The following is a 144179-nucleotide window of genomic DNA, read 5'->3' on the forward strand; positions in this document are numbered from 1 at the left end:
CAAACACAGAATGGGGTTCAGGGAATAGACAGCCTCCTGACAGGTCTTGGACTGACCTAGGGGGTTCTACAGAGACGCCCAGCAGTGGCTATCACTTCAAGGGGCCTGAGGGTCTACAGCTAGGTAGGACAACCAGGTCACAAAGCAACAGAAGCCCTGGCCTGACGAGCCCGGTGGGCAAGCAAGCAGGCCAGGCATCGGGGCACAGTCCTTGGAAGACACCAGGGCACAGTAGAGAGAACAGGCTCACGCCTCCCTCCAGTCAGGGGACTTATGCCAGTAACCCAGAGCTAAGAAGGTCACAGAGAGCAAAGAAATCTCCTAAGTACCTAGAAGATTACATAACATTGTTGGCAAGACAAAAGCCAGTAAACAGTGGGAACACTGGGGAGCAAATTGTCGTGTAAAATAAATGTTGTATGTTGATAGTAGTTTTAGCCCGGGGGAAAGGGGTGTTATGTCCCGAGCCTTGCAAACGGCTCGGGCGTTTGCAGGCAGTCCCGGGCAGGTGCAAAGCTGCCCGGGACCAGACAGGCTGTCGCCAGCGCCGTGCGCATGCGCGGGTGCTGGCGCGGGAAAAGTAACCCATTTACCCGGGAGTTGCCTATATAAGAGGCTGTGAGGCGTTTGGGCTGAGCTGAAGCCATCTTCCTGTAAGCTGAACGCTGAATAAAAGAACCTGAGAACTCCAGCTGCTTCTCGTGTCTGTTTTCCCGCCAAGGACGCAACAAGAAGGATGAGCCGGACTTAATTAGGAAGCCAGTGAAATGGAGAATGAGAAGCCCCACAAGAAGAGTTATGAATGAAATGAGTATAGCATAAAATCGGAATAGCGGAGAAAAATGGGGGAAGTAGTGGTAGATTGAAAGAATATCACTTGAGATTGGTCCAAGAAGTGACTTTACATATGGCTGAATATTTGTCCGCTTCATCATGACTTTACTAACCTATGCTCCTACTTCAACATAACACAACACCTGGGTCCAGAAGCTAAACAGCCTTGACTTGGAAGAGAATAATTGGTGAGGGTCCAATATTGGAGGCCAGACTGGGTAGTTGAAAAAAATATCTGTAAGAAGGCAATGATAAAACAATGCCATCCAGTTGCCAAGAAACAACATGAGCAATAATATGAAATCATCAGGCATCAGGTTCAGCTTAAAAGACACTGGATCTTTTTATAAAACACCCCCCCCCAATACCTTACCATGAAGCTAATGAAAAATTAAAATTGGGGTCGGTTGCTATGAAAGATGTTTTCCAACCTGATGTTTCAAACTTTTGGTCTGAATGCAGTGTCAGTAGTGTACTTTAGTCAGAATAAGCATAACCATGATGACTTTGGTTATGGAAATTATAGTTTAATATATTGGAAAACTCCAGTTCGCAGAAAGTTATGTTAAATCTTCTTTTACAGGCTAGTTCTAGAAATTTAGGAAGTGATCAACCATTGAGCTTCAGCCTTTGGAACAGAAATATCACTACATGCAGTCCTTGACTTACAACAGTTCATTTAGTGACCGTTCAAAGTTACAACATCACTGAAAAAGTGACTTATAACCATTTTTCACATTTACAACCATTGCAGCATTCCCATGATTGCATGATCAAAATTCAGACAGTTGCCAACTTACTCAACATTTATGATGGTTGCAGTGTCCCGGGGTCATGTGATCACCTTTTATGACCTTCTAACAAGCAAAGTCAATGGGGAACACAGATTCACTTAACAACCATATAACTAATTTAGCAACTGTAGTGATTCACTTAAAAACTGTGGCATGAAAGGTCATAAAATGGGGCAAAACTCATTTAACAAATGTCCCACTGAGCAGCATAAATTTTGGGTTCAATTGTCATAAGTCAAGGACTACCTGTACTTTCTTAAAATCTTGTTACACCTATATGTTTTTATTTGTATACTACCAGTAGTTAGGTATAATAATTCTTGGCACTAGATGAAATTGTTTTTGTCTACTGAGTGTAGTACCAAACTAAAGTCCTTAGATATCATAATAAATTTTGAACATACTGCAATATTCTGGGTTTTTTCCCTTCAGTTTTAACACTGCTGGAAAAAAAATCAGCCTAATTAAAAAGACCTTTGCCAACTTTAAACATGGCCACAAATGTGGCAAAAACCTGTGGTAATAAAGCAATTTAAAGACTGTGGGATCCTTGATGATCTCTCATTTAAAAACTTCTGGAACATTATTAGGATGGAAGCTTTATGGATCTTTGGATGGATCTCATTCCATAGGGCCTTTAAGAGACTTTTTCACTTGCATTTTCAGTGGCAAAGACATGCCCTAGCAACATATTTTTTCTGCTATGAAATTATCTCTAGCTTATCTCTAGCCCATTAATGAAAAAGTCTTGTCTTGTCTTTGGAAAAAATCTGTTGAAATAATATTTTCCTCTAGCTTGGACACTATTTACAGTACCCTCGAAGTGTATAAAATCTGTTAGGCTTTTCACCCTATTACCTCTCAAGGAGTTCAAGTGGTTTGCCAGTGTCTTCAGAAAGGTAGGAATGCATCTAAAGTGAGAGAAGCAAAATTCATGCTAGTTATTTGCCAATTCAGGATTAAGTGGATACAACTTCAACTCAGCAGAGAATCCTATAGAATTTCATCCAGAAACAATTCCATCGATTGTCTACCAGGATTTATACTGCACAAGATCCAGTATAATTTTGATAATTAGTACTTGGGGGATTATCTGCAAAGTATAGGATGTTGGCTAGATTGGCAACTTAAAAAGAATCTTCAAAGAAGGCATTGGTAAGATGCCAGTTTTATAACACTGCAAAAAAATATGCATGGATGTAGTTCTCAAAGAACATTTCTTTTTAATCCAGTCCCTCATGGAATTGATTAACCTTCAGTTAGAATGTAGTATGAATTATTCTGCACAGGATCTGGTTTTATAAGTTCCAGTGCTAAATAATTGTGTGTGTGTGTGTGTGTGTGTGTGTTAATTTCAAGTTAACTTTTTAAAAAACTTCTGGTGACTGCCTGAACAAGTCCACACAGCTTTTTTTTGGCAAGGTTGTCAGAATGGTTTACCATTGCTTGCTTCCTAGGAAGAAAGGAACTGGTCCAAGATCACTCAGCTAGTTTCATGCCTAAGGTTGGACTAGAACTCACAATCTCCTGATTTCTAGCCTGATGCCTGAACCATTACAAAAACTGGTGCTAAGTAATAGTAGTATCATTTTCTTAGTAGTTATGATGACAATGATGTGGTGGTGGTGGTGGTGATGTAGAGGCTACCCTACTCTAGTGGGGTGGCTTACATTAAAAGTAGAAAAGAAAAAATAAAAAAAATTAAAGTATCCATGTCCTGCATACCTAGAAATAAAAACAAACCACCACAGGCAGGGCTCCATAAGCATACTACCTGAAGCTTGGGAGACCAGCTGTTTTTTAAGACTTAACATCACAAGAATGGGATGTATATGCATCTCATTCATAAGGAGAATGCATATACAACAAAGAAGGCACATTTGGAAATCCTGACAGATGGTATTGTTTAATTAACAGGATTCAAAGTGCATTGACTATATTGTGCCAATCTTACTGAGTGGGAAGAAATCATGGGAACAAGTAGATCCTCAAATAACCTCACCCTATGCCATTAAGTTATTTCTGCTTTCATAATAAGCATTTCTGCTTGGAAGTTTTCCCAGCAAAAAACAAACCAAGACACCAAGAGGTTCTTTCTGTTTTCAATCTGAGATTAATTTCCTCCTCCACCAACAGTTTTTAATGTCATACAGTATCTTACTGTATGAATATGCTATAATCATATCATTGGCTAGCCTGTGGATGCTAGAGATAATCTGCACGACTAGTTTGCCCCACTGTATTGGCTACTTACCCTTTTTTGATGACAGGAATACATGGCATTATCCTCTTTGTCATCCAGCCTACCAGAAAATCAACTTACAATCACATTTTCCTGTTATGACAAAAATAGTGTTTTCTGAATTGTATTGGCTTACCCATCATTATCCAATGTGTACAGTATCTTCATTTAATTGCAGGCAAACACTTCTACTCCAGCTCGCTACTGTGCACTGTATAGGCATGACTCCTGTGCCCACAACAATCTTCCCCCCAAATAACCAAGGAATATTGAAAAGCTCTGCTTTAAAAAAATCCATTCTGAAGCCACAACTTTTTATTTTTCTTTAGCCAGGAGAATTTGACAAGAGTACTGCTACTTTCCTTTTTCAAGGGACAGCAAAACTAATAAAATTGATATTTTCTTTACTAGTTCAGGAGTAAAGAAACAGGGAACTTCATTAGTCAGGCCTTGTGATAAATTGTTAAGGGCAGGCTGCTGAAACACTGCCTTAACTTGGTGATTTTAGCACAATTATTCTCTCTCAGTACACAAGGTTGTTGTGGGGAAAATAGAAGGAATATGTGTTGAATATGTTCGCCGCTTTGAGCTATTTGAAAAAATAATAAAGGCTGGATATAAACAAACAGATAAACTCTAAGCATCTAATTAAAGGACCAATAAATACACATTAATACATTAATATTTTATTATATGTTTCATTTGATACTTTGTGCTGGTTTTCAAAGTGTCTGATTTATCTCATCAAAGTTACCGTTATAAGAACTCCACAGTCAACCATTATGAATAAGAAACCTATAGTCATATTGCAGCCTGCCTCTGTGGGGGTTGAATATAGCCCTTAAATCTTCCCTATCAGGCATGGAAACCCTCTAACAAGACACTTCTAGAAGCTTTTCTGGCTTTCCAGAGCATTATCTCCTTGCTTGGGAGAAGGTAGGAAAATAATTCCTATCTGTTTTCTCTTTGGCTGTATTTATATGATAGCACAGTTGACAACTAGTCTGCCTTTTTTACTTACATTGTGCTTCTATAACTCTAATCTATGCAGTTTGGTTATAATTCAGTGTGAAGGTGAAAATTAAATGGAATAGGTTGTTTCCTGTAAACAAAGTCATGGTGAGATTATCTTTTTTTATTTGGTAATGGCATTCTAGCTTTCATCTTAATGTGGGGAAGGATGAGCTGTAATTTCACAACTTTATGAAATCATACCCTCCAATGGTATTTATACAACACATCAAAATGTTGTTCAGTAGTCTATGTATAAGTGATGTGCAAACTTAATCCAACTTTGGGTTAATTCAGCAAATTATAGTTCATTTGCATGTTGTAAATTATAGGCAATATTGTCTGAATACCCCTGGAATATTAAAACAAATATTGGCCATAAGGAAAATGCTACACAGTCCAATGATTTTAGAATCATTGGAAACTGTCTTATTCCAAGTTATAGCTATTTTGCTATGGAGTTTTGCACTGACCAGAGTTTTTGTATTTTTTTTTTTTCATAATATGAGGTCCTGCGGTTATTCTGTGCAAGTTCCAGGGGTAGTTAAAATAAAGAGTGAGAATGGGGACACAAAACCTGCAAACAATTTATGCAAACAACAACAACAAAAATACAAATTTGGAATCACCATTTTGGGTATTGTAAATACAAAAAAAAAGGGCATCTTTATAATAAGTTGATTGAAGTGAAGCGTTGGAAACATGAACCTTCCCATATATGCCTCCTTGGAAGTAAGTCCAAAGGCATTCCATAGGGCACTCACTTAAATGAACTTCCATCTAAATGAGTAATATAGGACATGTGCCTAGAGGGACAAGCTTTTCTGTGTGCTTGCCTTTCCCTATTTTCCCATGTTAGTTTTCCAAACACCCCCATTGTTTAGGTCCTCCAGCTTGGCACAGGGAAACAACCAGATGTTTCCTTAGCAAACCTGTTTCCTGTGGAACTCTCACCATAGTTGGTATTTCCATTGTAACAAAAGGCGAAGCACACATCCTGCCTCTAATAGCTTTCTTCTCTTTACTCAGCCACTCCTCATAACTCATTCCATGCTCCCTTCATGGATGGAAGACATTTTACACTCAAAGGTCTTTGTGTAGTGTAAACAGGTATGCCAATCCCAGATTAACTTTTTCAAGGAGATTTTTTTTTTCTATAATAACTCTCCTGTTTCTGAGCAGTTCAAAATTCCATGTAGTCGGAACTGATTCTTTTCATGTCTGTGTTTTCTGTTAGAGCTATTTTAGCAAATTTAGGCATGGCATGAAGACACATGAAGGAAGATTGGCTGGCTTTCCATGAATGTGGAAGGCCTCATTTTGGTTTGAAGCAATAAAAACTAGAAGGGGAGGGGGCAATTTTTGTGGCGTAATCAGATTTGGATAAATACTGCTGATGAATTAAAATCCTTCAAATGGTTACTAGGAGCTTGAGAGAGCTAGCAGAAAAAGAAACAGCTACTTTAGAGAAATAAGGAGGAATTCATACAAAAAGTAAGGATTTTCCTTCATCAGCTGTATTCTCTTAATCTTATTTTACTTTTTTACACACACACATACACATAGAGACAGACATATATACCACTAAACTCACACTTTCTTTTTTCTCCAACCCAGCAATGCCAGCAATCAATATAGATGATCTAAGTGAGAAGGATAAATTGAAAATGGAAGTAGAACAACTCCGAAAAGAAGTCAAATTGGAAAGGCAACCTGTAAGTAGTTCACCCTAATGGTTTTCTCTCTTGACTTCTGACTTTTAAGAACAGGATTTCAGTGTTTTCAGTGGCTGTGTGTGTGTTGAAAAAAAAATCTGTTTTGCAATGTATTCCATGTGGGTTATAAATGCATTGGAGCTGAGGCAAATATTTTCTACTGGTAGATTTATTGCACATTTTATTTTGACAAAGCTGTAGAATAAAGAAGGATTTACTAGACTAATAAATGCTTACCTCTCCCCTCCACACCCCACAATCTTTTTCAAGTAAATGAGTAGACATAGTTTATATTGTATTCCATTGTTAAAAAGATCAGCCTGATGTGACTAAAAATTTCTTAAAACGTACAGTCACAGGTTTGTTTAGCTTTTAGAAGCATTAGAAGCATTCTTGTTTATTTTTTTTCATATCAGGGATACATTTGATGTACAAGTTGCTTTTTGTCCTCTTATTTTTATTGATGTCATTCTGATAATGCTTTTTTAAATTACCTGATAAATTATCTGTTAGTTAATGATAAATGGATCTTCTAACAAGACATGACTTGTTAGGCAGATTGCTCATCTTTACTTTCCTGATTCTTTCCTCTCTCACTTATTCCTCTATTTCTATTCATTTCTTACTGTAGCATTATAGTAGTATTCTCAGATAGCAGGCTGTACCCAATGAATACAATCAGCCTTCACTGAGATTATCCTTTTGTGAGTTGTTCATATTCCTTTCTTTCTTTCTTTCTTTCTTTCTTTCTTTCTTTCTTTCTTTCTTTCTTTCTTTCTTTCTTTCTTTCTTTCTTTCTTTCTTTCTTTCGCCATGCCTATGAGAAGCAAAGCTGGTGAACCAATTTAATATATTACTATATTTAATAACCAAAAGTGGGACTTTTAGCATTTTCTTACTTTGGGCACTAAAATGCCTAGGATACTGCTGGTGATAGCATTTTCATTATTTATAGGTCTGTTTTGTTTACCCATAACTAGTCTATAGTTAATTTATTATATTTTACAATCCAGAATGGGATTTTTGGGGAAGGGACCAAAATGCCTTGGGCTCTTTCTACTGGTTCTCACTACCTTCTCCTTCCTATCTGTAATCCCAACCACAGCCTGGGAATAACTGACTGTGGAGAATGTCTGTTAAATATTCATGGCAAAATGGATGACACATACACAGCTTAAAGAAAACCTATAATTATCAGGAAAGGAAAGAAGCGTGAAAAGGCTAATTATGGGTTGTACAAGCAGTGAGTTAATTTGGGGATGTTTTATAGCTTAAATATAAGACTTAAGGGGTCAAGTTATAGAACAGCATGAAAGAAATGAATGGTCAAAAGGAAAAAAAGCGTTCTTAGCAGTATTCAGAATTGTGATTGCTATGATAGATAATTTTCATGACATAAAAATGAGGCATTTACCTGACTAGGAAAATTGTTTCCAGAAAACTGAACAACCATGTATTTCCTGAATATGTAATAAAGTAGATAAGTATAGCATTGCTAGTGCATTAGCAGAAATGACAAATTTTTAAAATTAATTCAGTGGCAATGTGAGTACCAGGATGTATTAAAATATATATTAACACTGTGTTTAATATTTGTGCTGTTTTTGAATGATGCCCAATTGCGATATTTATAGAGCAAGATACTTATATTTCTGATTGGTTAGGGACTTGGCTGTGCTCTGATTGGATGGGGGGTTGGCTGTGCTCTGATTGGATGGGGAAGTGTTCTGTTTGGGTGGGGCTTTGTTGTGCTCAGGTTAGTCTAAGTTGCAGGGGTATTTGAGATAGTGAGCTGCATTACTATTGGTTGGCTTCGCGTTCATGGTCATGCCTCATCTTCATGGTGGGTGTCAGTTTGCTTCGTGTATGGATTGGAGGGGCTTAAAGTGGTTAATGATGCAGATGTGGTCCGGTTTCTGGTTTGTGGTCATGCCTCATCATCAGTGTGGGTTTGGGTTTGCTTTTTGCATGTATGTGTGGTGGTGACATCCTGTGTGGTTTTTGTGAGTGTGGGTCTGGTGTCATTCTTTGTGTTAGGGACTTGTTTGTCACTAAGGGCGGGTTTCCAAATGGCTGGTAGGCGGGAGGTATCATCTCGTTTATTCATGCTGTGTGGGCGTTTTTCTATCTCAATGGCTTCTCTGATTATTCTGTTATTAAAGTGTTCAGTTTTGGTGATAGTTCTGGTCTTTTTAAAGTCAATTTACAGCCCAGCGACCTACTCGTGAGCTTCGATGTCATATCCCTCTTCACCCAAGTGCCAATCAAAGAAGTCCTTACAGCTATCCAAAACAAATATAACCCCCCAAACACATCCTAGATCTGACCAACCACTGCCTATCCAACACATACTTCATCTATAATGGACAAAAATACAAACAAATAGAAGGAGCACCCCTGGGATCACCCCTCTCACCTGTCATTGCAAATCTCTACATGGAACACTTTGAAACCCAAGCTCTAGAAAAGTCTGATCACAAACCCAAACTCTGGCTCAGATACGTAGACGACACCTTCATAATCTGGCCACATGGGAAAGAAAAACTGGACAACTTCCTCACACACCTCAACAGCCTACACCCCAAAATACAGTTCACCATGGAAACAGAAGCTAACAACAACTTCCCTTCCTGGATGTCTTAGTCTACAAGAAATCCAATGGCTCCCTAGGACACACCATCTACCAGAAGAAAACACACACAAACCGCTATCTGCACGCTCTCTCACACCACCACCCAGCACAGATCAACTCCGTAGCCAAGACACTCATCTCTAGAACAAAACGCTTAGCTGATGAACAACACCTAAAAACCTAACTACACACTCTCACTAATGTACTAACATCCAATGGATTCCAAAGAAATAAGATTACAAACCTAATCCAAAAAGAAATCCCCACTAAAATCCAAGACAGAGAACAAGAAACGGCAAAGCCCTCCTCCCATACATAAAAGGCACCACAGACAGAATCAGCAAGATCCTCCATAAACGCAACATCAAGACAGCATTCTGCACAAACAGAAAAATATCCACCATCCTAAGAAACCCCAAAGACAAAATTGAGTTAGAAAATCAAGGAGTATATGAAATCCCATGCACTGTTTGTCCCACTACATACATTGGACAAACCAACAGAAGAATAAGTGCATGCATTGAAGAACATAAGAACTCAGTCAAAAAAGAGGAACCAACTTCTTCCCTGGTCCAACACCTTAAAGCCACAGGACATCAAATTGACTTTAAAAAGACCAGAACTATCGCCAAAACTGAACACTTTAATAACAGAATAATCAGAGAAGCCATTGAGATAGAAAAACGCCCACACAGCATGAATAAACGAGATGATACCTCCCACCTACCAGCCATTTGGAAACTCGCCCTTAGTGACAAACGAGTCCCTAACACAGTGGTTCTCAACCTTTTTAATGCCGTGACCCCCAACTGGTCGTAAGTCAAGGACTAAACCAGTGGTAAGTCGAGGACTAAACTGGTCGTAAGTTGAGGACTATCCAATTGGTCATTAGTCAAGGACTTTCCCTGCCCGGGAGCACCATGCATGCGTGGTGCCGCCCCCTGTGCCAGCCGAGGCGTAGCTGGCAAGCGGCAGAGACGGAGAAGGCTGACCACCAGCTGGCCCAGCCCAAGGGAGGTAATGCACCCACCGGAAAAGGAGAAAAAATGGCAGACAGCCATGCTTGGCGACCCCCGTGAAATGGTCGATCGACCCCAAATGGGGTCGCAACCCATAGGTTGATAACCGCTGCCCTAACACAAAGAATGACACCAGACTCACACTCACAAAAACCACACAGGATGTCACCACCACACATCCACGCAAAAAGCAAACCCAAACGCACACTGATGATGAGGCATGACCACAAACCAGAAACCGGACCACAGCTGCATCATTAACCACTTTAAACCCCTTCAATCCATACAGGAAGCAAACTGACACCCACCATGAAGATGAGGCACGTCCATGAACACGAAGCCAAACAATGGTAATGCAGCTCACTATCTCAAATACCCCTGCAACTCAGACTAACCTGAGCACAACAAAGCCCCCACCCAAACAGAACACTCCCCCATCCAATCAAAGCACAGTCAACCTCCCATCCAATCAGAGCACAGCCAAGCCCCTAACCAATCAGAACACACCTCTACCCAATCAGAACATAGCCAAGCTCCCACCCAATCAGTTCATATTCCCACTGGCAGTTAAAAGGAAGAAACAGCTACAACCTCACATTGCTTCTAGGAGCACGAAGCTGAAAACACTAGCCTGAAGATGGCGAATGAGATTTCGTCGAAATGTCGCCAAGACACTTCCAATTTTATGCGGGAGAAAACCCGAATAACCAAAGACCTAATATGTGTGTGTGTGTGTGTGTGTGTGTGTGTGTGTGTGTATTTAAAATACTAAAAATGCGAATAAGAAAAAAAAATGAACACCAGGATATAATAAACCAGACTGTTTAATATAAACAAGCCGGGGATGGATGCGCAGAGGCGATCTGGAAGGAGGGGGAGAGAGGGGGAAGACGGAGAGCAGGAATGCAAGAATACTGCTTTTTGCAGTACTGGGGCAGAGGAATTACGAGTGAGACGACAACGGCCTTGGTGGTGGGGGAGGATAATGGCCCTGGGAGGGAGGGAGACTGGGCGCAGGGACAGGTTGACAGCTGCCCTCCAAGTGCTTGCACACGCTCTAAAAGAGCACTTGAGGATTGTAAAACAACTAGCAGAGCCAAAGACAGTTTGCCTGATGCGGAACAACTCTGCGCGGTATGGATTAATACAATCAACAGGCCAATGACATGCTCAAGGAACCAGGTGCAAAGGCAGGAGGTTATATGAGCTGCCTTCCTTTTACTCCAACTCTGATGAATCGGCAGTTTGGCCTGACAAAAACTTAGTGACTCTTTTTTAACCACAGGCTTGTTTATATTAAACAGTCTGGTTTATTATATCCTGCTGTTCATTTTTTCTTTTTTATTTGGTTTATGTGTATGTGTGTGTGTCTATCTATCTATCTATCTATCTATCTATCTATCTATCTATCTATCTATCTATCTATCTTTGCTTATTCGGGTTTTCTCCCACGTAAAATTGGAAGTGTCTTGGCGACGTTTCAACAAAGTCCCATTCGTCATCTTCAGGCTGGTGTTTTCAGCTTCATGCTTGAAGAACGAAGCTGAAAACACCAGCCTGAAGATGACGAATGGGAATAAAACGTGAGCACCAGGAAGAGTTAAAACATTAAAAGTTTTATAAAACGTTAAAAGTTTAAATATAAAACATTTAAAAGTTTTTTAAAAAGCAGACCTAGCTTTCGTTGGCTTCTGCCAACATCATCAGGGTGCAAATAAATCAATACATATACACTATCTATTTTATTTATTTATTTTATTTTATTTTTAAAATTTATAAGCCACCCCACTCCCGGAGGACTCTGGGCGGCTAACAATAAAAACACCACAAAACATAACAAAACAAACAGTACAAGAACAGTCATCCAGGGGTCAGATTTTATAAACCCCAGGCCTGCCGGAAAAGCCAGGTCTTAAGCAGCTTACGGAAAACCAACAGGGTGGGAGCGGTCCTAATCTCTGGGGGGAGCTGGTTCCAAGATGTGGGCACCATCACAGAAAAAGCCCTCCTCCACGGCCCCGCCAAATGGCACTGCTTGGCCGACGGGACCTGAAGGAGGCCCAGCCTATGGGATCTAACCGGACGAAGGGAACTATGAGATAGTAGGCAGTCTCGCAAATAGCCTGGCCCTGAGCCATATAGGGCTTTAAAGGTAATAACCAACACCTTGAATTGGATCCGGAGACCAATAGGCAACCAGTGCAGCTCACGGAGGATAGGTGTATCAAGGAGCACCCACTATCACTTGCGCGGCTGCATTCTGGACCAACTGTAGTCTCCGAATACTTTTCAAGGGTAGCCCCATGTAGAGCACGTTGCAGTAGTCAATACACACACACACACACACACACACACAAATCAATACTATCAATACACACATACACACACACACACACACACATATACAAATCTTTAAAAACATTAACAGTGAAATTTAAACATCTACAAAGAATACAGTATATAAACATATAACAATAAGCATTTTAAAAGCCATCAAACCAGCAGTTTGATCTTGGAACATTATCCCATAAATTCCTGTATGAACTGAGATTTATTATTTATTTAAACAGAGTAGAGTATGTCTTTAAGCATTGTCTAAAAAATGTTTGGGGGCATAGATCTCCTCTAATTGTGAAGACTTTTCCATTGAGAGGAGCTTTAATTGACTTTGGAATAAAGCACTTCTGAGATTCTATCTCTGATATCATCCAACCTATTCAATAGGTCAGCTGAGAAACTCTACTTAAGACTCTCAAAGGTTGGATTCAGCTCTGAATATGGTGGCCAGGATTAGATCCTAACAATGACACAACTCAAATACTGCAATGTAATTTATATAAATTCAAACGCAGAACATGCTAATCAGATGTCTAAAAGGAACAACCTATATAGACCCCAAAATATTGCACTGACTGGCAAATTACATTTTCCTTTTTTTCCTAAACAGGTGAACACACTTCTAACAAAAGTGCTAAACTGTAACTTTATATTTTTAGAATGCTTGCATAATCTATTGGTGCCCAGATTAATTGCTAAAATACATGACACTAGAATTGGGTACCTACCTTATTTAGCTGTGATAAACAAAAAGACTTTTCCTAAATGTTTTAATCAAAATATCTTACAATAACAACAAAAATCTGATGAGCAGGAAACCTGGCACTTAAATAAGGAAGCAGAGAATACTTACCTTTTTTTGTTAATTAAGGATTTTAAAAGAAGAAATAGAACTATATACAAATGCTTTCTACAATAAACAATTCTAAAACATGTCTTTTAAACTTTTGGTAAATCCTGAACTGTATTTATGTTACCCTTTATAAAAGAAATATAATTCTGCTAGTCCTGACAAAATAACTATTTTCCCTGATTTTTGAACAAATGATTTTTTTCTCAGATGCTTTCTCAAGCAGACTCATTGACGGATTCTTCTCAATTTGTTTTTCAAATAAAAGATTATCCAAGCATTTCCATTAGTGGATCTGAATTGAACAAAGTTGGTTTAGGGCACCTTCATATAGTATATATATATCTTTGTCAATCTTAAGTGAAGTCATTATAAATAAAATTTTAGAATAGCTACAGTTCATATAGTAATGATTATATTATGCCAGGAATTTCTATTCTTCCATGTAATTTATATTTAATTTATATATTTAATGCAAATATGGTGTTTCAGTGACCTCAATTCTGTATGGCACTTCTTGTATTAGAATCTTCCATATTATGTACAGTATATATTGACAACATGCCCAAACCCCATAATTAGAATTTTAGCTAGGACTGTCTCTACAGAGAGTATTATCCAATTTTTGTATCGTCCTTGTTTGCAAATTCACAATATTTCAGTTTTCAAGTCTTGTTTTTAAAATATCAAAATATCTTGGACCTTTAATATCTTAGACTACCCTACCACATCTACATATACTATACATCTCTGAGTTGGCCAAAAAAAAAAAAAACCCCACACCAAACCTATCAGCATGAAATGTATCCCCACTGCTGATTTATATCCTGGTTCTATTGACTTTATCAGTGCCACCAGTTATTGCCAGGTACCTGAATTCCTACAAAGGTAATCGGTGACAAAATTTATATAGCTTTAGGCTGTCCTTGTATGGAAAAATACTGCTTACTTTTATCATTACAGAACAACAAGAGAGTTTTATCCAGCAAATGGGGAAAAGAATGCTGTTTATTTTATTATGCAACCGTTCATTATAAACATTATGCAAGGTTTTTCATAAACACCAAGTTACTGTATGCTTGTTATGATACATAACAAGGCAACAGTTCTTCTCTCTCTCAATTTCATAAATTCTGCATATGAAAGGAATCTTTCCTACCTTTACAAAAGGAGATTTAAATATGTTTTTTTTCTTTTCTCTTTTTTTCCTTAAGGTGTCTAAGTGTTCTGAAGAAATTAAAAATTATATTGAAGAAAGATCAGAAGAAGACCCTCTAGTGAAAGGCATTCCTGAAGACAGGAACCCTTTTAAAGAGAAAGGAGGATGTGTAATTGCATAGAAGAATGCTGATAATTTTGAAACTGAGAAAAATAACCATAGTATAGCTAGTTTAATTTAAATCTCAGGAATCTTATTGTACAAATTAAAAGGTTTTTTTTAAAAAAAATAAGAAAACAAATGATTGTATTGTTATTTCCTGAAACAAGTTTTGGCTTACCATATTATTAAATTTCTTTCAAGAGGCTGTTTTGTATTCTTAATTTTTTGCATTCGCTGGTTGAAATTATTATTAACCATAGTATAACTTTGGTAATAAAAATTTTTAATGAAACAATATGACATGTCCCTCTTCAGAATATAGGATTTAAGTGTCCTCATGGCAAAATTGTTAATCTCCAACCTCATTAGCCTCCACAATTGGTCCTGCATAATCTAATTCAGCAACACCCAGAGAATACCTGGAGAACAGATTCTCCTGTTCCTAAAACATTATAAGTGGTCCTCAACTTACAACCATTGTTTAGCAACAATTACAAAAACACTAAAAAAGTGATTTACAACCAATCTGGTCCACCCTTATAACCTTTGCAGCATCCTCATAGTCACCTGATCAAAATTACAATAGCATATATTTACAATAGTGGTAATGCCCCAGAATCATATGATCACCATTTGTAACTTTCCTAGCTGACTTCACACAAGCAGAGTCAGTGAGGGAAGTCAGATTCTCTTAGCGACCATATAATTCATTTAACAACTGCAGTAATTGACTTAATAGTTGCAGTAATTCATGTAACAACTGTGGCAAAGAAAAGATTTAAAACTGTATATGCCTAACTTAACAATCAACTTGCTCAGCAACAGAAATTCTGGTTCCAATTGTGATTGAAAATTGAGAAGTATCTAGAAGTAGTATTGTCTAAATCTAAACAAGCACAGGTAAAATTAACTTATTTATTTATATTACATTTTTACATCTGTTCCTAATCAGAAGTCCAGGCAGGATTATTATAGGATAAAAAATATAAAACTGTACAAAACAATGTATGAATTCTAAGGATCTCCCTCAAGATGAATACCAGTAAGAATCAATTTATCAAGTTTATTGTTGTAACCACAGATCATAAAATATAGTTTGCTCTACAATAGAATAAAATAACAGTAAAACAATAAAATTATGAAATAAAGTAATACAATGAGTATTAGATATAAACAGAAACAACAAAATAAAGCCAAGGCTTTATTTCTTTCAAATTTTAAAAGTAGGGCATTTGACAAAGTAGACCAGGGATCTTCAAACCTGGCTGGCTTCAAACCTTTTTTGACTTGTGGACTTCACAGTGTGCCTGGCTGAGGAATTCTGGGAGTTGAAGTCCACAAGTCATAAAAGGACCAAGTTTGAAGACTCCTGAAGTAGACCATAAGATGCTACTTGGTAAGATAGAAAAATGTGGGTTAGACAGCATCGCCATTAGATGGATTCTTAACTTGCTGATCAACCGCACTCAACATGTAGTCCTCAATGGAGCTACATGTACACGGAGAAAAACATGCAGTGGGGTACCCCAAAGTTCTGTCTTAAAATGAGTTCTCTTCAACATCTTCATACATGATTTAGATCAGACATGTCAAACTTGCCACGTCACGTGACGTATCGGAGCTTTCCCCCCATTGCCGGCAATGGGGTGGGTGTGGTTTGCTTGTGACACATCGGGCCTGCGGGCTGGCAGTTTGACACTCCTGATTTAGATGAAGAGATGGAAGGAAAACTCATCAGACTGGAAGAGGATATCAATTTGGGTGAAGTAGTCAACACTTTAGAAGATAGCTCAAGATCCAAAAGAATTTTGACAGACTTGAACACTGGGTCCTATCCAACAAAATGCAATTTAGTGGTGAAAAAAGTAATCTTTTACAGGTAGGCAAGAACCAAATGCACAAATACTATATAGAATAGATGGTATTTTACTCAATAGCAGTAACTGTGAGAGGGATGTAGGAATCCTAGTGGACAACCATTTAAATATGAGCCAAGAGTGTGCTACAGCTGCCAAAAATGCCAATCAACAGAAGGATAGTATCAAGATCATGTGAGGTGCTAGAGCCACTTCATATTGCACTGATGAGACCATACTTGGAATACTACAACTACATCCAATTTTGGTCACCATGATACAAAAAAATATTGAGACCCGAGAAAAAGTGCAGAGAAGAGCAACAAAGATGATGAGAGGACTGGAGGCTAAATGGTTGCAGGAATTGGGTATGTCTAGTTGAATGAAGAGAAGGACTAGGGGTGACATGATAGCGGTCTTCTAACATCGAAGAGGCTGTCACAAAGAAGAGGTGGTCAACCTATTCTTCACAGCACCTGAAGGCAGGAGAAGATGCTCTACCCTTAAGCAAGATGGAATCTTATCAAAAAAAAGTTCCAACATAGAACTAAGGAGAAATTTCCTAAGAATGAGAACAATTAATCTGTGGAACAGCTTGCCTCAGATGTTGTAGGTGCTTTTTAACTAGAGATTTTAAAGAAGAGATTGGAGAGCCATTTGTCTGAAATGGTATAGGGTCTCCTGCTTGAGCTGGGGATTAGACTAGAACTAAGGAGAAATTTCCTAACTGTGAGAGCAGTCAACCAATGGAATAGCTTGCCTTCAGAAGTTGTAGTTGCTCCATCACGGGAAGCTTTCAAAAAGAGACTGGACAACCATTTGTCTGAAATGGTATAGGGTCTCTTGTTCAAGCAGGAGGTTGGACTTGAAGACTTCCAAGGTCCCTTCCATCTCTGTTATTCTATGTTTTATGTTCTAGAAGACCTCTAAGGCCTCCTCCAACTCTGTTATTCTGTTAAATGACAGCAGAACAAAAGTAATGACTTGAAGAATATAAATCCTTCCATTCCCCACCATTCAACTGAAGAAGTTTCTTGGATGAGAAGCAAAACATTTTCAAGGAAAAAACTAGAAAGTTCAGTTGCCTTTTGAAAAGCATCTTTGGGATCCCATAGGAGTTGACTGTGGTGAGTTGTTCCATTCCATGGAAAGAGACCTTATTTGACAGGGAGCTTACAAAATCTCCCTTCAAGATATGTGGAGAATACAATCTGCAAGTAAAAGGACATTAAAGCTTATTGCAGCAAAGCACTGGTAGTATTAACTAGGTACTGGGAGAGGCTTTTATATATTTTACAATAGTGAGACCAAGATGAAAATGTGGATGTTTATACTACGGTGGCATCTTTATTGACATTACTTTTAAAAAGCCAATCTCTAATATTTTCTCTGTTCCAAGAAACATGTTTTTTCAAAGGTACATTTGTAAGATGGGTGATAAAGTTCTTCCATTGGTTCCCAACTTAGCAATTGAGAAAACAGACTTTGAAAAATGGGATTCTTGAGTTTTTTTTCAAACTTCTCAAAGTGCCCCAACAATAAAAGATATATTCTGGCCATGATGGAGACTGGCCTTAACTCTGTTCTTAAAAAGGCAAGTATACCTGGAGAGAATCTAAAACCTTCCTGTCCAATTGGACAATAACATTCTAGTCCCAGTCTCAGTTTTATACAGCATCTGGGTGATCACCTTGCCTTAAAATATTTTTTAAAAAATATTTTATTTCTTTTTTAAAATAACAATCTCCAGTGCCTGGTGTACAGCATGATGTCTTGGTTTATATATTTGAAAAAAAAGACAGTAATAATTAATTAACAGTCAATAATGATTGATTTTGATAATTCCATAATTAGTATATTAATTAATAATATATTTCTTTGATCTTCCCTTCTCCCAATTATATTCTCCTTCTTCAACCTTAAACAGATATAATTCTTAATATTTTCTTTGTATAAATAAATATAAACAGTTTTTCATGTTTATACAGATAATGATAACTTATCATCAGTTTATATTATTCTTATAGACATCATCTCATTAGTTCACCATGTATCCTATTTTCGTAGTTTTTGTTTTAAGTTTAATTTCTCCTTTATATTCAATCCATTCTTATCAATCATGATTTTCTCAATGTTAGTCATCTAAATATCCAAATTTTTCTATTTAAGTACACCATCCCAATATTTTCATATTTCATGTTATAAAAATACTGTATTTCTTATCTATCTTATAGTATCAGCATATAAATCCCAATATTTTTACATTTCATATGTTGTAAAACATACTATACTATTTAAATCTCTTATCCCTCTTGTTGTAGAGCCCCTTTATCTTCAAAGTTCTCTATTCTTTTAGCCATATTCAAACAAGTTTTGCTCATGTAATGCTCCATCTGGTGGGGTGAGTCAAATCTCTTGAATCTGTCTCTTGCCTTCTTCTTTTGCCAAGTAGCTTTCCAAGTTAATATATTCCCCTTACCTTGCAGTTCTTGTGTTTTTGTAAGTTTTATTAGGAGTAAAGAAGATAGTATAGGTAAAATATATACTTTCTGTCTCCCAAACTCTGTTGATTCACTTGGGAATTCTATAGTCCATTCCATTTTTGTTATTATGTCAAAGTCTTGTAGATTTTTTTCTATTTGTATTAAATTGTTTATAGCTTGTTGATTTGGTCATGTTCTTCTAGTTTGTGTTTTATTATCTGATTTGTTTATTCTTTCGCCATCATTTTCTGGGTGTTTTTTGATTGTAGATTTAGATTACAGATGTGCTTATTTATGTCATCAAAGTTATTTCTGATTTCCTCGTGGTTTAAATCTATTGTCATTTGTAACTGTGGTAACATTACGTACATTTCCTCCTGGAAAGTATTTGTCTTGCCTTGAAATATTGCTTCTGGAAGTCTTTGATGTTCCAGGTTAAATCTTTAGTGGTAAATACTGAGTGTGGTGTCTTGTCATTTTTTGATATGTACGATATCCATGTTGTCTCCCCCCTTCAAATAGTCTTTCATCAATATTTTAGTTTCTATAATTAGTTATCCAACCTATCAATCTCAAAGTCACACAACCCAATTTCATATAACTCTTATCTTTATATATAGTTTTTGTAGTCCAATATATTTTCAATTATCAAGGCCTCAGTGAAGGCAGTATTTTGTAACAGGTTTTTTTTATTCAGGGGTCAATTATCAATCAGTCAAAGTTGCAATTCAGTAGGTTTAGCCACCTTAAGTCCTTCCTGTAAATTATCCTTGAAAAGATTATCCAAGAGCTGAAGTTTTTCTTTTTTTGTAAACAATTTTAAATTTAGACAGCAGTCCAAGTATTTTTCTTTCAGACAATTTTTAATCTTATGGCTGGCCCAACTCTTTCTTTGTTCCCAGTATTTTCTTGAAGGTTATTAAAGTTCAAGGGAACAAATTATTCTTTGTTTCTAGGCATCTTGCCAATTTCTGAGTCATTTATTGTTAAAGTTCTGTGCTCTGATTCTCCACTAGGTGTCAGTAGTTGTTTATTTTCCATTTTTTTCAGTCAGAAAAGTTATTATAATAATCATCGAAACCCTTTAGGGTATAGTCTTAACAGTTTTGTTTTGTTTTTTAGTTTATAGATTTATCCAAACTGTAGTATTTTAAATTTAATTTTCATATATTTCTTTCCCCCTTAGTATTTATTCTCCACTTCTGTCTATGAGGGAGTGGGGGTGTAGTCCTTTCCCATCACTTTTAAAGGTTTTCTTGCTTTGGGGGTCTTTCTCAAAGATTCAGTTAAAAGGTAGAAGAGAGAAGATCAATATTCTCACCAGTTCCAAGCATGCTGTTCACCGATGTTCTGGTTCATGTTCTTGGACTTCGGCTGCAAGTAGCTTGAGCTAGACACTAATGTACAGCTAGCCTTTCTCCTGTCAGGTTGGAGCACTTCCCCCAGATCAAACAGAATGAACACCATCATTTTGTGATCAATGGGGTACTCCTCCTTCTCGGTCACCTCTTCGGAGCAACTCCAAACTCATTTAGGGTCTCCCTGGCAGGGCAAAAATGGCCGTGGGGAGTGGAGCTCCGCTATCCCGCAGCCATGAGCTATGGCACAATACTGGAAGTCTGCCTTAAAAATATTTTAAGTGCAGGGCCTAGGGTTAAAAGGTTAGGTAGAATAGAGTGATTTTGGCTGCGTTTTGAAATAAAAAGAGGGAAGAATGGATAGAAAACTAAGCTATAGTTCTAAAATATGGAGGTCACATCCCTTTAACCTCTGATTAAAAAAAACTGTAATATTCTTTTTTTTCAAAATGTTCTCACTGGATTCAATTTTGGCAAGATAGTGTTGGGTACCATACCCATTGCAATAATCTCTAGTATGCATTAAATAGTCTAATCTATATATAATATTTTGGCTTCTAAATTAAAATTATAGCTGTAAAATCAACTTATGCTATTGAGATGAAGAGCCCATTACCCCCATAATATCTATCCCGGCTAGGATTTGGAGATATTGTAGCATAACTGGAAGGCAGTTAATTACATTAAGTACAATTAATTACATGTACAATGAATTAATAAAAGGGTTAATCAATACTAACCCAGCCTGATGCCTTCCAGTTATACAACAATATCTAGAATTTGTAGATATTGTAGCATAACTGGAAGACATCAGACTGGGTTAGTATTGATTAACCCTTTTATTAATTCATTGTACATGTAATTAACTGCAATGTTTAATTTACTCACTTTTTAAAAATTCTTTCTAATAGAATCAAAAGTTGGCAGATAGTATAATAAAGCAGATTTCCCTAAAGTTCTAAGAATGGAAACTATCAAGACATGTGAATTATAATCTAGCCTGTGAATCTAGGCTGCATAAAATCAAGATCACGTGAAGTGTTAATACCACTTTACAATGCCTTGGTAAGGCCACACTTGGAATATTGCATTCAGTTTTGGTCACCACAATGTAAAAAAGATGTTGAGACTCTAGAAAGAGTACAGAGAAGAGCAACAAAGATGATTAGGGGACTGGAGGCTAAAGCATATAAGGAACAGTTGCTGGAATTGGGTATGTCTAGTTTAATAAAGAGAAGGACAAGGGGGGACATGATAGCAGTCTTCCAATATCTCAGGGGCTGCCACAAAGAAGAGGGAGTCAAGCTATTTTCCAAAGTGCCTGAAGGCAGGACAAGAAGCAACGGATGGAAACTAATCAAGGAGAGAAGAAACCTAGAACTAAGGAGAAACTTCCTGACAGTTAGAACAATTAACCAGTGGAACAACCTGCCTCCAGAAGTGGTAAATGCTCCAACACTGGAAGTTTTTAAGAAGAGACTGGACAGCCATTTGTCCGAAATGGTATAGGGTTTCCTGCCTGAGCAGGGGGTTGGACTAGATGACCTCCAAGATCCCTTCCAACTCTACTACTACTACTATACTACTACTACTACTACTACTACTACTACTACTACTACTACTACTATTAGGAAGTGTTGAGAGAAAAATCTTCATCAAGGTCCAGTCTAAGCTGGGAATAAACAACATGGAGACTGCTTTAGAAAGAAGGTTGTAGTTCATTGAAGAGGAGAGCCAGACAGAAAGATGGCTCTGGAAAAAACTGACCACATGGAGCAGAGTGGTTGGCTTTTATACCTTCTGGGGCTCTTGAGGTTGTTTCCTGTTCCAGTTTGAGGCTTTGTCATGCACTTTGACCTGAGTCTGAATGTGCCCTTTTGGTATTAGTGGGTTAGTCCTATTATGTCTCCTGTCCTTAGAATTTGGGTGGGGGTATGTAAATTTTAGGTGTCTTTGTCCTCCTAATTTCTGGCTTCCTGGCTCCAACCTTCCTGAATGGATTACTGAATTTGCATTCCTAAAAGCTGGCCTTGCCTAGGGCAGGGGTATCAAACTGCTGGCCCACGGGCTGGACACATCATCCAGAAGCCGCACCCACCCTATTGCCGGCAATGGCAAAACCGTCCTGATATGTTGCGCAACGTCACATGACATCGTGAGTCTGACATGTCGGGGCTGGAGCTGGTTTCTGGGGGCTGGTTTCTGTCTTTTTAAAGATCTTCTCCATTATTCCTTTGGGGAAATATATTCTGCTTTTTAAATATTTCCCAAAATATTTCTTTCTCTGGATTCTTCCCACAGAAGAAAACAATTTTTCCCCATAAATATTATTTTTACATCTCTGCAAAGAACTGATGGAGTAATAAACAAGAAACTTATATGATTTAATAAAGAAACACTTATTAGCATATTTACCTAAAACCTTTAATCAGGACATACTACCTGCTGGGAGAGCTTATTCTTTCATAAAATAGTTTTAGAAAAGGAACCATATCTAATCAGAAAGCACAGATTCATAATCTCACCCCACCTTCTCATAGTATTCTTATTAACTAGGGCAGTGATGGCGAACCTTTTAGAGACTGAGTGCCCATGCTGCAACCCAAACCCCACTTATGCATCGTTGGGTGCCGGGTGGGTGTGGCCCATTGGGTGGGTGTGGCCCATTGGGTGGGCATGGCTGTGGTAGTCACAGCAGAGTGAGTGGGACTAAAAAGTTCAATCAATCAATTCCAACTTTGCAAGATCTTTTTTTCCCTGCGAGAAGTTGAAATTGACTGATTGATTGAACCTTTTTTTTTTGTACCCGGCAATGGAGGCCTAAAGCGAAAAGGTTTTATAGGCCTAGGATTGGGGCAATGGTGCACGTGCCCACAGAGAGGGCTCTGAGTGCCGCCTCTGGCACCCATGCCATATGTTCACCACCACTGAACTAGGGTCTCCTTTCTGTTCAGAGGGATATAACTGTAATGGAGTATTGGGCTCAGCTCAATCACAATTTTTACTTTCTAAGAACAACTATGAAGACCATAGGGGGAGAATGTTAAAGCAAATTCTTTAAACTTATTTAAAGTAAGTAGAGCACAGTGCTCTATCAGATTCCAAGTTTTGTTTGTATTTAGGACTGATCCACCGGCATTGCGAAAATGAATAAGCAATCATAGCGATCCTCCACTTTTCACAATTTTGGGAAATACAAAAAACAACTATCATCTGATCAAAGAGAGAAGCAATCTGGAATTAAAGAGAACTTCCTGGCAGCGAGGACAATTAACGAGTGGAACAGCTTGCCTTCAGAAATCATGGGCACTACATCACTGGAGATTTTTAAGAAGAGGCTATACAGTCACTTGTCTGAGGTAAGTTCTCTTGCTTGAGCGCGGTGATGGGGGGGGGCTGAACTAGAAGACCTCCAAAGTCCCTTCCAGCTCTATTCTATTCTATTCTTTCCAGGGGAAGCATTCAGGAAAATTTGAAAACTTGCGTCCTATTTTAATTTATTCTGATAAATAACTAGAAAGATGCATATATATAATTGGGTAATTCTCCAGTGTCATTACTGTTCTGTGTCTCTACATCAGCAATTGTGTAATTTATTAAAGACCCAGTGCAGTATAACTGCTTTATAGTAGTGGGGATAATCTGCCGTCACTAGTTGCCATTTTCTAACTACAATGCATGCGTTCGTCGTGCAGTACTCAACACTATGACGCTTCATTGGAATTCTGTTTTCAGTCGTAAAGACCTAATGAAGTTGTTAAAACTACCGCTGCTACGTTTTGTTGGAGTCTCGATTGCAGGTTTTCCAGAAAGTTGGTCGCTTAATCCGAACAACTGCCTTTATAGTAATGGCGCCCTGTCCGGAGATCACCTAATATACACCGAAGATCATTTTGCTTTAAGAACGTCTCTGAGAAGGGTATTTGTTTATTAGATCTATGCGGAAGGCAAAACTAGCTTTTATCCTTTTACTCACTGAATTGGTTATAGGAAAGTGGCAGGGGACAGAATCTGGAATTAGGTTTGTCAACTAGGTGGTCAACTCACCTCCAGATCACTTGGTGAAAAAAGTTTTGGATCATTGTTCGCTTATGTTACAAGGTTTGTTAAATTTGGAATCACATAGATCGTCCGATTTACCACTCGGAGTTTAATTATTATTCCTTCATATAGATAGAGAGATTCAGATTTAAGAAGACCAAAAGTGCTGCACCTCAGTAGGAACTTCTAATACTGTGTGGCAATTCCTTTAATTCTCTGCTCCCCGCAGGAAACGTTTAAGAACTGAAATGTCTTATTAAGACACTGCAAAGGCTACTTGAATCAGTTTTAGTAATGCTTCATACCGTTGTTACAATTATTCATTATTATATACTGTAGGATATAGTATTGTGCAACACATTTGTTCTTATTTGCAGAAATAAAAAAAATTATCTACCTCAGTGTATAAGCATTTGTAATTTGGATCGTTTGGACAGAAGTCAGTAGTGCTTCTGAAAATCCGTAGTTGTTAGAGATCTGCAAAAATTACCTGTGGCTCTATGGGCTCATTCCCACAATCAAATTAAAGCGCAATCCACCCAAATTTGAGGTAACAGAAAATGATAATCATCTAACATTTGCTTTCTCCTTTGATGTTTCCTATTTTGCCCCAGGTATTCATTAAAGTAGAAGAGTTACCTCCCACTTGGCCTTTCAAACTGCTTCTCCCCGTAATTTCTTGCTGTTTTCTAGTTATTTTTAAATACTGTATGGCTTTGTTGCTCTTCTAAAAGTAGCAAAATTATACTCAAAATCAGCCGAGCAAAAGCTGATGTGCTGATGTACTCTGCAGCAGAGAAATGACAGGCTCTTTCTCTCTCCTGCTTCACCATTCAGCTCTCTTCCTTTGCTGTTTAGCCACCATCTACATCTCTGACCAGTGGTTGGGCTAAAGCAGGGACTACAAACTTGGCCCTTTTATGACTTGTGGACTTCAACTTGTGTAAATGGGTGCTCAGGTGCATCCCCTGATCAATAAGACTCAGAATTCCAACTATTTTGAATAATTTGAGACCTGACTCCAACTTCATTTTTATCATAGTTCCAATACTCCACACACCCTAGAAGAAGTGGGTTTCAGGCGGGAATAAAGCCCATAAACTTCATTATTTGTGCTGGTGGATGACCTTTTGAGAGAATGGGACAATGGGAATACAATTTTCTTGGGCCTCCTTCTCTTGGCAGCTTTTAATACTTGGTTTAATTCTCAAATATTAAAACTCTTTTTAGTTCTCAAAAGCAGTTTCAATAATTTTCCACTCAGGCCTATGGATTATAATTAAAATCATTTGTAAGCCAGTTTAGATTTTCAGAAAACAATATCTTTAATTATATTGATGCGTTTGATGTTCTCTCTTTGGGATAAGGGGCTATGTGGAGCTTGGGGTTAAGGGTTCATTTATCTTTGTAAATTTCACAAGGAACTTGAAGCTTGGAGTTAATTCAGACCACACACATTATTAGAATATAATAGAATAACAGAGTTGGAAGGGACTTTGGAGGTCTTCTAGTCCAACCCCCTGCACAAGCAGGAAACCCTAAACCATTTCAGACAAATGGTTGTCCAATCTCTTCTTTAAAACATCCAGTGTTGGAGCATTCACAGCTTATGGAGGCATGTTGTTCCACTGATTAATTGTTCTAACCGCCAGGAAATTTCTCCTTAGTTCTAGGTTGCTTCTCTCCTTGCTTAGTTTCCATTCATTGCTTCTTGTCCTGCCTTCTGGTGCTTTGGAGAATAGCTTGACTCTCTCTTCTTTGTGGCAGCCCATGAGATATTGGAACATTGCTATCATGTCGCCCCTAGTCCTTCTCTTCATTAAACTAGACATACCCAATTCCAGCAAGAGTTCTTTATATGTTTTAGCCTCCAGTCCCCTGATCATCTTTGTTGCTTTTCTCTACACTCTTTCTGGAGCAGTGGTTCTCAACCTTTCTAATGCCGCGACCCCATAATACAGTTCCCCATGTTGTGGTGACCCCCAACCACTTATACATCACCGGGTGCCAGGGGCGTGGCCAAAGAAAAGGGGGGGAAATGGCGGACAGCCTTGTTTGGCGACCCCCGTGAAATGGTCGTTCGACCCCAAATGGGGTCCCGACCCACAGGTTGAGAACCACTGTTCTAGAGTCTCAACATCTTTTTTACATCGTGGTGACCAAAACTGGATGCAATATTTCAAGTATGGCCTTACACAGGCATTGTAAAGTGGTGGTAACACTTTATGTCTTTATAACTTATGTCTATCTAGACACTTCTGCTGATGCTCAGGTGTTAGCATACCTCAATCTGCCCAGCCTCCCCTCCAGCCCCAGGCAGCACCTCTGGCATGCACGGCTGTCCCACTTGTGTGTTTGATCGTCTTTCGTGCCAGTGCTGCAGAGTCGCACAAGGGGCGGGCATGTATCTGGGCAGCTCGGGTGAGAAGAAGGTGGGCTTCACAGGGCTGGACTCCACGCCCCCAAGTCATCCCGTGATGGGGCCCTGCTGTTCGCCAGCTCTGAGGGTGGTGGTGGTGGCAGCAAACATGGCTCTATCCTTAGCAAGCCCCGTTTGCCGCTTTCTGCCCAATGCCGCTGCCATGAGGCCATGGAACAAGCCAGGCAGAGGTAGGGAACTGGGTCAGGATGGCGGAAGAAGGGCACTCTGCAAGGGTTGGGTCCAATGCATGTGGGGCTGCTGCCTTGCTTTCTGTGCCGGGACTAGGCTGGACTGGGCCAGAGCCTCCTTGCCGCTTCTTCCCCCAAGGACATTGGGAGTGCCCACTCCACCTACCGCTCATCCCCGGGCATGTGCCACCAGTCCTACGTGTGTCCCCATGTGTGAGCGTGCCCCCACCCTGCCAAGCAAGCAGAGCTGCGGCATCTTCAGCAGAAGAATGCAGGCAGGCAGTGAAAGGCATGAGGAGCCCCAATCCCAGCACAGCCCCTCTCGCTCCCCCCTCAGAAGAGCTGCGGGGCTAAGAAGCCTCCCTCCATGCCTCCCACCCACTGAGCAAGATGCCCTCCTGCCCACTGCCCCACCTGCCAGAGCAACATCGAGTTGACCATGCTCATCCTGGCCACGCCCACCAAATCTGCCATTTCCACCATAGCCACGCCCACCCAGCACCCAGCAATACATAAGTGGGTTTTGGGTTGCAGTTTGGGCACTCAGTGTCTAAAAAGTTCGCCACCACTGACATAAACCATTTTAAAGTGAAAATGTTAATAAAAGATATTTTAAGAGTGGTTATTTATATAAGTAATGAAAGAATGGGGAAGAAATTTTGTGTTGATGTCTCTGCTGTATTATCATTGATCTTAATTTTAGTTTTTACAAGACTTTTTACATTATTCTCAGGGAATTCCAGTAGGATATGTTCTTTGATATTTTGATATTTTTCTTCTTCTTTTGTCATAAAAAGAAAGTAATTTTCTAGAAACAGAAAAACTCTAGTAGTAATATAACTTAAATGAGCTCTTATTTTTCTCAAATAATCAGATATACTAAAACATGCAAACACACTTAATGATTACAAAATCTTATATTTTACAAATTCACTGGCCTTTTACTATCCAATTGCCAAAGTGGTATTCTCAGCTGTGAATAGCACTTGAGATATTCTTTAATAAAATTTTCCAATCATGCAGTCTTTAAATAAACCTTTGCAGGTTGCTGCTGAGAATACATGATTTGAATTGCAAACATAAGTATTGTTTACAATCAGTAGCACTAATTAATAAAATAAAGGCTGTTGTTGTTGTTAATTGCGAAGTCGTGTCCGACCCGTCGCGACCCCATGGACAATGTTCCTCCAGGTCTTCCTGTCCTCTACCATCTTCTGGAGTCCATTTAAATTCACACCTACTGCTTCAGTGACTCCATCCAGCCATCTCATTCTCTGTCGTCCCCTTCTTCTATTGCCCTCAATCTTTCCCAGCATTAGGCTCTTCTCCAGTGAATCCTTCCTTCTCATTATGTGGCCAAAGTACTTGAGTTTCAACTTCAGGATCTGGCCTTCTAAAGAGCAGTCGGGGTTGATCTCTTCTAGGACTGACCGGTTTGAACGCCTTTCAGTCCAAGGGACTCGCAGGAGTCTTCTCCAGCACCATAATTCAAAGGCCTCAATTCTTTTGCGCTCAGCCTTTCTTATGGTCCAACTTTCACAGCCATACATTGCAACTTGGAAAACCATGGCCTGGACTATACGCACTTTTGTTGGCAGGGTGATGTCTCTGCTTTTTAGAATGCTGTTTAGATTTGCCATAGCTTTCCTCCCCAGGAGCAAGCTTCTTTTAATTTCTTGTCTGCAGTCCCCATCTGAGGTGATCTTGGAGCCCAGAAAAATAAAATCTGTCACTACCTCCATTTCTTCCCCTCTATTTGCCAGGAATTGAGAGGACCGGATGCCATGATTTTGGTTTTCTTAATGTTGAGTTTCAAGCCAACTTTTGCACTCTCCTTCTTCACCCGCATCAAGAGGCTCTTTAGTTCCTCTTCACTTTCTGCCATTAGAGTGGTATCATCTGCCTATCTTAGGTTGTTGATATTTCTCCCGGCAATCTTAATTCCAACTTTTGTTTCATCTAGCCCTGCCTTTCTCATGATGTGCTCTGCATATAAGTTAAATAGGCAGGGTGACAGTATACAGCCTTGCCGGACTCCTTTTTCAATTTTGAACCAATCAGTGGTTCCGTGTTCGGTTCTCACTGTTGCTTCTTGACCCGCATATAGGTTTCTCAGGAGACAAATGAGATGGTCTGGTACTCCCATCTCTTTAAGAACTTGCCACAATTTGTTGTGATCCACACAATCAAAGGCTTTTGCATAGTCAATGAAGCAGAAGTAGATGTTTTTCTGGAACTCCCTAGCTTTCTCCGTGATCCACCGTATGTTGGCAATTTGATCTCTAGTTCCTCTGCCTCTTCGAAATCCTGCCTGTACTTCTGGTAGTTCTCGATCCACATACTGCTGGAGTCTAGCTTGTAGGATTTTAAGCATAACTTTACTAGCATGTGAAAATAAAGGCTAACATGTACAAAAATGTTTCCATTTTTTTTTTAAAAAACAAACTATTTCAATTCTAGCCTAAACCCTAACCACATACCAGTGACTAGTATGTGATATGTATTTTTAAACCTCAAAGATTACTCCATATTTTTTTGGGAAGAAGGGAACATTTAATTGTGGTTTGTGAAGATGTAGGAGAATTATTCGGGTCTATTATAATTTGTGTTTTTTTATCTTATTTCATTTCCTTTCTTTACTGTTTGCACATTCTAAGTTATAATTCCAACAAATCTGGAGATGGATATATAATTCAGTTTGAAAAAGGCTGAGCTAGCTAGCTAGAGATGGATCGAAACATTGGATTTCAACAGTGAATTCTTATCAGCTTTCTACACACAATCACCTTCTGTTCAGTGTCTTCAGATCATTAGGTATTTTCCTGTCTGTGTTTCATATCAGAGCCTACCAGTGATGGGAAGTACATATTACAATGACACCAGGACAGGGAACTGGTGTTGTTAGACTTTAGGAAAAAGGAAGTTAGACATTAACCTACTCTTTTTGTGTAATCTTTTCTCTAAATCTCTCCTTAACAGATTATTCCTTCCTTCCTTTTTCTATTATGCCTCTTTCATACCTTCCCTGAAGTCAGCTCTCAGATTTTTTAAGAGATGACCAAAAAGCACTATGAAATATCCCCAAAGCTGAATCCTGGTAGATGGCATAGGAGAATACCATACTCAGCAGTATTAAAAGCTACAAAGAGATTTATAGAATTTAGCAATATCCTTTTTCCCAATCTGCCCTAGATCATATAACTATATCATGGGTCGGCAACCCGCGGCTCCGGAGCCACATGCGGCTCTTTGGTCCTTTTCCTGCAGCTCTGGAGCCTCCTCTGCCATTTGCAGAGAGAGAGACAGAGACAGAGAGGCACTTGTGCTTCCCTTCTCTCTCTCTCTTTCTCTCATGTGGACTTGCCCCCTTGTGGGGCTCCTGATTGGCCCTGCACCCAGGCGCCCCATCCCTGGGAGAACTGTAGCCAGGAAGTCCCTTTCCTGGGCTGGCCCTGTCCAAGACGCACATGGCCAGGGAGATGCGCAGGGTAGCCCAGGGTAGCCCCGGGATCCCCCCTGGGAGTGGCCTGCTCGTGCCTTCGCTGAGCAGGCCAGCCCTCCCACAAGCTGCGGCCCCAGGAAAGGGATCTGCCCATTTAGGCTCAACTTTGCTCTGTTTCCCAAGCCCTGAAGGGCACAGCTCGTTTTGAACAGGAATGCCCCCCCCGAAGTCCCGCGCTTTCCCTGAAGCCCACCGGGAGATGGGAGGGGAGGTGATGGCAGTTGCTCTCTTAAGGGACCTCTCGCCAGCCTGATGGACCTGCTAGGGCTGGCAATCCCTGCCTGGGAAAGGGAGGTAAGCAACAAGCGCCGGATCCCCTGCGGGGGAAGCTTGCTCCGTCATTCCTTTCCTTTTGGGTGCTGTTTCTGAAAAGAGGGGGGTACCCAACTGGAGCAGGAGGACCCCTCCCCAGCCTATCCCCACATTTGCCGGGGTTCCGTGGCTTCCTGGGCAATCATCGCTACTTTGGCCAGGAGAGACCCGCACTAATCAATCCTCCTGCTCAGTGATCTGTGTTGATGCCAAAGCCGAGTAGGCGAAGGCGGTGGCTTGCCGATAAAACCAACGGACTTGGAAGTGCCATGGCTGACCTTTTGAGTCGCCGTGAACCTCCATTGACTTCCATGGGGATGCTTGGAAATGAAGGGGTCGATTGAAATCACTTCAAGGATCGAGCTGCAGGATAGCTTTGAGTGGGAGAGAGAGACACAGAGAGACACAAATGCATCTCCACAGGAGATGCAGCAAGGGCAGGGGACGAGGAGGAGTCAGCTATGTCTGTGCATAAGCCCTGAAAGCTTTCTTCCTCTCCCTGATCTTACCTTTCTTGCTTGCCCTCTGATAGAGGTGTCTGCTGGGTTTCCTCAACCTCCTCCCCATTTTATTTTAATCCCACCACCGCCTCCCTCTTTTGCAAAGTTGACATTCTGGGACTCGGAGCTCGCTTCGCTCCTGGTGTCACTTGGCAAAGTTTGAAGGAGAGGCCACCTGTTCCCACCTTCTGCAGAGCAGAACTGCTGCTTCCTTGCCCTCCAAGCGAAAGAACCCCAGAGAGCTGGAAGAAGTCCTTTCTCCCACTTTCCGCTTCTCATCCTCTCTTTTCTGAGCACCCCTCTCAGAGCAAGCCGGAAGCCTCAACTCCAGCCTCCTGCAGCAGGCTGAGATAGGCGAGCCCAAGTGGCCGTTTGATGCCACCTTGGAAGATTTGCTGCAGCAGCTCCTTATCCCCACGTGGCCTCCTCCTCCGCTCCCTGGGAACCTTCACGCCAAAAGGCAGAAAGAAGAAAGTCCCAGAGAGGGAGAGTGCGGGGCAGGGGGAGAGCAGTCTTTTCCGAGGGGAGGAGAAGCCAGGACGGCAGAGTGTCCATACCTGAGCTGGATGGGAGGGGGCAGGGCCGGTACATGTCTAGCCTTCAGCTCCACTTTTTAATCAAGCCCCCTGTTTTGGTGTCATGTTCTAGATAAAAAAACTCTGAAATATGTTCCGAAAATCAGGTCAGCTAAATATATCTGAAGTTGTGAAGCTACCACTTTCTTGATCTTCTTACGCAGCAATGGAATATTTGTGACTGACTATAATTAAACAAGATCTCTGGATCAAGGGAACAATCTTATTTTCAATAGTGATCTAATAACTTCCTCCTTTAAGCATGCAGGAACACACCCTGCATTTTAGTAATCATTAATTACTTCTCAAGATTGGACCTGTTCCAGTCTGGCTGATTTAGTCAGCCAAGAAGTACAGGAGTTGAGCCATCAGGTTATAATGTCTTTCAAAACAGATAGAAAAATACTACTTATTGAGCAATCTCAATATGGGCATTTAAATCTTGACTTGAGAAAAAGAGACTGTTGTGCAGTTAGAACACTAATGTTTTCCCTACATTGTCACAGTTATCCAAATGCAGTTACAAATACTATACTCCAAACTGAGAGATGATTAGATAGAAATTCTGGTTAGTGAGATGAAGTTCCTATAGACTTACCTTTGGACATCACTCTACAAGACTCTGTCAACTGCATCATAAAATAGCACAATAAATATAGCTAGGAGAGATTACCCTTTCCTTTACTCTAGTTCACGGGTTGGCATCCCGCGGCTCCGGAGCTGAATGAGGCCCTTTCAGTTGTCTCCTGCGGCTCCCTGTCCTCAGCCACCATGTGCAGTCTGAAAAAAAAAGTGGGACTAAAAAAGTTCAACCAATCAATTCAAACTTCGGACTGCATGTGGTGGCTGGGAGGATTGCTAGAAAGGTATCCATGGTAAGGAGCCGCTGGTGGCCGGTCTCAGGGTGTCTCATCCCTGCCTGGTGGGTCTCCCCTCACCCTGCTTCGCTGCCACCTCTGTTAGTCAGGGGGTCACCTGGGGTCTCTGTAGCTTCCCTTCTCTACCTGCACCTTTTGGCCATCTCACGGGCAGCAGATCCCCATGGGCTCTTTTGAGAGATTCCCCCACGGTGCCTGCCCAGCCCTTTCCCCACCTGCTGCGTGGTCCTCTTGGCCGTCCTCCTGCTGCTGCTACTGCCGGTTGCGCTGAGCACAGCTGAAGAGGCAGCGATGAGTGGGCAGCCGCGCCCCTTCACCATCCTGCCACCGCTGCCGGTCACGCTGAGCGAGGCCGAAGAGGTGGTGGCGAGCAGACAGCCATGCCACTTCACCATCCTCCTGCTGCCGCCGCTGCCTCCCTCAGTGCTGCAGGAGAAGGAGACTTTGGGTTGTGAGGGTGGCGGGGCCAGCAGCTGGTGCCCCATGGCGGCATTCACTGTTGCTGGTGTGGCCGCCCATGGTGCACCCAGCTTTGGCGTCCTCCTCTTGCAATGGCAAAATGGCTGAGGATGCAGCGGGGACCCCGATGATACTGCAGTGGCCACCACCGGAGATGCTGCCTCCCATCCTGCTCCCCCTCCCCACCTGTTTGGCTGAGGATGCGGCGGGGTGGCTGCTGGGCCAGGGTCGGCGGGGAATCCCGACGATGCTGCAGTGGCTGCCACTGTGCTACCACCACCGGAGCTGCTGCCTCCTGTCCTGCTCCCCTCCCCACCCATTCAGCTGAGGATGCGGTGGGGGCGGTGGCCATGCCGGGGGCGGCGGGGACTCCCTATGATGCTGGAGTGGCCGCCGCCATGCCACCACCGCCACCGGAGCCATTGTTTGTGTCCTACTCCCCCTCCCTGCCCATTCGGTGCTGTCTGCCTTTCGTTTTCTCTCTCTCTCCTCATCTGGAGAGAGAGGGAGAGAGAGGGAAAGAGAGAGAGAGAGAAAGAGAGAGAGGAAAGAGAGAAAGAGAAAAAGAGGAAAGAGAGAGAAAGAGAGAGAGAAAAGAGAGAGACAGAGAAAGAGAAAGAGAGAGAAGAGAGAGAGAGGAAAAAGAGAGAAAGTGAGAGGAAAGAGAAAGAAAGAGGAAAGAGAAAGAAAGAGGAAAGAGAGAGAAAGAGAGAGAGGAAAGAGGAAAGAGAAAGAGAGAGAAAGAGAGGAAAGAGAGAAAGAGAGAGGAAAGAAAGAGGAAAGAGAAAGAGAGAGAAGAGAGAGAGGAAAGAGAATGACAAAAGAGAAAGAGAGAGAAAGAGGAAAGAGAGAGGAAAGAAAAAGAAAGTGGGAGAGAAAGAGGGAGAAGAAAGAGGGAGAGAAAGGAAAAAGAGAAAGGGGGGAGAGGAAAGAGAAAGAGGGGGAGAGGAAAGAGAGAAAAAGAGGAAAGGAAAAGAGAGAGGAAAGAGGGAGAAGAAAGAGAGAGAGAAAGAGGAAAGAGAAAGAAAGGGGGGAGAGGAAAGAGAAAAAGGAAAGAAAAAAGAGAGGAGAGAGAGAGAGGGAGGGAGAGGAAAGAGAGAGAGGAAAGAGGGAGGGAGAGAGAGGAAAGAGAAAGGAAAGAGAGAGAGATACCCTTTTGACATCTAAAATGAAAATATCAAAATGGTTTTGCGGCTCCCAGTGTTTTGTTTTCGTTGGGAAACGTGTCCAAGTGACTCTTTGAGTGTTTTGGATTGCCTACCCCTGCCCTAGTTTGTCTCCACAATATTTCAGCCCTTTCACCCAGGATTAAATCTTGGATAATAGATATTTTACAAAACGATGGTATAAATTATTTCTTGATTTGGTGCCAGCATCTTCTGAAATAAACTACTTCCTTTTTTGCATCTTTACAATTTTGTACATCATTTAAAGATGAAATATTAAGCAAGTTTTCAAGCTTCATATCACTAAGTCTCTATTTAAATTTGAATGAAGAACTCTGAAACATGATAGTTAAGCTGTTGTTGGTATTGCAATAATAAGGTTGGTAACCAAATCTTCTACCCAATTAACTCTAGCTTAAACTGGTTTTGAGCCAGTTTAAGTCCATCAAACATAGCTGGAATTAGTAAACCCATTACTACATTAAACCAGTATCCCACCCTATTGTTTTAGTTTCTGACTACTTTATACTGGCTGAAGATGATGGGAACTGTAGTCCAGCGGAGCAAGATTGCTTCTGTTTAGGAAAGCCTGGAATAAATTACTATAATGCCTGTATTAGAATAATATTTGCCAAATAGATGTAATTTCACTCTGTAACCTTTTTCAATTTTCATCCTTCCCTTACTTTCCAAATGCAGATTATTGACAAAGAAATCAATCCATTTGTGCACAAATGGGAAGAAGAGGGAGAATTTCCAGCATACCAAGTTTTCAAAACTCTCGGGAAAGCTGGATTTTTTGGAATAGACAAGCCAACCAGTGAGAAAGGAACATACTTTTAACAGCTGCCTGTAATTTAGAAAGCATGTCTAATATTTGGCTGAAGCATTCAGAAGCTGGCCTTTCTAAATACATCCTAATTATAGCATTTTAACTTGGATGGAGTGGAATACAAGTCATGCAAAAGCAAATACAAATATAAGTTTACTAAAATCTAAAGCAGGCTTTATGTGGAACATGTTTTGACATGGTACTCGAACTTGTTTTCTAATTTAGCTGTCAAACTACAGTATATAAATCTTCATAACCTTCTTTAATAAATAATTCTACTTGCTGTTTTAATTAACTAATTTAAATGCATTTATTTATAACTTTAGTTATCCCTCCACTATTCAATGTTCTATGTTAAAAAAGTATATTTTAAGGTGATTAAGGACTATTTGTTATGAACCTTTGTAAAATATGCAAGAAATAACAGTCCTAAAGATATGTAAACTGAAAAGCCTTACAACATTGTTCTGGCAAAATATTAAATTGACTTTTGCAAGCTACTCATGTCCATTTTCTGACTTTACTGTCTCATTTGCACAACAATATGTACAGCCAAAGAGCATATTGACTCATTATTGGGCTGTTCTGGAAAGACTCCTCTCTAATCAAATAATTTCTGCAAATATTAAAGTGTTTTAAGTTCCAAGCACAGTACTTCTCTTCCACTTAGAGATGGATAGAACTGATTGTACTACAAAAGAATGGTGTGGTTAATAATACACAGGTTTAATTGAACATGTACAACAAAGTTGGTGGTTTTATTGTTGAGCAATACAGTGTGTCATCACCATGAAATTGTATTTTCTACTTAAAATCAGCTAACTGTGGAAATAGATGACCAGCTATCTTACGTATCTGATTTCCTTAATAGAAGTTTTGAATGTGTGGCACACGTACCACCTGTGGTACATTAGCACATGGCAGGTGGTACGCGCCCTGCCCAGCCAAATGTAGTGGGGGAGGGAACGAGCCAGCGCAGTGCAGGACTTACTGTGAAGGAGTCCTCTGAAGCTACAGAGTGGCTGAGGCGAGGCAAAGGCCCCAGGGTTGGCACTTCCGGCTTACCCAGATGAGAAAGGAGAAGGAGGATGCTGGAGACAGGAGACGCTATAAAAGGAGGCAGTTTGGGCAGGAGAGGGAGAGAGAAAAAAGAGGCAGCCTTGGGAGGAGGCGGAGTCAGCTCTAGCTGCACCAAAGGGAAGGAAGGAGGAGGGCGGGGGGAGAGGAGAGGAGATCAAGCAGGCCGACCATGAGTGGATCTACAACTTCTGTGGCAGCCACCTGTGATGGCAGCAACAAACAGGAAAGAGATGCAGCGGGGGAGGGTCACCATCCACAAGGAATGAAGAAAGGCAGCAATGAAGAAAGGTAGTATCGGATGGAGGTGAGGCAGGGAGGGAGGGAGATGGAGAGTGGAAGGAGTCTTATGTGCTTTTGTGACTTTGAAGTTCTGGGATTTGTGCTCTTAAGGAGTGTTTGGCAATTTCTATTTGGCTGATGGCTGATGTCTCGTGTTAGCTTCTATTGCTCTGCTATTGTTAGCTGTAAGTTTTGCTGTAAGGGATTTTGAAGTATTTTTCTCCTGAATGGATTTTGCCTATAGCATTCCTTTACTTGTGAATGAAGCCATTTGGGGAGGTTGACTTAGCTGGCAGTCAGCACTTACTACATTTTTTCCCCTTTCTTAAATGCCAGCTGCCGACTCCTTAACTTTCCTTTCTAGCTAGTAGCTAATTCTTAAAGGGGAATGTGCCTTTTTAAGCTAGTTCCCTTGGTGGCTTGTCTTTTCTGTCTCTGGAGGCTTTTCCTTGTTTGATGAATATATGGAAGAGGGAAAATATGGGGGGGGGGTTCAAATTCTTCCTTCAGAAGGAGATGGGAATGAGAAAGAGGGAGGCAGGGAAGGAGGGAGGGAGGGAAGGAAGGAAGTCCTGTCTTAGCACTTGGCCACCAGCAGCCCTGCCATTGACTTTGCTTGTCAAAAGATTGCAGAAGGGGATCATGTGACCCTGGGACATTGTGACCATCATAAATATGAATCAGTTGCCAAGCATCCAAATATAAATCACATGACCCTGGGCATGCTGCAATGGTCATAAGTGTGGAAAATGGTCATAAGTCATTTCAGTGCAATTGCAACTTTGAACAGGTTTTTTGGGGGTCATCAAGTTTTTGATACCTTGCTAGGTGGTACTCGAATATTGACATATCCTAAAAGTGGTACAATCAGTGAAAAGGTTGAAAAGCCCTGGTCTAATAGCTTTTATGGACAGTTGTGTTGATGATTAAATTTAATTATATTAAATACTCACTTTTTGTCTATTTGTCAAATATTCTGCTATGGATTGCTGCTATCTTAAGTAGGAATTACAGCTTAAATTTAGAAAGGAGCTAATTAGAGATAATTTTGAGATTTGAATGCCATAGCCAGTTAGCCTAAGTTTGGTCACTTAGATGTTATGGAATTCACTGCGAATTGTGAGTACATGGGGCAGTCTTTAAATTTTATTTATTTATATATGTTTATATAAATAACCCGGAGGACCGGCTTCAGTTTTTTTGCAGGTTTGAATCTTTTGCCTCCCCCCCCTTTTAAAATCTCTTCTCATGGACTGTTTACAGTGAAAACAAAGCTTTATTTTAGGCATTTTCATAAATATCCTTTTTTCTTATATCTAATGCTGTATTGATGCAGCATCTTTGAAAAGCAAATAAGGGTTAATTGCATACTTCAAATCTTGCTTTGAATAGTCAAAAGTGAGCATGTTTATGAATGCATGTCATTCAACTATAGAACAAAACGGAACAAAAGCTTAGTAATAATGTATTTTTTGTCTTTTTCTTCTGCCATTTTGGAAGTAAAGTGTTCAAGTTTTATGTAACTTATTTTGAAGCTATTCCAGATCATACAGAATTGTCATTATAGTTTAGCATTTATTTTCAAGTATAATTCTCCTCACATGGTGGAATATTTCAACATTTTATTCTTATATTCAGGTTTTGCAGCACTTAATAGACCTTAACCTTGAAAAAAACTAAGCAGGGTCAAAAAATAATTAGGAACTCTTAGGTCAAGCCCCTGAAAATGAACCATGACTAAGAAAACAAGATTCACATAAAGTTTCATTAATTTTATTCAATATATGTATCTGTTAATATAAGGGATTAAAATATAGAAACTAAATGTAAATAGTTCTCAGTTTACGACTACAATTGAGCTCAAAATTTCAATTGTTAATAAGGCAGTTAAGTGAGTTGCCCCTCATTTTACAACACTTTTGCCATAGTTGTTAAGTGAATCATGTGGTTAAGCAAATCTGGCTTCCCCCGTTGACTGTGCACGTCGGAAGCCAGCTGGGAAGTTTAAAAACGGTGATCGTATGATCTTGGGTTAATGCAACTATCCTAAAATGCATGCCAGTTGCCAAGCACTGGAATTTTGATCACATGACTCTGTGGATGCTGCAATGGTTCAATGTGTGAAAACTGGTTATAAGTCACTTTTTTTCAGAACTATTGCTCCTTTGAAGAAGCTGCTTTAATTTTGAGGCTTTGGTTGTCTACTCTAGCCCCATTCAGTAATGACCAGTTCCCTGATAAATGACATATACTTGAGGTTACTTAATAAGGTAATGATACAGAATTAATCTTGGGATTCATGTTTTTCTCTCCAAATGTAGAATCAGCTGTATGCATCCTTTCAATTTGGGGAAACAGAATACAAATCTCCCTAGTTTGGGATCAACGATAACCTTTTATTAAGACACATTGTAGAGAAGGACATAGAAACTTCCATGACCATCTTTGCATAAGGGCAGGTTTATAAAATGCTTTTCTGCACCATATGAGTACAGTGGGTTGTATGGGTGGGATCAGTTTTCATTAATTACTCATTATTTACCACTTTTGCTTTTATTATTCAGAGACAGACAGATGGTAATAAATGTAGACAACATTTTCTACAGGCAGTCCTCGACTTAATAATAATAATAACAATGAGATGATGATGATAGTAAAGTTGGAAGGGACCTTGGAGGTCATCTAGTCCAACCCCCTGCTCAGGCAGGAAACCCTATACCATTTCGGACAAATAGCTGTCCAGTCTCTTCTTAAAAACTTCCAGTGTTGGAGCATTCACCGCTTCTGGAGGCAGGTTGTTCCACTGGTTAATTGTTCTAACTGTCAGGAAGTTTCTCCTTCGTTCTAGTTCGCTTCTCTCCTTCATTAGATTCCACCCATTGCTTCTTGTTCTGCCTTCAGGCGCTTTGGAAAATAGCTTGACTCCCTCTTCTTTGTGGCAGCCCCTGAGATATTGGAAGACTGCTATCATGTTCCCTCTCATCCTTCTCTTCATTAAACTAGACATACCCAATTCCAACAGCCATTCCTTATATACTTTAGCCTCCAGGCCCCTAATCATCTTTGTTGCTCTTCTTTGTACTCTTTCTAGAGCCTCAACATCTTTTTTACAGCGCGGTGACCAAAACTGGATGCAGTATTCCAAGTGTGGCCTTACCAAGGCATTGAAGAGTGGAATTAATACTTCACGTGATCTTGATTCTATCCCTCTGTTAATGCAGCCTAGCACTGTGTTGGCCTTTTTGGCAGCTGCAGCACACTGCTGGCTCATATTTAAATGATTGTCCACTAAGACTCCGAGGTCCCTCTCACAGTTACTACTATTGAGCAAGGTACCCCTATACTATACCTGTGCTTTTGTTTTTTCTTGCCTAAATGTAGAACCTTGCTTTTTTCACCATTGAATTTCATTTTGTTAGATAGTGCCCAGTGTTCAAGTCTGTCGAGATCCTTCTGTATCTTAAGCCTGTCTTCTGGAATGTTGGCTATTCCTGCCAGCTTGGTGATGTTTGCAAATTTGATGAGTTCCCCATCTATCCCCTCGTCCAAATAGTTGATGAAGATGTTGAAGAGCACTGGGTCCAGAACAGAGCCCTGGGGCACCCCACTACACACTTCCCTCCATGTAGATGCGGTTCCATTGAGGACCACTCGCTGAGTACGGCCGGTCAACCAGCTACAAATCCATCTGGTGGTGATGCTGTCTACCACACATTTTTCTGTCTTGTCAAGTAGTAGGTTGTGATCTACTTTATCAAATGCCTTACTGAAGTCCAAGTAAATTATGTCCACAGCATTCCTCTGATCCACTAATTTTGTCACTTGGTCAAAGAATGCAATAAGATTGCATGATCTATTTTTGTCAAACCCATGTTGGCTTTTAGTAATGAGTTTGTTTGCCTCTAGGTGTTCGCTGATTCATTGTTTGATTATATTTTCCAGGATCTTCCAGGTATTGAGGTCAGGCTGATAAGTCTGTAATTTCCTGGGTCCATTTTTTTCCTTTTTTGAAGGTGGGAACTATATCAGCTCTTTTCCAGTCCTCTGGTAGTTCCCCTGTGTTCCAGGATCTTTGAAAAATATAGTTCAGTTGTTCTGAGATCACATCTGCCAGTTCCTTGAGAACCTCGGGGTGTAATCCATCTGGTCCTGGTGATTTGAACTCGTCTAGGCTGGGCAGGTGTTCACTTACCATTTTCTTGCCTATCTCAACTTGTATTTCTATTTTGTTTTTTATGGCACTATTTTTGATAGGTTGGTCTCTTTTTTCCCTTTGTGTAAAGACAGATGCAAAAAATGAGTTAAATAGTTCTGCTTTCTCCTGTTGCTTGTCACTTTCTTGCCACTTTCACCCACTAGTGAACCAATCATTTCCTTCACTTTTTTCTTGTTTTTTACATGTTGAAAGAAGCTTTTTTTGTTATTTTTGACTTTTTTCTCAAGTTCATTTTGAGCCTTGGTTTTCCTCACTTCATCTTTGCAGGCTCAGGCTAGTTATTGATATTCTGATTTAATTATATGCCCCTCTTTCCATTTTCTATACTTGTCCTTTTTATCTTTCAATTTGTCAGAGAGTTCTTTATGCAGCCATGCTGGTTTCTTTTGAGAGCTGTTATTTTTCCTCTTTGTTTGGTATTGTGCTAGTCTGGGATTTTATTATCTCATTTTTCAAAATTTCCCAAGCTTCTTGAGTTGTTTTCCCCCTGAGGATTCTCATCCATGGAATACTTCCCAAGCCCTCTCTAAGTTTATTGAAATTAGCTCTCTTGAAGTCCAAGACTCAAGTTTGTGTTCTATTACTTGTGCTTCCATAATGTTGAATTCCAATATTGCATGATCACTTCCCCCCAGGGTTCCTATGGCTTCAACACCTTCTATTATTTCATCTCTGTTAGTGAGAATTAGGTCCAAAATGGCTAATCCCCTAGTTCCCTTCTCTACTTTTTGGGAGACAAAGTTGTCTGGTAGGTTTGCCAGGAACCTGTTTGATCTTCCACCTGGTGCAGAGTTTGTCTCCCAGTTGATGTCAAGGTAGTTAAAGTCCCCCATTACTATTGTGATGTGGAACAGTTCATTTAGTGGCCATTTAGAGTTACAACAGCACTGAAAAAAAGGACTTATGACCGTTTTTCTAAGTGATAACCTTTGCAGCGCCCCCATGATCATGTGGTCAAAATTCAGATGCTTGGCAACTGGTTCATATTTATGACCATTGATGGGTTCCGAGGTCATGTGGTCAATTTTTGTGACCTTCTGACAAGCAAAGCCAATGGGGAAGCCAGATACACTTAACAACAGAGTTAGTAATCAACTGCAGTGATTCACTTAAAAATTGAGGCAAGAAAAGTTGTAAAATGGGGCAAAACTCACTTAACAAATGTTTCACTTAACAACAGAAATTTTGGGCTCAATTATGGTTGTAGATTGAGGACTACCTGTTTTGTGGGGTTTTTTTGAAAGAGCTTCACTCATTGAAACTCCTATGTGTTGCATAATAATATTAACAATAACAATAATAATAATAAAATTGGGAGGGACTTTGGAGATCATCTAGTCCAACCCCCTACTCAGGCAGGAAACCCTACACCATTTCAGACAAATGGCTGTCCAGTCTCTTCTTAAAAACTTCCAGTGTGGGAGCATTCACTGCTTCTGGAGGCAGGATGCTCCACTGATTAATTGTTCTCACTGTCAGAAAATTTCTCTTTAGTTCTAGGTTGCTTCTCTCTTTGATTAATTTCCTTTCATTGGTTCTTGTCCTACCTTCAGGTGCTTTGGAGAATAGCTTCACTCCCCCTTCTTTGGGGCAACCCCTGATATATTGGAACACTGCTATCATTTATTTATTTATTTATTTCTAAAATTTATATGCCGCCCAATCCCAAGGGACTCAGGGCGGCGTACAAAATTAAAACAATAATCTGACAATAAAACAATAAAATAAATACATTCATACAGCATGTCCAATCATATCCCGCCCCCCCCCCCGGGGACATCAGCCCAAGGCCTGCCGGAACAGGAGAGTTTTAATGAGCCGAGGTGGCGCAGCAGTTAGAGTGCAGTACTGCAGGCCACTTTAGCTGACTGTGTGCAGCAGGTTCAAATCTCACCGGCTCAAGGTTGACTCAGCCTTCCATCCTTCCGGGGTAGGTAAAATGAGGACCCAGATTGTTGGGGGCAATGTAAATATATATATACATTGCTTACTGGTGTACACCGCTTAGAGAGTGCTTGCACTTAAAGCGGTATATAAGTCTCATAAATAAATAAATAAATAAATAATGGCTTTCTTAAAGGCCGGCAGGGTGGGAGTAGTTCGAATCTCGGGGGGAAGTTGATTCCACCAGGTCGGAGCCACCACAGAAAAAGCCCTTCCCCGAGGGCCCGCCAGCCAACATTGTCTGGCCGATGGGACCTGAAGGAGGCCCAATCTATGGGACCTCACCGGTCTCTGGGAACTGTGCGGCAGTATGCGGTCCTGTAAGTAACCTGGCCCTTATCCATGAAGGGCTTTAAAGGTGATAACCAACACCTTGAATTGCGTCCGGAGACCCACAGGAAGCCAGTGCAGCTCGCGGAGGATAGGTGACACATGGGCGTACCTTGGCGCGCTCACAATCGCTCTCGCGGCTGCATTCTGAACCAATTGCAGCCTCCGAACGCTCTTCAAGGGTAGCCCCATGTAGAGCGCATTACAGTAATCCAGTCTTGAGGTGACAAGGGCATGAGTGACCGTGAGTAAAGCCTCCCGGTCCAAGTAAGGCCGCAACTGGTGCACCAGGAGAACCTGGGCAAAGGTCCCCCTGGCCACAGCTGATAGAAGTTGTTCCAAATGTAGCTGTGAGTCCAGGAGGACACCCAAGTTGCGTGCCTGCACTGAGGGAGGTAAATTTGCCCCCCCCCGGACTAATGATGGACCATCCAGTTGACCTTTGGGAGGCAAGACCCAGAGCCACTCGGTCTTGTCAGGGTTGAGTCTAAGCCTGTTCACCCCCATCCAGACCCTCACATCTTCCAGGCACCGGCACATCATGTCGACTGCTTCACTGAAAGGACACGGGGTGGAGATATACAATTGGGTATCATCCGCGTATTGATGATACCTTACCCCGTGTTGCCGAATGATCTCACCCAGCGGTTTCATGTAGATGTTAAAAAGGAGGGGGGACAGGACCGAGCCCTGAGGCACCCCATGATCGAGGCGCCTAGGGGTCGATCTCTGTCTGCCCGCCAACACTGACTGCGACCTGTCAGAGAGGTAGGAGGACAACCACCACAATACGGTGCCGCCCACCCCCACCTCTCCGAGACGATGCAGAAGGATACCATGGTCAATGGTATCGAAAGCCGCTGAGAGGTCAAGAAGCACCAAGATAGAGGAATGACCCCTATCCCGGGCTCGCCAGAGGTCATCAGTCAGTGCGACCAAAGCAGTCTCAGTGCTGTAGCCGGGCCTGAAACCAGATTGAAAAGGGTCCAGATAATTAGTTTCATCCAAGGATCACAAGAGTTGGGACGCCACCACCTTCTCTACAACCTTCCCCACAAAGGGGAGGTTGGAGACAGGACGAAAGTTCTTCAAAACAGCTGGGTCCAGGGAAGGCTTCTTGAGGAGGGGCCTCACCACCGCTTCCTTCAAAGGTTGCGGGAAGACCCCTCCATCAAGGAAGCGTTGATTATCGCCTGGAGCCAGCCTCGTGTCACCTCCCTACTGGCAGAAACCAGCCAGGAGGAGCACGGGTCCAATAAACAGATGGCGGCATTCATTGCCCTCACGGCCTTGTCCACTTCATCCGGGGTCACAGGCTCAAACTCGCTCCAGATAACATGACTAAGACCAGCCCCCGGCAACTCGGCTGGCACTGCCCAGTCGGAGTCCAGGTCTCTCTGAATCTGAGCGATTTTGTCCGAAAGAAACTGAACAAACTCCTCAGCTCTCCCCTGCAAGGGTTCCTACGCCTCCTCCACTTTAAGAAGGGAGCAGGTCACCCTAAACAAGGTGGCCGGGTGAGATTCTGCGGACGCCATAAGTGCGGAAAAGTGAACACACTTTGCTGCCCTTATCGCCACTAAATAAGTCCTAAGATAGGCTCTTAATAGTGATCGGTCAGATTCAGAGTTACTGGCCCTCCAACGTCGCTCTAGACGTCTCTTGTGGCGCTTCATCTCCTGGAGTTCCTCAGTAAACCAAGGCACCCTCCGGGGACCACCACCACAGAGAAGTCACAAAGGCGCAATTCGATCCAGGGCCCCGGACACCGCCTCATTCCAGGCTGCAACCAGGGACCCAGATGAGCTGTGGACAAGGGAGTCAGGTATTTCCCCAAGCTCCTCCTGGAACCAATCTGGGTCCATTAGGCGCCTGGGGTGGAACCACCTAGTTGGCTCCCTCTCCCTACGATGGGGGAGTGATTCTCTGAAGTCCAGCCTCAATAGGAAATGATCTGTCCATGACAAGGGAGAGATCTCTATTCCTCTTAATTCCAGATCATGTCTCCATTGCCCCGAGAGAAACACAAGGTCGAGTGTGTGACTACCCCTATGAGTCGGATCCTGAATTACCTGGGTCAGGTCCATGGTTGCCATGGAAGCCATGAACTCTTGCGCCGCCTCTGAGCGATCGCCGAGTGATGGCAGGTTAAAGTCCCCCAGTACCATAAGTCTGGGGAACTCCACCACCAACCCAGCTACTGACTCCAGCAACGCAGGCAGGGCTGTTGCAATGCAGCTGGGAGGTAGGTATGTCAGCAGCAAGCCCAACTGAACCCGTGAACCCAACTTCAATAGGAGGGACTCACACCCAACAACCTCCAGGGCAGGAATCCCACGAGGATTCAAAGACCTCCGAGCTATGACTGCCACTCCCCCACCCCTGCCCTGATGTTGAGGCTGATGAAGCACCACAAACCCGTCCGGGCACATCTCCGAGAGGGAAACACCCCCCTCAGGGCCCAGCCAGGTTTCGGTTATACATGCCAGGTCAGCCCCACTGTCCAATATTAAATCACGGACAAGGGGGGCTTTGTTGACAATGGACCTGGCATTAAGCAACAGCAGCCTACAACTAGGGCCCTGTACTCCTGTCACCAGTACTACAGGATGGGCCTTTTGAGGGGCCGGAACAAGGAATCGCTCTAATATAGCGAGTCCTCATTCCCCAAAGATGGCCTGCCCCTCGGCTCCTGCCATATCTGCCCATCCCAGTCATAACCGGGATGCTCCGACCTTCTCCCCTCCCCGGAGTACCCCCACCCTCACCAACCTTCTCCCTTCCTGACCGGACTAGCTTTCCATACAGACCAAGCCCAAGGGTAAGTCCTGCCCCCCCCCCCGCTTTTGCTATTGCACTCAGTAGAGGGGGCACCAGGATCCGCCCCTGACTCCACCATTCTCCTACCCCAAACGCTCAATACACATTCACACTCAATATACATAAAAAATAAAAATATTCACATTCATATGCCCTAAATACAATAATAAAATTTATACCTTACAGGGCCACCATTCATCTACATACATACACATACCCACAACAAACATTCTCTAAAAAATATTGCCCCTCCATGTCCCAGGCTGGTCCAGTGTGGCTGGCTAGGTGATCATTAGGTGCTTGTCTGGGGGCAGCCCGTACTTGGCCTTATGCTCCTCAAAGAGCTGAGTCAACTTCTCCAAGTACCTCTCGTGCAGCTCATCAATGGCTTCTCCAGACACCCAGCAATTGTGTAAAGTCAACCCAACGATGCCGGGGCTGTAATTCATCTTCTTCCACGGGGTGCCGGTGTAGGCCGGCTCCTCTGGCCCACTCGACGGCCTCCCCAGGGGCCCGTTCCCCAATGCCGGCCCGCCGCTTTCCCCAGCAGGGCCCAGCAGCAGCGTGTAGTTGAAACCGAAGGTGCTGGCCTTGTCGCACTTCCTCTTGTTGCTGGCTGCCGCTGCAACAGTGGCGGCGGCGGTTGCCACCGGGGCAGCAGGCGAAGCCGCGCAGGGAGCCGAGGCCGCCGGACAATAAGCCAGGACCATCTGGATGAGATGTTTTTAGTTGGCCTTCATGTGGTTTGGGATTGGAGGCTGTAAGGTTTAAGTGCTTGCCTTCTCCTCTTTCATCGGTATACCGGTAGGAGCAGAGTGATAGACCTAAGATCAATGTTTTGTCAGTACTGCAAGCCACTTTAGCTGACTGTGTTCAGCAGGTCAGCAGTTCAAATCTCACCGGCTCAAGGTTGACTCAGCCTTCCATCCTTCCGAGGTAGGTAAAATGAGGACCCAGATTGTTGGGGGCAATTTAAAATATATATATACATTGCTTACTGGTGTACACCGCTTAGAGAGTGCTTGCACTTAAAGCGGTATATAAGTCTCATAAATAAATAAATAAATAAATGTTTTGGTTTGAAGATCAGTCTTCTCTTACTCATGTTTTCTGTTCTTCCATCCCCCAACTGCTCCTTCCACTGTTAATCCAAGAAGATTTGATTGTCATCCCTCATCCTTCTCTTCATTAAACTTCATTAATATCCAATTCCAGAAACCGTTCCTTATATGCTTTAGCCTCCAGTATCCTAATCATCTTTGTTGCTCTTTTCTGTACTCTTTCTAGAGTCTCAGCATCTTTTTTACATCGTGGTGACCAAAACTGGATGCAGTATTCCAAGTGTGGCCTTACCGAGGCATTGTAAAGTGGTTTAAGTTTGGGTTTCCGTGCTGCATGGTAAATAGCTCTCTGTAAGAGTTAAAATCCCAGGCCACCTGCATATTGATTGAGATAGCTCTTCAATGAATTGCTATGTGGATTATCCTTTCTTTTCCTTTTTTTGCTTTTATTCACAGTCCATAGGCTAATTTCTTCTCCCTTAATCTAGATTCTCAGCAGGAACATATGCGAGAGTTTATCATAAAATCCTTCAGGATTTAGCAACATACTTAAAAATCCATTAACCTTCTGACACATTCCCACTTCTACAAAACCTGTTCTATTATTTCTTGTTATGAAAAGAAAAGTGGGAAAGAGTAACTTCAAAGAAATTTGAAAATTCCCAGATGTCCAGAAGTTTAATTTTCAGTTCAAAATCCTTTCCTTTTTACTTTTTTTTTTGTCATTGTACAACATAGCAGAATATATTTTACTGGTAATCATTAAAAATAAGCTTTAAAATGCTGACGCACTATGAACCAAATTACTTGGAATACACACTTTTAAAATATTTGTTCTTGAATTGGTCAGAAATGATACATAAAGGATTGGGTTGAGTTGGATTTGATATGGTGTGGTTTTACCCAAATATTTGATCCAAACTATGTAATACTGAAACGCAAGCTTTGGTTCATTTCCTGGATATTGTTTTGTTTTATGGCTGCACTTTTATTATTCTACCTAAATTGGCAGAGCAAGTTTTTACTAAGGGAAAGCCAAGGGAAACAATTTACAGATATCATTGTCTGTTGTCTACAGCGGAGTTTTTCTCTGGTTTCAGTACCAGAAGTCAATAAGAAGTCATAAGTTAATTTTAGACTTGTGGTTCACAGTTTTGAATACACAGGCAGTCTTCAGAAGATGCTGAGATTCAATTGTAAGCAGCACTGAGGGTGAAGTGCAGGCATATGAGGCAGCTACATAATATGATCTGCTCTTAGGAATTGTCCATTGAGGATACGGAAGAAAATTACATTCTGCTATACCATTTGTTTTATTAATTTTTTTCTCCATCCTCTCCCTCTCTCTTTTTTGCTTCTGAACTACTATTTTTATTCCTGCTCTGCATCTTCAAGTATTTATTTATTTTTTTGCAAAAAACATCAAGTTTTTAACATTTTTATTTATTCACGAGGGTGTAATTGTCTCTCTGCATGTGGACTTTGATATATGATAGACAGTTTTCAAGGAAGCACTTGTGCATGGAAAGCAGCTTGAGGTTCAACTGTAATGCATTAGAAATGGCTCTTTCCAAAGGAACATTATTCACTTGTCAATCAAGACTACTTTGTTCTAAATAATTTATAATTTATTACAAAATATGATTTTCCAACTTTCCTTTTATGGAACTGACACCAATTTAATCCACTTTGAAAGTCCCCCCCCTTAAAAATTACACAAGTATTTAAAAGTGTTTTGGACATTCAACCAGTAAGTAAGTAAGTGAGTAAATAAATGTAAGTTTGCATTTCTGAGCAAAAATACTGATGGAGCTGGAATATTTAAACAATGGCTATAAGAGAAGAGGTGAATATATAAAATAATTAATATTTTCCTAAGACAATATATAGTAACATAAAATGTCTCTAAGTTCTGTTAGGCCAGTCTTCCATATCTTAATTTTTATATGCTACCTTTTTGCTGTGTGCTTTATACAGATACCTAGTACAATCCTACTTTTCCATTTATGTTCAAAAGTATTTTTAATAAAATTTATTGCTTTTATAATTCAAGTTTTAATATTCCAAGTACCTGGAATGTCTAATATTAAATTAAGTATATTAAATATAAATGAATATTTCAAAAGGCTTTAGTAAATTTCTAGAAATATAATGTTTATACATCTTTTCATAGAATTCATGTGTCTTAAAATGATTCTGTACATTCCATATCTTCTCCATTATTATAATTCATTCTGCAGTATAAAGCCATTCTACATTCTGGGTAGCTAATGTTTGAATTAAATAATGCTTCTTCAGAATGTGTATTTGCTTTTACACATAATCACCACATTCACTAGATATTTCTTGTAATAATGGACAAGCTTCTTAAAGTTGTTATGAAAGCTACATTTGTCTTTTCAGCCAGATTCTGTTCACCTCTTCTTTGAGTCAAACATCTCAAAAAAGTTTTTTTCAGCTTTGGGAAAAGGTGAAAATTGCTTTGTGCCAAGTTTTAATTATATGGCAGATGGAGTAAGATAAAGAGATCCAACTTTGTAATTGCCATTTGGGTAGCCTGAAAAATGTGAGACCAGGCTTTAGCACATTACAACAAATTTACTTTCTTGTGCTTCTGAACTCTGCTTAATCATTGTTTCAAAGTTTTGAATATTTTAATGTAGGACTTTGAGTTTATAACAGTACCTGATTCAGGAAAATCCATATGAATAGCAGCATCTGATTCCAAAAACTGTGGCAACTTTCCTCTGAGTGATCTGATTGTCCTTGATCAATTTATCAATCTTTTTTTTTAACAACAAATTTTATTGGTTTTTTCTTTTTACAAACAAGTGCTTAGGAAACAACGTGATGACAGGGTAATCAGTTATCCAAGAGCAAAATCATAAATATGTAATTCAAATTAGATCATTAAAAACTCCCTCTCTATTCCCTCAAATAATATATTATATCCAAATTAGTGTATTTCAATACAGTTAAGTCAATCAAAACAATCATCAATAACATTTCATCTATATGAATCCAAATCCTATATTAAGTTTTACTATTTTCAATTTCCATATTCTGTTTTGCTACAATAAAAATGTTATTGACACTTTAGGTGTCTCTCCATTCCCTTTTTCCTTAACATATTCAGTAATCATTTATTAATATCATTTCTTATTTTTTCAAAAATCCCTCTTTTTAACAGCAAAAATATTATTCCAAAAAATACATTTCTACACTATTTTTTAAATCTATAATCTATCAATCAATCAATATCTATATCAAACTCCTTTAACCCCCACCTAAAATTGCTATATCCACAACAAACATGTTAATACACAAACAAACATCTTCTTACTAAGTTCAAATATTTAGTTAATATTTATTCAATCTAACGTCTTATTCACCCATCTTAAACCATGAATCAATCCGTACCTAGAAAGCCTTTTAAACCCGTTATGTAGAGTTTTGGATCACACTCTTAAATCTTATTCTAGCTTTCTTTTTATGCCAAGTAGGTTTCCATAACAGAGCCTGAGGCTCAACAATTAAGTCTCTCTTTGTGCCTTGTAGTATCATTTGGGTCAAGAAATAGCGTCCCCTCCTCTGTTTTGGAGATCTGACTCCTTTGTAGATAGTTCTTTGTTGTTTTAGAGATTCAAATCTTGACATTTGGATCTGTTGAATAGAACACTCAATTATATCCAATTTTGTAATTAGTAGATGATTATCCAAGTTATCATGGTTCTCAATTAGTTGTATTTGTATATCCATTTCTGTTGGTTTTAAGATTGTAAGTAATTTAATTACAGTCATATTTTGTTCATCAGAAATCTCATTAAGTTATATATAAAATGAAGTAGAATCTTCTTTAATGTTGATTTGTTCTGCTTCTGTTGTTTTTTGGTCTGTAGACTGTTCAGATAAGATCTGGAGGTCAGTTTGTAGATTCAAAGTAAAATTTCTGTTTTTTATTTCTGTAGTACTCTTTTATTTGTAGACGTATTTGCTCAGTGGCTTCATAAATTTTTTTCAATATAAGTTTACAGTTAAGTTGTGAATAGGGTTTCTCCATTTCGATAGTGATTAGAAACAGTCCTGTTATCTTTTAGTGGAGGCTATATTAAAAAAACATTTAACCAGTGTCCACTCCCACAAATACAACTGTTGGATTTCTTTGTCTTTTCCTTTTTATGATGATCTGAAGGTCAAGCCAGTCTCAACATCAAAGAGAGAAAAAAGACAGTTGCAATTGTAACGTTCTCCACAAGGTGTCCTCAGTAGACTGTGAAATCTCTTCTCAGACACCAAAAATAACATTAACAAGATCAGAAAAAGAAAAAGAAATCTTTACATGTAAACTAAATCCAGTAATAAGTTCAATAATAGAAATTTTTTCAAGACCCCAAAGTAGATGGAAAAGTAAAGAATAGTCAATTAAAGTTAATTTTCAGTCCATTTAAACTTCTTTTCCCAAACTCACAAACACCGCTTTCTTAAAGCAGGGAAATAGTTCCAAAAATGCATTTTACAGGAAGCAAAAAAGAAAAGAGGACTAAGAGAGGGGAAAAAAAACTCACCCGGATCAACCACGGTAGTTCTTGCACTTAGATGTTCTTCTGAATTCTGGTTACAGCAGCAAAGTGATCGGCCATTTTGCTGGCCGATCTTTCCTCCGTCGGCCCTAAGGAGCATTCTTGGACTGTGGAAGGAGCTGCCACCCTTCCACAGTCGACAAGGGCCTCCTCAATGGTAGTCACCTCTCCAGGGCGACTTTTCGATCTGGTTAAGGGTCTGCCAGCAGATAGAAAGCACCTGGCGAAGAGAGCAGTCTGCAGATGCCGCGACCTGCAACCAGAAGTCAATTTATCAATCTTTCTCATGTGAAACTTAACAGCTGCTGTCCCACTTCATTCATTTCATTCTTGATTACTCAATTAAACTTTTCTCAGCTTACCATCTTTACATTTGTTGGCCTAGTCGTGCACAGTGCTCACGTCAATACAATTGTAACCATAAGCAACCTGCATTCAGGCTGAATGAGAGGAAGTTCAGTTGTAGAAAGTCCTTTGACAAGCAAAAATTCAATAACTATGTGCTTAAAGTGTCCTTCCACGTACTGAATGCAGGCTTCCATTCATGAACAGCAATAACATTCTTTTCTCACAGTAACTTCTTACTAGCTGAAATGAAAGAACAGATGCTCAAGAACCCATCACAGCTTCTAGCATATCAGTATTGCAATCTGTTGGTGACATGACATTGAAAATATTATTTAATATTTCATCCACATTTGGACACAAACACAGACGCAAACACAAGTGCACAAACTGCACAAACACATACATACACACCCACACACACACAATATGTATTTATAAGCTTAGTTATATTGGCACTCATTAAGGTAGTCCTTGACTTACAAGCACTCACATAGCAGCTGTTTGAGATTAAATACCCCAAAAGGTATTAAGATACGCCTCTTCCCTGCAATCACATAAACACATTTTGGGCGCTTGGCAGCCAGCCCAAATTTATGCTCATTAGGATGTTTTTGCCAAAAATCTGCTTTTCAGCAAAAATGCCTTAGAGAGAACCCTACTGTTAGTGACAGTGGGGTTCACTTAGCACTGTGCTCACTTAACAATCACAGCTTTCATTTAACAACCACTGCAAAACTCATAAAATTGGGTCACTTATGTGATGACCCACTTTATGACTGGTAGGTCATGAGTCATTATGGTCATGATGAGGGTGGGGGGTGGGAGAGAGACGGTTATTACTCTTAAACTTTGTTGTTCTTTGACACTTCTTTGCTATTTTTAATTCTTTTTATTGTACACCTCTTTTGGAAATATAACATACAATTAAAAAGCAGATTATAGATTCTTTTGCAATACATTTCAACGAACTTCTTATATTTTGGCTTCCTGTTTCTCTTTCCTTATATTTTATCTCTAACCTTTTCAATAAAAAGTCAGGGAGATTTGTTTGACTCAGCATCCATTCTTCCAAACAAAACTAAGCCAGCATATACACATTGTTCCTTTTTCAAAAACAGCCATTTTTTCTACTGCCAGAAATTTTATGTAAGATAGGCAAGCCAAGAGAAAGACAGATGAACTCTGTAGTTTCCTTCAGATCTGTTCTTTCTAAGTATATGTTTGTTTTTCTGGGAGTATGATGTGAAGAAATGAGTTTATCAAGCTATTTTAAAAATAATATTTTTTAATGATCAAGAAGACCATGGCAAAATTATAGTGGAGTTTAGAAAAAGCACATTTAGTTGGAAGAACAAACAAAAGTATCAGGCTGTCCTTCCTAACTTCCTTGCACAAATTAAAGCATGAACCCAATGTTATTTCCTCTTACTAGTTTTGTACATTGAATTCCATTCCTGCTGGAGCGCATTTATTAAATAAAAAATATCTATTTTGCAAGATTTTTTATTTTTATTCTATTTTGTAAGATTATTTATTTTGTCCATTTTATTATATACCACACACACACACACAGAGAGAGAGAGAGAGAGAGAGAGAGAGAGAGAGAGAGAGAGAGAGAGAGAGAGAGAGAGAGAGAGAGAGAGAGAGAGAGAGAGAGAGAGAGATTCTATTTTGTTTTGTACATGCTCTATGTGAATGTGTGTGTGTCCATCTGTCTGGTCTTGTGTCTATCTGTCCTGCAGTAGGCAATAAAATTTGTTTTATCCAAAGTTATGTAAACAAAATTCATTAGTTTATAAGTAAGGACATGAGTGCTTAATGTCTGATAACTTCTGCTTGTAACTTATATTTTATTTTATTTTTTTATTCATCAATATTTCAAGGCTGCCTGATTCTTCAATAGTCTGAGTGGCTTACAAATAAATATGCAAGGAAGAAAACTGTATAAAAAGAAGAATATAGCTTACCAGAACCTAGGACAAAACTAAACTAACTAAAAGGGATACACAACTTCTTTCAGAATGTTATAAGGATAGAGGCTGCTTGAATCTCCAGGAAGATATCCTGGAGCTTGTTGCAGCGCAGTAAGCATATCTTCTGAGTCACCCAAAATTTCATTGTTTAAAGCAGAGGTGAGGAATGATGGCCTCTTTATGACTGATGGACTTCAACTCCCAGAATTCCTGAGCCAATATTCTGGGAGTTGAAATCTAAAGTCATAAAAGGGTCGTCATATCCCACCTCTGGTTTAAAGGCTCCAGAAGGCTCAAAAGGATTCTAGGTATAGTTGGATACCCCCAGCCACAGATACAATTAATTAATCCAAACTGTAATGCAGATTTTGAGAATGGAAATCAAATGCTGATTTTTATGGCTATTTTTATTTTGGCTCTATCTCCATTTGGTTGATATTGTCTTGAAAGCCTGATAATTAATCAAATTTTTAATAGTTGAACCTTTAACAGGAAACAGTGGTATTATTCAGAAATTTAAACCTGTCATCTGAAATATGAGTTTTATTTTCTACCTTGGCGGAGCTAATGTTGCCCTCAGTTGCTGTATGATAAGCTAAAAATGATACCATGTTTTTTCGCAGGCAATAGATGAAGCAGCTGATGGATGGGCTAGTATGGTGCTGGGAAAAATAATATACCCCATGTAAAAGCACTTCCTAGCTACCACGGGATGACATTTTTGTATGTGATTGTGTTTATGCAGTTGTAGTTTCCACCTCACCAAGTGGCAGTTGTTACTAGGCCTGGAAAAAAAAAGAGAGAATTGATGGCTATAAGCAAGGGATAGATGATGGGAAATGGGACCAGAATTTCCATTGCTAAGTGACATGGTTGTAAAGCATGATATCATATGACTGCATTGCTTAGCAATGGAGATTCTGGATTACCAGTTGCTTTCATTAAGCTCGGTATCATGAAATCACTATTTGCAGCCTCCCGTTGGTTTCCCCATTGACTCTGTGTGCAGAAAGCTGGCAAAGAAAGTTATGAATGGCAATCATGTGACCAGCAGATGTTGCAATGTCACAATTGTGAACCAGTCATCAAGTATCTGGATCGTGATACTGTAACTGACTTAATACAAGAGCTAACTATAAGTACCACTCATTCAGTGCCATCACAATTTGAATGGTTAGGGTTTTTTTCCACAAATTTTATTAAATGTACATTTAAAAACAGAAGTGGACATGATTCAACTTCCCTGGCAACAACACTGCTATTAGTATTACCTTATGTTACAGAAAGAAAAACAGAAACTTAAAATACATTCTATAACAGGACAGAGTATAACAAACTGTACATATAACATCTGTAATTTTTTTGGTAAACCATCTTTTAGTCGTCAACGTTGTATTTACATATCTTTCAGTTGTGTCCTAATATAGGTGTTAATAAGAAGTCCTTACGATATCAATTAATCAATCGATAATCATCTCAGCGATCCTCCTTATCTCTAACAATCGTACAAATTTTTCCAAATTTCATAATACTCCGTTCCAGTTTTATTTTTAATCTCTAGAGTTAACCTGTCCATTTCAGCACAGGATAAGATTTTATTTATTATTTCTTCTTCGGTGGGGGTTTCCTTTCTTTTCCATTTTTGAGCGTATGCCAATCTTGCTGCGATTAAAATATGCAATAGTAAGTAGAGAGATGCTTTGCTGAGTTTATCATTAATAATCCCTAATAAGAAAGTTTCTGGTTTTAAATCAATTTTTTGTAATAGTATTTTTTCCAGCCAATTTTTAATCTGATGCCCAAAATTTTGCACTTTTGAACATTCCCACCACATGTGATAGTAAGTCCCTGGAAACCTTCTACATTTCCAGCATGTCAATGAGGTTTTTTAATCTATTTTTGCTAGCCTTATAGGGGGAAGGTGCCATCTATAAAACATCTTGTATAGATTTTCTTTATATGAGGTGGCTAGTGTTAACCTCCTGTTTCTATCCCATATATGTGATTACTCTTCCTAAATTTATGAATTTGGGGTGCATGAATATCTCTAATATGGATAGCCAATTGGGAATTTTTATATAATTAAAATTTTTACGTCTAATAGTGCCCATCTAATATGGTGATTCTGAAAATACTGATGAGCCTTATATTTCCTGTCCCACATTGTGGCATGCCACCCTATTTGCATGTCATGGCCTTCTAATGCCAATAGTCTTCTGTTCCTTAAGTGTATCCAATCCTTTATCCATACCAATATTGCTGCTTGATAATATTTTTCCCAATTCGGGAGGCTGATCCCTCCTCTTTCTTTTGGATTCTGTAATAATTTTAATTTAATTCTCGGTTTTCTACCTTGCCAGATAAATTTGGATGTAATTCTGTTTAAATTTTCAAAAAAATCCTTGCCTAATTTAATTAGTACACATTGGAATAAAAAGAGTAATTTGGGAAGTATATTCATCTTGATTGTCGCTATTCTCCCTATAAAAGAGATCTGCAAGTTTTTCCATCTGTCTAAGTCTGCTATAATTTGATCTATTAATTTATCATAATTTTCTCTTTTGAGTGTAATACAGCTTGCCGACAGTTGGATTCCCAAGTACCTTACTCTTTTAGATGTCTGGATATTAATTTTCTCTACTAGCTCAGTTTCTTGTAGATTGGACATGTTTTTAACTAACATTTTAGTTTTTTCTTTATTAATTTTCAACCCTGCGACATCTCCATAATTTTCCAACACCTGTAATAATCTTATTCCAGATTTTAAAGGGTCTTTCAGAATGAAAACTAAATCGTCTGCATACGCCTGTAATTTAAATGTCTCTTTTCTGATTTCTAATCCTTTAATCAGATTATCTTTACAAATTATTCTTGTGAGTGCTTCTAAAGAAAGAATAAATAATAGAGGAGATAGTGGACAACTTTGTCTCATGCCTTTTTGTATTTGGACGCTATTTGTTAATTCTCCGTTTATGATTACTTTTGCTTCTTGTTTGGAATAGATTGGTTTAAACATGTTTATAAATTTTTCCCCGAATTCCATCTGTTTAAATTGAGTCGACATAAAATTCCATTTGACATTATCAAACGCTTTCTGAGTACCAACAAAAATCAATGCCATTTGTTTTTCGCTATGTAATGCATAGTATTCTAAGGTGTTTAGTATAATCCTAACATTATGTCTAATTTATCTTTTAGGCAAGAAGCCGTTTTGGTCAGTATGGATAAATTCAACTAAATATTTTTTTAATCTTTCTGCCATTATGGTCATGAAAATCTTATAATCCATGTTCAGTAAAGAGACGAGCCTATAGTTTTTAATGCAGGTCAAATCAGAGTTTTCTTTAGGAATTAGTGAGATGATTGCTTCTTTCCATAAGTTTGGGGTTTTTGTTGTATTTAGTCCATCATTAAATATGTCCAGTAGGGTTGGGGCCAAAAGTTCTTGGAGGTTCTTATATATTTCAGATGGTAATCCATCAGGGCCAGGTGTTTTATTACTTTTTTGCTTTTTAATTGCTTCTATAATTTCCTGGACTGTTATATCTTTATTTAATATATTTTGGAATTCTTCCGGAACCTTCAGTAAGTCCACTTTCATAAGATATTGTGATATTCTTTCCTCAGTAACCTTTTCATCCTCTTTATAAAGATTTTTATAGAATTCATATGTCACCCATTTTTTTCTTCATTCTGATGTACCACTCCCCTGCTTGATTACATAATTTACTAATCCATCTTTTATCTTTTTGTTTTTTTCAATCTATAAGCCAACTATCTCCTGGGTTTATTTGCCTATTCAAAAAAGTTTTGTCTAATACTTTTTATTTTATTTTTTGCCATTTCTCTCTTTTATATAATGTTCAATTTATGCTTATTTAAATCTAGCTGTTGTTTTAGGTCTCTACAATGTGGGTTTTTTTGTAGTTCTGATTCTAATTTTTTGTATTCTTCCTCTAAACCTTTTCAATATTGCTTTTTCTTTTATATTCATTGACCATGTACGCAATTGCAGTTCCTCTCATAACAGCCTTGGCCATGTCCCATAAATTTTGAGTGCTAGTCTCCTTTTGTTATTTATCTAAGAAAATGTCCGCATTTGTTCCTCCATCTTATGCTTAAATTCTATTTGGTTTAAAATTGCCTTTTTAGAGTCCACTTCCTTGTTGCTGTCTTCTGTTCTTTCCATTTAATTATAATGGGGTTATGATCTGCCCAAGTATTAATATCTATTACTACCTCATCAATATCTGAATTTAATTCTTTCGTTGTCCAGACCATATCAATTCTGGACCATGATTGATACCACCCTGAATAGTATGTAAATTGTTTTTCATTCAGATTTCTCTCCCTCCAACTATCTTGAATATTTAATTCTTCCGCCATTTTAAAAAAAGTACCAGGTAATAATCTCCTACTTCGTTTCCTTACTTCCTCACTCTTATAATCTAATTCTCTATCTATAATTGCATTAAAATCGCCAATTATACAAATATTCTCATATTCCATATCAGCAATAACCTTATGCAGTTTCTTATAAAATTGTCTTTGTTTTTCATTGGGGGCATAAATTCCTACCAGGGCGACCTTTTTATTATTCAGGGAAATTTCAATAATCAGTCTTCTACCTTCCTCATCTCGATAGATTTGTCTTGCTGGGATTCTTTCTTTAACATATATCACAATTCCTCCTTTCTTCTACTATGAAAGCGATACAAATTTGGTCCCTAACTTAGAGTAGTTTAGTAGATCCTGATCTTGAGTCTTTATATGTGCTTCTTGTAAAATTGTTATGTCTACGTTTTTCTTACTGAGCTTATTCAAAATTATATTTCTCTTAGTCGGGGAGTTTAGTCCATTTACATTTAATGATAATATTGTTAATATTTCTACATTACTGCCGCTGTTTTGATCTTTTCACTCTTGTCGATCTATCTTCCTTGAGTTCTTTGTGACTACTTTCATTGTCATTGTCATAGTTCATTCTCATTTTTTCTCTTCTTTCCATTTCCCGTTCTTTGCCTTATAATTCTTGTGTCTTTCTATTATATCTCTCTGTATTGTTCTCTTCTCTTAACTCTCTTTCTTCTAATTCATCTTCATTGCATAAGTGCTGCTGGAAAAACTCTTCTGCTTTGTCAATCGAATCTAGCTTATAACTTTTTTCTTGCCAGGTCATCAGAATCCCTTCCGGCATTAGCCACCTAAAATTGATGTTTTGTCTTATTAATTTTGATGTAATATGTTGGTAGGGCCTTCTCAGGGTCTTGTTTAAGAACAGTTAGTTGTTTACCTCTCTATTCTATTTGGGTCATCCCTTGTTCTATGCAAAATCTCATCCCTAATTGACTTCTTCACAAATCTGATATGTACTTCCTTGGGTAGGTTATTTCTTCTTGTGTAATTTGTGTGGATTCTGTATATTTCATTGATCTCATTTGCCATCTCTTCTTTCCCTGTCCCTAGGGCCCTTGCTAACAAGTCCGTCATCATTTCTGGGAGGTCCTCCCCCTTCTCTTCTTTCACGTTTTGAAAATGTAAATAATGGTCTGCTTTCTCAGTTTCAAGCAGGATGACGTTTTTTCTAATTCTTTGTTTGCTTGCAAGAGTTTTTCATTCATTTCATCTACTCTTCTTTCCTCCTTATTCATTCTGTCCTCCATTTCTAATAATTTCTGTTCATTTTTCAATATCTGTTGTTGGAAACATAATTTGAATGGTTGTTAAGTGAGACCACTTGTATGTATATCTGTGTCACAAAGGGAAGCTTCAGCTGGATATTATCATTCTTTGATACAATTCTAAAAGAACAACTCCCTTCCCCATGGTTCATTCTTGTGATGTGGTCACCTTTGAGGAATCATCAACACTTTTACTGCTTAAATCCTGCTCTGAGATACGTTGATTTTTGTCATTACTGTTGTATCATCTGCGAACTTCACAATATGGTTGGTGGAAAACCTAGCACAATAGTCATGGGTCAACAGGGTGAACAAGATTTCAGTTTAGAAATCAAGGCATACAGTATCTGGATAAATACACAGTTGTCAGTGGAGAAGCTTGAGCTCTTTGCTCCTGTTATATAAATAGAATCATCACTTTTACTGCTCATTTGGAAGGGCAAGACCCCTTTCTCATCATGGTGAGTCCTACACTAGAGTAGTGACAACTTAGACTTCTCATCTTCAGAGACCCATGGCAGCTATGGCTGATGGTTACTCTCCAGCTCCTTCTACTCTCCCTGCAGGTCCTCAGGCAGCAGTTCATCCGCAACTCTGGAACTCCCTGTTCATTGTTGGTCTCCTCATCTAAGTCTGAGCTCATCATGACAGGGAGCAAAGAAAGCTCTGATGACATTTGAGAAGATGCTTACCTTGTGCATTTACTTATTACATATTTGCAATAGTTCAGTGAAGGAGATCAAAAATGAACTTAGGATATTCCCAGTTGAACCATTTGCTCTGACATGAGGCATGTTGTTGTTACTTCATCAGAGAGGCTGCTAAGCAATCTTCAAAGGTCAAGGGACATGGGACAAGAGATACTATCTAGAAAAGTATCTAGAAAATACTATATAACTGACCCAAACCCATTTTTGTTTTATTTTCTTGCTAGACTATATTAGTATGGTAGATGTCATTCTTATAGACATTGGACACTGACTCACATTTTATTTGATGCATGTGCCAAATAAAAATGTTTAAAACATTAAAGTGTCCAAATTAATTAATAATTGTCATATCTCACAAGATTGCAGGGTTTTTGTCTTGAAATTTCACAAGGACTCAGTATGCTTTGCCACAGTCTGATAAAGATTTCAGCATTCTTACACTCTTGCACTCTTATGGGTTCCAGCCAGTGGTGGGATTCAGCCAGTTTGCACCACTTCAGCAGAACCAGTAGCTAATTTTTTGTTTCCCGGGCCCAGAATGGACTTTCAAAAGTGGCGTCCACATAGAGAACTGGTTGTTCACATATTTGAATCCCACCACTGGTTCCAGCTGTTTGTATTTGGATTTCTTGGATGCCATCATGGTGCCCTATAGTATCTATACTATACTATAGTGCCCTATAGTATCACTTTGCTGATCCTAGATCAGGAGTCTTCAAACTTGGCACTTTTAAGATTTATATACTGAAATGGAAAATACTAGAAATGTGTTTATAAAAAGCATTTTGGGGGGAAAGTAAGGATATAAATAGAACAGTACTTCATCAGACCAAAAGCTTATATAGCTGGACATTCTGTGTCCACAAATAAGTCATGAATTCAGTTACCTTTTACCAATAATGTATGCTGTGGAAGATCACCTGAGAACCTATGCAGTCTTTTACCTTGGAACGAAGTCATGGTTCATGAAGGGGCAGATGCTTTGCATTCAAAAGCTCTCAGGTTCCATCTCTAGAATTTCCAGGTTGGATACTCAAATATTCATGCCTAGTAGCTGACACTGCTTCATTGCAGAGGTTAATGAAATTCTAACAGATTTGAAACTTTATTATATTTGGTTTACTTGGTGAACAGAAAGTGCTGTTGTATTTATAAGCCAACGGATTGCTGGGCTGCTCCAATTATTATGGTTTTCGTTTTACTGTTTTTGTTTGATTGCTTGTATATATGGTTATATCCTTTGTTTGTGAGCCAGAGTTTGGTTTAAGATGCATGGTCATATAACCATGTTAAAGTGTCTCTCTCTCACGTGCGCACACTCTCTCTCACTCTCTTTCTGTGTGGTGTGTGTGTATGTGTGTGTGTGTGTGTTTCCTAGAATACATTTAACTGACAGCTATATTAAGAAAGTTATTTTGCCTTCTTCACTTCCATTCTGATTTGAATGAATATTATTATAAATGAGTTTATCTGGAGGACTGACATTTTTTCTGTGCCTTTGTTCATTATGAAGACTTTTTTTGGACAAATCTTTGAAATAAAAATTTCCCATGCCTTTATACATGCATAATGGAGTTCTCTATGTAATTGCTTCTGACAGCTTTCTAAGCCATTTATTGCATTGTGCAGATTAAAATTATAGCTTTAAATAATACATCTGTAGCAAGTGATCCAGAGAACAATCTTATTGTGTTTAATTTTTCTCTACAATTTAACATGAATCAATAAACAATGAAATTCTGGTTGCAGTCAGTCATTCAGCATCCATTCAGTTACAACAGTATTGAACAAAAGGACCTTACAACCAACAATTTGTGTAGTTACAACTGTCGCAGTATCCCCACAGTCATGTGTTTGGACATCTGGCTCGCAATTACATCATGGTTACAGTCATGTGATCACCATTTGAGACCTTTCCTGCCAGATTCCCATAAACAAAGGCAGTGGGGAAACTGGAAGGGAAAGTCATAAGTGGCTCTTGCACTTTTTGTCCCAAGAAGACCTATACTATATAAGATCCTAAAGATATTATTCCCCATGGCACTCGCCTGTGCACTGTAGTGGCCCCTGTCAGCTTGCTGACATTCAGTAGTGCCCAGCTGCAGCTTTCACCCACCCACAAACAGCACTTGTCCATTGCCCTCCTTACTCTGATCACACGCAGACACCGGATTTTCAGGATTGCTGTTGCTAAGCCATATGAATCGTATGACATTACATTTTATGACCATATCATTAGAGACAGAAATTCCAGTCCCAGTTGTCATTGTAAACTTAGAACTATTTGTTGGATTTAAAAACATTCAATTTGCCAACTCCTGCAGGATAGCCCCTAGTTAAACTAACTATACTCTCGTGTAACTTATACATGAATCAGACCATTTCCTATTCAATAATCATACTAATTTTTATTCTCTTTTTGCTTTATGACTTTGTACACAATTTAGATTCATGTTTGAATTGGGTAGCTATATAAATAATTTTCTAAATATATAAATAACAGATGAGGTTGCCAATATTTTGTTCACAATTAGATTTTTTTTAACAAAAATGTGGCAATAGTAGCTTTTAATATTCTAATCATGCCAATCTATGAGCTATAGAGATTTGGTTGATTTATTATGTGCCATCAAGTCAATGCCTAGTTATTTGTGCCTAGAATGGGAACACTGGATTGATTTGTTCCATGATTTATTTGTTTGTTTTCTTGGCTGTCCATGATGTTCTCAAGACATCTTCTCCAACACTAAAGTTCAAGTGCATCAATACTCTTTCTAACCTGCTTCTTCAAATTCCGTCAGGTCCAAGTCCAAAGGCAGCACAATGAAATCCAAACAAGTCTAGATCTTTATATTTGCTTATACTTAATAGACAGAATCTTATCAGATTAAAGCTATAACTTTCTAATGTGATATATACACCTTGGGAGATTTCAGAATATGCATTCTCTTATTTTGGGCTTTTCTCTGGAATGTACTGCCTCCTCCATGTGAAACATCAGTGCTCTTGCTGGAATTCTCCTTCTCCGAGTGCACATTCCATCATAAATTCCAACTTTTCCTTCCATAAAGTGTCACAGGAAACACCATTGTACGAGTCTGATTTTTGTATATATAATGGATTTTCATATTTTTTCCCAAAGGCTTCATCTCTGTCCCCAAGGTGCAAATCTGCATCATCGTCATCGTTGTCATCATCATCATCATCATCATTATCACCATCATCATCAAGTTGGAAAGGAGCTTGGAGGTCATTAATCCAACCCCTGCTCAGGCAGGAAACCCTATACCATTTCAGACAAATGGCTGTCCAGTCTCTTCTTAAAAATTTCCAGGTTTGGAGCATTCACAGCTTCTGGAGGCAGGTTGTTCCACTGGTTAATTGTTCTCACTGTCAGAAAATTTCTCCTTAGTTCTAGATTGCTTCTCTCTTTGATTAATTTCCATCCATTGGTTCTTGTCCTACCTTCAGGTGCTTTGGAGAATAGCTTGACTCCCTCTTCTTTGTGGCAGCCCCTGAGATAATGGAACACTGCTATAATGTCCCCCCTCGTCCTTCTCTTTGTTAAACTAGACATACCCAATTCCAGCAACCATTCTTTATATGCCTCCAGTCCCCTGATCATCTTTGTTGCTCTTCTCTGTACTCTTTCTAGAGCAGTGGTTCTCAACCTTTCTAATGCCGTGACCTCATAATACAGTTCCCCATGTTGTGGTGACCCTCAACCACTTATACATCACCGGGTGCCAGGGGTGTGGCCAAAGAAAAGGGGGGGAAAATGGCGGACAACCTTGTTTGGCGACCCCCGTGAAATGGTCGTTCGACCCCAAATGGGGTCCCAACCCACAGGTTGAGAACCACTGTTCTAGAGTCTCAACATCTTTTTTACATTGTGGTGACCAAAACTGGTTGCAGTATTCCAAATGTAGCCTTACCAAGGCATTGTAAAGTGGTATTAACACTTCATGTGACTTGATTCTATTCGTCTGTTAATGCAGCCTAGCACTGTGTTGCCTTTTTTGGCAGCTATAGCCCACTGCTGGCTCATATTTAGGTGATTGTCCACTAGGACTTCGAGATCCCTCTCACATTTGCTACTATTGAGCAAGGTGCCACCTATACTGTACCTGAGCATTTGGTTTTTCTTGCCTAAATGTAGAAACTTGCTTTTTTCACCATTGAATTTCATTTTGTTAGATAGTGTCCAATGTTCAAGCTATCAAGAACCTTCTGTATCTTAAGCCTATCTTCTGGAGTGTTGGCTCCCTTATTGTTGATAATTAATCTAAAAAAGGCAGAAATTATCCACTGTTTCTTTCATTGCCTATTCTGAGGCTGGTTGCTCTGCCTGTGTCACTTTATTTTATCCTACTTGATTATTCCACTGCGTTCATTGACTTTCATTATTAAAACTTGCAGATCATTTACATTTTCAACTATTATAGAGTAATGTCATCAGCATATCACAGTTACCGATGTTTCTTCTTCCTGTTTTAAAACCACAATAATATATTTTCAATTGAGCCTCATTCAATATATAATCTACATATAGATTGAATAAATAGAGACCATAGAACCTTTGCCAACTTATAGCCAATGTGTTTGTTAAGTAGAATAACAAAATCTTGAAAGTCTGTATATATTTGTCTCTGTTCCATCGTATATCAAACAAAATCAAAGCAGGATTATTTTGAGTACCTTTCTCAGGCTTCCCTTTTCTCAGAACTCTATAATCTTTTCCCCTTAACTATTTGTTTATTCCTTCACTATACAAAAAGTCAACTCTCATTTTCTTTACATCATGCATCACATATGTACATTATTTTTAGTACTCTTGGCTTTCTTAATTATCAAGCAACTGGATTGTACTTATGACAGTGGGGAGAGGAGAGAGTAATGAAAACCTGTGTATCATTGAGAAACATAAAGCTTTAATGAGCTGAATTATGTGCAAACATCAGAGAAGAAGCCATTTTATATTGGAAAGCAAAGAGAAAATTGGAGTCGTTACTTAAACCTCTTCACTATTACATTCATCTTCCACAATAGCATAGTGGAAAACTTGAGTCCCTTTCATTAAAATAATTGTAGTAATTGAATATGCTTTCATAGATTTATGAATGAATGAATGAATATGAATAAAAATTATATGATGGCCCAACTCCCTTTCAGTGACTCTGGGCAGCTTACATGAATAAAAATCCAATAAAAAGACAATAAAAAGCAAATATCCCCTATCCCCTTGGTGACTTACGTTTCTGTCATTGCTAAGGATCCATTGCAGACCAATCTAGGTTTAATCTGTCACCAAACCCAACCTCAATAGGGTAAGGATTGTTCCCACTTCCCCACCCCACCTATCTATCCTTCCCCCTCCCCCCAGGTTCTTTGCAAAGGGATGTTTTGGTGTGTTGTCAGTGCCTTATTTTTCCTTGTTTATTTTCTTTTTTGCAGTACGGAGCCAGTCCCAGCCCAGCCCACAAGTATGGTGCACTGCAACTCAGGGGCTACTTTGTCCTTTTCCTTTTTGCAGCAGCCCAGCTAGGCAATGCCTTGTCAGCAGTGGGAACAACAGGATAGGAAGATCCTCTGGAGAAGCAGAGCTCAGGAGCCCAAAAGAACATAGATGGGAAGGGGGGTGAAGATATGTGGGAGTTGCAGCATCCCTGTGGTTATAAGTGCATGTGGGCTGCCAAGCACCTGAATTTTGATCACAGGACTGCAGGGATCCTACAGCAGCCAAAATTTCAGGTAAAGCTTGTAAATCCCTTTGTTTAATCAAAAATTTTGCAAATGATATTATTACTGGGAGATGCAGTGCTAGAATATTTGGGGGTTCGATGCTGAAGAATAGGCAAATGCTCAGTTTCTAGAAAAACTTATCATGCTCAGTCTTCTTTTTCTTGAGAGAAATGTGTTATATTCAGAATACAAAATGTCATGTAAGACAAGGCCAGAACAAAAAGAGGAACAAGCAAAGTATAACCCCAATTTTATGCAGATAAGATCTCTTTTCTGTCTACTATGCATAGAAAGAGGACAACTGGAGTTCAACTATGAACATTTTATAGACTTTTAAGTAAACTTTTTCCAACCTATCTTTTCCAAAAGTATTGGACAAAACACGTGGCCTTTTTTTGTTTGTAGTGTCTTTGGTTTGCTTGCACAAAAAACAGTAATAGAGAATTGGTCACATGCATCAGATGATTGGAAAATGTTTCTCCTTTCTTAGAAACTGTTGACATTTGATCATTTGCCTTGCTAGCTTTTGCTGCCAAATGGTACAAAGTACTTTTTTCCATGAATTATTTTGCCCAACTTCTATTGGAAAGACAGATTTATAAGTGATTTTATGTCATGCTCTGCTTTCTGTTCTTTATTTTCAAAGTTATATATAAAAGTATCAAAACTTTCCTCTCAAAAAAGGATATGAAATACTGTTGTAGTAGATCTTGCTTTCAAAAATCACACAAAAGGGCCCTGGAAAAAATGTTTGACTTTGTCATCATTACAGATTTGGTACAGATGAGCTGAAGTAAGAACAATAGCTCCAACAATAGCTGGAGATATTGTGGCTTGCGGCAGGTTCAGATGTTGCAAGTAAGTATAAATCATCCATATAAAATTTGTAACTCATTTACAACTGATTATTGACTATTATACAAATTTATATGGTTACTTATGTAGCATACACATTAAGAATTCTAGGTAGTGAGCAACAATAAAACCATAATACAATTAATAAATTAAAGAAGGAAGGAAGGAAGGAAGGAAGGAAGGAAGGAAGGAAGGAAGGAAGGAAGGAAGGAAGGAAGGAAGGGCAATGTTGAGGCTTCAGTTAAAAACTCATATCTATAAACCACACCCAATCATGCCAAGCTTCATTAATATCCTGCCCCATGTACATTTTGCTATTCTAAATAACTCAATAATACTTGGTGGTATCCCTTCTTCTTCCCCACACCTTTTGTTTTGTTTTGTTTTGCAATAATAACCGTACCAATAGTGGAAAATATTTGTAACTCAGGATTGAAATGAGAGGTCCTTGATGCTATCTAAGTCTATAACTCAACAACTGTGAAATAGCCAGAAGTACTGATTCAGAGTGTTAAAGAAAATGTTCTTAGTTCTCAACTGATCAACAATAATTAGAAAAAGATGCTTTGTAAAAGCCCTGTTAAAACAAATGGAGAAGAAAGAATCATTGTTATTATGATTGTCCGTGATTTAATATTGGACAGCGGGCGGACCTGGCATGTATAACCGAAACCTGGCTGGGCCCTGAGGGGGGTGTTTCCCTCTCAGAGATGTGCCCAGACGGGTTTGTGGTGCTTCATCAGCCTCGACATCAGGGCAGGGGTGGGGGAGTGGCAGTCATCGCTCGGAAGTCCTTGAGTCCTCGTGGGATTCCTGCCCTGGAGGTTGTTGGGTGTGAGTCCCTCCTATTGAAGTTGGGTTCACGGGTTCAGTTGGGCTTGCTGCTGACGTACCTATCTCCCAGCTGCGTTGCAACAGCTCTGCCTGCATTGCTGGAGTCAGTAGCCGGGTTGGCGGTGGAGTTCCCCAGACTTATGGTACTGGGGGACTTTAACCTACCATCACTTGGCGATCGCTCAGAGGCGGCGCAAGAGTTCATGGCTTCCATGGCAACCATGGACCTGACCCAGGTAATTCAGGATCCGACTCATAGGAGTGGTCACACACTCAACCTTGTGTTTCTCTCGGGGCAACGGAGACATGATCTGGAATTAAGGGGAATAGAGATCTCTCCCTTGTCATGGACAGATCATTTCCTATTGAGGCTGGACTTCAGAGCATCACTCCCCTATCGCAGGGAGAGGGAGCCAACTAGGTGGTTCTGCCCCAGGTGCCTAATGGACCCAGATCAGTTCCAGGAGGAGCTTGGGGAAATACCTGACTCCCTTGTCCACAACTCGTCCGGGTCCCTGGTTGCGGCCTGGAATGAGGCGGCGTCCGGGGCCCTGGATCGAATTGCGCCTTTGTGACCTCTCTGTAGTGGTCCCCAGAGGGCGCCTTGGTTTACTGAGGAGCTCCGGGAGATGAAGCGCCACAAGAGACGTCTAGAGCAACGTTGGAGGGCCAGTAACTCTGAATCTGACCGATCACTATTAAGAGCCTATCTTAGGACTTATTTAGTGGCGATAAGGGCGGCAAAGCGTGTTCACTTTTCCGCACTTATTGCGTCCGCAGAATCTCACCCGGCCGCCTTGTTTAGGGTGACCCACTCCCTTCTTAAAGTGGAGGAGGTGGAGGAACCCTTGCAGGGGAGAGCTGAGGAGTTTGTTCAGTTTCTTTCGGACAAAATCGCTCAGATTCAGAGAGACCTGGACTCCGACTGGGCAGTGCCAGCCGAGTTGCCGGGGGCTGGTCTTAGTCATGTTATCTGGAGCAAGTTTGAGCCTGTGACCCCTGATGAAGTGGACAAGGCCGTGAGGGCAATGAATGCCGCCACCTGTTTATTGGACCCGTGCCCCTCCTGGCTGGTTTCTGCCAGTAGGGAGGTGACACGAGGCTGGTTCCAGGTGATAATCAACGCCTCCTTGATGGAGGGGTCTTTCCCGCAACCTTTAAAGGAAGCGGTGGTGAGGCCCCTCCTCAAGAAGCCTTCCCTGGACCCAGCTGTTTTGAAGAACTTTTGTCCTGTCTCCAACCTCCCCTTTGTGGGGAAGGTTGTAGAGAAGGTGGTGGCGTCCCAACTCTTGCGATCCTTGGATGAAACTAATTATCTGGACCCTTTTCAATCTGGTTTCAGGCCCGGCTACAGCACTGAGACTGCTTTGGTCGCACTGACCGATGACCTCTGGCGAGCCCAGTATAGGGGTCATTCCTCTATCCTGGTGCTTCTTGACCTCTCAGTGGCTTTCGATACAATCGACCATGGTATCCTTCTGCGTCGTCTCGGAGAGGTGGGGGTGGGCAGCACCGTATTGCAGTGGTTCTCCTCCTACCTCTCTGACAGGTCACAGTCAGTGTTGGCGGGCGGACAGAGATCGACCCCTAGGCGCCTCGATCATGGGGTGCCTCAGGACTCGGTCCTGTCCCCCCTCCTTTTAACATCTACATGAAACCGCTGGGTGAGATCATTCGGCGACACAGGGTGAGGTATGATCAGTATGCGGATGATACCCAATTATATATCTCCACCCCATGTCCTTTCAGTGAAGCAGTCGACGTGATGTGCCAGTGCCTGGAAGATGTGAGGGTCTGGATGGGGGTGAACAGGCTTAGACTCAACCCTGACAAGACCGAGTGGCTCTGGGTCTTGCCTCCCAAAGGTCAACTGGATGGTCCATCATTAGTCCTGGGGGGGGGGCAAATTTACCTCCCTCAGTGCAGGCACGCAACTTGGGTGTCCTCCTGGACTCACAGCTAAATTTGGAACAACATCTATCGGCTGTGGCCAGGGGGACCTTTGCCCAGGTTCGCCTGGTGCACCAGTTGCGGCCTTATTTGGACCGGGAGGCTTTGCTCATGATCACTCATGCCCTTGTCACCTCAAGACTGGATTACTGTAATGCGCTCTACATGGGGCTACCCTTGAAGAGTGTTCGGAGGCTGCAGTTGGTTCAGAATGCAGCCGCGAGAGCGATTGTGGGCGCGCCAACGTACGCCCACGTGTCACCTATCCTCCGCGAGCTGCACTGGCTTCCTGTGGGTCTCCGGATGCAATTCAAGGTGTTGGTTATCACCTTTAAAGCCCTTCATGGCATAGGGCCAGATTACTTACAGGACCGCATACTGCCGCACAGTTCCCAGAGACCGGTGAGGTCCCATAGATTGGGCCTCCTTCAGGTCCCGTTGGCCAGACAATGTCAGCTGGCAGGCCCTCGGGGAAGGGCCTTTTCTGTGGTGGCTCCGACCTGGTGGAATCAACTTCCCCCCGAGGTTCGAACTACTCCCACCCTGCCGGCCTTTAAGAAAGCCGTTAAAACTCTCCTGTTCCGGCAGGCCTGGGGCTGATGTCCCTGGGGGGGGGGGCAGGGTATGATTGGACACGTGGTATGATTGTATTATTTTATTGTTTTATTGTTAGATGATTGTTTTAATTTTGTACGCCGCCCTGAGTCCTTTGGGATTGGGCGGCATATAAATAAAATTAAATAAATAAATAAATAAATTACAGCTTGATTGAATTTGTGAGCTGTAATTAATTTTTCTCCTATGGACTCCTTGGTGTCTCTGAGTTTACAGATGTTTTGTCATTAGACAAATTCACATGGACCATTCATTAAAGTTGTATCTAGTCTTGTAGCAAAACGTCTGTGAGCAAATAACCAAGCTCAGAGAGCACCAAGTACTTCATAGTTCAATCCTGGGCTACAGATATTCTCTTCTATTGGAATTCTTCTCTTTTCTACCAGCTTAAATAAATAGGAATATTAAAATATGCTATTAAAATATTTTAATAAGGCCAAGTTTATTTTCTCTTCTTGTATATATTTTATCTTAATAATCTATAGGGTTTATCATTTCTACCTTGACAACTATTCAAATCAAACAATTAAGACAACACTTTCCCATCTTTTTTATGGACCACAGTTCCCTTAAATATTTATAGAGCTTCAGAACTAATGCTTCTGTTTCTTTGTGAAGCAGTGAAAATCTAAAGTGGCTCAAATGTAATGTTGATTATTGTCTGCACAAAGTACAATATTTAGTGAATGGAAATAGGGTAATAGGGACAAAGAAGGCGTGGGATTGGATTAAAGGGTTCAAAGGAAGTCGGGGCAGACAAAAGAGCCACTAAATTGAATTGACCAATTGCCATGAATTGGTATCAGGTAATTTAAAAAAAAACACTAAAACCCATGTATTAAAAACTTTTTTTTACATTAAAAGAAGTGGAAATGCTTCTCTGGAAAACTCCTATGTATAAGGTGGGGGGAAGGAATATTAGTAGCAACTCCACTTGTATGTGTTTGTGTGGGAGAGAGAGAGAGAGAGAGGGAGAGAGAGAGAGAGAGAGAAAGAAAAAAAGAAAGAAAGAAAGAAAGAAAGAAAGAAAGAAAGAAAGAAAGAAAGAAAGAAAGAAAGAAAGAAAGAAACATACATTACTGCAGGTAGTTCTCAACTTATAACCAGATTTAGCCCAAAATTTCTGTTTCTAAGGGAGACAGTTGTTAAATGATTTTTGCCCCATTTTACGATCCTTGCCACAGTTGCTAAGTGAATGACTGCAATTGTTAAGTTAATAACATGGATGTTAAGTCAATCTGGCTTCCCCACTGACTTTGCTTCTCAGGTGGTCACCCATAGGACCATGGTGGCGAACCTATGGCACACGTGCCATAGGTGGCATGCACAGTCCTCCCGGCTTGTTCTGCGGCCTCATGGCAGCCGCATTGGGTACAACGTGCGAGGCAGTAAAGAGCCCCGTCGCACCGAAACTGAGGGGCTGGCAGGCTGTGACTGCTGATGGACACAGTTGGCCCCCATGCGCTCACTATGTGCGGAGGCCAATGGTGTCAGGCAGTTGCCGCCCCGGCCCCTGCCTTGCCTTGCCTTGCCCTGCAGCAATGGCACCCCTGCCCTGCCCCCTGCCTCACTTCACCTCACCCTGTAAGATAAGCTTTCTGCCCACAGCCCCACCCACCAGAGACCCCTGGATCTCTCCCAACCCTGCCTGGCCCCCATAGGCGTCCCTCCCCACAAGCAGCATTGAGGTGGCCACACCCATCCCGGCCATACCCACCCAGTCTGCCATGACCACTGCAGCCACGCCTACCCAATGGGCCACGCCCACCCAGCACCCGATGATATATAAGTGGGTTTGGGGTTGCAGTTTGGGCACTCAGTCTCTAAAAGGTTCGCCATCGCTGCTATGGGGGAATCACACACACACACACACACACACACACACACACACACACACTGCAATCATCATAAATATGAATCAATTGCCAAGCATTCCAATTCTGATCATGTAACTATGGGGGTATTGCAATGGTTGTAAGTGTGAAAAATGGTCATAAATCCCTTTTTTCTGTGCCTCTGTAACTTCGAACAATCATTAAATGAACTGTTGTAAGTCAAGGACTACCCATGAATGTTTCTTCTGCTATAGACAGAAATTAATAGGTATTTTTTATTGTTGTTTTACAATTTTTAGAGAACAAAGTTCTTTCACCTTTTACTCTAAGATTTTAATGTGACCCTTCTTTTTATAATCCTGTCTAATTATTAAACCGATAAACTGTAAGTTCATCTTTTTCTATTTCATGCAAAAAAAAAAAAATATAAGGAGTTTCCAATTAGCAATGGGTATAGTCAAGTGATTCAGAAGAGTATAAAAGTTTTAGTAAATCAAAGAATACTAGACTCTTTATTTTTATTTATATATCAGTATATTTACTGAATTAACTAAAAATTCAGCCTAGTTTGAAGTTGGGACACTGTAGAGGAATCAGGTTCATTTAAAGGTTAAATCCTTAATTTCCAATGTATATAAAATAAATTGGTAGGTACTTGTTATGACAGCAATTGAAATTGGGGGTGTTATATGAGTGTTGCTGTCATAAAGCATGCCATCATATATTTCATTGCTTAGTGACAACAATCCCAGCATTCCTGGTTGCTGTCAGCTAGGGCAGGGCTTTTCAACCTCCTGGCACTGATCCTGGTGCTTCCATGAGCCCTGACAGCCCTGAAGCACCGATCAGCTGGAAAGAGGCACTGATCTTGGCGCTTCCGCTGAGCCCTGACAGCCCTGCAGCTCCAGCCATCTCTCGCTCAGGCTTGTGTGGTGCTGCCACCGGTTCAGCTCATTTCCCTCCCCCGCTACCACTTTAATAGGATGGTTGCGTGCCACCTGCCAGGTGCCAATGTACCATAGGTGGTACCCGTACCACTGGTTGAAAAGCCCTGAGCTAGAGTACATGGATTATTAATTGGGAAGTGGCAGGAGTCACAAGAAGTGCCAGGAGGCTGCTGCAGGAAAATGTGGGATGCAGGATCATAAGGGAGGCCCTGAGAAGCCTGTGGCAGGGTGTGTGCAGGAAGAGGGCTTGGGAAATGAGGCACAAGCTGCACACAAATGCAACAATGCTGGGGAGTGGATGGCACAGGCAGGATGTGAGAACAGAAAGGGTAATGGGTGGGTGGCATGGAGGGAGCATGAGCACTGTGGAGGACAGTTCATTAGAGCAACCTATGATCTTCCCTGCTAGCTTCCACTTTGACTTTGCTTGTGGGAATATTGTAAACGGTAATCACATGATCACTGGATGCTGCAACTTTCCAAGTGCCAGTTATCAAGTGCCAGTCAGTTGCTAAATGCTTGTCAGCAGGGAAGACTGCAAATTGCAATAACATGACCATAGAATAAAGCAGCTTCATAAATGGAGCCAATTGCCAAGTACTCAAATCACAATCACAGGGCCATTAGGGCACTATGACAAGTGAAATTTCAAAGACCGGTCATAAGGATTACTCATTTAGCACCACCGTCACTTCATATAGTGCGGCTCTTCACATTCCTTACTATTTTTTTTGTCTCTTGTACCTAGATATCAAGACCAAAGCTGTAAGAAAAGGTAAGGTGACCAACTGTCCTCCTTTAGGGAGGACAGTCCTCCTTTTGTGAGTTCTGTCCTCCCTTGAAAAGTGTTCTCCTACATGTCCTCCTTTTCGATATTTGAAGACTAATCTGCAGGGCTTTTTTTTTCTCATAGAATTCTTAGAACGGCGTTCCAGCACCTTTTTTGATGTTTTTTTTTCAACTTTTGCATGAGCTGTGCTACTCCCACTATTGGCTTTCGAAAGCCAATAGGAATTGCTGCTGAGCGTGCCAAAACACCCGGCTGGCAAACCTTGCACATGTAAGTTATCTGCAGCGAAGGTAAATTGGCAGGAACTTTTCACCCCTCCCTGCTACCCAACTGCACCATCTCCTAGTTAGTCCCGAAGATACCTGGAGGAGACTGGAGCAGCGATACAACGGTCACTTTCTCTTGATCTTCGGCCCTGTGGGAGCCGCGGGGCCTGCTCTACACGGGATTGCACAGGGTGGGGGGTGGTGCTGGCAGGGCGGCTGCAGACAAGGTGTGTCGAGCCACGGGGCCTGCTCTACATGGGGTTGCACAGGGTGGGGGGTGGTGCTGGCAGGGCGGCTGCAGACAGGGTGTGTTGACGGCGGGCGAGGCCAGAGCGGGTGCAGCTGGTGCTTTGGGAGCTGCAGGGCCCGCTCTACACGGCGGGGCAGCAGTGCTGGCGGGGCAGCTGCAGGTGGGGGCATGGCATGTAAGCATAATTACAATATAAAAGGTTATTGTTACAAATGTTTTTATTATGCATTTATCATATTATAGTATATTCTGTATTATTGTTGCAATGAATAAAATGTTTCTTTTATTTACGATATTTTTTCTTCAATTTATTTGTGTCCTCCTTTTCATTGTAAAAAAGTTGGTCACCTTAGAAAAGGTGATGACTATGTGATAAATGGTAGCAAAATGTGGATCACTTCTGGATTTCAGGCAGACTGGATGTGCCTCTTGGCAAACACAAAGGATGGACCACCCCACAAAAACAAATCACTTCTATGCCTGCCAATGAAGCTGCCTGGTAATAAAGTTAAGATAAATTGTTCTCAGAAAAAAAACTAGTATAAAAAAGTAAAACTTAAAAATTAGAGGAGTGGAAATTCATATTTAAACCTCATAAATCATCAGGAAACATATCCCTTCCAAATGATGACAATCTTTTTGAGGCAAAATAGTGTTGGGTATGAGAATTTCAAAAATGTATATTGTGATAGCGCCTTTCTAAGACTAATACAAAATCTTCAAATAGCTATCAGGCTTTCCAAATTAAAAACAGAAATCTTAATTGAATTTTCACAGGGGGGGGGTTGTTTTTGTTTTCTTTCTTAAAAGTTGAAGCAAAGCAAATAAGTACTTAAAATTGAAAAAACCTCAACAACAATTTGATATAATTGAAAGTTATCTGCTCAAACTTATGGCATAATAGGTTTTTTTGTGTGCTATAAATTTATTGCATGACTATTTCATTGTTAATTGAGATATCAGTCATTAACAGCAGGGTCAGGAAAGAAGAAGAAATTAGTAGAAACAAAATTATTTTTAGATTACCACTCCTATTTCATGCATTTTGCACAATATCTCTCATGAGTTGTAGCCTGCTGTAGGAACAGATAATTAGAAGCTGCTACTGATTATAAAATAGTACTTGTAAAAATATCAGTAGAAATATCCAAAGAAAAACGGATTAAGGCTATCACTTGCAATATTCCAAATGTCGCATCATTGATTGATATTAGGGCATTTTGAAATTATAATTTCTGTTTTCATTACATTTTTTTATTCCTAACATGCTGTTCTCTTTTTTTCTTTCATTTTGGTTGGATATTGGATTAACATCTTCATTTAACTGTTTTTTATTACTCACACATCAAGTTAATGCTAGCTCTGATCCCATTAGCTTGCATGAATAGTTAGGTTCCTTGGCACCCATGTATATCATTTTGTACTTGCGTCATGTAGAATGACAACTACATTTTAACATCCATTTTCCTAATCTGCAGAGGTCGCTATTTAGTTCTTTGCAGTTTATTATGGTTTTTATATCACTCTGAACAATTTAGTATTTTTACCAACTTCACTCTTCTACAAGTCACATTCAATTCTTTTATAAATATTTTATAAATCGTATATAAATATTTTAAAAGGCATCATTCCTAAAATAGAACCTGGCGGACCCCACAAATTATATCTTCCCTTCTAAGAAATATCCATTTACTCCTATGTATTGTTTTCTGTTATTTAACTTGATGCTTATACACAAGAGGACCTACCCTTTTTTTCATGGTTCTTAAACTTACTGAGAAATATTTGATGAGTGTGTTATCAAAATGTTTTCTTGAAAAACCTAAGTAAATAATGTCTACTGGTTCATCCTTATCAAATTTATTAATATCCTAAAATATTCATATAGATTAATTAGATAGGACTTTCCTTTGTGAGCATGTTGGATATCCTTCAGCAAGGCCTATGTCTCAAGGGTGACTGTCAAGTTTTTTCACACTAAGTACACAGATGAATATCACTCAGAAATGCTATTAATAATGAAGAAATTATGAAGTCAGTTTTCCCAATATGTCTGGGGCACAGGATCTGGTGAAGGAACAAATAACAATACCATTTAAATGGGAAAGTTTTATAGCTGCTTGAAAGTCGATAAACGCACTTTGGGAAATTTCGTAAGTGCTAGTCCTCTGAATCTTGAATGTGTTATTAAATATAATATTAGGGTAGTTGTTTTTAACAGATGGGAGTTCAACTAACATAGGAAGAACAAAAGCACAATTGAGAATGTTCTCTATCCAAAAAAGAACTAATGCTAAGGTACCACTCAATCTTAATTGCACTCTCTTAGTAGTTAAAAATATAAATGAAATTTTTGGATTAGTGAAGTTACTTTAAACAATCAAAGGATTATATTATTTAAAATTGTTCTAAGACCACTGATGAGTAATTCTAAGGAAAGAAATAAGACTGAAGGTTTTTTCAAACAAATTACACTGATTAAGCTATGAATGATTTTTTTCCAATTTTCCAATATAAGGACAACAACACTTTTATTGACAATTTAAAAAAAAACAGAATTGGGCTGTAATACTGAGTCATGCTGCAAACCTGTCTGGTCTTAGTAAAGCTAGTAATTCTTATATACAGACAAGAAATTAGACAGCCATTTGTCTGAAATGCCTGAGCAGGGGGTTGGACTAGATGACCTCCAATATCCCTTCCAACTTTTATAATTATTATTATTGTTGCTGTTGTTATCTGTTAATTTTTTAAAATTAGGTTGAGCCGACACTCCCATGTTGCTGATATGGAATAGCATTCTTTATATATAAAATAGTGCATATAATCTAGGAAATACCATTAAAACCTATTATTTATCATCTTTAAGAAGAACCACCCATCTCCCTCATAGAAGGACTCTGGGCAGTATACAGTAAAATATTAAAAACATAAAAACAATACATTAAATTTAAAAGAGGCAATGAATGTTTAAAAAAAAAATTAAAAGGTGGAGGGAGGGGTTTCAGGATAGTAATCAGCTCCATGGTTGTGTGCTTCTCTGCATGCCCCAAGCAAAGCCACAAGAGCCACCTTTTTAAGCATTTATGGAAGGCCAAGAGAGTGGGTGCCCACCTCACTTCAAAGAGAGATTGTTCCACATTCCAGGAACAATGGCAGAGAAAGTTTTTCCTCCTGGACCCTGCCAGTTGGAATTTTTTGGTTGACAAAATCCATAACATACCTTCCATGTCTCATGGGTAGGATGGGCTGATATAACAGGATGAAGACAGTCCCAGAAGTAACATGGCCCTGAAGGGCTTTAAAGATCATTGCCAACACCTTGAATTGGACTCAGAAGCAAACTAATACCCAATGCAACTCATGCAACAGAGGTATTACATGCACTATTTTGGGGGTGCTTCTAGCTGCATTTTGTACCAGCTGAAGCTTCTTGATACTTTTCAAGGATAAGTCAGTGCAGTAGTCCAAACAGGAGATGACCAGGGCATGAATCTCCAGAAAGTTCCCTATCTAGGAAAAAAAGTAGCTGCACATAATACAAAGTGGAGCAAAGGCCCTCCTAGCCTGTTCTTTGAGCAGTCGCCATGAGCCTCTCACTTTCTGTCAACAGTAATTGAAACCAACCTAAGAAGAAGGAGGTGAAGCTGTACAGAACCATGCCACCCTAAGTTGGCTCAAAAGACTATTTTTATTTTATTTTTTATTATTTTTATTTATTTTATTTTCCACCTATCTTACCACAGATAACTCTGCATGGTTCACAATATTAAAATGATAAAACCTGTACACAATACCAATAAAATATTATAAAAATATAAATATATTTTATATTTTTATAAAAATATTTTATATTTATAAAAATATAAATATAAATACTCTAAACGCTATCCTAGTCAAAAGTATTGAAAACCACTGAGACGTCAAGAGGACCTCGGATGGATGCATTGCCTCCATTCCATTCCCACCATGGAGCATCCATGAAATTATCAATGCTGTTTCAGCCCCGTATCTGGGCCTGAAATTCACCAAAAGGGTCCAGATAACCTGTTTCCTCCAGGATTCAAAGGGAAGATGGAAGACTTGGTAAAAATTGCCTAAACAATAGGGTCCACCGACGGCTTCTTGAGGAGGGGACATATCAGTGTCTCTTTAAAAGGAGCTAGAAACTATTGTATGCACATCAAATAGGCAGCAAATGCATGGCCTTAAGAAATTGTGGAATGTGTTCTTGTAGTAAGAATTGATCCATGAAGTATGTCCAAAGATACTTGACAAGCAATATTCAGAGATCCCCACCTGGATTTGTTTCAAGTAAAAAATACTACCGTATTTTCCAGCGTATAAGACGACTCGGTATATAAGATGACCCCCGACTTCGGAGAAGATTTGCATGGTTAGAAAGTCGTCTTATACACCAGAAAATACGGTAAATGATCTTCACAAGCTGCAGATGATTTATTCAAATGGTCTTCTCAATATGAAATAGCTTATGTTCCTGTTAAGTAATGATCATAAGCCAAAGTGATCAAATTTTATGCAGCATCACAAAACTCTGGTCCTCAGCAATTACCTTTTTCAACTCATCCTTTTTTTTTTAAAGAAAAAAAATTAAGTTGTGACTCATAGAATGAAATTATGACCCCAGGGCTTCAGGCTGTCTACAAATAGAGAACTGGAAAATGACCAACGCACTTCAACTTTTAAGAAGGTCCCATGGGAAGATCCAGTAAGACAAAATTACCAAATATCTGAAACTCAGACCTTATTCAATAATTACAAGCTGCTTAGAAGACAATAAAATACATTGGAAGAAGTAATTCTGATAAAGGAGAATATTTGTAGCTCAAGTTTGAAATGAGGGGTCCTTGGTGCTCTCTGAGCTTGCTTGTTTTCTTTGTAGATGTTTCATTATCCAAACTAGGTAACATCATCAGATGACATGATTCTCCTGTATAAAATGTACTCTCACTTCAGTTATTTAGTTTTAATACAGCAATATCTTGTTTATATAGAGAAGGAAACCTAAATTGATTTAGAGTGTTGTTTTGCTCTAAGTTATTTAGATTAGCTTTTGACTTTGCAGAATATAGCATTTGTCTGTGCTGTATTCTTCCTTCTTTCTTTTTTATTCAAATCTATAAATTTGTAAATTCATTGATCCAGATGGAACTTAGACTATCCAGTCAAAAGTCCCTGATTCTTTCAGGCATATTTTTTTCCCATTTGGAATTAGTGACAGTACTGTATGAAAAGTCTCAAAATACATACAGAAACACCACAGCATATTGTGAGTGACTGGTAGTTAGAATACTATTCCTAGTGTAAATAAAGGATATTATCAAATGACATTCTTGACAAGCCAATACACAAGGAATTTTATTTGTTGTTCAGGAAAATAATAGGCATATTTCACAGTAAAAAAAGCGACCATTCATGTTTATGTGTTTATCATATATAAAGATTGCCCATTCAGTCTCAGAGTGACTCTTTAATTTTGTCTTCCTCAAATCAGAAAGGATCATTTTTCAGGCTTGTGAATAGATTATCTACTTAACATTGTTTAGTATTCCAATTTTCTTATTGACAATGGTAGCTTTTGCCCCCTCAAATGGAAACATTAATTTTACTAACACTTGCCCTTTTTTAAAGATGAATTTTAATTAGGTTATAAAGGAAGCCATAATGTAATTGTCATTGAATGTCCCACATAAGCAATTCATATTATTCATTTGTATTAATCATTTCCCTTGATCTAGAAACACTCATTTTCAGGTATTCACATTGCTAGGAAAATTAACAAGCTTGGTATGAGATCATCTGATACAGTCGAAGTCTTCTTTGAAAATGTCAGAATTCCCAGCAAATACCTTATTGGGGAAGAAGGAATGGGATTTATTTACCAGAAGTTGCAATTCCAAGAAGAACGAATGTGGGGAGTAGCCTCAGGTAAGTAATAAGCCACACTGTCCGGCCACTAAGATGGCTTTTGCTTACAAAACAATGTGGAAAGTTGATTTTGGCAGTAAAATATAACAATTCTCTCAATTATGAATGTGGAAGCCAAATTGTATGCATTTCCATAGCTGCAGATTCCTTCCATATAGAAATCTGTGAAAAAGCATTTGTTCCCATTCAGTTTTTCTGAATTTTGAATATTTTTGCCATTACATGTTACCAAAATTTTATATGGGTCTCTCTGTTATATAACAGGCTCTGATGAAAAACACCAAATATTTATTGTCTGATAAACCACGTTGTCTGTTTTGCTTTGGTTTGGCAAGATGAGCAGTGTACAACTTTAATAAATAAAATAAATATTTTAAAAACATCAGTTCAGTTAATACAACTAAAAAACAAACCATAACAGTTGTTTGAATACACTTAATTTGGATCAGCTCTTCTCTATATCAATTTCACAAAGTTTGGTTCTCCTTATTACAGTGAAGTGCTCTCCAGAGAACATATGACAACTTCCACAATAAAGTCATTGTTGCCTATCAGTCGGGACGATACTACAAGGCCATGTGGAAACTCTAGGACTCCACTACTCTAAAGTTAAAAAAATAGTTCTGTGTAGTGAAAGTTTGGAACAACAGAGAAACTTCTATTTTATCTTTTTTTTAAAATAGTGAAGTAAAAAAAAAACCTGACTCTAGCCAGATCAAGAAAGGTCTGAAAAGCCAAGCATATTCTGAGATTCCTGGAAATGTTATCCTGTACTTTGGGAATATTCTTGAGAGATAGCCATTGTTTCAAATTGGCTAAAAAGCATCTGGTTGACCTTCCAGATATATGGACCTTTTCAGGTTCCATAGGTACTATTATGTTTGATGAAAACCAAAGAATTCCAGATTGGTTTTAATGAATCAAATAAATTAATTCCAAATCTCATATCCGTCATCACAGAGGTGGTAAGTTCATAGTTTGGACATGCTCTTCGGTCTCAGGATCTGGACTACTTGCTATGATACAAAACATGTCATACAATTCTGCAGAATATCAAGCCATATATGCATTGCAGATGGGTTATGGACCAAAGCAGTGTTGCCAAATAAGCAAGCAAATCTGTGAGAGATTGGATGAAGAATTAAGTCTGCATTTAGATACTCTAACTCAGGGGTAGTCAACCTTGGCTCTTTTATGATTCGTGGACTTCAACTCCCAGAATTCCTGAGCCAGCACAGCTGGCTCAGGAATTCTGGGAGTTGAAGTCCACGAGTCATAAAAGAGCCAAGGTTGACTACCCCTGCTCTAAATCTAAAAGCTGAAATATTGTAGCTAGTCTTGAGGCAAGCAGTTCAAATAATAAAAATGTCAAATTTTACTGAGCAAAGCAACGTGCTATGAAACAGGCAAAATCCCTGCATAATTATCAGGAAGCATTACTGCAGTTCAAGATGGTGCAACCACTTACTGAATTTTGAGGAGGTTGCTGACTTGTTCCACATTCATTGCATGTTGTCCATGAAACAATGAGTTTCATTGTGTTGAGTATTATTACTCCCTTTAAGTAATAGTAGCATTCATGGAAAGCTCTTGGTCATGTTCTATGGCAAAGATATGCAAAAATTCAGAAAAATCTGAAGGACGGGAGAGAGGCAGAGGGAGGGAGGGTGGGATGGGGAGACTTAACCTTCAGTGTAAAGGAATTAACTTTCATCTTTTATTATGTCACATTTTTAGAAATGATAGCTCTAGAAACCATGATAAAAGAAATTATACTTCTCAACGGAAGGCATTTGGCCAACCAATACATCACAATCAAATAGTGCATTTTCACCTGGATGAACTAGCGACTGAACTGGAACTCCTTCGTGCACTGCTATATGAGATGATAAGTAAATGCAGTAGAATTTTATTTCCAATGATCTAATAAAAGGTAATTTTATTTTTGAAAATATGTCTAACTTGATAGGCAAATTTGTATTTTTATTTGAGGTCTCTATATACGTGGTAATGATGTGACAAAACTTGTATCCATGGCCAAGCTAAAGTGTGGACGTCTATGTCAAGAGATTCCAGATAGCTGTCTCCAGTTCTGGGAAGGAATGGGGTACACTAATGAAGTGCTAGTGAGCAGAATGTACAGGTGAGAATGATTAACCCTTTAGTCTATGTGAGTGTACCTGTGCAAGTATGTAATGTTACAAGCATTCAAATTATTAATCAGGTATTCATATTTGATGTGTAGTTAATGTAAAATTTTAAGAAAATATATGTCTTATAATCCAAGGAACTTTATATACTTTGTATCCTGCAGGATATTTACAGTATACGTTTCTTAAATTCCTCATGCCTCATGTTAAGATCAAATGCACTCAAATCCACCCCCTCAAAAAAATCCTACAAATACACAGGGAGAACAGCTGAAGCAGTAATAGTAAACTTTTATTTCTGTTATTGACCAACAATATTTATATTCAATGTAAAATTAAATGCATTCCATTATGCCAATAGTTGAACTTAAGTACAATAAGAAGATGAGGTGGCTACAGGAACTACTATCTCAAGACAATGAACATATATACAATATATTTAATATGTGTATGTTTGTATATGCACGTGTAACACACACATACACCTGGAATACTGTGTCTAGGTTTGGTCAGCACAACATAAAAAAGATATTGAGACCCTAGAAACGATGCAGACAAGACCAAAAAATGACAATGAATTGTTGAGAGAACTAAGTATTCCTATGTGGCAAATCATTAAAGAGAGTTCCAACCTAGAACCAAGGAGAAACCAGTGAGAACAATTACTCAGTAGAATGTCTTACCTCTGAAAGTTGTGGCTGCTCCATCACTAGAGATTTTCAAGAAGAGACTGGACAGCCATTTGTCCAGAATTATATATACATGGCCTGCAAAAGAGCCCTTATTTCTATGTCTTGGATTATCGAGATAAGAATACAAAAATCTTGCAAAATGCAGCGAAATCTCCATCTTGCACATCCTATTTGTCTACTTTGGATACAGAGGATAAACCTAAATTCATAGGGTTCACAGAATGTATTTGAGTAATTTTTACTAATTTAAGTAAATGTTATATAATATCAGGATATACATGGCAAAAATTAAGTAAATGTTAAGTGTTACATAAAATTTTATATATTACATAAAAATTACATATAGTTTTAATGGTCATCCTTCTCCTATTCATTAGTCTGTTACACAGAAGTTTTAGTGTATTTTAAGATTTTTAATTGAACATTTTTTTCAATTAATCTATACAGTGTAAAACAATGCAATTGGTTAGGAGTTCGGATGTATTCTAGGATCTCTACATCTCATTTCTTATTATTATCATCTTCTAGGCCTGCATTAGTCAATTCTCAATGAAGAGTTTTGTGCTGTGAGGCGAAATGATCTCTTCTTTACTTTGAGGAAATGAAGAGGAAGTAAATTTTGCCTTAAACACTTTGCATTGCTTAAGGTGCAGCATTTACCTCTTCATTTGCAAAACCCTGAAGAACTTCTGCACAAGTGCTTTTGACAAGTGACAGATTATGCTAACCATACAGTTCCCTCATAAAAGTAGCTTGAAGGGGTTATTTTGCTTGAAACCTCATTGAAGATCCTTCAAAGATTTGCATAACCTTATTTTATTCTGCATGATCACGCTGAAAGCAGCTTTTTTCGGAATGTAACTTTTTTTTCCAGTGATTAAAAAGTACCCTAATCTATAATTCTTAGGTAGTCCTTGGTTAATGGCCACTCATTCAGCATCTATTCAAAACTGCAATCATGCTGAATAAGTGGTATAGATAGTCCTTGACTTAACATCAGTTCAAGTTACAACAGTACCGAAAAAGGGACGTATAACCATTTTTCTCACTTATGATCATTGATTTATGATTTACACTCAGATGCTTGACAAGTGGTTCATATTTATGACAACTGCAAGTGTCCTGGCATCATGTGATCCCCTTTTGCGACAAATGAAGTTAATGGAGAAGCCAGATTCTCTTAACAACCATGTTAATAATTTAACATCTGCAATGATTCACTTCACAAACATGGTAAGAAAAGTTGTAAAATGGAGCAAAACTAACTTAACAAAATTCTCAATTAGCAACATAAATTTTGGGCTCAATTGTGGTGATAAGTTGAGGACTAACTGTACTTGTAGACAATCCTTAGCATTCCAGCTGTTGCAATGCCCCATGAATAAGTGGTCACCATTTGCAACTTTGTTTGGCAGCTTCTGAGAAGCAAAGTCAATGGAGAAGCCAGCAAGAAATCACAAATGGGGATCATTCAATGTCCTCGCTTAGTAACCCACAGTGATTTGCTTAACAATGGCAACTGGGACTGACAGAATTGCTGTCACTAAGCAATGTGACTACATGACATCATTCTTTATATTTGTAGTGCTTAATGATGGTAATTCCAATCCCAATTGCTGTTGTAAACCAAGGACTACACATACTTGCAAATAGATAGTTCATTTCTAATTCAAGGAGGCATACCAAAATGGAATTGAAATAACTCTCCCCCCCCCCGCCCACCAAGGAATTAGCATGCTTTTCTGAGAGAGAGGATTGACTGGAATTTTGGGGAATTTTTATGGGCTGTATTTTTTCTGACATAGAAAAAATATGCATCAGAACAATTCTATTGAAAGCTATGGGCCCACACAGCCATCAAAATCATGGGGATTAATGCCTGTGTAACAGAAGATTAAACCTTACTGTGGATCCAGGACTGATATTCAAGATTGTGGTTTCCATTTTCCAAAGAGTAGAACTAGAGTAGGAATCTTGTTACCCAATTTATAATTATTTAGCTTGGCAACAGAGAAAAGTTGGCAAGATTTCCTTTGTAGGCTTTGGGTGCTATATATGCAGTCACACTCAGTTATAATTGCTGATCATTAGACTGAGGACCATTAGATTCTGTCCCAAACTAAAATGTTGTACTTATAAATCCAATACATTATAAGTGATGATAATGATTAGTATATTACAGCAACTTGCAATTTACGTTAGTTAAACAAGAACTGTTAAACAATATTTAGTATAACTGAAAGGGGAAACAGAACAGACAAATTTCACTTTATTGATACTTTCTTTTGCCTTTTCTGTCATGGCAGAGATTTAAGATTGATATCAATAGGAGGTGGTTCTGATGAAATCATGCTGTCTATTATATGCAAATACATGGGTATATTGCCACAAAAGTAAGTTTTGTGAATACTATAAATCTTTGCTACTGTTTAAATAATCTGTATTAGACAGCTTTTTTTATATGGGTACGATAAATATATCCAAAGGAATTACATTTTTAATTTTCATAATGATTTTTTTCTTGCATGTAAATTATACTTAAATTTAGCATCTATAAGGCTACTGAAAGTGTGCTGATGCACCTGAAAGCAGGTGTATTTTTTCCCCTGATTTCATGCAGTGAACACACCCAGGCCAGATCTGAAGCCCCTCTTCTGCTTTAAATGTGAATGCCTGCACATTCATACCTAGAATGTTTTTCTGGGTTTCTTTTAATTCTAAAAAGTGAATCCATCGTTTGCTTCTGAACAATGTAAGATAGGGATGTAATGTAAAAAATGTAATGATAGGATCAACCTAGGATTCTTATCCCAAATATTTTATAATCAAGATTTTCAAATATTAATCAAAGCTCTGATCACACATATTAGTTCATATAATTATTCCGTGCATCTCATAGATATTAACATATGCATTAATATTGCATATCTTAATGTTGTACCATACAATTATATTGATTTAAATAATTATTTAAATGTATTGTTTGTGTAACCTTGTTAGTAACAATTGAATAATACATAGAATGTATTCTATATTTATTTATAATATAATATGAATGTATTAAAGGCACCATTACTTTTCAAAAGATGTGGAAAAATGTCCACCTGTAGTTGACTATTTAGTTTAATTGAATATGGTGCCCGAAAAAGAATGGGTGCATGGTGTACATAGAGTTATGCATAGCTTAGATAAGAGAAAAGTTTTTATCCTTCTTTCACACTGTTAGAATTTCAAGTCATCTATTACCCAAACTAAATGCAGGGAGGCTAAAGATGGTAAGAAAGAAATATTTTTTCACATCATATACAGCTAATTTAGGGAATTCACTGCCAGCAGTTGTGATTACAGCAAGCAATTTGGACAGCTTTCAAAGAGAGCTGAATGGGTTCATTGAAGAATCAATGATGGCTAACATTGAAGATTTACTACCCCCTGCATCATAGGCTGCATACTCAAATATTGGTTATTGGGAAGTATTTATGAAAGGGAACCATTTTCCTCCAATTGAATTTTATGAGATTAAGACATTCAGATGTAACATCAGTAAACAGTGGGCTTGTAGTTAGTTACAAAAAAGCTATTTTAAATTGAAACATTAATCTGTATTCTCTTATTTTATAAGAACCAAAAAGGATGACCCCTGGAATTTTTAGAACTATATAGCAGGGGTCCCCAATACCCAGTCCATGGACCAGTACCAGACTGTGGCACACCAGCAACCAGGCTGCAGAAGAAGCAAAGCCCCATCCGCGGGATGCAGTCAGTACACAAAACCACGCTCCCTCCAATCCGCGGAAAAACTTCTCCCACGTAACCGGTCCCTAGTGCCCAAAGGGTGGAGACCTCTGCTATATAGCACAATTATGATGAAAAAAATCTCAACGTCAGTCAGCCTAATCATATTCTTCAAATGATTTAAAGCTTTAACATTAATAACTTTAGTTTTTCATTTTTCTTTCTTTTTATTATTGTAAATTCCTTAGAGCAGCCCACCAAACAAACAGCAAATAAATTTAATAAATGATACTGAAAAAGGAAACATTCCTATTGCATTTCTCTATATTTTAAATGATAAATATGTATAGTGTATATAAGCCTTACCATTAGTAAAATCAAAGATATTCTTCAGTATTTTCAATATAATAAAATAGGATATAATTTTTATAATTGAAGCATTTATATATGATTGGAATAAATTTCAAATCGTGAATTGTTCTACTACATTTTTTTAAAAAATCATTTCAATTGGAGAATTTGTCAGTATAAAATACATATAAATGAAACAAAGATATATTTGCTCCATATTGGTGTGACTCTATATGTTGGAACTGAAAAATGGATGGAAATTATCATTGCTGTTGAAATGGCCAATTGTGATGGTGACTAGAATCCTCACTTTAACACTTTAATGGGATCCTAGCTACATAGTGACTGGATTTGCATTATCAAACTTCTCAAGATAAATGCTGAAGATTCACTGGATATTTATCCAGCATCTAACTTAGCTTAATAAAAAATATTTACCAATTTTCTCAAAAAAAAAAAAAAAAATTCTGCATGCAAAACTTCTAAGAAGCTTAATATAACACTCAAGGTCATTCTCAAATTTGCAGGTGTGTTAAAAATAAACATCTATGAACTCAGCAAAAACAGTATAAAGTATTTAATATAGAGCAGTGGTTCTCAACCTGTGGGTCGGGACCCCATTTGGGGTCGAACGACCATTTCACGGGGGTCGCTAAATAACGCAGTCCGCCATTTTTCCCCCTTTTCCTTAGCTGTGCTACTCCCTTTTATTCTATTGGTTTTTGAAAGCCAATAGAATAGACTCTCTTGAATAGAGTCTAATTCTATTGGCTTTCAAAAGCCAATAGGAATTTTCTAGGCTGTCTCTGCCCTGCTGAGCCCGCCAAAAGTCCCATTCTGCAAACGGTGCTGCAAGTTGTCTGCAGTGAAGGCGAGCTGTCTGGAAGTTTCCACCCCTCCCTGTTGAGCAACTACTAAAAATGTAAGTAAAAGAGGGCCAGGGGTGGGAGGTGGGAGGCCAGTGGGCGCAGGGAGGGTTGCTGGTGCATGTGGGGCCCAGCGGGTGCCTTACCTCCCTTGGGTTGGGCCAGCTGGTGGCCCAGCTGGTGGTCAGCCTGCGCCATCTCTGCCGCTTGCCAGCTACGCCTCGGCTGGCGCAGGAGGAGGCACCACACATGCACGGCGCTCGCGGGCAGGGAAAGTACTCGACTTACAACCGGTTGTGTAGTCCTCGACTTATGACCAGTTGGGGTTGCGGCATTAAAAAGGTTGAGAACCACTGATATAGAGAATTAAATATATACTACCCTCAAATCAGATTTGACTTCTGGTATCTGCTTGGATAAATCCATTGATTATTACTTGGAAACATTTCAGAAGTGGTTTGCCATGCCCTCTTCCTATGGCTGAAAGTTAGTGACTGCTTAAAATCAACCAGCTGGCTACCATGTGTAAAGCAGAGCTAAAACTCGGGTTTTCCCACTTCTAGTCTAACACCTTAACAACTAGCTCTGAGCATGAATTTTAAAATCTCGAGTGACGCAATGGTTATAATACAGTATTGCAAACTAACTCTGCGCACAGCCTGGAGTTCTATCCTGATAGGCTTAAGATTGACTTAGCCTTCCATCTTTCTGAGGTCGGTAAAATGAGGGCCCAAATTATTGGGGACAATATGCTGATATCTGAAATCGGCTCAGAGAATGCTGTAAAACACTATGGAGTGGTATTTAATTTTAAGTACTGTTGCTATTGCTGTTTTAAAACAAGAATTGCAAGTTAAAAGAGATTAATTGAAACTCCTGTGAAGAAATCTTCATATGAGATAGGTAGGTATTCCTTATAGAGATAAAACATTTTTTTTTCAAAAAATAAATACTGAGGTTCTATAGTATTCTCATCACCAAAATTTATCTCTCTTCTTGGAACTTTATAAATGTCACCTTATTATCAGATTTCATATTCTGGAAGTTAACACTGTCCTACCAAATTAAAACAGCGACATTATTAATGGTGCAACTATCGAGTGTTGCTACTAGGAATATACCAATATATAATAAAACAGGCCATTTATTTAATGGGGATTTAATAGTTCATCTTTTAATTAAAGGGAATCTAACCTCTAAATTTATTTTTTCAAAACAAACAAAAAACAGCCTGTTTCACTATTACATTACATGAAACCTCAAACATTGTAACAGCGGGTTGTGCAACTGCTTTGCCTACCTAGAATGTTGCACAAACTGCCTATTGTAAGATAGTATAGTAAAATTAAAACTGCCTATTCTGGTCTTTTAACCCTAAACATAATAATAATGGAATCCCAGTATAGATATGTGGGTAAAGAACCACATGTTTGAATTGTGAGCCCCCTTTCTTTTCCCTCACACAACTGTATCGCAAAACTATTATAAAGTATATAATTAACTGCAAGCCAAATTCAGAACACTATTAAATATTTTACTAAAACAATAGCCCTTCAATTAATTTAGCTTTAAAGTCATTTCAATTTTTAAAATATTTGATAAATTTATATAAAATCACCAAGATTATTTTTATTATTAGGAAAAAAAGCAACCATTTTTATACAGTGTAATTTCTGAACAGGAAAATGCCTGTTTCAATAATAGATTTCATCCTTAGTAAACTTGTGTTTTGTCTGCAAAGAGTTCAGATTTGAACAAATTCAGTTTAGAAAACTCTACAAAATAAGGGCTTTTTAAAACAAAAAACAAAAACGCTTCTAGCTTGATAAGCATTTAAGAGTATACAGCAGAGATCCAAATGCATTAATCCTAAATCCAGTTACAAAAATTATTTACCAATTTTCTCAAAAAAATCTTTCAAGAGTCTATCATGTTGTAAATAATCTCATAATGGAGATCTGCATTACCTTAGTTTAATAATCCAATAAATCACAAAAAACACAAACAATGAGAACAGCATCATGTAGCATAAAAGTTTTGTCTGGCTTCCTCTGGAGAGGATTTTCAATCTGCCCATTGTTGCACCAAGGAATCCACTTGTTGAATCAAAATCATTGTCCTGTTGTTAAAAACATGCAGAATTATTTTACTGTTTGCATCTTACCTAAACTTTTAATACATAAAGATAGAGCCTGCAACCAGATGTATTTTCTCTGCTCATAGATCAGCAAGGTATCTAAAATGTTTTTCAACACTGAGAGCCGTGGTGAGGCAGTGGTTAGAATGCAGTACTGCAAGCGAACTCACTGCTCACTCCAGGAGTTTGATCCTGACTTAGGTTGACTTAGCTTTCCATCCTTCCGAGGTCAGTAAAATGAGGACCCAGATTGTTGGGAGCAATAGGCTGACTCTGTAAATTGCTTAGAGAGGGCTGTACAGCACTGTGAAGCAGTATATAAGTCTAAGTGCTATTGCTTTTGCTATTAGCAACTTTTAATACAAAAAGACTTCAACTCTCAGAATTGACTTCAACTCTCATGCATTGGAATATTTTTGCTCAACTTGGGCTCCCTTCAAATGGGTGGACTTCCAACTCTCAGAATTACTTTGCCATATTGGGTATTTCTGAAAAGCGTATGTTCATATTTCCAAGCAGTACGGGTTGTCTTTCTGTTACAACCATTTGTTTAGTGACCATTTGAAGTTACAATAGCACCCAAAAAAGTGATGTATGACTTTTTTCACACTTACAACCACTGCAGCATCCCCATGGTCACATGATCACAATTGGGGTGCCTGACCATTGCACTGTCCCAGGCTCATTAAAATATCATCACTTGTAACCTTCGCAGCTGGAGTCTGACAAGCAAAATTAATGGGGAAAGGCAGATTCATTCAACAACTGCATGATTTACTTAAAACAGCAATGGCCTGCTTACCTGTGGCAAAAAGTCATAAAATGGAGCATAGGTCACTTAACAACTGCCTTGCTTAGCAATTAAAATTTTGGGCTCCATTTTGGTCATAACTCTGATTGTAGAAAGCTAAGTCAGAGTTTCGAACAGAATACTGAGTTCAAATCAGCATTCAGGCATAATCCTCACTGGATTTATTTAGATATGTTATTGACTTTTTGGTATAATGTTTTTTTTACTGAACTGTGAAAATACTGCTTAATCCTTAGAGAGAAAGTGAGACATAAATTGAATAATTCCTTTGCTTCATTTGAAAATACTAAATTTTAGACAATGAAAGTTAAGTAAAATGTTGAAGAAATTAAATTGTTCTCACTTGCACGGAAAGAATTGTACTTCAGTGTCTAGTTCACCTTCCCAAAAAAGGTGGCAGTGGATATTTTTGCTTTTTTTAAAAATGTCCCATGCATTTAACTTTATTTTAATAGCTGTATGCAAAATTTGGATTTTTTGGGGATATATATATATATATATATATATATATATATATATTGCAACTATCTATTTCTTCTGTAGAAAATGCAAAATTTTATAATATTTATTTTATTATTTGATTACATTGCCACCCATTTCTGTGACTCTGGACATGTAACAATTTTGATGTTATGTACAGGGCTAAATAATCCAAACTTATACATAAAATAAACTGGAGGTCACCAACCTTTGTTGATTGGCGGACCGGAGGACAAGGGAGGGGAAAGCATTTTACACACGTGTATGCGTGTGGGGCCGCGAGCACACATGTGCTGCAAATGGGGCAGGGCTAGCATCCGCGAGATACTCGCTAGCCCTGCCCCATTCTTGTGTGGCTCAATGCGTTTCTTCGCCAAGTGATGCGGCGATGGCTTTTGTGCTCTGCAGTGTGGCGGCATTTTTGTGCCCTGTGGTGCGGCGGCGCTCATTTTTGTGGCATTCATTTTTGCACCTTGCAGCTTGGGGGTGGCCTGATTTTACATCCCATGGTGCAACAGCGCCCCATTTTTGCACCCTGAGGTGCGGCGGCAGCCTGTTTTTGTGCTCCGTGGCATGGCATCCTATTTTTGTGCCCTGTGGCTGTGGCACTAACACAAGCGAGGGGGTGCCCGGCATATGCACGCGCACTGGCCAGCCTGTCCCACAGCCTGGTGGCCAGACCACGGTCTGGTGGCCAGGAGACCACGGCCCACAGGTTGGGGACCCCTGAAATAAACCTACTGAAATAACAAACCTAAATCATTATTCACTTATCTTATTAAATTCAGTGGTGTCATCTAAGCATGACTTAAGGGCTGAGTATGTTAAAATTCACTTGAGTGATTTTTAAATTAAATTGATTTATTTGAAAGCTTAGAGTTTAGCTGTTTCCATGCTCATCTAAAATAAACTGCTTAAGTAAATACATACCATTTCAGTTAATAATTTATTATGTTGTTTAACTTCTGTTCCAATTTCAATGGAAAGCTATGAGAAAAAAAAGACATACCATATTTTACAATGCATAATAGTATATAGTGAGATAACAAGGTTATTTAAAGTATTCCAGATGATCCTAAAAGGTCCCAGGTTTGAAATGGAATTGAGTAAGATAGCATTATTTTTCCAACCATTTCATTCATTTTCAATACAAATTCTCTCCCTTCTTCTGTTTTTTTCCTTATGTAGTACGAATTATAGTATTAGTTTGCTCTGCTCTCCAAAGCTTTTAACTAAAGACACTTTGTATACTGTTAAATCTTTGTCTTAATTCTTATTTCTTTTCTGTTTATAATGTGCTTAGATAATTTGTTTCTTTTTTCAGCATTTTATATGTTTCAGTATAACTGAAGCCCATACTTCCGAACTACAGACCACCCATATTGAGCAAAAAATGGTACACATGGCAGATTAAATTACAGAAGATTATTAATAGTATGCTAGCTAGTTTGGGTAATAGATTATTCTATTACATCTCATTTATTTCCTATAGATTCCTTTGAACCATAATAATTCCACAAGATTTGGTAGTTAGATCAAGGGAGCCATTGGGCTGCTAAAATGTCTTGGTATACCTTCCTTACATGGTGTATAATAAGTTGAAGTCAATGAGTTCTTTTTGAAGAAAACTTGAACTTTTTTTTGCCACACTGAAACTTATTAAAGACATAGTAAATGAATTGGCAAGTGAGGATGTACAAATTGCCAGCTTTACTTATAGAGACCAGACTAGACAACTGGGCTGGTTCAGTTTAGTTTCAGTATTTATTTAACAGAACAATTTAACTTCGTGGCTTATAAGTAGACTTATAAGTAGACATACTAAACTTTGCTGATTTATCATTCCCTTAGGAACACAATTCTTACTCACAGTGCCAAACAAGAAAATCTTCTGCCAGAACTAATACTCTGATTAACTAAAAAGGGCAGCTGAAACTCAAATCCAATTATAGGTAGAATCTATTCTATGAACAAATGTACCATGCTTTCTGATGAGCAACAACTGTGCCTCAATTCAATTAAATTGTTGCTACACACTGATAATCCAACCACTATGTACTCTAATCAATTTGGATACTGCTAGTATAATGACATACTTACAGATTTTATGGCAGTGACTTTTGAACGCAAACTTTCTGTTAGCTTTTCATTTTCTTCCTCATATACACTATAGCCACTATTGGTATAACCATAATTGCTGCCAGCAGCTCCTTCACCTGAAAAAAACAATCAAAGCACCAGAAGTTCAGATGGGAAAATATGGTTTCTGGAGGGAAAGAGTTTTATTAAATCATCATCTGTTTTAAAAGTACAGGCCAGTAATGTCATCATGAAATAGGAACAACCTAAACCTTTCATAATGTAAAATTGAACAGGATCAAAGTAATGAATAAGGGAAGAAGGAAGACATACAAAAGATGATTAATTCATGTTACCCTCAGGGCCTTTCCATCTACAGTCCAATCCAATGGGTTGCAAAGAGAATTCAGGATCCAAATCCATTGTCTTAAAAAATAACTAAAAGAAACAATCCAAAGCATCTATGTACTGTTAACATTTTACAAAAGAATATACATTAAAGTCTATCTCTTCCTCTTCTTTGATTTTCTAAGGGGGGGTGTACGTATCTGGATCATCTATTAAATTAGATGTGTTATTTTCTTACTCCTTTCTTCATGCCAACACAAAATCAAAGACATCTTCCCCAACTGCTAAGTTCTACTCTTCAAAACTGGTCTTAGAAATTGTCCCTTGCCTTTTTCTTCAGTAAGAATAGGCAGTGTTACTCTTCAAGATTAGCAATTTAAAAACTTTATAATTGGATAATTTTGATCACCTGCTCCCACTGGTTTTTTGACTGTTCAATACATTTTGCAAAGGAAAGCTTCTTTCAGACTCCTATTTAGCATCAGGGACTACATGGGTGGGTCTTCTCTGTGCCAACATCACTTTTGGAACATCCTGAGATTGGTTAGAATACAATGATAATATTCTGCATCACTTTAATCCACAATCGGGACTGATATTCCAGTCCCAATTGTGCTCATAATCCAAACACTACCTGTATTATTTTTATTTGCAATTATTTGTAAAATACAAAATTGAGATTTGTAGAAAATTTTGCAATTTCAATTTTTGAATTTTTATTATTTCTTTACCCTTATTCCTCCTAGTTACTTTTAAAATTATTTTAACTCCTTTTAACGTACTGCTTTTCCTGATATTTTTTCCTTTGCTTTTGAAAATTAGCCACGTGTAGGTTTTTTATTTTTACATACACTTTACCTCTTAATACGTTTAACAGATCTAAAGATGCTCATAATTGGTATATCATTGAAATGTTTTTAAATAAAATTCAATTATAATATGTTGGAAGGTAAAAGGTAAGATGAAGGAGTCCCTGAAGATTTTACTCCATTAGTTGTTGCCGACTCTAAGGGGCAGTGCTCATCTTTGTTTCAAGGGCCATTGGGCGCTGTTTGAAGATTCTTCCATTATGCGGCCAGCATGAAGTCATAGAGCACTGTTACCTTCCCACCGAAGAGGTACCTATTTATCTATTGGCATTTGCATTCTTTCAAACTGCTAGATCGGCAGTAGCCAGAGCAAGGACAGGAGCTCACCCCATTGTGTGATGCTTGGGTTTCAAACTCAGGCTGTCATCTTAATTGTTGAGCTATCGCACCGCCACAATTTATGTTGCAAATTCAGTAAAAACTTTACCCTCCATACATATTAAGCCTATCATACATCTGTATCTGCTGTGGGATACAGAAACTTAATACTTTACTGCATTTAGTGGTAGCTTAAGAAACACACTATTTAATAATTTATTTACATATACATATACATGTACACACACACACACACACACACACACATAAAGTCATTTGTCACAATTTATTTTAAAGAACTGCACTAACTCACAAAGATTTAGTAATTTTTTGTACAGTTTTTAAGGTGCTATAAAATACTATTAAACCCCACTTTGATTAAGTGGACAGGATCCACAAAGTAGTAGAGATAAATCTGTTATGTTTCTAAAAGGCTACAAACCTTTTCTTCATTTTTCCCCCAGCAGACTAATATGGCTAGCTCCTTTGAAAACAAAAATATTAAGTCAACTTTTAGAATGAAAATTATAATTTGTGTGTTAGAAATAAAAGATTATATTGTTTTTTTTTAGGTAGAGGGCCATTTTTTCAGGTCCTCTAGAACATGTTGCATGAGGGTGGGGCAAACTGAAGTGGTTATGTTGAAATACATCCATGCATACAGCATCTCATCCATACATAATACATACATCCCTCTTACACAACAGCCCACAGATATATCAAATGCTTGATAAATTTGGCAGGTGAAAAAGTAATGGCTAGACAAGAGAAGGAAGAAGAGGGTCAGGTAAGAGTCAGATATGTTGATGACCTAAAAAAAATCAATGAATTATTTTACTGAAAACATGGCATATAAACTGAGTCTCAATATCTCAAATAAGAAAATAGATTTATAATTTTCATAGGGGGGACAGGAACTTCACTTCCAAATAGTTAAAATAATAGAGTAATGATGGAACTATGTCTACACATTTCTTGGATAGCTAAAAGTTGTACAGGGACCATTTTTCGTGAACAGAATTCAAAAGTTATACATCATAGACTGGAAATGTTTTCTTGCAATTCCAGATGTCTATTTCATAACTGATGCAACACAGAAATACAGCTAGTTTCTTCCCAGAATCTCATCAATCATTTTTACTCAATGATGCACTTTAAGATTCTTCAGAAATCCATTTATGACATTACCTTGGGAGAAAAGCCACTACCCTTTTTTTTCAAGGAAATTTGAGTAGAGGTGCCATAAAGTTTGCACTAATGAAACCTTGTTCTATCCCACCTTTTCATCAGATAGACAAAGCAGTGGAACCAGTCTTGAAAAATAGAACACTTATGGAGGAACTTAAGGCAAATGAAATTTAAACAGACTAGGAGATAAACCATTGTGTCAATGTCAATGGGATTTCATTTTCCTAAATACAGATATGAACATTTTAGTCATAATCCATGAAAAGCACTCTGGCAGGTATATAGCGGATGGTAAAAAACTAATTTTGATTTTATTGACTGCAACTAATGAAGGCATCCAGATGCATTTTCTAATAACCTGAAGCATTAATAAATTAATGATGCGGCAGCAATTTGAGGATAGAACTGGGGGCTCCACACAAGACTTAGGAAGCCACATACCTAAGCAAGTTTGTTTTAAAGGATAAGGGTGCTGATACATATTGTCATTGGAAGGCCAAGTGGCAACTGTAAGATGCAACAGGCTTGTAAAGCAGATTCACATCTTCCCAAACTGAGATTATTTGAATGTCTATTGTTTAGATTACTAGCACATGGTAGGTTTGCCTTTACACATTTTCTTAAAATTTCAGTTATCTATCCACTAAATTATTACTTGGCCCAGCTAAAAAAATAAAACTGTACCAGCTTCTGAGTACACTTCAAATTGGTGAAAATCACTTATACAATTGGTAATAAATTAGGGCATAGATAAAATCAGTATTATTTTTTTCTGTTTGAGACACAAACACATCACACACACACACACACATTATAATCACCTCAGAAATCCTATCTTTAAAACTAGAATAGCGTGCCTTGGAACAGGTCTACTCATGGAATATTGCCATAACATCTAATTTAATGTCTGTCCAGACTCACCTGAATGCTAGAAATCTATGTTCCGATTTTTATACATATTATAATTTATAGTTACTGGATCTGCTGGATTTTATTGTTCATTCAATGCACAAGATGTGAATAAATTGCTCAGAATTTGGACTGGGTCTATGGGTGTCACCCACTTCTGAATTTTAAAAAGAAAAGTAGCATACACTATCTTTCACTATTTTCTTGAAGTTTTCTATGTAAAACATAAAATATGGTGAGGCTATTAATGAGTCAAAATGCAAAGATTTCTGCAGAGTTAGCTGACTAAATGAGATACAGTTTATCCATATAAAATGGAAAGCATTTTTGATAAAGAGCCAAAAATAATTTATAAATAGGAGAAAGTGAGCTACAAAAATACTTTATTATGCAGAATGCATTATAATAGAATGCCATTGAATTACTTTGAAGATAATTAATTTATATATTAAATTTCACATTATTTTGCATGGCCCAAATGCTTTCAGAATATACTAGGTTTCTAGGAAGAAAGCTGATTAAATTTGCAAACTATCTTCATAATGTGTAGTGTTAACTTTGTCATAGTAAATGATATTTCTAGTCTTAGGTTTCCAATTAGCATTCAATGAAAGATTTCTGATAAATTAAGTTTTTCCTAGATGTCATAGGCCAGAGAATAGAAGCTTTTGATGGCAGGGTTGCATACCTATTTTAAAAGTTAATGCAGTTTTTTATTCTCATTAGTGCAGTGAAAACTGGGCTGAATGTTAAGCATCCACAAAAGCTCATCATTAAAGCCATAATATTCATTGCTGCCTCATCTTTTCATTATTCATGCAGTCTTGAACTTCCTGATACAATTCCTTGGTTGTGTCTAATCAGTCAGTCCATCCCTCTGTAAATCTCCTCCCACATACCTGGGAAAGAGACTGGTAGATCTCTTTGTAGCATATGTGGCAAGACATACAGAACAAACAAGCTACAGATAGTGTTTTATCGCTTTCATCATAGTCTACAGTTAGTTTTAACTTTATTCAGTAATGATGATTTTTGCAGATAGTTGATGAGAGTACCCCATAGGTACACCCTGACTCTCAACGCACAGCTGGCCTTTAAAAATCTGAGATAAGTGTTCATCCAGCTATAGTAGGATGACTGAACTATACATGATACTCCACCTGTATTTATTTGCCAGATTTATATCCTGACTTTTGGTAGAAGACCACAAAATAGTGTGCATAAAGTTCCTTCTATTTTTCCCAACCACAGCCCAGCTGGGTAGACTGAGCTGAGTGTAACTGGTCCAAAATTACCCAAGGAGCTTCAGTCTAAGCCTAATCTATAGGGTGCCCCTTGTGCCAGTCCCTCTTACACCCCACTGGCTCTTTGCATTTCTGCCATCTGTTCTAATATCCAACTATGTGGCTTAACTCTTGGTAGGAGACATCAACCCAAGACTATCCACACCGGCAATTGAGTGTTTTTAACTCTTAGGCATATTAAGTGTAAAACCAATTGAGGAAAAAAGGGCTAAATACATCGGCAGGAGAAGGGTATCACCAGGCCTCTGCTATTCGCCTTAATGAATAAGAGGAAAGTTAACCTAAATCCCGGGAGAGGCTTGGATCTTTTCCCGAAGACGCGGGCCGTGAATGACTGTGGTAAATGCGCTGAACCTCTGAACACCGGTTTCCTTCGTAGAGCCCAGCTCCCCACAACAAATTTTTCGTTGTTCATCCCCACTTACCCAGCCCAGCCCTCCTCATCCTTATTCGCCACAGGAGAGATGAGATAAGTCCTTCTCCTGAGACTCACGGGCACCACTGAAGACCGCCGTTCACACACTCAGCGGCAAGGAGAAAATTGGGCACACTTTCAGGCATTCCCACTGTAACCCCCGAAACGCCACGACAGCGTTAAGTTCCTGAAAAGCCTTCCGGGGAATGTAGTTTCGGTTTTTTTGTGTGTGTGCCCTCGCGAGGCCTTCTGGGTAACGTAGTTTCCCTGTAGTACTCCCGGAGACTTCTGGATAATGTAGTTTTACAAGCCTGCCTGGTTGCTTCTGCGCATCAAGGACTTGTTATAAAGTACGGTGATGAGATCGAGAAAAATAAATACCGGTAATTTTTGTTTTTTAACGAGGATCATCACTTATACTTTTACATGTGGAAGAGAAAGCGGACAATCGGAAAAAAGCGGATCCAAAGAGGGAACCCTCGATTATTTTCCTTTCTTTGGCGGGTTTTCAGGCTAGACGACAGCTGGCAGGAGAAGCGAGGCTGAAAGCAGTCTCATCTCTGGGCTGCGCAAGAAACCCAAGGCTCAACAAAGCTGACAAAAGCGGCTGCTACTCTCGTTCATCCACGGACTTACAAGGAGATGGAAACATATACAGGTAGTATATGCTGTTCAAAGTTACAACAGCACTGAAAAAAATGACTTATGGCCGGTTTTCACACTTATAACCATTGCAGCATCCCCATGGTCACGTGAGCAAAATTTGGACACTTGGCAACTGACTCATATTTATGACGGTTGCAGTGATCAGGAGTCATGTGATCAGCTTTTGTGACCTTCTAACAAGCAAAATCAATGGGGAAGCCAGATTCACTTAACAATTGTTTTACTAATTTAACAACTGCAGTGATTCACTTAACTGTGGCAAGAAAAATCATAAAATGGGACAGAATTCACTGAACGAATGTTCCACTTAGCAGCAGAAATTTTAAAGTCAATTATGGTCGTAAGTCAAGAACTACTTATAGTATTATATGAGGTATGAAGTTTTAAAAGAATCTTTAAAATCTAGATGAGACAGAATGCCTGATGGGCACCCAAGGAAATGGCTGGGCAGGCCTTTGGTGCCATTGTTTAGCATTTGCAGCAAACTGCAGTGATATCAAACAATGCATAATGTGATTACTCAAATGTTGCAATAAGTTAGTTACATCAGAATGCCTGAACAAATGGCACTAACCTATGAAGTTAGAAAAATATTCAAAAATATGCCTAGCAATTGTTGGAAATGTAGACAAAAATGAGGCACATACTATCATCTTTGGTGGACATGCCCTAAAGCCAAAAGATTTTGGTTAAGAATACATATATGGTTAGAGAAAATGAAAAAAAAACATGTAGATTTTATGCCAGAATTATTTTTGTTAGGTATAATTGTAGGAAATTATGAGAAAGAATGTGTATATTTAATGTTACATGTACTAACTGCAGCGAGAATTGTATTTGCTCAACGTTGGAAAAATAAGAATTACCAGCAGAGGAAGAGATAATTAAGAAAATGTTGAACTGTGCAGAAATGGACAGACATTGAAAATGAAAGAGAAAGAAGATTCAGAATACTTTAGAACAGAGGTCCGCAACCCCCAGTCGTGAACCAGTACTGGACTGCAGCATGCCAGCAACTGGGCCACACAAACAAGCAAAGCCCTTTCTGCAAGATGCAGGCAGCACACAAAACCACGCACCCTCCAGTCCGCGGAAAAACCTCTCTCCACTTAACCCAAAGGTGCCCAAAAGTTTGGGGACCTCTGCTTTAGAACATGGGATACATTTTATCAATGACTAGAAAAACGAGGTAGAGAGAAAGGAATTTAACACGTATTAGTACATGTATTAGTAAGCTAAATATTGGAACCCAGACAACATGTTGCTGATAAAATATTGAGGATTTGTGACTATAAAAAAATTAATAAAATATTGTTAAAAAAAGAATCCCTGAACACCATTATAATTGCTATGATTCTATCCTCATGTTGTTATTTGCCACCACCCTCTTCACCCTGCAGGTGCCTGTCTTGTATCTTGCTGTCAACCTCAACTCTAGGCCTTATTTGTAGGGGGCTGGTCACAAATATGAGAAATGAATGACAGTTCCAGTTCTTTCTGAAAAGGAGCAACCCCTTACCTTCTGAATAGGTCACCTACAAAAATACAACCTATTCTTTCATAAAATAATCACATAGAATGTGTACAATAGCTTAACCATCATTTGGATAAAGGGGGCAATCATTAAACATGCAGGTAATAATCATAGCAATATCATTTTTTCATTAATTTTTTATTTAATGTTTAATACCCCTTTAAACTGATGCATGTACCTGTGGATGAGAGGTTGCCTCAAATATGATTTCTGACCTCAAGAAAAGTTTTACAACTCTTTCTGTCATGATTCCTAGCAGAGGGTTAGAAACAAAACTTAAGTTTTTCTGCTAAAGATATTGCAAGAGGAAAGTCATGTTAATCTGATGGCAAAGAATCACAAGAAGACTAGTAGCATATTTTCTAACCAACAATGTTAGCACTCAAAAAAGTTTATGCTTTTTAATAAAATTTGTTAATTGGAAAAGATGCTACAAAATAATTCCTACATTTTTGCGCTTTCACCATTTCTTTATTTAGAAGCAACAAAAAATCTAATGTGACACAGGATGGGTGGTGAAGTGGGCTGTGAGGGGGAGTAGTTCTAACTGTTTCTCTCTCTTGGAGGGGGTATTTTCCCACTCCTGGAGGGAAGTGATGAAAGTTGGACACCCCCTCCCCAGCCCAACCAAGAAATAATCTAGGAATACCCCAACTAAACTGGGTCAACAGCAGCCTGAGGCTAAATGGCAAACACTTGACACACACAATGAGGAACCAGCTAGCAACAATCAGGACACAACAATAAAGTAATTAACACCTTTCAGGCAGGATTAGCAAAGAAATTTAACCAACAATAGTCACTGACCAACAAATCAGAAAAGGCAGATTCAAACTCACCAATTAGAAATGATAAGTTTGTTACCAATCAGAAATGACAAGTTTGGAAACCACAAAAGGGTATAAAAACCCCTATTTAAAGATCACTCTGTCTAGCTAGCCGGGGACTCGAGCTGAATTGTCACTCAACGCTGATCCTTGAAATTAAACCTCTTTCCGGTAGCTGGCTTCACGATCTATTCTGCGCCGCGCCGTCAAAGGGAATCCCGGCTGGAAGGACCGAACGGGGGAGTTCCTCCCAACAATCTGGTGACCTACGAAGGGACTTCCAGCTCACCCAGCCACCGGACCGGGCCCGGAAGAGTCATCACCCAGCCGGCAGCGGACACTTTGATCCGTGGGAAGCCTCCTCGGACCCTGCCCGGTCGGCATCGGGTAGTAAAGGGAGTTTTTGAGTCTTACGCTCGAACAGCTACCAGGAAAGAGGGTAAGTGCCACCAAATTTAAATCTATTAGGTTAAAGGGTCTGGGGGAACGAAAGGAAGAATGCATGAGTGTGTGTGTGAGGCATCCTCCTCTTAGAATCAGCTGGAGCTCGCTCCCTCCGTGTGCCCTCTAGCCGCACCCCGACCTGCTGCTAGCTCCAGTGGAGCCGTGACCGGCGGAATTCGGGAAAGCAGGGGGGGGCATCGGAGCGTGAGACCTTCTGGTGAGAGAGGAGGACCGAGCGGGCAGAGAAAGAGAACCCTATTCTGGGCAAGCCAGGACCCCTTCTGCCAGTAAATATTAAAGCAGTAGCCCCGAGCGGAGGTGGCCGCTCACCTCCGAGAATCTGTATTGGGGGAAAGAAGTCTCGCAAGGAGACTTCGACTGTATTAGGAGAAAGAAGTCTCGCAAGGAGACTTCGACTGTATTAGGGGAAAGAAGTCTCGCAAGGAGACTTCGACTGTATTAGGAGAAAGAAGTCTCACAAGGAGACTTTGACTGTGTTAGGAAAGAAGTCTCACAAGGAGACTTCGACTGTGTAGTGTATGAAAGAAAAATAGACTTTGCTTAGGGCTTTGCTGGGAAACCAATTTGGCTAAATAAAGGTACTTAAAAGGGAAAATAAGAAATAGTGATTCTCTCTCTCTCTCTCTCTCTCTCTCTCTCTCTCTCTCTCTCTCTCTCTTCTCTATGCAACCACATGGTATGTTTAAAATGTGTGCCTTCCCTAACTTGAGTTATCTGAAATTTATGGTGGGAATGACTAGGATGTGTAAAACTAAGACTTCTGTTCTCTTGTCTTTGTGTATATATGTTTGTCAAAGTCTGTGCGTGAGAGGTAAATGTGACTGTTAACTGTTTCAAATCCAAAGGAAAAAGAATTTTAAATTCTGCTAGAAATTCTGCTTAAAATAAGCCACAAAAAGGAAATACCTCACTCTGTTTGTCTGGCCAACAAACAGAGTGAAGAAAAAAAAATGTGTTTGTTTGTTTGTTTGTTTTCCTCTTTCTCTCTGTGTACGCTCAAGAACAGCCTTAAGTTACCATGAGGGATTGTTTTAAGTTTATCTGTTGGAAAAGTTTCACTTGCATTTACTGTATGTGTTTTATCTATCCTTTTCCTGAAAAATGTGTGTCTATCTACAAGAGCCTTTTGAAACTCAAGTCTGCTTGTGTGGGGAAATAATTTTCCTAAGTTACTTTTCATATCCTAAAACTTACTGGTGAAACTACTATGAAATTTTTCTGAAACAAATAAGCATTTTCCAATCTCTAAAATGATGTGATCTATTTTAGAATAAATGTTAAAGGCAGATCCTCCTACCCTTGGCAAGTTGCACATCTTAAAATATTAGGCTTTTAAAGTTATTTGGAGTTTTTAGCATTCTCAAGCTGCCTAACATTTTTTTTTCCTTCCAAGTTGCAAGTTCTTGCCCATAATATGTTGCAAATGGTCAAGTTCAAAGGTGAAACATTTCATTTTGTTGTTCCCCATTTGTCTATGTTTAATAACTGCAGTATTAATGCCCTTTTCAAACTGCCTGCAAGCTACCTCCCTTCCAATTCTTTTCCTGCCCTTTGTTCTCCATACCTTTTGTCTGCCTCTCCTGGTAGAGTCCACCCAGAAAGCGGGGGGAGACCTTGTTCTTGTATCTTTCAGCCCTGAAACCCTCTCCCAAGCCTTTGGAAGCAGAACACACAGACCCAGATGCTGCCTCCATCCATTTGAGCCATGGAATTGAGTTTTGAATCCAGCCATCCACTAAAAAGCCACCATGCAATCTGAGTGGGGAACATCTTCCCAAGTCCTACCATTTACCCAGATGCCCGTGAGAGCTGCAGAAGGAAGGTGGTGCCATGTGAAGCCTCAGAAGAGAAAATTAAGACTGTGGGGGGAGGGTGGAAACTCATTGTAAACTTTTCTTTCTTGCCCCATTTGTATTGTAACAAGCCAGTTGAATGTATTAATGGAGAGATGGCATTTAGAAATAGGTGGCAGAACAAGTACTGAACACCTTGGACTTCTATCTGGTGGGAGGGAAAACTTTTCCAGAATGTTTGTATTGCCTGTTTTGTAGAAATAGCTGCATATGCACACATACACCATTCACACCATTCAGAGTCTATCCCCTCCACCTACCTTCAGTAAAGTTCCCTAGGCTGATTTTTGCTCTATTGCACCAAAGCTTTGTGGGACCAACTTCCAACAGATTCCAAAGGAGAGGGAACCAAGCCCCCTCAGGTAATTTGCAATTCATATGCCCTGACTAAGGAAGCAACAGGAAAGATCCCAAACTTCAGCCCTGAATATCTTGCACTGTGGGGCTCAGATTGGGATTCCTAGAGCTCATTATGTGCAATTTAAAGAAAAATTTAATAGCCTGGCATATTGGCTAACCTCAATTGGACATTACAAACCTGGATGCACTGAATTAAGAGCTAAGGCAGGAAACAACCCTTGAAATTGGGCAGCCAGTAGTCATGTATTAAGGAAAACCATGGCTGTGAAGAATTTTGGGGGGTATGCAAACCTGACTGGAAGCTAAAGGTGATATCCAACATTTGAAAATGATTGGCACAGAATATTGGATACTATAAATTTCTTTTCCACCTAACAAAATTTTGCCCTGACTTTTAGAACTTTATGGGTGCAAGCTCCCCTTTTGGGAGCCACTAAAGGGATCTTTTTCTGCTGCCTCCATTAATGTCTTATTTTTCTTTTTTGCTTAACAGTTTAAAAGCTTGCCTACCAAGTCTCACTGACCAGATCAATTTTAATGTTGTGCCAATAAGTGTGTCATAAATTCACACTTAAGGCACAAAGTGGGGATTGATGAAAGTTAGCCCAGAGAAGAAATATTAAAAAGGGCAGAAAAATATATTTTTCCTCAAAAGGACTTTTTAAAACCAAACCTGGCCCTAAATCTATCTCTCTGCCCCAAGCAAGAGCTAGGCCCATACAAATGCAAATGTAAAACCATCAGAAAGTTGGAGCTAGAGCAATCAAGAAGACAAAAGAGATCTGCATACCCCACCCAAACTCTAGGAGTCAGCCCCATCACCTGGGAAGCAGGATATGATAATAGAATTAAACCACAGATATCAAGGCCTAGACAAACACTCAGAAACAGCCTCAAGGTTCATGCCACAGGAACAGGAAACTATTCCAAACAAGGCTAGAGGGGGTATAAAAGCCTACTGCTCCATGTGCTCAGCTCTTCTCCCTCTCCTTCGCTCTGCCCTTCTCTCTCCTCTGCACTTTCCTGAAGAACCATCTTTCTGCAATAAACTGTAACCTTCTTCCCAAAGCAGTCACCATGTTTGCTTATTTATTCCCGGCTTGGATGAACCAGGATGAAGACTTTACTTCTAACAGAAGTAACATCTAGAAAAAAAGTGTATTTCTGTTAACTATACTGTTTGACTTCCTCTACCAGTTTTTTTTTTTTCATAAAGTTTTGCATGGTGCAGCACCATATAAATATATCAGTGTTTAAGCTAAATATTTTTATTGGATCTTTGCTAAATAATTTTGTTATATGTCATGTTCTGCAACATTATTTAAAATTAATTTTCAAACTAATTCATTTCCTTCAACTTAACTCAAACGTTAAAGCAGAATTGAGCTTTTATCTTTTTACATTATAAATATGACTCATGCCATTCACCACAGGATTATAGATTTATTTCCCCCAAAATAACTTGGACAGACAGATAAACTTGAAACTGTGAATCATTCAAGTGTACTTCATTTCTTTCTCTTTTCTTCATTGCCAAAACTATTACAGAACTCCTGCATTATTTTGTATATCTTTCCATTATCCCACATTGCTGAATCTTAACTATAGAAAAAAGGGGTATCATTATAATAAAAATGAAAACACAGTAACTTTCGTTTGAGAAAATATAAAGATGAGTAGAGGTCTCTCGTTATATCTGTTTATTGCTTTTCTTTAGGCCAGTGGTTCTCAACCTTTTTAATGCCATGACTCCAACCGGTCGTAAGTCGAGGACTACTCAACCGGTCTTAAGTCAAGGACTACTCAACTGGTGCAGCACCGTTTGCAGAATAGGATTTTTGGCGGGCTCAGCAGGGCAGAGACAGCCTGGACAATTCCTATTGGCTTTTGAAAGCCAATAGAATTAGACTCTGTTCAAGAGAGTCTATTCTATTGGCTTTCAAAAGACAATAGAATAAAAGGGAGTAGCACAGCTAAGGAAAAGGGGGAAAAAATGGCGGACTGCGTTGTTTGGCGACCCCCGTGAAATGGTCGTTCGACTCCAAATGGGATCCCGACCCACAGGTTGAGAACCACTGCTTTAGACAGAGGAAAGGAACATATAAAATTTAGGAAATTTCATAATATTGTGGATAAATTCAATCATGGACATTCTGAAAAACAATGGAATTGGAACAGAGTTTCTTGTGGCTTTCTCTTTACTTACATTTGATCTCAATTTCAAAGGTGTGTCTTGGTAAAACATTTCACAGAATAAACAGACAAAATGAGTTGTTTGTATTTGTTTTACCTGTTATAATACATCAACATTTTGCATCAATCAATCATGTCAGTTGTTTTCCTAAATTTATACAACATGTAAAATATGTATTGTTGATTGGAAGGTTCTTAATATTTGAAAAGTAGTTGAAAAACAATTTCCAAATATAATTGTGAGGTTTGAGAGAACTTTGTGTCAATAATATAATATAAAATATATATATATATATATATATATATATATATATATATATATATATATATATATATATATATAGTGGCGATGAGCTTGACAAAAATCTCTTAATTCCCAACTGCTTAGCTCATGAGCCAACTGCAGAAACTTTGTTCCTGCAGTTTACTTATAAGTAGTGCTGTCTGGAGTACAGAGAGTGATCTCACAGCCTTTCCCTTTTCCAGAGAGATTTTATCTGCCAGAATTTACCTTTTGGCTGCCAATCTCACCACTGTACCATCTCTGCTCCTTCAGAGACATTTAGTTTACCATGAATCTGCTTCACCAGTAGTAGTTTGTATTTGTTTTTATCTATTTAACTGTAACATTTAAATGGAAATAATATTAAAAAAGGAATTATAAAACTCCCATCTTTTGAGGAGCCAAGCTAGAAATACATGAATAATCTTGGGTATGTGGGAAGTTTAATTCTATGTATTATGCTAAGCCACAATTTGTTTAAATTATGGTTTATTGAAAAATGACTGGTGAAATTCAGAAACAAGACAAAGCTATATAAATAGTAATCTGTAAATAAATAATTACCCGGGATTCTATAAGATGCTAAACCAAACACAAACAAACTACAACAGGACAGCAGTCTTTGACTTGTGTAGTAAACAACATTCTCTCTGAATGGGTATTTGCATTCTTAAATAATTTTGGCATCATTATTCTTTTCTCTATTAAAGCAATTGTCTGGGTTCAATTGGGGACTTTTAGCATGGGATTCATGGATTCTACCAATGAGCTGATATCATGCATATGATATTATTGTGGCTTCTAATGAACATTTATATCTTCCCTAGAAGAAAACACAGCAGTAAATATATGCATGAATTGTTCTTCTTTTCCCAGATCCTTGAGTACCACAGCCTACATAATATATTTTTTTCTAAGTCTTCTCTCCTTGATAGATTTGCTTGGCATCATTACCGAGTTACCAAGCTGTTATTGTGGCCTTTTATGTCTTTGAATCTAAATTTGCAGTTGGCTTGCTTTTTGAATCAGAAATTGCTTCCCCCCTTCCCTTAAAGATGGTTTTCCTCTTAAGGGTGATCCGTCACTTTAACGAGTTAATGTCTTACAGGGATTTTCTGAGCACAATCTGCTGCATCAGCCAGATAAGAGAAAGTGTCCATTCTTATGAAAGAAGCAATTAGTATTAAATAAGGCAAGTTTGGCTCTCCTTCTATTCATTCAACACCTGACAGCTGTATGAATAGAATCTAGTAATTGCAAATGTGTAAATTGGTTGGCCATTGGAACCAGGATAACTTTTACATTTGAATGCTTGCTGGGCTGCTCTTCGCTTAGATAAAATTGACTTTGTGGCAGCAGAATCTTTCAGATGTTGAAAGCTGTCTTAATGTTAGTGGTATGGAAGTTTTCTACTACATCCTATCGGATTTCCTTTCTTTGTGCATGATAGCTCTATCACTTTTTTTTTTTTTTTAGGAATTCTAATTGTCCTCCATTTCAAACAAGAATATGCATATGGAATCATTTACAAAATTACTTGTATTTTTCAATTGATTACATTCTAAGCATCCTCTGCAGATCTCAGCAATCTACTCTATGTTCTTTTTCAAAATGCTCTGTAGCTTTCCCTGAATTCTGATTTTGCCTAGAACCTTATTTTGTTTCATCAGGTTTGTTTCATTATAGTTCAGCCTGGCTTATCTTTTGTCTAAACAACAACAAAAAAGATAAGACAGCATCTTTGTTTCCCAGCATCTGAGGGTTCCAGGGAACAATATAGTAAGACACTGAGATTACTGGAGAGGAAGAGTAAAATCACAGCATTTTCCCTCCAGGGTGATTAGTGTATATATTTACTATCAAATCTGGAGGAAAACTGTTCAAGAGTTCAGCACTATCATCTGGGAAGTTCTGGTTAAATTACAAAAGCAGTGTGTTGTTGAAAGATGGTAGTGGGTGTTCTAAGACCAAAACAAGGGTGAGGGTATATGTGGTTTGTAGGTCTATCTTTCCCATCAATATTCAGGGCTTTTTTTCTCATAGAACGTTCAGAACAGCGTTCCAGCACGTTTTTTTTATGGATTTTTTTCCAACTTTTGCACGAGCTGTACTACTCCTTCTATTGGCTTTCAAAAGCCAATAAGAATTGCTGCTGAGGGCGCCAAAAGACCCAGCTGGCAAACGTTGCATATGCAAGTTGTCTGCAGCGAAGGTGAGTTGGCAGGAACTTTGCACCCCTCCCTGCTGCTCAACTACACCATCTCCTAGTTGTAAGTGAGGACCAGGGGTGGGAGGTGGGGAGCAGCACTTAATTCTGCCCTGCCGAAAAAGCGGAATCCATGTGCACTCCTGCCTCATGCTCACCTGTGTCAGCCAGGCTGACCACAAGTCAGAAGGAGAAAACGCACTGGCAAAGAAACTCCCTCCTCAAATAACTCACATTTGTCAAGTCCATCTGCCCTCTGTGAGACCCTTGGCCAAATGGGGAGGCGAGGCCTGACAGACACGATTTCTCTTTCCACCTCTTTTTAATGGTAGTCACGAAGATACCTGGAGGAGACTGGCGCAGTGACACCACAGCAAGTTTCTCTTGATCTTCGGCCCTGCTGGGGCAATAATGGCTGCAGGCGCAGGAGGCAGGTGTGGCAGGACTGCTGTGGGTGGGGGCATGGGGGGCATCAGCGGTGGGCTGTCCCCCGTGCTGTGGGCCTGCTCTACATGGCAGGCTGCCTGGAGTGGGCAGAGGGGCACTGGTGGGGCAGCTGCAGGTGGGGTGCATTGGCGGCGGGCTGCCCCCCAGGGCCAGAGCCAGCGCGGCTGGTGCTGTGGGAGCCGCAGGGCCCACTCTACATGGCGGGGCGGGCGGCGGAGTGGCTGCAGGCAGGGGCATCAGCAGCAGGCTGTCCCCTGGAGCCGGAGTGGCCCCGGAGTGGCTGGTGCTGTGGGAACCGTGGGGCCCACTCTACACATGGGCTGCACGGGCGGGCAGTGGGTGGTGGCATTGGTGACGTGGCTGCAGGCACTGGGCACGGAGGTGGTGCGCATGGGGTGCGGCGTGTGCCCTCCTGCCGCCCCGCACTGGCATCTGGTTTGGCGACCACAAGCTCTGTGCTATCTGTGTGCATTGTGGGAGACACATTACCTCGCATGGATTGGCCCTGAACTACTACACTGACTTAACTTGGTTTGACCACATTGTCCCGTGTCGCCTGGAGGGGCTGGGGGTCACCTCCCTCAGCCAGGAACTGTGTCTCATGGCTATTATTTTAGTGGTTATCTGGATTCTTGGTAATCATAAGCATTTTTTTCATAAATTACTTAAGGATATGCAACTATATTTTCTCGTATTTATCTAATGTTATTTTTGCATCTACTTTTTTCAATCCATTTTCTTTCTGTCATTAAAATATAATTTATGTTAAGAATTGAATATATAATTTTAAAATTATATAAATAAATATATAAATAAAAGATTAACAAGATGATAGTTCCGGCACCTTTTTTTTTTTTTAGAAAAAAAACCTGTCAATATTAATAGCATATATTATTTATTTCATAATGCACAAAATAGGGTTTGCTTCCAAACAGTGAAACTATAGGGTTCTATTAATTATTCATTTTGGTTAGAACTGATTTGAATCTGCATAACATTGAGGCTTGGGTTAAATTAATTATTTACTGTAGAGTTGACTAGTTGCTGGGGTTTTTATTTTCTTGATGGGATTAGATCAGTGTTTTCAAATTTTGAAACTCTATAATGCATGAATTTCAGCTTCCAGAATCTCCCAGCTGAGATTCTGAGAGTTGAAATCCACACTCTTAAATTTGCCAAGTTTGAGAAACACTGGATTAAACATGCCATGTCCGGTAGGTGTCACGGCGGAGTGATGTCAGCATCACATAGTTTGTTTACTCTGATGACATGACTGATTAAAGAAACATATAAGCCCACATTATCTGTTAGTATTCACTAATACTAGTCCCAATGAATACAAACTGAAATTATAAATTGCAGTTTCAGAGAAAAAGTTTGATATGGAACCATTACATTTCTTTCTTTCCACTAGCTAAGATAAAATGACTCATTCAAGTATGAAAAACTGTATGAATGCCCTTATTCACAGCTTACCATTGCCTCTTTTTCTTAGCAAGTAAGAACACCTCCAAAGAAATCAGTAAGCTGTGGCATGGCAATATGTTATTCTTCAAGAATGCCTGTGGAATAAAGAGGTATCTTTATTGTAATTAAAAATGATGGAAGTTGGCATACTCCTTTGCAACAAGCCACCTTCCCATTTAACCTATATTTTTTTTTCCAAACTAAGATAACTTTAGAAAATTAAAATCAAATGGTCAAGACATATTGGCTCTCTGCAGATTTGTACCAAATCAACAAAGATTTTTAATCAGCATCAATATTCTACTTTGCTCCCCTTCTCTACCCATTTTCTCCTTTGGAATAACTCCATAGAACTTTCAACCTTTCATACATATGAGGTGAAACATCTGACACCCCACTGGTATCCCTCTGCCCAGTCTTCCAAACTCCAACTGTTAATAGCTATCTGATCTTCTATCTTTGGAAACTATGCTAATTTGATTTATCCGTTTAATTTTACTGACAGTCTCCAATAATTCTCTGATATGTTTTGGGTATTGTTCCTTGTCGCTTCAAAAGGAAGAGTATAGATTATATCTTTATTAATGAACTATTTTTATAAACAACAAATATAGAAATAAAATCATTTTTATTTGCTATGCAACATGAGCTTTCTCATATTAATTTTCTGCCATTGCACTCACCTCCGCATTTAGGTTGCAGTCCTATGCATCTTTACAAGCGCAGTCTAACTTAGTAAACGTGCATAAGATGTTTCATGCTGTGATGTATTTTAAACTACTTGTTAGCATGTATAACTCAGAAATCAAGAAATCTATCACGTTTCCATTCTACCTTTTATCTAATTGAAATTACTAAATCTTGATGGAATGCTTTTTATTATCTTAACCTTCAAGACAGACCATATCGAACTCTAACAAAAGCACTACCACTTATCCAACAGCATTAGTTGATGAGTTTTCCCCCTTAAACTAGTACAATGAAGCAAAATAACTTTGACCTCAATTGCTCTTTTTTAATCTCAGTAAGCTATGGCAGACATGCTAGGAATTTTTCATTGCAATGGAGAGTTCTAGTCAATTACATCAATATTGATAGAAAAGAATTTAAAACAGAATTGCTTTGTGTAAATGAAAATTTGCTGTGAAGTTAGAAAAATTAAGTGCATTGTCCTTATTTTATCCTTACAACATCCTACAATACATGGCATATGCAGCATTTTCAACTTGATCACATTTTTCTTCTTAGAAAGCCATGTTTCTTAAAAAGCATATTGTAGTAATACTACAGAATTTATTTTGCAACATTATTCAGTCTACTTAAAAGACTTGTTTTACTTGGGAAGGTAGATGCATAGCACTGTCCTTAAAAAAGTGACTTCCGGTTCCGGTTTGCGGCGACTTTAGTCGCATGGGGAGACTTGTCTCCTCGGCGGCTAGCCTTCCCTCCGCCGGTCGACCCTTATACGTGTCGAAAGTCACCCTGGAGGATGCGACTTCCATCGACAAGGCTTCGGCTTGGTTGCTCCTCCAGATGTCCGGGCAATCTCTGAGGGCCGACGGAGAAGAAGATCAGCCAGTAAAATGGCCAGTCATCCTGCTGCTTCAAACCGCAAGTCAAGAACATCTAAGCTGTAAGAGCCCCTGTGGTGAATCTGGGTGAGATCTTTCCTTGTTACTCTCTCTACTTGACTTTGTTTTTTTGCCTATAAGAGCCTTGTTGGAATTATTTCCCTGGCTAAAGAAAGCAACTTTTATATTTTTGGGAAAGAAGGTGTTTTACAAGATTACAATTTACTTTCATATTTTGGGGGGATACAGAAAACTTTCTCTTTTTTGTTCTGCTGTACTATTACCTGGTGTTGGAAAATTATTTCTTCTTTCACACTATACTTTTAAAGATAGAAACAAAGCAATGCTGTCTGGAAAACACTCTTTTTTAACTTACTGAGGACATCTAGTGGCAAACATTTAATATTGCACCTTCTGGTTAGTTTTTTGAAGTTAAACCAGACCTGACCTTCAAATTATTTTTGGAAAAAGATAAGGTGAGCTGTGAGAATTGTGGGGGTGGATATAGACTGACTCTTACCAAATAAAGTCTCCACAAACAAAACAAACAAACAAAAAACTATTCCTAACTACTATCAAAATGGAGAATTTGCAATCACAATTAAATTATAAGCTTATACTGGAAAAGATACATGAGGCCACTACAGAAATTTGTGCCATATTAAAAGAATCTACTTCAGAACTAAGATCCAGAAATTTCACTTCAAACATTCAAACGGATGACCAGACTACACCTGACTATTTTACAAACCAAATTATATTAGAAGAGGAATTAACTGAGATAAATGAGGAGCTTATTTTACCCTACAAACCTTTCATCTGTAACTTTGAGGAACAGAAGAAGCAAAGATCGAGATTTGGAACTACAAAGCAACAATATTTTAAGGAGGAGAATAACCGATGCCTGATGCAGAGGATGGGACTTTTATTTCTTCAAAGGCCATTCCAAGCAACAAAAATAGACTCACTGATTGAAAGGGAAGCGTTTTTATGGAAACCTGTCTGGTACAGGAGAAAACCTAGAATTAGACTTAAAAGAGAAATCTAAAACTGTGTAATGGATTAAAAGGCAATACTGGATTTATTGATTGTTTTAGGGATTAAGATTTAGAGTTAGAAGCAATATATATATATATATATATACACACACACACACACACACACACACACACACACACACACATATATATATATATATATATATATATATATATATATATATATAAAATTAAAACAGTGATCACCAAGAGAATGCTTTAAGAGAATAAAATTTAATTAATCAACCAAGCTTTCATCAAAATACATTTGACATCGTCATGGTTAAAAAGCAAGTATAGGGAGTAGACGTATATACCATTATCAAGCGTCCCATTGTCAAGTATCGCTTCCAGCTCTTAGAGTGCGTCATAGGCCCCAGCTGTTTAGAATATAACCCAAGCGTGTCTCCTTTAATACACATTCTTTTGTTCCTAGCTCACATTCCCTCACACACCACTCGATCGGTAGCTTTGGGATTAAGTGGATTCAGGACTAAGGTCTTCCGCCCTCCCCCATGTGCAGCTCCTCTATCACCCTGCATGCGATCGCATCTAAGGGGTGAGGGTGGCGGAGTTTTTGGATTTACTCCAGTATCCCCCTGAGTCACAAATTCACCTCGGTCCTGCCCATTCGTCCCTTGGGGAAGCATTAAAGATTCTTCTCCCCCTCCACCCCATATTGTTCTCCTTTCTGTCTTCCTTCCCGTGCACCATACTGAGGGGTCTTCTGTCTGTCCAATCACGGGCATGCAATGGTGACTCGGTCACAGCTAAATGAAAGAAGACACCCCCCTCCAGTGCATTTGACACGAGGTCTGGTAACTAAACAACAACTACGATCAAGGCAGAAGAGCCCTGAGAAAGGTCAGGAGGTGGGGTGAAGGAAGGTGACACACACCGACAACGGACTGAACAATGGAGTGCTCCCAATGAGATGACAGCAAAGAACGCTTTGAGCACGTGCGGGAGGAGGGTGATTGGAACAGACAGCAGACTCCTCAGTATGGTGCAACTACAGGACTCCCTCCGAATTAATGATCTAGTGGACCTTTTAGAGGTGTGCTTAAAAACCTTTTTTACATTTCAAGGTACCATGTATGAACAGGTCAAAGGAACACCCATGGGGTCCCCAATCTCTAGCGTCATAGCAGAGGCTGTGCTGCAACAACTAGAACACGTAGCGATGGCCCAATACCAACCTAAATTCTGGGCCTGCTACCTTGACACATTTGTGGTCATCAAAAGGGAGCATAAAGCTAACTTTGTGGGCATGCTCAATTCGGTATACCCTGACATTCAGTTCACGGAGGAGGAGGAGAACCAGGGGAGACTGGCGTTCTTGGACGTAATGGTCCACCGTCAGCCAGATGGGACCCTGAGCACAAGGGTATACCAAAAACCTACGCATACAGATAGAATTTTGCATTATGCTAGTAACCATCCTATGACCCACAAAGTTAGCTGCATAAGAACGTTATTTAGATGAATAGACTCCCATTGCAGCACAGTCAAAGCTAAAAGGGAAGAAAGAAACCATATCTTCCAAATATGCAGACGCAATGGTTACCCTACCAGGTTCATCAGATGCTGTAGTATACCACCCAAACCCCGGATGAGCCCGGATATGGAGGAACTCCCATCACAGATAACCCGTGTCACCCTCCCTTACATTAGCAATGTTTCAGAAGCAACAGCCAGGTTGTTAGCCCCCCATAAAGTGAGGGTGGCTCACAGACCTGATCAAACTTTAAGATCCAAAGTGATGCGCCCAAAGGACCCGCTCCCCAACACTGAAAAATCGGCAATCATATATAAAATCAACTGCAAAGATTGCCCCATTAATTATGTTGGAGAGACTTCAAAAAGAATGAAGACTAGGGTCCATGAGCATAAATTAGCGGTAAAAAGGGGGGAACAGCACTCCCAAGTATGGGCTCACATGGCGGATTCTGGACATTGCTTTGACTTTGATAATGTATGCATCCTGTCCGGTGACAACACGAAAGAGGGCCGGTTACTAAAAGAGGCATGGCTCTCTGACAGGGACTCTGTCAACCGGCACATCGATTTGTGCCCGGCACATCTAACTTTAAGAGCATGGAGCAGGCGAGACCGCCCACCCCTAAGGAGTCACCCTGCGACAGCACCACGTAACCCTAGGGAAGAAGTTATGGAGGGGATGAATTTTCACCCCCCACAACAACAGCAACGGCCCATGGACATTCAGGAAAATAATCAACGATTGAGGGACTTCTCCCCCCCTGCTCCAGGACCATGCACACGCTCCCGGACAGTGAGAGAACGGTTGCATGATGAGAAAGAGGCAATTAGCCAACGAACAATCATTCCCGACCCCCCGAAACCCAAAACAGCAATGATCCAGCAGCATCGAGAAAGAAGGAGGATGGGACCGGTTTGCCCTGTGACGACAGTCCATCAACGGAAACAACAGAGCACCAATCCAAACGCCCGAGAGGATATAGGGATCAAGAGCAGTGTGAATGGGGGGGAAATGCAAATAAGGGTAGAACATGATAGAAACTAAAAAAAAGATCACTGTGTTGATGGAGGGAGGGATACAAAGGAACCAGGCATACATATTCAAAAAAGGAGGGCACACAAGGGCTTGTATGAGGAGGAAGGAGGTATTCAAAGGATTCAATCTGATGTGGAGTCCGAGAACATTGATAATGGGGTGAAAGAGCAAGTAGATGTCAGACGGAATGGCAACGACAGAAACGGAGTTTATGCAGCCAAAGAGAGGGAAATGGAAAGCAAGGGATGGGGAGAAAGGCTGAGAGCGCGCCCCCATAGAATGAGGGATGACAATTGGGGAGCAAGTAAAGATCAGAAGAAGGAGGAAGGTAGGAGACATGGAGGTGTGAAGAGGGAACAACTTAGAGATAGGAATGACCAAAAAAGGGGAGGAAAGAACCTCCCTAATTCAAGACAGTGTGAGGTAGAGGGGAACAATGACACACCCACAAGCAGTAAAAGCAAGAAAAGAGGAGTCATCAGTATGGAAGCCATAATTAAAAAGCAGTTAAATCAATTAGGACCTACGACAAGATCTAGGAGCCGTGTGCAAATGACGGCTCACCTATAAAGGCACTCTCCCACAGACCAGCATTAACCCTGACGATGTCAGAAGTATCTGACGAAAGCTTGGTGATCGGTGATGGTATTAAGCTTTTATAGTTTATTATATTCCTGGTGTTCACGTTTTATTGGTAATTGACAGCAACACGTCTCAGTCACAAGATGAACGCATTACGTAAGTTAAAATATAGTAACAGCTCTATGGGTGGACTGGTCTGCAACCTCTCTTCTAAAATACTTACCCATTCACAACTCACCTTGCTGCAGCGTGATATAGGCCATAACCTGATGGACGCTAGTGCTTTAGATTTCATAGCGGCCTTAGAGCCAGCTATGCATAACATAGGGGGGGATGAAGATACTAAGAGTTCGATAAGACAACAGGTCACTGGGCTACTTACAAGCCATAGATACCATCACGTGCTCTCTAGGGATGAAACCCAAGCCCTTCGGCAACTTAAAAGAGATGATAGCATTGTTATACTCCCAGCAGATAAAGGGAGGATGACCGTTGTCATGGATAAGACGCTGTATACCACCAAGGCGCTCGAACTCCTTAATGATAGAACAGCCTATAGGATAGTTGAGAAGGATCCCTCAGTTACCCTTAGGAATAAAATCAACAAACTGCTTAATAATCTTAAACGCAGTAAGAAAATCAGAGATGATATCCTAAAGAAGATACGCCCCTGTGACACGGCGCTCGCTAGATTTTACGGGCTCCCAAAAATCCACAAGGAAGGCACCCCACTTCGCCCTATCGTGTCATTTATAGGTACCCCTATATCGGGATTAGCGAAGTGGCTTAGCATTCGTCTGGGCCACCTTGTGGAAGGTAGCCCCACAACGGTCAATTCTGCAGAAGAATTCCTCAACAGAATTAAGACCCTTAGGGTGGAGGATGATGAGAGGATGGTATCGTTCGACATTACCTCCCTCTTCACCTCCATCCCCCAGGACTTAGCTATTTCAGCCCTGGGAGAGCGCTTGAGGAATACAGAAGAGAGCCACCACCAGGACTCCCTTCAGACAGATGACCTGCGATTAGTGGAAATATGTCTTACCACCTATTTCACTTTCCAGGGTACCATCTTCGAACAAGTTAAAGGGACACCTATGGGCTCCCCCATTTCTAGCACTATAGCGGAAATAGTACTCCAACACTAGAACACAGGGCTATGGCCTTATACCAACCCAAATTTTGGGTTCGGTACGTGGATGACACGTTTGCGGTTGTTAAAAAACAACATGTAGCTACCTTTATGAGAGTACTTAACTCGATCTGCTCCGACATCCAGTTTACAGTGATGGAAGAAAAACAAGGTCACCTAGCCTTCCTGGACGTGTCAATATACCGTCAGTCGGATGGGACGTTACTTACAGGGGTGTTTCATAAACCCACCCACACGGACAGAATACTCCACTATAGGAGCAACCACCCCATATCTCATAAAGCTAGCTGCATTAAAGCATTGTTTAAGCGCGTGGACTCCCACTGCAGCACTGAGGAGTTTAAGAAGAAAGAAAGGCAATACCTTTTCCAGATTTGCCAACGTAATGGGTATCTTTTGAGGTTTATCAGACAGTACGGTCTTACACCCCAGTCCCGGAACAACCAAAAGAGAGAGGAACCATCATTACAAAGAATGCATGTTTCTTTGCCATATATTAATAACATCTTGGAGGCAACAGCTAGACTGCTGGCCCCCCATGGAATAGAAGTGGCCCACAGACCCAATCAGACATTACGGTCCAAAGTCGTTCGCCCCAAGGACCCACTCCCTGCCATGGATAGATCAGCAGTAATCTATAAAATCAATTGCAACTATGTGGGTGAAACAGCTAAGCATTTAAGATCTCGCTTGCATGAACATCAGTTAGCTATAAGAAGGGGTGAGCAGCATTCTCAATTGTGGATGCATATGGCACAACATGGCCACCAGTTTGACTTTGTGAATGTTTGCATTATGTCTGAGGATGCCACTAAGGGAGGCCGGCTATTGAAAGAGGAGTGGTATTCCAACAAAGATGCGGTTAATCGTCACATTGACTTACATCCAGCGCAACAAGCATTGAGGAAATGGGATTTTAAACACCATGCCAATTATTAAAAGCGGCCTGAACAATGCTTGCACAGCTGTAAACGTGACGGGATACCTGGCCTCCATCCTGAACAGATAGATGGAACTTTGGCCAACCCTCTACACTCCAGGGACACCCCCATTTCGCCCAATCAACACCAATACCACTCTAATGAACGTCTGAGGAGGCTACCACTGTCAAACACACGTAATCATCCACCGATGGAAGACCTCCCCCTTCCCCAATATCATCATGATAGACCCCCACCCCCAGAACTTAACAACAATTGTGGAGAGTGTGGAAGATCCAGCATGAGGAGCCTGCAGCCTGACGCTGTGGGTAGGGGGGAGAAGAAGAACAAAAGCATGGCTCGATTGCCTAGGCATATGGTGAAAGGGAGAGACACGGAATTCTGCCTGGATTCCCTGCAGACAAGGAATACCCCCACCAACAATGCAGCTCCCTCCCGGGACGAACACTTTGAAGTCCCCCCAAAGACGAGCACAGAAGAGGGGAGTGAGAATGCGGGGAATCAGAATGCAGAGATCTGGAGACCTGGTGTCCGCCTGAATACCGTTCCTATCAGCAATGGGGAAGAGCGTGCGATAGGGAGGAGGGATGAATTGAGAGACGGGGTAAGCACCCGATCACGCAGCAAACAAATGGAATGGTGGAGAACTATCGACACGAAGATTGCCAGGACAGAGGAGGAGGGCATAGACCCCCAAATATGTAACACCCATATGAAAGTTACTCATGACAGTGGAAGAGTGAGAAGAAAGGGCGTGGAGCAGGGATTGGGAAAAGCGTGTGTGTGGGGGAGTGTCGGTGAGCCCAGGGAAGCTTGTAACACTGATAGAGGAGAAACAGATGCCCCCAGGGTGGAGAATTAAAACAAAAAGGGGAGGAGGGTCAGTGCTATGGAAGGAAATAAGGATAAAGGGGTGGTGGAGGAGATGAATACCAGTAATGAGATAGTGGAAGGAATGATCCGGAAGAACCATAGAAGGAAGCGTAAGGAGAGTAATAAAGAAACATCTGGAACACTAATTAACCGGCCAGGACTGGTGACGCGATCCATGAGCCTGGTGCAGATATTTATACTCTCCTGGTGTTCGTATATATATATATATATATATATATATATATATATATATATATATATATATATATATATATACACACACACACATACATACATACATACATACATACATACATACATACACACACATACATATACAGGAGCGTGATTATTAGAATAGATATTTTAAACAGATTAAGAATGTATTGGATTGTATTTATGTAGCGTTTGGGAAATATATGAAAATTATTATGTACTGGAATTGAAAAAATGATGACTGTTTAGATTGGGATGTTTTTAATAATTTATGGAATGTTTTAAATTACTAGGATGGATTTCTTGTATGACAACAAAGACATGATAAGGCATGATAAGTAATTGGAGAAAATTTGAATTTTGTTTAATGAATTTGAATGAATTAAGGTTTAATATTATTTCGTTATTTTAAAGACATGGGGATTACATATATATAGGGCTGATCAATATTTTATTGCTATTAGGATATCTATTGTGTAATGGAAGAAGAAATAAATGAGATTGGTGATAAAATGAGGGATGTGAGAGATGAAGAATTAGAACTGATAATTTTTTGTTTTAAATTTAAACTATTGTAATTGTAAACTGATAAAGTAATAATACAGGTTTAATAGTGATAGAAATTTAAAACAGAAATGGAATATTTAAATGTATTGTGTTAATTGAGGGGAATAGAGAGAGGATAGTGAAATTTATTGAGTTGTGTTGTTTATGTATATTTTTACGTTTGAATGTTTGACCACCCAACCACCACGGTGGGTCCTGAGTACTTTTTCTTAAGAATTTTTAAAAACCAATAAAATGTGTTAAAAAAATGACTAAGGTCTAGCCAATCTGATATTTGCTGGCTGAATCCATGCTAAATCCAAACTTCTCCCAGTGAGGAGTGCATGCTTGGATTTCCCATTGCATTCAGTAGTTGGAATCAGCCAAAGACTAGTTCGATTTCCTGCTAGTTCTGAGCACATCAGCATTTCCCTGCCTTGACTTTTACTATTCCTGCTGATAGATAACAGCCTTGGTCAGCAGAAGTGACTTGGGCGTTATGTGAACCCCACTGGTTGGTGCATTTTTAATTGAAATTGGATCATAAAAGAGATAGGAACATGTTATGAAGGTGGGTGCATTGCCAAGGTACACTCAGCTTCTTGGAATGGAAGATCTTATTATAACTTTGGTAATATATCCCTATTATCAAAAAGAAGTCAAGGAATCCTAAAATTGCTGTACAAAATAACTAAAATAATGGATATGATGATCCTGCTGCTTGGGCACTCACAGAATTCTGCTGAAATCTTAAAAGCTACACTGATCTTAGTTATAATAGGTTAACATCTTAAGTTCCTGTAAGTATGCTATACTATAAATTACTGTACTTATCACTTGTTTGTCAGGAATCAAAGTGCTTTTTGAATTAATAAAAAAAAGTAGGAGGCTTTATGTTTAGCTGTATTTACTTTGTCATGGTTTGGTGATAAGTCACATTTGGCTTAGTACTTACAATTTACTAAGCCATATGTCATGATTTACAAACCATATATGTTAAGTTCACAAAAGGTGCTAAACCAAAAACGAACAAACCATATTGCAGGAAGCCAATCTGGGTTAGTTTACCATTTGCTTCCAAATTCAAATGCAAAGGAAATACTCCCAGAGTCTTTTCTATTACAGGCAGATCTCTGCTTAAGATATTCTTTCACAGTCAGCCCTAATCTAGTGAAAATGTAAAGAACCATAGAGAATGTCTTGAAGATACCCTTTATTTCTTTGGATGGATACTCTATAGTGAGTAGGCATGCAACTATAGCCATGTTGCATGCCTGGGAAACTCTAGGGATAGATAGCGGTAATAATACCTATACACAGTCGTGGTAATTACTGCATTGGTTAAGTGTATGCTGAATAGCATGGCAAGTAAAGGGATGCAGAACTGGCTCAGTCCTATTCAAACTATGTCCATCCTCATCAAATTGCAGAGCAAGAAGAAGATTTAGAAGGCCAAACCCAAGGTATTAGAAACCCAAAAAGAAAGCAACCTTCAGTTATTATTACTTCATAACTTCCTGTCCTGGTGGGAATTTACAGCCATCTGGATGGATAATTGCAGTGCAACATACCCCATCATTGTCTCTTTTTCCTCTTTGACAATTTTCTCAACACTGGGCTCTCTCTCTCCCCTATTTTGATAAAATTGTTGAAGAGACTTTTTTCCATTTAGAAGCAGCTTTTTAAAAGATGGAACAAAAAAAGACTCTTAATCTGTTTAATGCATACAAAAAGGATAAGCAGCAAGTAATCATAGTATTATCTTCTCATTAAGGATATTCTTCTTTCTTGGAAATGCAACTAACTAGCTACATCACATTTCTGAGAAAAGCTCTGCTTTGAGACTATCATCTGTCTTTAATAATATAAAAATAAGTTCTTAAATACCGTAAAAATAATTTGCAGAACTTGGCTGTGAGGGAAGTTAGCCCCCCCCCCAGAAGGAAATATTAAAAAGGAAAATATATTTTTCACCAAAAGGATTTTTTGAAAAGCAGAAACCAAACCTGACCCCAAATTTCTTTGCCCCAAGCAAGAGCTAGCCTCATACAAATGCAAATGTAAAACCATCAGGAAGGTTGGAGCCAGGGAACTCAAGACAAAGAAACTCTTAAGAGTCATTAGCCCAGCCCCAGGGAAGCAGGAGATGACTTTTGGGATATAATAGGACTAACCCATTACCATCAAGTATACCATAGAGACACACCTAGACTCAGGTCAGAATACGTGACACAGGAAATAGCCTCAAAGTTCATGCCACAGGAACAGGAAACTGTTCCAAACAAAAGCCTAGAAGGAGTATAAAAACCCCAAGCCCATGTGCTCAGCACTTCTCTCCTCTGTTCTTTCCTGAAGAACCATCTTTCTGCTTCTTCAATAAACTGTAACCTTCTTCCCAAAGCAGTCACCATGTTTGCTTATTTATTCCCGGCTTGGATGAACCAGGACTTTACTTCTAATAGCTGATTTTTGTACAAAAACTCATTTGCTTTTTTTCTCATTTAGCATGTTCCTGGATTGCCTGAAAAAGTGTTTTAAAAAAATAAACGTCTTTCATCCATTTCTGGATATTTAGAATTTTGTTGTCAGATATTCTTTTAGGTCATTTTATCTTCTCCTGCCTCCATTATCTTTGATCATTTAAAACTTGTTTTATCATGTTCTACCAACAACAAGATCTAGTTTAATTAAATCTATGCAGAAATCCATAATAAAATGTATGTTTTTGTATCTGGTATATAGAAATCTAATTTATATCAGCAATATAATATAAGTGAGCATAGAAGATAGGAGCATATATTATTTTACAAAAATATATCGTACCATTTTTACTTTCCATTATGAAACTCGTGACAGCATAGATAGGTTCCAAGCAAGTCATTTAACCTCTGCAAGGTAGTTAAATCCTGTACCATATGAAAACCATAATGTCTGAGGTATCATAACATTTTATTAATACAACAACACCTCTATTGGTCCTACAATCCTCACAGCCCAGCACCTGGGGACTAGCCAGGTCTTTGTAGCTTTCTGAAAGGACAAGATCTTTGATTTTCCAGATCTTTGAGAAATCCTGCTTCACAAGCAGACATCATGATAGTGAAGGAATATTTCTTCAGTCTCACCAGTTGACACTGTTTGGAAGAGAAATTCTGGAATATACTTATCCTTTCAGATCTGGTGTGATGGGCAGAAATCTTTGGGTAGAGACAGTTCCACAATTAATGTGATCCTGTATCATTCAGGATTTTAAAAGTGATAAGCATAATGGCACCTATAAGCATACTGAGACTCATTCCACAAACATATAACTGAGAAGTAATAGAGCATGTATGCCCTAAACAACACATCCCATGGCATTTTGCATTGGCTGAGTGTTCCTTAAAAACAAGGAAGTGACTAATTAAGGCATCAGTTATTGTGTCCAAGAATGGACACAAGTGGCACACAAGATGGAGTTGTGCAAAAGCTCCCCTAGCACTGGATTCCACTGGATTCTTTGATCAGGAACTGCAAATCTAGAAGCCTCAAATTTTGAAATAATTTTATCCAAGAAGTGCTACCTTACCAAGAATTGAAGACAGAACATTTCCATATGAAGGGACTGAAAACCACAAAGCCAATCTGTTTTGTCAGTGTGAATTGAGTCACAAGTGTGAGATGAGTCCCCATGTAGACCCTCACAACTTTCTGTCACTGAGTAAGCATCACTTGTCTAGCCTTGGGTGGAGATATATAACTATATCACCAGCAGAGTAATGATATTTCAGCCTATGTGATGAATGACTTTACCCAGCAGTTTTTAATTTGTAATTAACAACAACAAAAAAAATGCAATGTGCTGTTACAAGGATTATGTTGTGCCTCAATTTTGGCAGCTCTCAACAGACTGCTAAGCTTTTAAAGGCTACTAACTTCTGTGGATTTACTGTGTAATGTACTTCAGTGGATCTTCAACTGTATTAATAATGGTTTGGTCTTCCCTTAGTAATCAAAAATATTGACTTCTCTGTCTAATTTTTTTGTCAGAAATATAATCAGCCGCTTTAAAATTCAGGATGATTTTTTTTTTACATCTAACAATATTTTTAAGCTTGAGGAAATCTCTTGACATTATTTGCAGTCACTGAGCCAAGCATGATTAATTTTGCTGTAAAGAATATTGTGAATCCCTGCTGTAATTTTAAATTATAGTTCACTAGAAAAAAGCAAAAACAAACACAGGTGGTGCTTTTCCTTTCTTTTTATAGATTTAATTGACTGCTTTAATTCCTAACACAACAATTTGAAATGCCCGTAAATATAAATACAATCCTCATACGTTTTTTAATGTGCACAATAAGAACCAGCCAGAGCCTGAATAATCATTAGTTAGTGCAGGGCAACATATGTAAAGCTACATGTTATTAACAGCTATAAATGTATTTATCATATTTCCTTCAGCTAATGAGAGAAAGTAGCCAGGACTTAAACTGGAGAAATGGAATTCCACAAACAAATTGTAGTATGGACTCCATTAAGAATTTAGCCATTTTTAGAATTCTGCATTATATTCTTAGTCACAACACATTTTTCAGTCCTCCAACTACTAACAACTAATAAACATTCTATAACTAGCAGTAGTAGTGATTTTATTGATTTTTATTATCTTAGGCCAGTAAAACAAGACAATAAAAGCAACAAGAGCAGCAAAAACAATAAAAATAATGAATTCTATTTGCCATCAGTCAGAGTTAAAAAGCACTAAAAATGATAAGGTTCCTATATCTAACCACAAGCTAAAATACAAAAAGCAACAAAACATTTTTTCTATATCTACTGAGCTGGCTTAGTGACTATGGGAGCCTTTCTGCCTCCTCTCTTAAAGAGTTTTTCTATCCCCCTCTCCCCTTCACCCCAATTAAAAGTGCTGGGCTTCTCTAAAGCTTGAAGTTTCACAGGCATGTGCAGGAGATGACCAGGCTGAGCCTAGGGGGATCAGTCAAATGAATTATCACTTTGGAGTCCTTCCCCCAACAATCCAAGTCCTCCTCTCCTTAAATTCCATCAATTCTGATCTCCCACCAGTTTGTCTTGATCATTAGTAGTTCAGATTCTTGCTAGCATGGAATAAACTTGTACTCATTCTGGAACTAACCCTGATTCTCAGTTTCTTGCAACTTACAGCCTACTAATTTTCCAGGATAAATACTTCTGTAGCTGATATGATATTGTATGCTTGGATGGTGCTGTTTTGAATATATAGAGTTCCATAAGAGTGCATTGTTTCATATTAACATTTTCTCCAAACAGAGACAGCTGTTCCAAGGTGAATTTTATTCCGTCTCCAAGAAATACATTCAAGTTGGGGCTATTATGATTATTAAATTATTTTGCAATGAAAGTGTTCATCAAGGTGGTAGACAATAAGCAAAAGTTCTTAACTTAAATGTGTAAATATATAAATATCTCCTAGTTATCAGCCTCACATCAACAAATAAAATACACTGTGTCAAGATTTCTCTTCAAGTAACGAATCCTTTTGTTATGATCTGTGTGATAGCCCCAATTCACACCAGACATTCTTTTAAACATGGAAAGGAGAATGGAAAGTAAATCTAATCTTTTAATTATTATTTTATGGTAGCATTTCTCAATCTTAGCAACTTTAAGATGTGTGAACTTTGACTCCCAGAATTTCCCACTTAGCATTCTGGGGGATTTAAGTCCACACTTTTTAAAGTTGCTAAGATTGTCTTAAGATTATAGAGCCACCGAATGGAAGGATTGGAAGATAGCTAGGAAGACATCTAATAAATGCCCTATCAAGTGGAGAAGTCCATTACTGCACTACAGCATCCATAACACATGGCTGTCCAACTTCTATTTCTTCTTCCATGTGTAGATCAAACTTTAAACTGCCAGAATGAAGTCATCTTCTTGGCTTTGTCATTGGCTAAAAATAAATTATTGGTACATGTTTCTGGTAGTAGCCAACATACCAGTGGATGGGTCAGGCTGTGTCTCTCCATATTCACACAGCATGCAGTTATCAACTAAGAGCCTCCATTCCAATTCTCAAACTATTCAGGATCCTCCAAATAAGATAAGGGAGGTGGGATCCTTCAGTCAGATCCTTCTTTAATATCTCAAAACTAGATCAAACCTGGAAACTTCTATTTAAATACCTCTATAAAAGGAGAGTCCACAACAGACACACACCGAGGCAGTTCTTTCCATTGTTGAACAACTTTTACCATTAAGGAAATTTTTCTCTTTGAAATTTACTTCCATTTATTCTTATCTTCGGGAAGAACTCTGAATGGTTATCCTCAGCTTCTTAACTTAAAGACAGCTATATGAGTCCTTATAGTCTTCTCTAAATTTGATGTGCCTAGGGCCTCTTATTATTTGTCACACTGTAGGTTTTTCCATCCATGCCCTTATCCTCTTGATTGTTTTCTTTTGAGATGATCTAGTTCAGGGGTCCCCAAAACTAGCAATCTTAAGACCTATAGACTTCACCTCCCAGAATTTCCCAGCCAGCATGGTATCGGCTGACCAGTACAGAACAGACAGGAACAGTGTCTTATATCAGTTTTGAAATTATATTACTGTTGATAGAAATGCTATTTATTTGTTTGTTTAGTATCTACAGTGCACTGTTGTCTTATGTTCAATATAATTCTTAATGATATTCAGATCTTTTCACATGTACTGCTGCATATTATGATTCCTTCTATCCTATACTCATATCTTTTTTACTTTGTATTATTGGCTTCTATCTCCTATTCCAAAGTGCAAAGATCCTCATGAATCTTGATATTGCTTCTAAATTATTTGCATACTTCATTATTAGACTTATTCTTTTCTTCTGATTAGATCACAATATTTTTTTCTTATATTACATTATCCAAACAACCACAAAAGGAATATTTATAAAATTATGTGTCAGCTTACTTTATTTTGTTGTAGTCAAAAGACCATACACATAGACAGATCCATCACATTATTCTCTTTCAGGTTAAGAACATTATGGAAAGTGTACAAAAGGTTGACATATTATAATTAAATGCCTGGATGCTTCAGGTTTTTTGTCATGTGTTTACCTCTTGGCCTAGTTGCTTAACACTGAGTCACTGTGAAGCAAAACAATTTTGATATAGAATATTATGTTGATTGAGAATGCCATTCACCTTGATGAAAAGTAAGCAAACAAAATGAGTTAATGGTGAAGGAAATATGTTGTGTCATTTCATTTATGGAGCTTACTCTAGGTAGAATTTCCTTGTTCATATCTGTTTCAGATCTCTGTTAGTTTTGAGAAATTCAGATTGCTATTTGAATTAACTTTAATTAATTGAAAAGGATAACTGGTGTTTAGTTTTCCATACTTTTCTTGCTAAAGGATAGCCAATATATTGTGTGTTTTTGTGTGCGAACATGCACGATCATGTAAATTATAATTTAGCAAAGCTGGTCTGTGACTGTAACAAAAATTTATTAAAATTATAATTTAGCACAGGCACACACACACACACACACACACATCCTTTAAGTCAATCATCTTTCTAATATGAATGTCATTAATTATTAATAATTCTTAATATTAACCTGCCAAGAACGGTTAAAAAAAGTCAAGATATAACTGTGACAGTACCATTGAGGTTCTGTCTGTTTTTATGTGAGTTGTTCAACAATGTACCAATTAGTTGCATCCATTAGTTACAATGAAAATTTACCAACCGGCTTATTACCCAAGCCTGACATCTCTTGGTCTGGGTTCAGCTCATTACTAAGTTTGCGGAATGAAGTAGCTTCAACCCAGAGGAAATGAATCACACCATCTCATCACGGCCATGACTTTGACCCTTTTGGCTCTAATCTAGGTATACCCCTGCAGTAATGGAGGTTTCCTGGACTTTTAATGAACATTATCTTGTTACATAATAACACAATATAATATCTTGTTAATAGTATCATAATGAAGATATACTGTTAAAACAATAATATAAAAAAAATATGGATTGTAAGAGGGGTTTTTTCACGCCAATAGGATACACAGGAAAGTATAAGTTTATCTTTCAACTTTTGAATATTATTTTTATTATTGAGTAATAAATATTTGTCTTGGCAATTGGAAGAAAAGAATTCATAGCTGATGTAAAATGTGCTTACCATATATATAGAAAATGAATCAATTTTTTTTTGTCCAGGGTAAACTACAACCTTATTTGACAATGAACAAATAGTTATAATTGATCATTGAACATATTATTTACTCTATATTAGGTAAATAGTAATAGTAATAGTAGTAAAGTTGGAAGGGACCTTGGAGGTCATCTAGTCCAACCCCCTGCTTGGGCAGGAAACCCTAAACCATTTCGGACAGATGGCTGTCCAGTCTCTTCTTAAAAACTTCCAGTGTTGGAGCATTTACTGCTTCTGGAGGCAAGCTGTTCCACTGATTAATTGTTCTCACTGTCAGGAAGTTTCTCCTTAGTTCTAGGTTGCTTCTCTCATTGATTAGTTTCCACCCGTTGCTTCTTGTCCTGCCTTCAGGTGCTTTGGAAATAGCTTAATTCCCTCTTCTTTATGGCAGCCCCTGAGATATTGGAATACTGCTATCAAGGATTCCAATATCCTTGTCCTTCTCTTCGTTAAACTAGACATACCCAATTCTCGCAACCGTTCATTATATGATTTAGCCTCCAGTCCCCTAATCATCTTTGTTGCTCTTCTCTGTACTCTTTCTAGAGTCTCAACATCTTTTTTACATCGTGGTGACCAAAACTGGATGCAGTATTCCAAGTGTGGCCTTACCAAGGCATTGAAGAGTGGTATTAATACTTCAGGTGATCTTGATTCTATCCCTCTGTTAATGCAGCCTAGCACTGTGTTGGCCTTTTTGGCAGCTGCAGCACACTGCTGGCTCATATTTAGGTGATTGTCTACTATGACTCCGAGGTCCCTCTCACAGTTACTACTATTGAGCATGGTGCCACCTATGCTGTACTTGTGCATTTGGTTTTTCTTGCTTAAATGTAGAACCTTGCTTTTTTCACCATTGAATTTCATTTTGTTAGTTAGTGCCCAGTGTTCAAGTCTGTCCAGATCCTTCTGTATCTGAAGCCTGTCTTCTGGAGTGTTGGCTATTCCTGCCAGCTTGGTGTCATCTGCAAATTTGATGAGTTCCCCATCTATCCCTTCATCCAAATCGTTGATGAAGATGTTGAAGAGTATTCTTTTTCAACTGTTTTTATACATAAGGGACTTATTTTGATGCAAGTGAGTAGTGTTAATAATGAGTATGTTCATGCCTATTACTTTCCAAGATGAGTTTTGCTGATAACTTCTTATGAGTAAGCTGCAAATAAATCAAATTTTAATACGGCTGATATAAAAAGCCCTATGTTTTTTTCTATTTGTTTTCTGTTTCAGCTGCCATTGAGCAGTGCATTAAAAGGTAACAAAAAGAAATGATTTATCAGATATGCCCAAATCAGTTCTGATAGATTTCATTTTGCCAATAATTATGAAGTGCCATAAGAATTGAAATATTTATCATTGAACCTCCGATTATAGGGTAGATTAATGATTATACTAAGCTATTGGAATATTCTTTTCCTACAGATTAGCCATGGATCTTAATTAAAAATAGTAGCTATGTGCCTCTATTGGCAACAACGGCCTTTTCTATTCAACAGAACTAATTTTTTCATTCAGAGTAATTACATCCAATTTTCCTCCTATGCAGTTCCAGAAAGCCTGTATTCTCCATCATTATGAAAATATCATATTTTTATAAACAGTTACATAAGAAAATCTTCTCTTCCCTCTCCATCTCCTATTTTTCTACTTGAAGAAAGGAAAATGAACAAGCGACACATTAAAACCATGAATTAGCACTGAATCACTACATTGAGAAGGCTACATGCAATTAAATATTTTTAGCCTTTTAAAAAAATTTACATTTAAATAAAAATATGGGAAAGAAGACAAAATAGGTATAAATATGTTATATCTTATTGTTTTATTTAAATATTATTTTAAAAAACAAGGAAAAATCAACATGAATATATTCTGTTAATTTAGGAAAATAATGGTTTCCCTGACTCTTTTTGTTTTGTTTTCATTGTTGGAAAACACACATCATACATGGTTTATTTAGATACAGTAGTATTTGTACAATTACCCACAAGAAATTATTAACACTCTAATGTTTGGATAACGTAGACCATTAAAAATAGAAATAAAGAAAAGCTATCAATATCAGTATTAACTATCATTTAAAATATCAGTATTAATGTCACATGTAATAGAAATATTTTGGGTATTTGAAAATAGAATTCCGATAATAGAAATAATGGGTGTGCAAATAAACTATGAGATATTAGTATTCTATACAGCTCCTGGCTTTAATCTCCACATCCACAGGCACGTTTGTCTTGACACAATCACAGACTCAGGGCTTCTTACAACGTAATCAGCTTTCCCTTGAGGTGACAAATGGGGAAGCATAGAAATTGGTATCCACTCAGTTTTGCATCTGTTCTTTACTGCACTATGTTTCCATGATGCTAAAAAAAGGAGCCAATTTCAATCTGAAGAGGAGCATAGAATAGTGTTCTTGATTTTAACAGTTTAATTAAACCCCGTTATATGGAGACAGGGCACTTCAATGTAGAAAGAGCAGGAAAAGGCATTTTGCAGAAATCTTCTAATGGGATCCTGCTGTTAATAGCTGCCAAACTGTGGTTTACTAATAGCAATAGTACTTAGACTTATATATCACTTCACAGTGCTTTATAGCCCTCTCTAAGTGGTTTACAGAGTCAGCATATTGCCCCCAATAATATGGGTCCTTATTTTACCGACCTCAAAAGAATGGAAGGCTGAGTCAACCTTGAGCTGATGAGAATCAAATTGCCAAACTCCTGGCAGTGGCAGGCAGCAGAAGTAGCCTGAAGTACTGCATTCTAACCATTGCACCACCATGGCTCTTACACTGGAGTTGAACTGCTTAATGGATGAACTAAAGACAGATGATGGCACCGAAACAAGGAAGTGTGGCTGAGATCCTGAATGTTAGAGATACTATTTGTGCTGGACCCCTCAGATTTCTTTTCTGTTTCTTTATTATTATTGCACTGGAGGAAGGGTCTGTAAATGTATGTAAACTAACCAGACTCTGAAACTGTTTTATCTTTTCACACCTTGATATTTACAGATAGAATGTAGTATTGCAGGCAAACTCTGCCCAGAGCCTGGAGTTCGATCCTGGCTCAGTTCAAGGTTGACTCAACCTTCCATCCTTCTGAGGTTGGTAAAAATGATTGTTGGGGGCAATATGCTGACATTTGTAAACTGCTCAGAGAGTGCTATAAAGCACCATGGAGTGGTGTATAATTCTAAGTGCTATTACTATTGCTATTAACTTAACTATTGAAAAGTGGCAAAGCATAACTTGAAAACTTGCTATAAACTACCTGGAGTTGTTTAAGATTACCGACATTTAAATCTTTTAACCAAGTATTTAAATCTTTTAAATCAATAAATAAAATATTAACTGATACTCACTGTGATTTTCAAGAATCATACTAAATCATAAACAATATTATGTTGTAACGTCTAAAATCAGATCAAGTTTTCAACCTTGTTTCACTTCATACATTTAAGGAGTAATGTGGATTCCTGTTGCACAGTGAAAGAGATAACGTCATTACTGAACTCAATAAGGGTAACAATCTCTCTTAGTATACTTCCTGAAACTGTATGTATAAATGAGATAGTAAAAACTGGGTCAGGTATGCATGCGTCAAGGGCTGATTGCTCCAAATGCTAACAGAAGAAATGTTCAACAAGACTACTCTAATAGAAGGCTGAAGTGACATCTGATGTCTGCCACAGAGGACAAAAATAATAGCAATTAATAGAAATAGTGTGCACACTCTGCTATGAAAGCATCTGTTTGAATTAAATCAGCGTTCCTCAGTCAGGATCCTTCCAAGTGTGCTAAGGCTACAGCTCCCTGCATCTTAGTATTTGGGACTTCTGTTCACTTAAAAACATATGAAGATTTTTGGACAATCACTTCTCTGTGCTACCAGAATGTTCTATTTTTACCACCAAATGATGCCAATATTGCTCAGTATGCAGCCCTGTATTTCTGCATCCTCCCTTATATTTTCTCCGATGATCAAAATGAGGATACAAGATAGTAGTCTTTTATTTATGACCAGTCACTTAGCAACCATTGAAAGTTATGATGGACCCCAAAAGTGAGACTTAAGACTTGTTTTCAAAGTTATGACATCTGTTCCCCTTGCAGTCACATGACTGGATTTTGGGCACTGAGAAACTGCCCTCCATTTATGGCAGTGTACCATGATCACTTGACCATGATATATGACTTTTTTCCCCCTGAAAACTGGCATTTACTTCTAGTATCCACATATGCTAGAAGTGGTGAGGTAATTATTTATGAGTAGCAATAAACAATCATTGACTGATAAGCTCAAAGAGTAAAAACATCACAGATGGACAAATATCACAATATTTTCCTTTCTTTGAAATATACAGAATACAGCAATTCATTTAGCTATGCAGCAATCTATAAATCAATCCATATAACTTTATACCATTTTGAAAGTCTTGGAACAGCATTTCTGAAAGGGGTCATGAGACAGCAGATGGAAGATTGCCAGAGGGTTTTCCCTGTCAGTCTTTCCAAGGAGGCTGACAAGCTTAATGCAAATGTAAGCTTTAAAGCTGCAAAGAGAATGCTTTGAGATCAGATATAACATCCTTCCATCTGAGTTTTAAAAAGATAAATACTCCAAAGCTCATATGGATAAGGCAGTTTATACATGTGAATCCAAGGGAATCGAAACAATGAATAGGTTTTATTATACTCTCTTTTATAAGATGTTATGTGAAAAATATATTAGGTTTCTACTGCTGAAGTATCTGAGTAGAAAGATGAGTTTTATACCACTTTTCTTTTTGATGTGAATTATTACATAATACTCAAGGTAACTAACTTGAGTTGTTACTGTAAAAAAATGACAACACATAATTCAACCATGATGCCTAGGATAGGATGAATTTCTGTTGGATTTAATCATGCTTCATTATCTTACAACATGTAAGAGATAGTATATTTAACTTTACTGAAAATAAAGCTGTATGTAAAGTAAGCTGAATGCCAAACTCGAGAACCTTTTGTGAATCTGGCTGCTCTTTTTTTTGTTGTTTCCTTTAACATACCATATTTGCCTGGAGGACATGAAACTTCTATGCAAAGCTCTGACAGTTGACATGAAACTTACTCTGTGGAGGGAATTATAACAGAGGAAGAAAACAGGAAGAGATGCAGTAAGGAGGCCCTGGAAAGAATGGAAAGGGATTTGCAAAACACCAGGAAGGGAGATATAGTGAGCAAAAAAGTAATGATAGTAGCAAGGCAAAGTGATCCCGTGGAAGTCTCCCAGAGTTAGGGTTTACTCTTATTATTTTAATTTTAAAGAACGAAAATAGATAAGAAAAGGATGCTAACAACAAATGGGAAAAGTAATAAGTAGAACCTCTTACAAAAAAAACCCCTGTTAATATTTCAGTGTCACAGTATTTCCAAATTCATAGAATCATACAGTTGAAAGAGATCACAACTCTAACCTCCTGTTGGATTCACTATACTACCCCTGAAAGATGACTATCTAGCCTCTGTTTGAAAACCTCTGATGAAAGTTAGCCCAGAAGGAAATATTAAAAAGGGCAGAAAAATATATTTTTCCTCAAAAGGACTTTTTAAAACCAAACTTGGCCCCAAATCTATCTCTCTGCCCCAAGCAAGACTTTAGCCCTATACAAATGCAAATGTAAAACCATCAGAAAGTTGGAGCTAGAGCAATCAAGAAGACAAAAGAGAAGATCTGCATACCCCACCCAAACTCTAGGAGTCAGCCCCATCACCTGGGAAGCAGGATATGATAACAGAATTAAACCACAGATATCAAGGCCTAGACAAACACTCAGAAACAGTCTCAAGGTTCATGCCACAGGAACAGGAAACTATTCCAAACAAAAGGCTAGGGGGGGTATAAAACCTACTGCCCATGTGCTCAATCTCTGTGTGCTCTCTGCCCTTCTCTCTCCTCTGCACTTTCCTGAAGAACCATCTTTCTGCAATAAACTGTAACCTTCTTCCCAAAGCAGTCGCCATGTTTGCTTATTTATTCCCGGCTTGGATGAACCAGGATGAAGACTTTACTTCTAACACCTCCAATAAAGGGGAAGAAACATTTCACATGGCAACCTGTTACACTGACTAGCAGCTCTTAGTGACAAGAAGTTCTTTTTAATGTCCAATTAACCTTTACATCCTTGATGTTCTGTCCTAATAGTTCTAGTCCAAGCCTATGGAACAAATGAGGATAAGTCTGAAGTTTCTATAATGTGACTGCTCTTTAGGTACAGGTAGTACAACAGTTCATTTAGTGACCGTTCAAAGTTTCAACGGCACTGAAAAATGTGACATGACAATTTTTCACAGTTACGAATTTTGCAGCACCCCCTTGTGATTAAAATTCACATACTTAGCAACTGGTTCGTATTTATGACCATTGCTGTGACTCAAGGTCATGTGATTACCTTTTGTGACCTTCTGACAAGTAAAGTCAATGGGGAAATCAGATTTACTTATCAACTGGAGTGATTCACTTAATGACTGTGGCAAGAAAGGTCGTAAAATTGGACAAAACTCACTTAATAAATGTCTCATTTAACAAACAGAAATTTTGGGCTCCATTGGGTTGTAAGTTGAGGACTACCTATATTTGAAGACATCTATGATATTCCCTCTCAATTTCTCTTCTACAAGCTGAACAAAATTAAGTTTTCTATATAGGGCTTAGTTTCCAGGCCTCTCACCATCTTGATAATCCTTCCCAAAACTTGTTCCAGTTTATCAGTTTTAAAGTGTGGTATACAGAACTGAACGCAATGCTCCAGGTGAGGTATGAGCATGGCTGAGTAGAGCAAAATAATTACTTCCTGCAATCTGGACTCTACACTCATCTTGAATGCTACTTAAGATGTCACTGACCTTCTTTGCAGCTGCATTACATTACTGGGCTATGTTGAGCCTGTGATTTATTAGTATCCCCAAGTTCTTGTCACTCTGAAGATGGCTACTCTTCAGCCAGATTTCCCCATTCTGTACACGTTTCTTTTGTTGTTCTTACTATATGCCTAACTTTACATTACCCCCTGTTAGATTTCTTTCTGTCTATTTCTGCCCACTGCTCTAGCCTAAGACTTTTGGATTTCTTCCTCCCTCCTCTCATGAATTAGCCACCTTCCTAGCTTTGTTGAGATCTTTGTGATAATAATGACACAAATTGGTTATTTGGAAACACATTCACATGCCCATAATCTTCCCTTTTCATAACTATCACTTGGAGGACCATAGTGAGCCTCCAATAGGAATTTGCTGCTATGCCATCATGCTACAGAGAATTTGCTGCTGATTGTAATACAGAAGGGAGGTCTGAATGACTTGAAGATGTTGTAGGATGTAGCGCAGAGCTATATTAAAAGCATCATCTGCTGATCTATTTGCTCGATAGGCAAATTGCAAGAGGTCTAACAGTGGATCCGTGATGGTTTTCAGGTGGGCCAGCATTAGCCTTTCAAATATTTTCATAACTACAGATGTCTGAGCAACTGGTTTGCAGTCGTTCAGTTCCTTGATGGAGAGTTTCTTTGGCACTGGGATGATAGTAGAGCATTTGAAGCAAGAGGGAATGTAACACATCTCTAGTGATCTGTTAAAGATGCGGGTAAAGATGGGGGCCAATTGGTCATCACAAGCTTTCAAGCAAGAAGGTGTTTTTCTAGGTTTTTGTCTGTGAAATAGACCCTGCACATCATTTACTGTGATCACCAGAGGTGGAGGGCCCAAGGGGATGGGATCAGTTGTAGGAGATTTGGCTGTTGTTGGTGTATCTGAGATAGGGATGGTGGAGATAGGTGACAGTGGTTTCCACTCAAACCTACAAACAAACACATTCAGGTCATCTGTCAGTTGTTGATTTCCTTCAGCATGGAGAGGAGATTTGCTGTAAACGGTGATATTTTTGAGAGTTTTCCACATGTTTGCTGGTTCATTTGTTAAAAAGTGATTCCTTAGCTTTTCAGAGTAGCTTCTTTTTGTTGCTCTGATCTCCCTCGTTAATACATTTCTGGTTTGATTGTACAGCATTCTATCTTTTTTCCTGTAGGCTTCCTCTTTGATACGATGTAGTTGCTTGAGTTTGGCTATGAATCAAAGCTTGTTTTTACTGTATATTTGCAAGTTTCTGGTTGGCACACATAGGTCTTCACCAACACTAACATATGATGTTACAGCATTTGTAAGTTCATCCACATCTGCAGAGGTATCTTCGAAAACTTTCCAATCAATGCAGTCAAAGCAAAAAAAAAAAAAAAAAAGTAAAGATTCTTTCAATTTGAATTTGATTCCCAGTAAGTTGATGGACATAACTGAATTCTTTACTTTACTTGACATTATAAAAGCTGCTAGCTGTTATTTTCTTCGGGAGATTCTTTTTTCCTTGTCTGATCTACAACCTTTGTATTTCCTTAAGCCCCTTATCAAATTATTAACTAGGCACAACTCTGCTTAGCTTTTTAATATAGAAAAGATTGGCCAGATATTATTAACTATTTTTTGAATTTTGCATTCAGCACTTCAGAAGATCAAATTTATGCTGAGATATTCTCCCCATGGAATTCTCCCAGGAAGGTTTCCCTATAAACTTTTTAAAATTGATTTATCAAAATATAAAATACAATGAAAAATTCAAAAAAGTAATAGAAAACGAGGGGGAGGGAGAGAGAAAAATGATTTAGAGAGGGAAAAGGAAAGAAAAAAAACACCAACTTCTGACTTTAGCAGAGTAGAAGATAACAACATTACAGCCGTAACTTTTTACTTTTACACAACTGCATGAACAAGGCATTTCTATAACAATAAACCTATCTAATCAGCAAAAACAAAATCAAAGTTTAATTTTCTGGAAGCAATTTCAAAATAAAAACAAGGTTAGATATATTCTCTGGATAAAAGAATCAATTTGATCATCTTTGCTTCTCTTTTTTGTGGGGAATAATACATGCTTCTGTTAACTCATTAATCTTTATCATAAATCATCTTCAGAGAATCCTCTATATTGTTTCAATTTTTTTAACCCTAAAGAGAGAAAACACTTTTTCTAGTTTGGATATTTTACTAATTTTAAAAAATGCTCAAGTATTATATATAAAAGGCGGGAGAATCCTCTTCATTTTAAACCCAGAAGGTGTGCCCATTAGAAATACCACAATGTAAGATATTCTTTTTTTTATTAGCTTTCTTCATTTTTAACATAAAATGTGAAAATACAAAAGCAAATAGTAGAGAACAACAGTAGAGAAAGGGGGGGAAAGGTGTGAAGAAAGGGAAGGGAAGAAACATTCCAACTCTCTCTGTTGCAGTAAAATCAGACATTAAAATCACATTTCAACTATTTACATTTCTATATAGCCATTTCTGTATCAACAAATCAGTCTAATCGATAAAACCCAAAATCATAATATAATTTTTTCCACCTCAAGCACAAAGTCCAGAAGTGGTTTCCAAATAGAAACAAAAGTACTTATGTTCTTTTTTTTTTATCAGCACAGTCGATTTGTCCATCTCTGCTAATTCCATTAGCTTTTGTACCATTTGTCTATGGTCCACTTTTGTACATGGAGCAATCTTGCTGCCATCACCATATATATAAAATCAGAGTTTCAAAAATTTTTTCCAGTTCTCTTTCCATTAGACCCAGAAGGAAAGTTTCTTCAAGACCTATGAGGAAAGATATTTTACATTAATCCAGTAATTATCATGTTCTCTTCAAAAACAGAGAGATAAATGGGAAAAAAGCATGTATGGTATTCATGTACAATGTGTTGAATATATTTTGCATTAATAGATCCAGGAATAATTATTAATAATCAATTCTATTTGAGAAAAGTTTCTTAAACTCAGATAAGCAAAATGTTATCAGCAGGCATTAATCTAATGAAAGTTATTATCTCCTTCACATTCCTGGAAATAAATAGAAATGGCAAGTGCGGAATATTATTCATTATTTTAGCACAGAAGTCTAAGTTGGGGAAGAAGAGTGACCAATAGTGAAATAGAGTCAGGCCTAACCTAAAGACAACCCAGTGAAATCCAATTGACTCCAGATTTTTATTGGCTTACATTTAATAGGCAGAATCTTGTTAGTCTAAAGCTGTACTCTTCTAATCTTACAGATATACCTTGGGAGATTTCAGGATTTGATTACCCTGAATCTTTTTCTCCCTCCCCATGTCCACTTCAGGACTGTGCATTCATCTATTTTGGGCCTCTCTCTTTAATATGCTACTTCCTCCCTGGGAAGTCACAGTGTGGTTGCCAAGATTTCCTCCCCCTCACCACACAGACTCCTTCTCCAGGTACACATTCCATCACAAGCAGCAAAAAACAATAGGAAAAATTGAAGACAGGACAAATAGGCAAGAATATTTATATATTTCTGCCTATAAATCCTAAGGGTTTATACAGTTACTTGTGGCATCTTTGGAAGATGATGACTATATTAACATTTTTTTAATTTCTCCTACTGAATTACAACCTTAGCTAGTTCTGAGGTTTTATTAAGTATTTTTGTACAATGTTATTAGCCACCCAGGGTTATATATTTTAGATAGGTGGTTCTATAGATAATCTACATAAATAATTAAACACCTGGCTGATTTGTTCTGAGTGTGGAAACTAACCAGATTCCAATTTGGTTGGTGAAAAGCCACTAGCAAAGCTGGAGGCTAGTGAGAGAAGCAGAAAAAGAAAAGGAAACTAAAAAAACATTCTACATTTTTTTTGCTAAGGAAACCACATGAATAATATGCACCCAACTACTAAGAGTTGAGATTAACTTAAATGTGTCTTAAGATAATAACAATAAAACTATATATCTACAAGTCTCTTGAAATCAATTTTCCAAAACAATTTCTTTCAGACAGAGATCTAATTTTCTGTCAGAATTCTCTTTCTATCTTCTTTCTTTTGGTAGATGCAGAGGCTAGCAATTTGCAGCATTATCTTACAGGAATACATTTGTGAGATGTAAAAACCTTTTTTTATATACTCATAATACTAAGACAAGTCTGGTTAACAAAACAAAGATTTATTGGAGAATAACATAAAAAGAATAAAAAGAAAAGAGAATAGAAGAGAAGAGAAGCATTTGCAAACGGGCCTCCTGGATCCTCCCAATGGATTGGGTTCCAGGAGCGCACTGGCCTGGTTTCAAGATCTGCATTTTATACCCCTACAATGTATGCCACATCTAAGAAGCTCTTTCATCTTTATAATGTACTTTGAAATTGTACTTTGTTAACCTGACCTCTTCTGTCCATCTGCTGTTATCTTGTTTATTTGTAATTTTCACCTAGGGTCAAAATCTCCCTCTTTGATAGTGATTTCTACTCAAAGTGTAAGTTCCTGTGTCCGGAGGATATTTAGGCAGGAAATAGTAAACATTTGGTCATAATTATCTTTGCTGATTACCATTTGTAGTCACTTTTACATGGGCAGGAAACAGTAAACATTCCTGTTTCATATATTGGCATTACATTGTTATATTTGCGTTACAGTGTTACATTTGTACTAAAGAGACAGTTTCATATAATGGCATTACATTTCTACAATTATTAAAAGAATAACTTTTATTTTGTAAAGACGCTAAGAAAAAGACTCAGACATGTCTTGAGCAGAGATTTGAAGCTGCTGCAGAACTGTTGGTCACAGCTTGAGACAGCTTAAGAGTCTCTGTGTGTTTATTGGTTTTTATATACTTTTTACATACATAGGCTTTTACATTAAATGCTGACATTTTACATTCATAAGCTTAACCTTTAGATGCTGACATAAAGTTTCTTCATTGGAAAATTCCTTCGTATAAGCAACTATTTTCTAGTAACATATTACCTGTTCAGAGACCAGGTAAAAATAAATACAGGGAGATGAAAAGCAGAAGGAACTAACAAAGACAGGAAGAGATAAGAGGGAACTTAAGCATATTATTTATTTAAGTAGGTGAGATATTAAGTCAAAAGGGGATGACCTTCTGGCTTTTGATACCCATTGGGACAAAGGGTATCAAAAGATTATGAGGTTTGTGGGGGAAAAGCATGGCAGTTTGCTGCGTGTGCTTTTTTCCCCCACATCTCACTTTTCTTTATTTTATTAGTGAAGACATTATCCTAAGCAGTAGTAGTTAGTGGGTCTTAATTTAGTATGGAAGATTGCAAGACATCTTATTAAGTAAAGAGAAAAGACATTGAAATAAACAACAACAGCTGATAAGGATAGCAACTATTATAATGAGATATTGAACAATATTTCCAAGAAGGCCAATGGGAAGCCATGACCATAGAGCACTCCATCAATTTCCCAAGGTGTCAATTTTTAAATCAGAAGTCAAGTTATGTAAAACATTAATTTGCTTTTGAATAATGCCAGATTGATCAGAAAGATTAAAACAACACATAAAACTGATGCTGGGACAAGTAGAGAGTAGATTTTCCATGTCGTATGATTCAGAAATACAAAAGTCTGTCACTTGTGTTACATTAGCTAATTGCACCCAAATATTATATTTAATCCGTGATTCTAAAGGATGAGATGGGAGGGCTTGAGCCCCCACACAGCAATTAAGAAGGGAAGAGAAGCAAAGAATGACTAAGGAATTTGCAGTCAAAACCGCAAATATGGCAGCGCATAAATTCTCTGGTGTAGGTTCTTTTCATTGTTGCCTCAGAACCTCCTGCGCTTTGGATGTTAGGTTCTTCACATCGCCCCAGGTCGTTGGCCGACTGCAATGGCGAGAGCGAAAGGGACGTTGTGCTGTCTGAAGAGTCACCTGCTTCATTTCTGGTATTGGGTTCTGAACTTGATGCCATGACATCTTTGGCTGGCTGCACACACCGGGCTGGAATCCAGTAGACAGTAGAGTTTTGAAAAGAAATATTTAGCTGGTTTAAAGTTATTAAGACTTTATTGACTTGACGAGTTATCTTGAGACAGCTTGAGAGTCTCTGTGTGTTTATTGGTTTTTATATACTTTTTACATACATAGGCTTTTACATTAAATGCTGACATTTTACATTCATAAGTTTAACCTTTAGATGCTGACATAAAGTTTCTTCATTGGAAAATTCCTTCGTATAAGCAACTATTTTCTAGTAACATATTACCTGTTCAGAGACCAGGTAAAAACAAATACAGGGAGATGAAAAGCAGAAGGAACTAACAAAGACAGGAAGAGATAAGAGGGAACTTAAACATATTATTTATTTAGGTAGGTGAGATATTAAGTCAAAAGGGGATGACCTTCTGGCTGTGGGGGGGGAAGCATGGCAGTTTGCTGCACGTGCTTTTTCCCCCCACATTATTTCCTTCACATTGATTTATTTTGCTTGCTTTCTTTTTTGTAAAATTATAAAACCACAATAAAGAGCAAATTCTAGGGAGAAATTGTGAAGTCAACTCTGAAATCACTTCTTTTAGCAAGCTGCAGAACACAAAGCATCTTTATAGATTATGCATGTATATTGTGCTCAGTAATCTGAAGAAATCCAGCAGTACGAGAAACAACTCATATCTAATTAGATCAGAAGTCCATCATTATGGTTTAGAAGCCATATTGGTGTAGTGGTTAGAATGCAGTATTGAAGGCTAATACTGCTGACTGCCAGAGGTTTGATTCCTTCGATCGTGATCAGCTCAGAATTGACTCAGCCATCCAGCCTTCTGAGGCGGGAAAATGAGGACCCAGATTCTTGGGGGCAGTATGCTGACTCTATAAACCTCTTAGCTAGGACTGTAAAGCAGTATATAAGTCTAAGTGCTATTGCTATTGCTATTACTATTTAATTCTCTAGGATTGCAAATAGGACTCCTTGGAACCACTTAGAAATGTGAGGACTAGACTTTTATTTTCTACCTGTGCAGTGAATTATATTGCTTCTTACTGGACTTTTTGGAGTCTCTTTCTCAGGGGGATAAATTCTGTTTCCATGCATCAAATTTGTGCTACGTCATAGTCAATCTATCTCTAATGTACTGCAGGCCACTCTAGCTGACTATGTTCAGCAGGTCAGCGGTTCAAATCTCACCGGCTCAAGGTTGACTCAGCCTTCCATCCTTCCAAGGTAGGTAAAATGAGGACCCAGATTGTTGGGGGCAATGTAAATATATATATATATATACATTGCTTACTGGTGTACACCGCTTAGAGAGTGCTTGCACTTAAAGCAGTATAAAAGTCTCATAAATAAATAAATAAATAATGTCCACTCCCCAGAGATATAGGGGTGTATCCATAAAACTGGCCTTCAAATTTCTGTTTTATGCTCAGTCTTATTTTCTGTTGTTAAACTACCTTACAACATTCTACACCTTTCTATAATTTTTGGGATAATCCATGTAAATTACTAGTTACCTGAGTTTCAAAGGAATTTGCTTCCAGATCTCCGATATATATTTTTTTCTTCCTCCTCCAGGAAATATCTTATCACAAAAATTGTATTGTATTATTCAAAGTGGATGACATTAGATTGCTGGAGTCAAGATGAAGGATGATGAGATGGAACGTTAGTCACCCATAAAGAATATCCTGGCTCTATGCAAGCAGATATGAAGCAGATAAAGGATTAAAAGGAGTTGGCTTAACATTCTTGGCAATATGTTGGATGCCAGAAGCAAGATTCCTACTGACAAGACTAGACAAATTTTTATAAAATTGTACTCTGCTTTTATACCTAGTAATAGAAATTTTTCTATTCCATTTTTCAGTTTAGTTGGGTGGCCGCCTAAAGGTATAAGATCCCAGGGTTACGAACTGACACAATAGTGTGGCCAGCACTACCATTGTCTTTGATTCAGCCTCCTGAGAACAGAAGATCAGGATTTGTTCTGTCTAGTTTAGGCATGCTCTTTGCATAACCATTTTATCAATTCTTTCTGCTTGCCATATCTTTACAATCACATCTGATTTTGCAATTATACTTGATTTCTTTTTACTATGTTGTAACTATGTTGTCTATTCTCATTCTTCCACTTTTTTTAAGATGAAGGCTTTTTGCTACACTACAGTTGTAGTTCCCCAAGTCCAGTGCTGCCTTATTGTGTTGGGGTGGCGGAGGGAAGGAAGATGACAAGTTGGCTTTGGAAAAGGCCAATAAATAAAAGATATTATTGTAGATAATGGATAATTGAGAAAACAAAGACTACCAAAAAGTCAATATGAATTTCATTGTTTTAAAAAAG

At 38.8% G+C, this 144179-nt stretch overlaps 3 protein-coding genes across 4 annotated transcripts; 2 read left to right on the forward strand and 1 right to left on the reverse strand.

Annotated features, from left to right (window-relative positions):
• The first annotated feature begins 5859 nt into the window (after nt 1-5859).
• Nucleotides 5860-14960, forward strand: LOC120312374 (guanine nucleotide-binding protein G(I)/G(S)/G(O) subunit gamma-11). Of its 2 annotated transcripts, none has more exons than XM_039353040.1 (3): nt 5860-5991; nt 6499-6596; nt 14649-14960. In XM_039353040.1, exons 2-3 carry the CDS (start codon nt 6501-6503, stop codon nt 14772-14774), a joined length of 222 nt encoding a protein of 73 aa, XP_039208974.1. In that variant the 5' UTR covers nt 5860-5991; nt 6499-6500; the 3' UTR covers nt 14775-14960. The 2 variants fall into 2 exon arrangements, with proteins under 2 accessions (XP_039208974.1, XP_039208975.1); XM_039353041.1 differs by lacking the exon at nt 5860-5991 and adding an exon at nt 6089-6375.
• Nucleotides 14961-34731: 19771 nt separating this feature from the next.
• Nucleotides 34732-87775, forward strand: LOC120312379 (probable acyl-CoA dehydrogenase 6). The gene is given in 10 exon segments (XM_039353043.1): nt 34732-35336; nt 66880-66928; nt 66930-66949; nt 73876-73902; nt 74792-74932; nt 80209-80382; nt 80556-80571; nt 82135-82274; nt 82375-82525; nt 85531-87775. Coding segments are annotated over 10 exon segments (957 nt in total). The 5' UTR covers nt 34732-35188; the 3' UTR covers nt 85622-87775.
• A 1914-nt stretch (nt 87776-89689) lies between these two features.
• Nucleotides 89690-99212, reverse strand: BET1 (Bet1 golgi vesicular membrane trafficking protein). The gene is made up of 4 exons (XM_039353042.1): nt 99045-99212; nt 93705-93820; nt 92535-92591; nt 89690-90295 (listed from the first exon to the last, which is right to left on the reverse strand). Exons 1-4 carry the CDS (start codon nt 99061-99063, stop codon nt 90140-90142), a joined length of 348 nt encoding a protein of 115 aa, XP_039208976.1. The 5' UTR covers nt 99064-99212; the 3' UTR covers nt 89690-90139.
• Nucleotides 99213-144179: the final 44967 nt, after the last annotated feature.

Source organism: Crotalus tigris, unplaced genomic scaffold (genome assembly GCF_016545835.1).
Source record: "Crotalus tigris isolate CLP2741 ecotype Arizona unplaced genomic scaffold, ASM1654583v1 scf7180000018489.288463, whole genome shotgun sequence".
NCBI lineage: Eukaryota > Metazoa > Chordata > Lepidosauria > Squamata > Viperidae > Crotalus > Crotalus tigris.

Excerpts from the sequence above, each read along its gene's own strand:
- LOC120312374 (XM_039353040.1), top strand. The coding sequence starts at position 6,501 with ATGCCAGCAATCAATATAGATGATCTAAGTGAGAAGGATAAATTGAAA. Across the intron at positions 6,597-14,648 it reads TCAAATTGGAAAGGCAACCT|GTGTCTAAGTGTTCTGAAGA; the intron begins GTAAGTAGTTCA and ends TTTTTCCTTAAG.
- BET1 (XM_039353042.1), bottom strand. Across the intron at positions 92,592-93,704 it reads AAGTCACTGCCATAAAATCT|CTTTCCATTGAAATTGGAAC; the intron begins GTAAGTATGTCA and ends TTTTTCTCATAG. Across the intron at positions 90,296-92,534 it reads ATAAATTATTAACTGAAATG|GACAATGATTTTGATTCAAC; the intron begins GTATGTATTTAC and ends TTTTAACAACAG.